This window comes from Neoarius graeffei, chromosome 7 (assembly GCF_027579695.1).
Source record: "Neoarius graeffei isolate fNeoGra1 chromosome 7, fNeoGra1.pri, whole genome shotgun sequence".
Classification (NCBI taxonomy): domain Eukaryota; kingdom Metazoa; phylum Chordata; class Actinopteri; order Siluriformes; family Ariidae; genus Neoarius; species Neoarius graeffei.
This window is the reverse complement of record NC_083575.1, coordinates 84,572,066-84,701,165: the sequence shown is the minus strand read 5'-3', so window position 1 is coordinate 84,701,165 and position 129,100 is coordinate 84,572,066. Positions and strand designations below refer to the sequence as shown.

Below are 129,100 nucleotides of genomic sequence, written 5' to 3'. Positions count from 1 at the left end.
TGGTGGTGGAAAGGTTGAAAGAGGTTGATTCTGTTGACAGGTGTCTTTTATAACCATAATGAGTAGAAATTAGGAGTACTTTCTTCAGTGGCGCCTCCAGAAATATTTCATAGGGGTGGCCAGATGGGGACACTTAAAATCTTGGGGTGGCACACCAAAACTAAAAGCCATAATTTCAGGATATCATTATACTGTTGTAGTAAACCGGCCAGTAGAAAACTATCAGAAAGACTTAAGGAAATGCCTACTGATATACTTTGGTTTATTGTGTTATATTTAATGTTACTAATGATCTAATGTGCACAGACTAATAACAGTACAGTTAACATTTTGAGTTCCACAATAATTATGTTTCATTGTGTAATGAATATATAAGGCATAAGGTGTACATTTATTGTAAACAAAACAACTACTGGAGACAGAAACAATCATATATTTGCTTTATTTAACAGGAATTTCCCAACAGGGATCAATAGTCTCTGATTCTGATTAGGCAATACAGTATGCTTCCGAACAGTCATAATTTCACCTGTTGGTCCAGGAACAGGTTGAACAGCTGCTTTTGTTGAGTCCTGCCTGGCTTCTGGCTCTGTTATTGATGCTGGCTGTGTATCCTGCTCTGTCTTTTCCTCTACTCCGTCCTCCTCCTCCTTCTCCTCCTCACTAAGCCTCTGTTGCTCCCCTGCCGTCTCTTTCTCTCCTGTTCTAATATTCTTCTTAAAATAAGAAGAGATGTCTGTGGACTTTCTCTTCATTGTCTGAAAATGACTGACATAACATACAATCAGCAGCTAACGTTAGCTACGTAACTCAGTTATACATGTCAAAAATCCGTCAAAAAGCTGCTGTAACAGCACTATTTAGCACTTAAAAAGCACACGTTACGACGCATACTTCCCCCTCTTCTTTTACTAAAGAATATTTTGACTTATTTACTTACTGGTAGTCTTCTCCGTCTTCTCTCTTAACTCCTTTTGAGGTCATTATTTACCTGTGTAGGTACAAGCGGCGGTCACGTGCACACGCTGAGCCGTTGCTGTAGGAGCACGCAAAAGCGGCGGGGGGGAGGGGCTGCTGTGAGTGAGGGAAGATGATCTTCCCTCACTCACCGAAGATCAAGAGCGTCTTGCCTGGCTGGCTGTGCATTTGGGATGAACTGCATAACTGAGGCTACTACAATCTATACTGGCCAGTGGGGTGGCCAGTAAATTTGTAGGGGTGGCCACAGCCCCCCCTGGCCACCCCCTGGTGGCACCACTGACTTTCTTAAAGTGACAGACTAATCTGTATGCCTCATGGGCACATACAGTAACCAGTCAGTGGGAGCCAGAATTCTTGCTGGTTTGTAGGGGATCAAATACTTATTTCATTCGATCAAATGCAAATGAATTTATAACCTTTATAGAATGTGTTTTTTCTGGACTTTTTTGTTGATATTCTGTCTCTATCTGCTAAAATAAAAGTACCATAAAATTATAGACTGCTCATTTCTTTGTAACCAGGCAAACATACAAAATCAGCAGGGGATCAAATAATTATTTTCCCCACTGTATCTGCAGTTGCTTGTGTTCCATGCAGTCCTGGGACCTCAGTAATGTAATGCAGTTGCAAAGAGAATTACATCTGAAATGGGCTGAACAGCGAAGAGCCATCTGTTCTGTAAACATGAAAAAAAATTAATTATAAAGAATAAATGTGCTTCTTTAACATGAAGCTGATCAGTAGAACAGATCCTGGGACTTCAACTGAAACCCTGTTAACTTTCTATTCGTTACTGTGATGTGAATTAAGTGTGTACATTGCACCGCTGTAACTGTATTCACGTCCTATCAGCTACGGCTTTTTCTGCATTTTATAAACAAGGGATTCTCAATCGCTTTGCATCTACAGACCACTTGAACTATGAAACTATAAAACCAAGCTTTGCAGAACACCTCAGTCCTGATTTATTTTCACAACTATTCAAATATCATCTAAACATGAACGAAACTATTTTGGCTACTTAACGGATCCATAAAAGTTTCCTTTCACAGGCCTCCTTGTAGTTTGGATTAAATCCATTCAATTCAAATGAGCAGTTACAGTGGTGCTTAAAAGTTTGTGAACCCTTTAGAATTTTCTCTATTTCTGCATAAATATGATCTAAAACATCATCAGATTTTCACACAAGTCCTAAAAGTAGATAAAGAGAACCCAGTTAAACAAATGAGACAAAATATTATACTTGGTCATTTGTTTATTGAGGAAAATGATCCAATATTACATATCTGTGAGTGGCAAAAGTATGCGAACCTCTAGGATTAGCAGTTAATTTGAAGGTGAAATTAGAGTCAGGTGTTTTCAATCAATGGGATGACAATCAGGTGTGAGTGGGCACCCTGATTTATTTATCTATCAAAGTCTGATCTTCACAACACATGTTTGTGGAAGTGTATCATGGCACGAACAAAGGAGATTTCTGAGGACCTCAGAAAAAGCGTTGTTGATGCTCATCAGGCTGGAAAAGGTTACAAAACCATCTCTAAAGAGTTTGGACTCCACCAATCCACAGCCATACAGATTGTGTACAAATGGAGGAAATTCAAGACCATTGTTACCCTCCCCAGGAGTGGTCGACCAACAGAGATCACTCCGAGAGCAAGGCGTGTAATAGTCAGCGCGGTCACAAAGGACCCCAGGGTAACTTCTAAGCAACTGAAGGCCTCTCTCACATTGGCTAATGTTAATGTTCATGAGTCCACCATCAGGAGAACACTGAACAACAATGGTGTGCATGGCAGGGTTGGAAGGAGAAAGCCACTGCTCTCCAAAAAGAACATTGCTGCTCATCTGCAGTTTGCTAAAGATCACGTGGACAAGCCAGAAGGCTATTGGAAAAATGTTCTGTGGAAGGATGAGACCAAAATAGAACTTTTTGATTTAAATGAGAAGCATTATGTTTGGAGAAAGGAAAACACTGCATTCCAGCATAAGAACCTTATCCCATCTGTGAAACATGATGGTGGTAGTCTCATGGTTTGGGCCCGTTTTGCTGCATCTGGGCCAGGATGGCTTGCCATCATTGACGGAACAATGAATTCTGAATTATACCAGCGAATTCTAAAGGAAAATGTCAGGACATCTGTCTGTGAACTGACTCTCAAGAGAAGGTGGGTCATGCAGCAAGACAACGACCCTAAGCACACAAGTCGTTCTACCAAAGAATGGTTAAAGAAGAATAAAGTTAATGTTTTGGAATGGCCAAGTCAAAGTCCTGATCTTAATCCAATCGAAATGTTGTGGAACGACCTGAAGTGAGCAGTTCATGTGAGGAAACCCACCAACATCCCAGAGTTGAAGCTGTTCTGTATGGAGGAACGGGCTAAAATTCCTCCAAGCCGGTGTGCAGGACCGATCAACAGTTACCGGAAACATTTAGTTGCAGTTATTGCTGCACAAGGGGGTCACACCAGATACTGAAAGCAAAGGTTCACATACTTTTTCCACTCACAGATATGTAATATTGGATCATTTTCCTCAATAAATAAATGACCAAGTATAATATTTTTGTCTCATTTGTTTAACTGGGTTCTCTTTATCTACTTTTAAGCCTTGTGTGAAAATCTGATGATGTTTTAGGTCATATTTATGCAGAGATAGAGAAAATTCTAAAGGGTTCACAAACTTTCAAGCACCACTGTAAATACAGTACGACTAACTCCTCTCTCATGGGGTTTTAGCTTTATAGTATTCTTAGATCCTGAGCTATTTATAATACAGACTGGTATGAGGATATGTTTTGAGACTCCAAATCACTTCTGGAAGTCACTTTAAATAAAGGCATCTGCTAAATTCTGAAAAATTAAATGTAATGTGAAATAAAAATGAGTTTAGGCGCCTAATGTTAAATATAGTAACTTTGATAATGGTAGGTTGTAACAAAATAAAATGGTGGACTGGATTTTTACTGTATTATATATACACACACGTACACACATCAGAAGATGGGGGAAGCTATGGCCTCATGGTTAGAGAGGCAGGTTTGGGACCAAAAGGTCACTGGTTTGATTCCCTGGACCAGCAGGAGCAAGGCAACTGCTCCCCAGGCTGCTCGGAGTATGTTGTACATTGCTCTGGACAAGAGTGTCTGCTAAATGCTGTTAAAGTAATGTAGAAGATATAAACAAATACTTTACTGGGAAATACACCACTTGTATTTTTCATATGAGCTCCATCCAGGACACGGAGAACCAAAACTGTAACATAAATCTCGAGATGTCACTTGCGAGGAAATCAATGAGTCCTTTTGGTACATTTGGGGATAAATTTGTAAATGTGTCAATATAATAAAAAGAAAATCACAATCACGTTGGCTTGAAGATCTGAAGTTTATCTTCTCGTGTTGAAAAAAACTCATTTTTCATTTGAAATACATCACAGATCTGAGTGACATAATTAAATAATATTGGCTGGCGTTGAGTGGTATATCAGATATATTCCTTTCAGCCAGCATGATACTGAACGAGTCGAAGACGAATAGCTGAATGGAATATATCTGATATACCATGAAAAAAGCCATTATTATTATTATTATACATACACATTCATGTCTGGTGTTCAATGTGTCTTTCTCTTTCAAAATTCTCTCAAAATCTTCCGTATTAAACGACGCAAACCTGGTGGCCATACTTGTTTACAAATGGTCACAGTCGCTCACTTGCTAGCGCGGAAGTTTTACATCCCCAACGTGTGATGTCATGTCTTGACATCCATGCAATATTGCAAACCATATTGTAAACCATCATGGTGCCAAATGAAAGGCCATATGGGAGTTCCTATATGCTCATAATAGTAAATGTTTGTCTATCGGCAACTGTTTTTGAATTATAATGGAAAATGTGTTATTTTGACTGAAAGGTTGACCTTTCCGGTGACCTTGATGTTCACCTTGACCCGATTACCCCCAAAATTTAATCAGGTAATCTACAGACCATTGCCCACCTACCCTGAAAATTGAAGTGCAACTGTCTAGACGCTAGATTGCTAACACACACACAAGGTCAAAGGTCATGGTGCCAAATGAAAGCCCATAGATGTGACTTCCTATATGTTAATAATGATAAACATCTCTCTATCTCTGTCCGTAACCACTAAGAAAACTATGAGAGATACCCCATCATGTAGCATATCAATGGAAGCAGAATTGAAAGGTGAACGTTTTGGAATTGGTTTGACATAAACATGATGAATATGAAGGAAGATATCATGAAAAAAACTAATTTTTACCTTTTTGGTGACGACCGGATGACTCTCAAAATGTTGGCGGTTCTATTTGAGACCAATGCCCATCTATCCTGAAATTTTCATGAAGATTGGTCCAGCCATTTTCCCATAATGTTGCTAACCAAAAAAACCCCCCAAAGAAACCCCACTGAAAACAATACCTCGCCCCCTGGTGGACTCCGTCCTGGACGAGGTTATTATACATACTACACGTTCCTTTTGGGTGTTCAACGTGTCTGTCTCTTTCAAATCTATCTCAAAGTTTTCCATATTTAACAAAGCAAACCTGGCGGCCATGTTTGTTTACAAATTGTCTCAGTCGCTCGCTAGCGTGAAAGTTTTACATCTCTGATGTGTGACGTCATGTTGTCTTGACAGCCATGCAATATCGTAAACCATATTCAACACTCATTCTCCACTGGGCAGAGTGATGTAATACACGTAGGATAAGCGATATGCTAATAATATTGCACGCTATCGAACCAAATGAATGAGACCCGCTAGAAAGGAATAGAACACACTTTTATTCCATTGAAAAAGTGTCCTGGATGTATAACATTTCCTGATATTTCACTCCAAAGACTTCATATCTTCCATGTAAGATCCTCTATACAATGTCTTGCAAAAGTATTCATCCCCCTTGGTGTTTGTCCTGTTTTGTCACATTACAAGCTGGAATTAAAATGGATTTTTGGGGGGTTAGCACCATTTGATTTACACAACATGCCTACCGCTTTAAAGGTGCACATTGTTGTTTTATTGTGAAACAAACAATAATTAAGATGAAAAAACAGAAATCTGGAGTGTGCAAAGGTATTCACCCCCTTTCGTATGAAACCCCTAAATAAGAGCTGGTCCAACCAATTCACTTCATAAGTCACATAATTAGTTGATTAAGCTCCACCAGTGCGCAATCAAAGTGTCACATGATGTCTGTATAAATCAACCTGTTCTGGAAGGACCCTGACTCTGCAACACTACTAAGCAAGCGACATGAAAATCAAGGAGCCTCCAAACAGGTCAGAGACAAAGTTGTGGAGAAGTATAGATCAGGGTTGGGTTATAAAAAATATCCCAAACTTTGAATATCCCACAGAGCACCATTAAATCCATTATAGTAAAATGGAACGAACATGGCACCACTACAAACCTGACAAGAGAAGGCCGCCCACTAAAACTCACAGACCGGGCAAGGAGGGCATTAATCAGAGATGCAACAAAAACACCAAAGATAACACTGAAGGAGCTGCAAAGATCCACAGCGGAGATGGGAGGACCTGTCCATAGGACCACTTTAAGACTCCACAGAGCGAGGCTTTATGGAAAAGTGGCCAGAAAAAAGTCTTTGCTTAAGAAAACCCATTTGGAGTTTGCCCAACAGCATGTGGCAGACTCCCCAAACACATGAAAGAAGATTCTCCGGTCAAATTAGACTAAAATTGATATATTTGGCCATCATGGGAAATGCCATGTGTGGCGCAAACCCAACACCCTGAGAACACCATCCCTACAATGAAGCATGGTGGTGGCAGCATCATGCTGTGGGGATTTTTTTTTTCATCTGCAGGGACAGGAAAGCTGGTCAGGAATGAAGGAAAGATGGATGGCACTAAATACAGGGCAATTCTGGAGGAAAACCTGTTTGAGTCAGCCAGAGGTTTGAGACTGGGATGAAGGTTCCTGTTCCAGCAGGATAATGACCCTAAACATACTGCTAAAGCTACACTGGAGTGGTTTAAAGGGAAACATTTACATGTCTTGGAATGTCCTAGTCAAAGCCCAGACCTCAATCCAGTTGAGAATCTGTGGCATAATTTGAAGACTGCTGTACACCAACACAATCCATCTAACTTGAAGGAGTTGGAGCAGTTTTGCCTTGAGGAATGGGCAAAAATCCCAGTGGCTAGATGTGCTAAGCTAATAGAGATATATGCCAAGAGACTTGCGAGGGGGTGCACACTTCAGAGTTCTGTTTTTTCATCTTAATTATTGTTTGTGTCACAATAAAACAACAATGTGCACCTTTAAAGTGGTAGGCAAGTTGTGCAAACCAAATGGTACTAACTGTCCAAAAATCCATTTTAATTCCAGCTTGTAATGCGACAAAACAGGACAAACACAAAGGGGGATGAATACTTTTGCAAGACACTGTATATTTTGTGTAAAGTACAAAGTATACTGAAACCTTAACGCTGCATCATCTCATGTATTTAGAGCTGTAAGACAGATCTTCGAATGCCACTAGAGATGGTCTTGTAAATGCCATGAACACTTTGTTTCTATATAAATCTATTTATTGAATTAACAAGCTTCTATCGTATCAGTAATATATCTCTCAGCAGCGTATCTGTACATAGCGACAATCAATCAGAGTATAGCGTAAAGACACTACGAACTGTGTGTAAACACTACAAACCAACCATGGTATCTCATCGATATCTTTTTTTAATCCACATATTAAAAAACAGGAGAGTTTCAAGCCAACGAATAGCAGTACTGGTTGTCTGCTGCCCTCTAGTGGGAAAACACTGAAATTGGATTAAGAACAACCACGCAGGAAATGATGACATTTATTTATAGTTGCCTCTTAAATACTGATGGATACGAACTCTTTATGGCTGGCAAACCAAATCCTCCCAACAGAAGACTTAAAGCAGCGTTACAGAAGACCTCAGAATCAGCAGAGTGTCACTCCTCCTCCACCTCCTCCTTCATTCTCTTCCTGAAGTTTATAAAGTGTGGAGCTAATCATCGAGGAAGAAATAGTTCCCACTTCTCTTCTGTTCGACATCCTGTGAATTAATGATGAATAAAATAAATCAGACAGTATATAAACAGAGAATTTAAAAAAAAAAAACTTTTGCAGAGTTCTGGCTTAAAATCTCATCTCATTATCTGTAGCCGCTTTATCCTGTTCTACAGGGTCGCAGGCAAGCTGGAGCCTATCCCAGCTGACTACGGGCGAAAGGCGGGGTACACCCTGGACAAGTCGCCAAGTCATCACAGGGCTGACACATAGACACAGACAACCATTCACACTCACATTCACACCTACGGTCAATTTAGAGTCACCAGTTAACCTAACCTGCATGTCTTTGGACTGTGGGGGAAACCGGAGCACCCGGAGGAAACTCACGCGGACACGGGGAGAACATGCAAACTCCGCACAGAAAGGCCCTCGCCAGCCACGGGGCTCGAACCCGGACCTTCTTGCTGTGAGGCGACAGCGCTAACCACTACACCACCGTGCTGCCCTGGCTTAAAATAGTTTCTTTTTAATATACAGTGGTCAATATTTTAAATGTAATATTTCACTAACTAAATGGAAGCTATTAAATGAGCGAGAAATACAATAATTTTCTCTACACTAAGTAACACTTTCTTTCGATTTTATCCAAACTTATTAACTAAAGACCCCAAAAAACGCCTGATTACATAATATCATACAGCGTAAGGTGACCTAAGCTGATGGAGCAAGTCAAGAGTTTACCTTAATAGAATTGAGTTTGTTGATTCTTGGTCTGAAGTTGTTGGGGTCTCTCCTGAACGTAATCTCCAGCAGTGAGAGGAACTTGTTCATGCCAGCAAGCAGCATCTGTGGCCTGAGAGGCAGACAAGCAAACCATCACGAGGATAAAAACAACAACAACAACAACAACAACTTGCACTGAAATACGATTCATGTCCATTTCAGGTTTACGTCAGATGTCCAAAAATCTGATGCAGGCTCACTCACGTGTTGGCAGTCGTCCTCTGTGACGGAACGCCGTCGAACACAATCACACGGTCAGCCAGGTACGTGGCCATGATGAAGTCGTGCTCAACTACAAAAGCCGTCTTCTTTGCATGCAGGATGAATCTGTGAGGACAGAGCAAATGTAAGGATACACGACAGAGAGAGAGAGAGAGAGAGAGAGAGGGAGGGAGACAAAGGAAAAAAAAGTGTGTATATATATATATATATATATATATATATATACACACATATATATATACACATACATATATATATACACACACACACACACACACACACACACACACAGTTGTGTTCAAAATAATAGCAGTGTGTTTAAAAATGTGAGTAAAGCTCAAAATCCTTATAATAGTTTTTATTTCCATGCATTGGGAACACTGCACATTATATTCTACATCAAAACATGAAGAAAAATGTATCAATATTTTAATTACTTTACAGAAAATGAAGAAAAATGAACATTGGGCTGTTCAAAAAAATAGCAGTGTCTGCATTTTTCATTACAAACTCCAAATATTTACTGTATAAACTGAAAAAATCTTAAGGATTTAGTATTCTTGTGAATCACTAAACTAATATTTAGTTGTATAACCACGGTTTCTGAGAACTTCTGGCACCTGTGAACAGGTATTCCAGCCCAGGATGATTTGACAACGTTCCACAATTCCTCTGCATTTCTTGGTTTTGCCTCAGAAACAGCATTTTTGATGTCACCCCACAAGTTTTCTATCGGATTAAGGTCCGGGGATTGGGCTGGCCACTCCATAACTTTCATTTTGTTGGTCTTGAACCCTGATGCTGCTCGCTTACTGGTGTGTTTGGGGTCGTTGTCTTGTTGAAACACCCATTTCAAGGGCATTTCCTCTTCAGCATAAGGCAGCATGACCTCCTCAAGTATTTTGATATATGTAAACTGATCCATGATCCCTGGTATGCGATAAATGGGCCCAACACCATAGTAAGAGAAACATTCCCATATCATGATGCTTGCACGGTTGCACCACCATGCTTCACTGTCTTCAGAGTGTACTGTGGCTTGAATTCAGTGTTTGGGGGTCGTCTGAAAAACTGTCTGCGGCTCTTGGACCCAAAAAGAACAATCTTACTTTCATCAGTCCACAAAATGTTTGTCCATTTCTCTTTAGGCCAGTCGATGTGTTCTTTGGCAAATTGTATCCTCTTCAGCACGTCTTTTTTTTTTTAACAGTGGAACTTTGCGGGGGCTTCTTGCCGATAGATTAGCTTCACACAGGCATCTTCTAATTGTCACAGTACTCACAGGTAACTTCAGACCGTCTTTGATCACCCTGGAGCTGATCATTGGCTGAGTCTTTGCCATTCTGGCTATTCTTCGATCCATTCGAATGGTAGTCTTCCGTTTTCTTCCACGTCTCTCTGGCTTTGCTGTCCATTTTAAAGCACTGGAGATCATTTTAGCTGAGCAGCCCATCATTTTCTGCACTTCTTTACAGTATACGTTTTCCCCTCTCCAATCAACGTTTTAATCAAAGCACGCTGTTCTTCTGAACAATGTCTGGAACGACCCATGTTTCTCAGGTTTTCAGAGAGAAATGGATGTACAACATGTGCTGGCTTCATCCTTAAATTAGGGCCACCTGATTGACATCCGTTTTTTCACAGAATGAATGACCTCACTAATTGAACTCCACACTGCTATTATTTTGAACACGTCCCTTTCACTTAATTATTCGATTACACAGACTCAGGAGCATGCATATCATGAATGTGGGTCTGTTGGTTTTCTATGACTCTACTACACCTACTGGTAAATTATTTGCCATGTAGTAATATAATTTCCACCAAAAACAGTGATTGATCTGGTTAGTCGTGTTGGACTGCTATTATTTTGAACACAAGTATATATATATATATATATATATATATATATATATATATATATGGGCGGCACGGTGGTGTAGTGGTTAGCGCTGTCGCCTCACAGCAAGAAGGTCCGGGTTCGAGCCCCGTGGCCGGCGAGGGCCTTTCTGTGCAGAGTTTGCATGTTCTCCCCGTGTCCGCGTGGGTTTCCTCCGGGTGCTCCGGTTTCCCCCACAGTCCAAAGACATGCAGGTTAGGTTAACTGGTGACTCTAAATTGACCGTAGGTGTGAATGTGAGTGTGAATGGTTGTGTGTGTCTATGTGTCAGCCCTGTGATGACCTGGCGACTTGTCCAGGGTGTACCCCGCCTTTCGCCCGTAGTCAGCTGGGATAGGCTCCAGCTTGCCTGCGACCCTGTAGAACAGGATAAAGCGGCTAGAGATAATGAGATGAGAACCACTCTATACTGCACGTCATGATCGCATTGTGGACCTCATCGGCAGTGCTGTTGAGCCACTCTTCCCAAGTATGCACAAACATTCACGCTTGACGGCGGAGTGGTTCGGCAGCACTGAGGATGTGTTTGGCAATATCCCCAACACCCCTGACATTGTACTTCAGGACATGGATAGAAAGCAGGCAGTAGTAGTTGAAGTAGGATGTGTTTTTGATACATATATGGACATGACCTTTTATGACAAAATGGCCAAATATCAGTCCCTACTTGCAGCTATTACCAGCCTTGGCTATTCCTGTACACTCATCGTCCTCATATTTGGTAGTCTGGGGCACGTACATAAATTAACAGTGAGTGGGTTAAGACTGGCAGGGCTTTCCAGAGTAAAATCTAAACAATTGGAGAAGTTCTGCTCGATATCAGCTGTAATACGCAGCCTTGCAGTGTGGCGTAGGCGATGCTTTTTATACCCTTGATGTAAACCTTGATAATATTTGAATCCTGTATATGTTAATTTTTAATAGTGGGTTCAAATAAAAAGTATTCATATATATAAAAATCACACACACACACACACACACACACACACACACACACACACACACACACACACACACACACACACACAGAGTGAGAGACACAGAGAGCGACAAAGAAAGAGAGAGACAGACAGACAAACAAACAAACACAAACAGAGACAGACAAAGACAGAGAGAGAGACAGACAGAGACGTAGAGAGAGAGACAGACACACACAGACAGATAGAGAGAGAGACAGACAGAGAGAGAGAGAGACAGACAGAGACAGAAACACAGAGTGAGACATAGAGAGACAGACAGAAACACAGAGACAGACAGACAGAGATACAAAGAGGTAGAGAGGGAGACAAAGAAAAAAGAGAGAGAGATACAGACAGGAAGAGTGAGAGACAAAGAAAGAGAGAAAGAGACAGAAATACAAATAGAGTGAGAGAGACAAAGAAAGACAGTCAGGGAGATAGAAACAGAGACAAAGCAAGAGAGAGAGACAGAATGGAGATAGACAAAAAGAAAGATGCAAACAAACATACAGAGACATACAGAGTCAGAAAGAGAGAGATAGCAACGAGAGAGAGAAGTAGTTTTTACTTAGTATTTTCACTAAAAAAACCCAAACTCATTTATAAGGAGTTAACATGGATTAAAGCAAAAAAAAAATCATCTGACTGAAAAAAAAAAAAAAGCTCCATGTCGTCGGCCCCTACCACGTCAGCGACGCGTCAAATTTTAAATGCCATGTTGTCCATTATCCCCTCGGCCCCTACTTATAGTACATTTACATAATTTTAACAATGACTAAAGCTAAGGCAAAACTTTACCACTGTCATTACTGGCTATAAATGATGAAACATCAAGTTTTCAGCGCAAAGTGCAAATTTATTTCAACAATACTTTAGTAATGCACAGCAGTGGTTAAGAGAAAAGTGCAAGTGCAGTCGAACTTGAACCTGTGCCTTCATTTAAAAGAAGCGCGTCCATCCTGGCAAAACCGAAAGTAATTTGACGCACTCTAGTGATGGAAATCGAAGGGCCCATGTCAGGTGAAATATGGCCTTATACGCAGTACTCGAGTTGAGGGGGGATGGCCTACTATTATTTTAACAAATATTACTACCATTTCAACATTAGAGGCTTTGCGCAGTGATAGCCTACATGTAGCCGGATAAAAAAGACGCATATTTATTTATTCGGTTGCACCTCTCATTCACACCTATACGGAGGTTTCAGACACTGAAAAGAGCTACTTTCACAAACTCTGGGCAGAGTGGAGATTTCTGAAAACTCCATCTTCAGACACGCGTGTAAACCGGGAAAACGAAGCGACAGTGGGCGAGAGGGCACGCGCGAATATAATGAGTCATAGGTGTGAATCTTTCACCAAATGCCAATTGTCCCGGTTCTTCGTGAAATCGCACGCGCACGCACAAATTCATCAGGTTAACTTTCAAATAACTGTTCTTGTGCACTTGCGACACCGGAGCCACTTTCCTGAATTTTGAGCTTCGGAGTATTCACTTCTTTATCTATTTAATCAATGAATTTATTTGTCACATACATTAAATTACTAATGTAAACCATTAGTAGCCTATTTAAGCAATCGCTGTTTTCTCCACTGTTTTCCGACCTTTTGTGCTTAGTGAATGAGACACTTCATTACACTCCACTGACCGACATCCAATTCCGGACTTTTTTGAAAATGTAAAATATAGGCTTACGAGATGTTTTTTTGGCACTTAATTCGCGTTGCTCCTTCACTATTAATTTTTGAGACTGACGAGGCACTAAATACTGTGGAATTATTTTCTCCTCACTATGAAGTTTGGCATCTTAAACAAGTGTCGGGAAATCTTGCAGCCCGACTCTGCAGCCTCCAATGTTTAAGCGAACTGCTGAAACCATAATGTTTAAAGATTAAATCGTAGGCTAATCAAACCAAAGAAAAACACAGCCTTTCCAGAACGCTGTCTGACGAAGCCTGTTTAACCAATAAAAGGCTTAATAGCATAGATCTTGCTGCGGCTTCAACAGGGCTATTTAGATTTTTCACCTGATCACCTTTCAATAGGCAAATATCATCATCATTATTATTATTACTACAAAAGGCCTAGTATTCATAGTAGGCAAGTAGCTGCCTAGTAGTAGGACAGCCAAATTGTTTCATCAGTGGCCTACGCCGAGCCTCCCCAGGACTAGACAGTAGCGGAGGCTGTATTTATTTATTTATGCCTATCTAGCGCAACAACTTATTCCTTTACATATACTCAAACATAGCACAAGAAAGGGTTCAACAACACGCAATCACAGCAGCTTGGTGAAGTTCTAAATCACATCGGTGTCAGACCTATGGGCCTACCCCAGGGATGTGATTTGGGGCTGGTGAAATTATCTGAAAATTTTAGCCGGGGGTCTGGGGGCCATAGGCCCCCAGCTGGTCCAGGGCAGTGCCCTGGTGGGGGGACAAGGGGGGGCGAAGCCCCCCAAAGCTCCTGGGTTCTGGGGTTTTCTGACTTAAAAATTGTACTAAAATGGCAAGCAAACACACAAGAAAAAACTTGTCATGATTAACAAATTCAAGCCAATTTAATGGTCAACATGCAACTCTGAGCCTCTATAGTAAATTCAATGATTCTTAACTGACAAAAAGCCAAAACATGAAAATGTCATTCTAAATTAAATCATCTGCATTAGAATAAATAGAAAATTGTATAAGGAAAAACAAAATTTATACTTTCAATTACTGTCGAAGTTGAACATACCTAAATGTGCCTTTTCAAACAAACATGATGCAACATAAGAATTCATCCACAAGTCTTCAGGAACTCTCAAAGAAAAAAGATGCTAGCATCCATGTCCAGTTCCAGCATATCAGTCACTTTTTTTCTGCAGTTTCTACTCTAGCAATGTCAAATTCATATACATAACTCTATAGTGTTCACTCACCAAAGGATAATCATAACTCCACAGTGTTCATTCACTTAAGGATATTCAGAACCCCAGTGTTCACTCACTTAGGTTTCGTTTCTATCCTGGGCTCCAGCCCGACTTTGCACGCTCGTAGCTCAGGCAGGGGAGGTCCCAGCATCCCCAAACTTGACAGCCAGAGTCCTCTGCCCTCTCCCCAAAGAACGAAATCGCTGAACAAATGTCTCACAGTCTTATGTCCAACGTCTGTAGCAACCTCTTTCTCCAACCATTCCCAGCGGAACTTGTTTTTCACTATTCTGTCGATTTCTTTAACTCGATTTGCATCTTTACGCTCGATCACGGAGGCTGCCATCTTTCAACTCTTTGTTTGAAGCGAGCTTACGTACAGCTATCTAACAAGCGCGTTCATTGGTTGTTACAGAGCGATGGGCCAATCACGTACTTCGTTTCATCTCAATGACGGAATTACTGAAAGTCGGAACGAATAGGATATGAATGCGGATTTTTGAGCGAAAAATCGGAAAATTTTTTTTTTTCAAATTTTGAGGTGAAAAAAGCGGAATTCGGCGAATTCGCGGAAAAATCACATCCCTGCTACCCTTTTTTTTCCTCGGATCTGCATCAATCTCATTATTTACCTCTAGCGCTCCCAGTTGACGGAAATCCGTCGTAGCGACGGAAAACTTTAATCCATGAGTTAATAATTTATCGTCACATATTTGACACACTCACACACTAACTCTGAGTTTCCAGAATGCAGTTGGTTTTTTTTTCCCTCAGTACAATTAAACATTAAAAAAATCCCCATAACAAACCATCCAGGATGTATTCTCATCAATCCCACCTCACCGTTTGATAACTCTGGCAGCCATCAGCCGCTGTTCTGAGTCCAGGTATGCCGAGGGCTCGTCTATCAGGTAGACGTCTGCAGGTTTACCCAGACACAGAGCGAGCGCGACCCTCTGCAGCTCTCCTCCCGACAGGTTCTGAACCTGTAACGAGCGGCATTGCAGTTGGAATTCACATTTCACCCAGCGGAGTGTGTTAATAAAACCTCAACACTTACGTACATCCTGATCAATGATGCTGTCGATCTGCATGGGCTTCATGACGTCTGTGACGAACTGCGGGTGCGTGTACGCATCCCTGATCTTCTCGTGCAGCAGAGCACGCACGCTACCCTGCAGTGACACACAGGAAGTGTTAGAGAGCGATAGGGTCCGAGATACTCAGTGATGGAGAATAGCACAGCATCGTACTTTGAATTTGGGGCTGATCTTTTGAGGTTTGTAGCTGACGTTGAGGATCGGGACCTCGCCTGGAACAGAACAGGTTGAGTTTGAGATTTTTTAGATACGTAGCCAGTAACCACAGAGTAATACACATCCCTCACCTCCGTTATCTGGTTTTAATCGGCCAGCGAGCAGCCTGATGAATGTCGTTTTGCCGGTTCCTGGAAGAATTAATTTCATATTAATACTATTTGACAGAGAAACACAACATGGACACTCCAATGGAGTAAAACTGACGCAATCACACACAGGAAGTGTCAGACAGTGATACAGTGTCTTGCAAAAGTATTCATCCCCCTTGGTGTTTGTCCTGTTTTGTTGCATTATAAGCTGGAATTAAAATGGAGTTTTGGAGGGTTAGGACCATTTGATTTACACAACATGCCTACCACTTTAAAGGTGCAAATTATTGTTTTATTGTGACACAAACAATAATTAAGATGAAAAAACACCTAGAAATCTGGGGTGTGCATTCACCCCCTTTCGTATGAAACCCCTAAATAAGAGCTGGTCCAACCAATTCACTTCATAAGTCACATAATTACAACCCCGATTCCAAAAAAGTTGGGACAAAGTACAAATTGTAAATAAAAACAGAATGCAATAATTTACAAATCTCAAAAACTGATATTGTATTCACAGTAGAACATAGACAACATACCAAGTGTCGAAAGCGAGACATTTTGAAATGTCATGCCAAATATTGGCTCATTTGAAATTTCATTACAGCAACACATCTCAAAAAAGTTGGGACAGGGGCAATAAGAGGCTGGAAAAGTTAAAGGTACAAAAAAGGAATAGCTGGAGGACCAAATTGCAACTCATTAGGTCAACTGGCAATAGGTCATTAACATGACTGGGTATAAAAAGAGCATCTTGGAGTGGCAGCGGCTCTCAGAAGTAAAGATGGGAAGAGGATCACCAATCCCCGTAATTCTGCGCTGACAAATAGTGGAGCAATATCAGAAAGGAGTTCGACAGTGTAAAATTGCAAAGAGTTTGAACATATCATCATCTACAGTGCATAATATCATCAAAAGATTCAGAGAATCTGGAAGAATCTCTGTGCGTAAGGGTCAAGGCCGGAAAACCATACTGGGTGCCCGTGATCTTCAGGCCCTTAGACGGCACTGCATCACATACAGGCATGCTTCTGTATTGGAAGTCACAAAATGGGCTCAGGAATATTTCCAGAGAACATTATCTGTGAACACAATTCACCGTGCCATCCACCGTTGCCAGCTAAAACTCTATAGTTCAAAGAAGAAGCCGTATCTAAACACGATCCAGAAGCGCAGACGTCTTCTCTGGGCCAAGGCTCATTTAAAATGGACTGTGGCAAAGTGGAAAACTGTTCTGTGGTCAGACGAATAAAAATTTGAAGTTCTTTATGGAAATCAGGGACGCCGTGTTATTCGGACTAAAGAGGAGAAGGACGACCCAAGTTGTTATCAGCGCTCAGTTCAGAAGCCTGCATCTCTGATGGTATGGGTTTGCATTAGTGCGTGTGGCATGGGCAGCTTACACATCTGGAAAGACACCATCAATGCTGAAAGGTATATGACAATGCCAAACCACATACTGCATCAATTACAGCATCATGGCTGCGTAGAAGAAGGGTCCGGGTACTGAACTGGCCAGGCTGCAGTCCAGATCTTTCACCCATAGGAAACATTTGGCGCATCATAAAACGGAAGATACGACAAAAAAGACCTAAGACAGTTGAGCAACTAGAATCCTACATTAGACAAGAATGGGTTAACATTCCTATCCCTAAACTTGAGCAACTTGTCTCCTCAGTCCCCAGACGTTTACAGACTGTTGTAAAGAGAAAAGGGGATGTCTCACAGGGGTAAACATGGCCTTGTCCCAACTTTTTTTTTAGATGTGTTGTTGTCATGAAATTTAAAATCACCTAATTTTTCTCTTTAAATGATACATTTTCTCAGTTTAAACATTTGATATGTCATCTATGTTCTATTCTGAATATGGAATTTTGAAACTTCCACATCATTGCATTCCGTTTTTATTTACAATTTGTACTTTGTCCCAACTTTTTTGGAATCGGGGTTGTAGTTGATTAAGCTCCACCTGTGTGCAAAGTGTCACATGATGTTTGTATAAATCACCCTGTTCTGGAAGGACCCTGACTCTGCAACACTACTAAGCAAGCAACATGAAAACCAAGGAGCCTCCAAACAGGTCAGAGACAAAGTTGTGGAGAAGTATGGATCAGGGTTGGGTTATAAAAAATATCCCAAACTTTGAATATCCCACGGAGCACCATTAAATCCATTATAGCAAAATGGAAAGAATATGGCACCATTACAAACCTGACAAGAGAAGGCCACCCACCAAAACTCACAGACCAGGCAAGGAGGATATTAATCAGAGATGCAACAAAGACACCAAAGATAACACTGAAGGAGCTGCAAAGATCCACAGCGGAGATGGGAGGATCTGTCCATAGGACCACTTTAAGCTGTACACTCCACAGAGCAGGACTTTATGAACGAGTGGCCAGAAAAAAAAAGTCATTACTTCAGAAGTCATGTTTGGAGTTTGCCCAACAGCATGTGGCAGACTCCCCAAACACATGGAAGAAGATTCTCTGGTCAAATGAAACTAAAATTGATCTTTTTGGCCATCATGGGAAATGCCGTGTGTGGCACAAACCCAACACCCTGAGAACACCATTCCTACAGTGAAGCATGGTGGTGGCAGCATCATGCTGTGGGGATATTTTTCATCTGCAGGAACAGGAAAGCTGGTCAGGACTAAAGGAAAGATGGATGGCACTAAATACAGGGCAATTCTGGAGGAAAACCTGTTTGAGTCGGCCAGAGGTTTGAGACTGGGACGAAGGTTCCTGTTCCAGCAGGATAATGACCCTAAACATACTGCTAAAGCTACACTGGAGTGGTTTAAAGGGAAACATTTAAATGTCTTGGAATGGCCTAGTCAAAGCCCAGACCTCAATCCTATTGAGAATCTGTGGCATAGCTTGAAGATTGCTGTACACCAACACAACCCATCTAACTTGAAGGAGTTGGAGCAGTTTTGCCTTGAGGAATGGGCAAAAATCCCAGTGGCTAGATGTGCTAAGCTAATAGAGACATAACCCAAGAGACTTGCAGCTGTAATTGCAGCAAAAGGTGACTGACTTTGGGGGATGAATACTGATGCATGCTCCAGATTTCTGTTTTTTCATCTTAATTATTGTCTCATCTCATCTCATTATCTCTAAGCCGCTTTATCCTGTTCTACAGGGTCACAGGCAAGCTGGAGCCTATCCCAGCTGACTACGGGTGAAAGGCGGGGTACACCCTGGACAAGTCGCCAGGTCATCACAGGGCTGACACATAGACACAGACAACCATTCACACTCACATTCACACCTACGGTCAATTTAGAGTCACCAGTTAACCTAACCTGCATGTCTTTGGACTGTGGGGGAAACCGGAGCCCCCGGAGGAAACCCACGCGGACACGGGGAGAACATGCAAACTCCACACAGAAAGGCCCTCACCGGCCCCGGGGCTCGAACCCAGGACCTTCTTGCTGTGAGGCAACAGCGCTAACCACTACACCACCATGCCACCCCCTTAATTATTGTTTGTGTCACAATTAAAAAAAAAAATTATATACAATATTTCACCTTTAAAGTGGTAGGCATGTTGTGTAAATCAAATGATGCTAACCCCCCAAAAATCCATTTTAATTATAGCTTGTAATGAGACAAAACACCAAGAGGGATGAATACTTTTGCAAGACACTGTAACGTCTCTGGATGGATACTATTATTAAAGCAAAGCAAGTTGGACCCAAGTACTAGGAAAGTTATGACTGGTACAATTTTTTTTAAAGGCCTGGCTGTCACTTCTCAATCACATCTCACCATTTTCTCCAAGCATGACCATGATCTCAGAGTCGGTGAACTCGCCCTTGATGATGCGCAGCTCAAAGTCACCCAATGCCTTCGTCATACTGGGGTACTGATAGCGACACATCTTCTTCACCTCCTCTTCGGCGGCCGTCTCAGCTACTTTGAAAACCAGTGACGCGTCACGGAACCGGAGGTTCTCAGTCGGCACGTATCCGTCCAGGAAAATATTGATGCCTGGGATATTGAGTCAGTTAATTCATAACTTTATATTTAAACACAGTTTCAGTCAAAAGTAGCTTGGACACACCTACTTATTCATTAACAGGATTTTCTCCATTTTGATTATTTTTTTATATTACTGAAGATGTCAAAACTATGAAATAACACATGGAACATAAATATTTTAGATTCTTTAAAGTATCCAGCGTTTACTTTGATGACGCTTTACACGCTATTGGACTTATCTTCAGGAACCAGCTTTGTGAGGTCACCCGGAATGCTTTTCAATGAACAGTTGTGCCTCGTCAAAAGTTAATTAGTGGACGAGTGTCTTCTCTTCTTCACACATTAAATCACAATGCAAATCAAATTTTAGTGTAGAATGTATATTATTGTTTTATTCTATCCACAGTCACTGGATATGAGCAATCAGGTGCTCTGATTGGCTACTCCACTACTAGGCTATCAGCTTATATACCGTGAGTAGAGAAAAACAAAATGGCGCCGTGTGTTGCTGAAACAACCAAGGATGAAATAAAAACTACTCAAAAACAAAACCCCCAAAAAATACAAAAAAAAAAGCAACAAAATATGGAATAAAATTATTTGATGGTAAGGACTTTTTTTTTTCAAGAATTATTATTCTCGCAATGTTCACAAATTGCTACAGTCATTTCGCCGGTTTGTTTACATTCTAAGTGGAATAAAAATGCTCTGTTTCTCAAAATCCAGTGAATGTGGATAGAATAAAACAGTTATTCCACTCAATCTCGTCGTACATGGCCTCATCAGCCATCTATCTATAATTTTATATATATGTGTGTGTGTGTGTCAGTGGCGGCTGGTAGTCTTTCAAACAGGGGAGGCTGGTCGGTTACGATATTTCCAGATTTTAAAAGAAAAAACACATCGATTTTGCCCATACTCTTGCCTCTGATCTGGCTGATTGTTGGCAGGGTCACAAACTGTGAAATAACAGGTTCTTTTGGCCCATTAGCCTACTGTCCAATATACATGATGGTGGTGTTGGGGGGGGGTATATTTTAACATTTTATATTTTAAAATTGTGGCATGTTGTTTAAAAATTGATCATTATTGAAAGCAGCTCTTTGTCAGGAACCTCAGCAGTAACAGCAGAGTGTTCTGGAATAGGCACAAGCACTGACCTTGGGGAGCCAAACATAGAGCTGGGTGCCACACATTTCATTCAATGACACTTTCCCTATATTTTACTTATTTTGACTGAGAAATGTTTTATTGACAATTTTGATAACCCTTCACTTTTAATCCAGGTCTGTAGTGTGAAATGTTCTCGGCTGTGTTTTTGTTTAAAAATGTTTTCCAAATTGTAGCTGTGTTTAATTCATATCCAGAAAAATATATATTCCAATATAATATACTCAAAATAAACATTTTAAATAGATTCTATATTTTTGGTCCATCCATGACATATTACTAAAGTAGCCTATTTACTGTTGTTGATGTGGGTCACTTGCTGTTAGCCAATTCACTTTCTCGTACCAGGAGAGCTGAAAGGAACGAGTATTATTCCCTACCTTTTTCACCAAGTCAATTTGAGGCGTTGGTCTACCCTGCTCTTTAATTTTAATTTTTTCCTCGAAAGGAAGACTGGCAAATGGCTTTGCCAAAATTAAATCAGCAATGCTTGGCATCCGTGCGCAGCTTTCTTGCTAGCTGACTAGCCCCCTCAAGTTCAAGTTCAGTCACTCAAATAAACGAAATTTCTGGAACTAAGATAGCAAACTTGACAACACTATATTTACACTTTATTTACAATGAAAATATATACAAACTAAAAAAGCTGGTAGAAACCGTATATAATGAATGAAATCGAAATGTAAGCTGATCTCTTACAATACACCACAGCACTTGCGAATCCGCATGGGACTGAACTGAAATTCACCACTGCCTGTCTATATTTGAAACGAGCTGTCAATCAAAGAAAATATCCGTCCACTTTCACCAATCACCAGTCTCCTCGCAGAAACTGCCATGTCCCTCCCACTGTGAGGCTGGGAGTCCGTGGGCGGGCGTTTTCGCAGTATTTGTCCAATAACCGTCTTGCATTTTGATATTGAAAAGCGCATAGCTCCCAAATGCCATTGAAGTCCACTGAGGCTGGGCTGCATCGCGCTGTCACGAGGGGGAAAAACTCACGCACACATTCGGCGAACTGGGGAAAGTTATAAAGGGAATGATTTCGCACTGTAGTTGGGTTGAGCACATATATTTCTATGATTCTGGATCTGAAATAGCAATGTTATAACTTATAACACTGCTATTTCAGATCCAGAATTTTTAGAGGAGGCTGAGCCTCCCTCGTTGTCTTAGAGCAATCGCCCGTGATATGTATGTGTGTGTGTGTGTGTATATATTTCTTCAGCACAGACAGCGTTTACCTTGATGACGCTTTACACAATATTGGCATTATCTTCATGAACCAGCTTCATGAGGTCGTCACCTGGAATGCTATTCAATTAACAGCTGTGCCTCGTCAACCGTTAATTAGTGGATGAGTTTCTTGTCTTCTTAACACGTTTGAGATCAAACAGTAAATACTGTCATAAATAATAAAAATACAGTAAATAGCCCTATTCCACACCACAATTGTAGTAATCCATATATATCAAGAACCGCTCAACTAAGTAAAGAGAAACAACATCCACCATTAATTTAAGACATGAAGTGACTATTAATTCATAAACAAACAAACAAACAAACAAAAAACAAAAATTGAATTAGGAGGTGTCCAAACTTTTGACTGAAGAAGCCAAGAAGCCTTTATTTGTCACACGTACGCTCAAGCACAGACTTGAGCACCCCGTGAACACGTGAGACAAACGAAGGCTTCTTTAAGCCTTTATTAAATTCTCAAGTGTATGTGATGGTGAATGGGAAGTGATCAGTACCTTCTCGTACACTGAAGGGCATGGTAACGACGCCGTAGGCACTGGGTACTCCGTACAGACAGCAGATGAAGTCTGACAGGTAATCCAGAACACTCAGATCATGCTCTACAACAATTACGTATCTAAAAGAGGTCAGAGAGATGCGCTGATGGTTAGAAGATAATATAATGTTGATGATAATAATAATAGAAATAATAGAGCTCCATCCACTGTGCAGTGACAACAGCAAACAATAATAAGTGTGTTTACATTATGAGTCCAGGGATGAGTCAAGGATAGACTGTACGATTACACCTGCAGCTTTTCAGTACAAATCCACAATACCCACACGGGAGGATCAGCTCATGAAATCTTCCAAACTTTTACATTCATTGGAGACGATGGCCTTCAATGTCGACGAAGGTGTTAAAAATCAGGAGAGCCTGATATATCTTAGTGGTAACAAAATCAAGAATGTGCGCAGTTTTAAATACCTTGGTTAAGCTATTGTGAACTCTGAAGATGCAGTGCCTTGCAAAAGTATTCATCCCCCTTGGTGTTTGTCCTGTTTTGCTGCATTACAAGCTGGAATTAAAATGGATTTTTGGAAGGTTAGCACCATTTGATTTACACAACATGCCTACCAGTTTAAAGGTGCACGCTGTTTTTTTTTTTTTTTATTGTGACACAAACAATAAGATGAAAAAACGGAAATCTGGAGTGTGCATAAGTATTCACCCCCTTTCATATGAAACCCCTAAATAAGAGCTGGTCCAACCAATTCACTTTATAAGTCACATAATTAGCTGATTAAGATCCACCTGTGTGCAATCAAAGTATCACATGATCTGTCACATGATGTTTGTATAAATCACCCTGTTCTGGAAGGACCCTGACTCTGCAACACTACTAAGCAAGCAACATGAAAACCAAGGAGCCTCCAAACAGGTCAGAGACAAAGTTGTGGAGAAGTATAGATCAGGGTTGGGTTATTAAAAATATCCCAAACTTTGAATATCCCACAGAGCACCATTAAATCCATTATAGCAAAATGGAAAGAACATGGCACCATTACAAACCTGACAAGAGAAGGCCACCCATCAAAACTCACAGACCGGGCAAGGAGGGCATTAATCAGAGATGCAACAAAGACACCAAAGATAACACTGAAGGAGCTGCAAAGATCCACAGCGCAGATGGGAGTATCTGTCCATAGGACCACTTTAAGCCATACACTCCACAGAGCAGGGCTTTATGGAAGAGTGGCCAGAAAAAGTCATTGCTTAAAAAAAAAAAAATCAATCATGTTTGGAGTTTGCCCAACAGCATGTGGCAGACTCCCCAAACACATGGAAGAAGATTCTCCAGTCAAATGAGACAAAAATAGATCTTTGTGGCCATCATGGGAAATGCCATGTGTGGCGTAAACCCAACACCCTGAGAACATCATCCCTACAATGAAGCATGGTGGTGGCAGCATCATGCTGTGAGGATGTTTTCATCTGCAGGGACAGGAAAGCTGGTCAGGACTGAAGGAAAGATGGATGGCACTAAATACAGGGCAATTCTGGAGGAAAACCTGTTTGAGTTGGCCAGAGGTTCGAGACTGGGACAAAGGCTCATGGTCCAGCAGGACAATGACCCTAAACATACTGCTAAAGCTACACTGGAGTGGTTTAATGGGAAACATTTAAATGTCTTGAAACGGCCTAATCAAAGCCCAGACCTCAATCCAATTGAGAATCTGTGGCATAATTTGAAGACTGCTGTACACCAATGCAACCCATCTAACTTGAAGGAGTTGGAGCAGTTTTGCCTTGAGGAATGAGCAAAAATCCCAGTGGCTAGATGTGCTAAGCTAATAGAGACATAACCCAAGAGACTTGCAACTGTAATTGCAGCAAAAGGTGGCTCTACAAAGGATTGACTTTTGGGGGGGGGGGGGGGGGGGATACTTATGCACACTCCAGATTTCTGTTTTTTCATCTTAATTATTGTTTGTGTCACAATAAAAAAATGCACCTTTAAAGTGGTAGGCATGTTGTGTAAATCAAATGGTGCTAACCCTCCAAAAATCCATTTTAATTCCAGCTTGTAATGCAACAAAACAGGACAAACACCAAGGGGGATGAATACTTTTGCAAGGCACTGTAAACCTCACTTTGAACCTCGCCAAGATTGGTGCCGCGTTTCAGAAATGGAACTAAAAACGTGTCCTCACCGATCACCACATCGATTTATCAACTAGAGTGAAGTTTCTTACAGCATGCGTTTGATCCTGCCTTTTATACAGTGTCCAAGTGTGGCAGTTGTCTGCAATTGATCTTGATAAGATTGAAGCAATATGGCATGGGTTCTTAAGCAAAATGGTAAAGGGTGGTTACAAGCGCAAGAATGCCCCTGACAAGGACAAATGTGATGATCAAAGTGCTTATGTCGAGGGGGAACTGGATTGGAGTTTCAAGATATCAAACGCTGGTCTATGCGAGATAACTAAGGCTGATGATACATGGGGCAACTTTTTGGGCAGTGTTGCTGGGCAATTGTGCTTCGACACTTTCCTATCAAGATAGGGCAACATAATTTCTATGTGAACGATTTTGATCGTTTTGGGCAACTTTTTAAGATCATCCAATCAGAGTGCTAGCAGCAAATCACATGAACACCTGAGAGCTTCTGAAATTTTCAACAAAGATGGTGGCGTCTCCAACCGTGGAGCGAAGAAAAAGAGAGGCATCTTTTTTACGGCGGTAAGTTGTTCTGTGTAAACCCAAAGTGGTGAATTTACCTCATCAAACTCTGAGAAAACCAACTGACATCTATTTTTATGTGCTCAGGTTGGAATTCAGACATTGATTTTTTTTTTTCAGCTACCGGTAAGTGTAAACTGCCGCTAGCTAACCACCACTCCATAGAGAATGAATGGTATTTAGCTAACTAGCGGTGGTTTTTGCTAACATAGTTAGCTTAAAGTTATTGCTAGCTATGTCGGGATAATGTTAGCTGTCTTTTGTGTGAAGTTAAAAGTGATGGGCAGCTCATGATTTTTATTTTTGTGGGTTGTAATAGAGATTGTCGAACTTATCATCTGATCTAATTCACATCCGGAGCACGACTCCTTGTGGAACCCGAGGGTGAAACAGTACAAACTTCAAGATGTAAAAAAAGAAAGGAAGCCTTTCAGGAGCTCTGCCACACCCTTTTCCTCCTCAGCAGCATCTCCTGGTCCGTGCCCTTTTGGGTTTTTTTCAGGGTTTCCCCAGGTTTGACCACCATAAATTTAAGACTTTAAGACCTTTTTAAGACCACTTAAATGAGAATTAAGACCTACATCACACCCATTATGCGGTCGTAGAACACCAGATCAAATTCCCAATAATGACAAATGTTTCAAGTAAAAATACTTTTATTATAAAAGTTATATACTTAAAAGTCATTATGTGCATTGCTTGTCGAATCTTCACATTCAAGACAAAAAAACAAGTCTAAACCTGGAAGAAAGGAGCACAACGTAGGGTCCAAGTCATGGCCTTAAAGGTACGGTACACAAAAATGCAGTAGGCATACCAACACATTAATGCCAAAGGTGTGCACTCACCAGTCAAAAAGCCAAACTGAGGGCCTCACTTCACATCTAAACTTCACATTCATTATCAAATCCATAAGGAGATGCTTTGTAATTATAATTATGAAATTCGTAAAGCAAGACAGTCTTTCTTCTCCAACATCATCAGCAGGAATATGAACAATGCCCGTGTGCTATTTTCAACAGTAGAGAAGCTAACTAATCCCCCACCACAATTAGCACCTGAACTTCTCTCAGTTAATAAATGCAATGAGTTTGCATCCTTTTTCAAAGGTAAAATTGATAAAATACGGCAGAATATTCCTCATAATACATCTCACTTGCAAAAAATTGAAAAACTGCAATCACCAATGACACAGATAGATAACTTCAACACAATGTCAGAATTTTGTTTAATTGATTATGAGACTCTTGAAAATACTGTACAAAATCTCAGTTCCTCAACATCTGAATTGGACATTCTGCCCACCAACTTTTTTAAGTCTGTTCTTCATCTTATAATTACAGATGTGCTTCAAATTATAAATACATCCCTGGAGACTGGCGTTGTTCCTGTATCCCTAAAAAAAGCCGTTGTAAAGCCCCTTCTTAAAAAAAATAATATGGATCCTTCAGTATTAAATAACTACAGGCCAATATCAAAGTTACCATTCATTGGGAAAATCCTTGAAAAAATTGTCTTCAATCAATTAACTGCCTTCTTGATAGCAAACAGCCATTTTGATAATTTTCAGTCAGGATTTCGTGCCAATCATAGCACTGAAACAGCGCTGATTAAAGTTATAAATGACATACGTCTTAATACTGATGCAGGCAAAACATCGGTCCTGGTGTTACTGGACCTCAGTGCAGCTTTTGATACTATTGATCACAACATACTGCTATATCGACTTGAACACTGGGTTGGATTGACTGGTAAAGTTATAAATTGGTTAAATTCATACTTAAAAGATAGAAGCTTCTCTGTTACCCTGGGAAATTGTTCCTCAACGTCAATGTCCTTGACCTGTGGTGTCCCCCAGGGGTCGATTCTTGGACCATTACTTTTCAACCTTTATATGCTCCCACTTGGGCAAATTATCAATAAAAATTCAATTTTGTATCACTGCTATGCAGATGACACCCAAATTTATTTCGCTCTATCACCTAATGATTATGCCCCCCTTGAATGTCTCTACCAGTGTATCGATCAAATCAATAGCTGGATGTCACAAAATTTTCTTCAGCTGAACACAGATAAAACAGAAGTAATTCTATTTGGAAAAAAAGATGAAAGACTCAAGATTACCACTATTCTTGACACAAAAGGGATGAAAACTAAAGAAATGGTTAAAAATCTTGGTGTTTTCATTGACAGCGAGCTAAACTTTGATAGTCACATGAAAGCAATCACTAAAACGGTATTTTATCACCTAAAAAACATTTCCAAACTAAGAGGACTTATGTCAAAAAATGATCTGGAAAAACTAATACGTGCCTTCATCTCTAGTAGGGTTGATTACTGCAATGGCCTTTTCACAGGCCTCCCAAAAAAGACCATCAAACGACTTCAGCTGGTTCAAAATGCAGCGGCGAGGGTTCTCACACGAACAAAAAGAACAGAGCACATTACTCCAATTCTAAGGTCCCTTCACTGGCTTCCAGTAAGCTACAGAATTGACTTTAAAGTATTGCTGCTGGTGTACAAATCTCTAAATGGTACAGGGCCCAATTACCTCTCTGATATGTTGCAGCGGCCAAACCCAATCAGATCTACCAGATCAAAACAGAAAAATTTACTATTAAAACCAGTTGTTAAAACAAAGTATGGTGAAGCAGCTTTTAGCTACTATGCAGTACAGCTATGGAACCAACTGCCAGAGGACATTAAAAATGCTCCTGCTGTTGGCAGCTTCAAATCTAGGTTAAAGACCAAGCTGTTTTCAGATGCTTTCTGTTAAATAATTAATATTGTCTTTTTTTTTTTTAATAATTTTTACTTTCTCTGCATGTTTTAAATTTACTTTAATTTTAACTCTATTCTATTTTATTCTTTATTCTGCTCCATTTTATTTTATTCTTTATTCTATTCTGCTGTTTTTTCTCTCCTCCTCCTATTTCTACTTTATTTTATTATTTTATTTCTACTATTGTTTAATTCTTATTATTTTCTTTTAATTCTTTTAATTAATTGTTTTAGAATAAAAATAAAATTATTTTATGTAATTTTATTTCTCCATTGTATACTGTTTTTGTTTTTACTTCTGTAAAGCACATTGAACTGCCATTGTGTATGAAATGTGCTATATAAATAAACTTGCCTTGCCTTGCCTTGCCTCACTCGAGGCCTAAAGAACTGTCTCTGAACTAATTATGACCATGCACCCAGAGATGATACTTAAAATAAAAAAGTGATGTGGGTGTATTTTTTTTAATAAAATATCAAAACATTCACAACACTCTAAACAGACAAACTCTTTGTCTTAGGTGGTGTTTACATTAGACCGTATCAGCGGATCATCAGATTAACGTTTTTAAAACGATTCGCGTGCACACAGCAACGCCAATACACGATTCGCGTGCACACAGCAACGCCAATACACGGATACGCTCGGCTCCGCAGGCATCCTGCGCTCCAAATCACTCCGCCCTGAACAGCGAGTGCCCTCTGAAGGGTGCGCACTCTGGCCCTGCGCAGCTCACAGAGCGCGCGAGTGAAGCGCACGAGCAGTGATTCGGGACAAATAGCAGGAAGTGAAAGTCCGCGCCGTTTTTCAGCAGTCGCGTCACATGACCAACGCGGCATGACCAACGCCAGCGAATCAGGAAGGTGGATGTCACAGTGACGTTGTCCAATGACGACGTCAGCTAGAGCTCAGCACAGCGTATCCTCGTTCCTCAATGTTTACACAGCACCGGATCAGATACGTAATGGATTGAATACGTGGGCCCTGGCGGATTCAAGTTGTTCCGCCTGTGGAGTTGTTTCCCGGCGTTTTAATGTGAACGGACAGTGCATCCACGACGAAAATGAGACGGATACGGTCTAATGTAAACACCACCTTAGTTTCCCAGCACTTGCTTCAAACATTTTACATTTTGTACCCTTGAAAAACGAGGGAGGGAGAGAGATACAGAGGGGCATAGATAAGAGACGAGGTGGATAGATAGATAGATAGATAGATAGATAGATAGATAGATAGATAGATAGATAGATAGATAGATAAGAAGTAAGCCTAAAGTCTCTTAAAGGTACACAAAAATGCAATTGGCGTACCAATACATTGGTACAAAGGTGTGCACTCACCAGTCAAAAAGCCAAACTGAGGGCCCAACTCAAGACCTAAAGAACTGTCTCTAAACTAATTATGACCATGCACCCAGAGATGATAAACAGACAAACTCTTTGTCTTAGTTTCCCAGCATTCAACTTGCTTCAACCATTTTACATTTTGAAGAATAAAAAGAGGGCGGCACGGTGGTGTAGTGGTTAGCGCTGTCGCCTCACAGCAAGAAGGTCCTGGGTTCGAGCCCCGGGGCCGGCGAGGGCCTTTCTGTGCGGAGTTTGCATGTTCTCCCCGTGTCCGCGTGGGTTTCCTCCGGGTGCTCCGGTTTCCCCCACAGTTCAAAGACATGCAGGTTAGGTTAACTGGTGACTCTAAATTGACCGTAGGTGTGAATGTGAGTGTGAATGGTTGTCTGTGTCTATGTGTCAGCCCAGTGATGACCTGGCGACTTGTCCAGGGTGTACCCCGCCTTTCGCCCGTAGTCAGCTGGGATAGGCTCCAGCTTGCCTGCGACCCTGTAGAAGGATAAAGCAGCTAGAGATAATGAGATGAGATGAGGTTTTAACAGCAAAATGGAATAGTACAGGACGGTATTTTACAAAAAAAGGTTTTAACAGCAAAATGGAAAAATAGTACAGGGCGGTTGGCAGAAGAAATAAGAAAACCAAAACAAAAGCCTAGTCAACAACTGACTCCTCGTTCCAGCTTTCCTCGCTCCCGTGTCCCACGCGCAGCCGCGAGGCACAAAATAACAGTGAAAGCTTCCGGTCCTCTGCCTAACCTACACTGTGACTGTTCTACAAAACGTGCAGGAACAACCACCCAAAACTTCAACTAGCTAACACCACCACCACCAGCTAAAGCTATTTACAACAGAAATCAAAACTAACTAACAAAACATTAAACGGTGCGCGTGTGCCGGCGTCTGCTCAAAGAGGAAGCGCAAGCGAGAGAGAGAGAGAGACATCACGAAGTTAGGGCGTCTTTATAGTTGGAGGACCGCCCAGTAAGCCCAACGCCAATGCACCAACGCTCCACCTATGGGATATGATTGGAGAGACATTAACAAGATCAGCAACACATCATTAACAAACGTAATTACCGCAAGCAACACCAGCACCACGTAACAGTGACCCATAAACTGGGAGCCAAGATATCTGGAGTTCACACGGTTGCCACTCCAGTACCGGAGGTGGATGTCCATTTGTTTACTTTTCGTCGTCTTGTTAAGACTTTCGTCGAACATTATGACGAATCCACCACTTGCCTCGGTAAAGGCCCGGTCCCACTGGCCAATGGACACAAAACGTATGCAAAAAGGACACAGCGGACGAGCAAAATTTCGAGGGTGGCTCTATCCGTTTTCATCCGCTCCAGAAATGGACAAAATTGGCGAAAATTTGCGAAAACAGAACGGAAAAGAACGGACGTGGGTAGTATATAGCGGGGATGTTAAACGCATGTTCACAGGAAGCCTAGCGGATGAAAGCGGATGGAAGTGGATGACAGCTCCGAAGGGGTTACCGGTGATAACTGAGAAGCGGACGCATAGCAGAAAGAGCGGATGCATAGCGGATGAAGGGGATGCATCACGTACGCCTAACGGAAACAAAGGGGATATTGCGCGGATGTATATCGGATGCAGACCGTTCACTGCGCATGCGGGGGGTATGAATTGCATCTGCTCCGCGGATATAAAGGGATGCAGCACGCACGCTGTCAGCATAAAGCGGAAAGACGTGCTGGCGGCTACATCGATACATCTCTACTACATCTCGTTTTTGAAGAAGGCTACTCCCCCTTTTTATACAAAATATCGATTGTCCGCTAGGTGTCCTTCTACATACTCTAGACATACTCCAGACATCCTAAATATACGAGATACATCCCAGATATAAACGCTTTGTCCGTTTTGAATACTTTATATACGAGATGCATACGCTTACATCCTTTCTATTTCCGTGCTACTAACGATGAATAGACGTTTCATGTACCTTATCTTTCCTCCCTCTTTCCGTTTTCAGCTGCAGCGGATGTGAGTTGCGAGGATGCCCAGAGGATGCAGAGAGGATACAGCAGACGTTTAAAACGGATGATAACGGACATAGAACGTTTGTTGCTCGTATATGTCGCGGATTTACATTGTACACGGCGGAAAGTTCATCCGTTCTAAAAGTTTTGTGCAGCTCAAAACTTTTTGCGCGGATGAAATCACAGTGGACGGATGCTCGATGGATAGAGCGTATGAAGCACGTATGCAATGAGTACACAACGGATGCATAGCGTTTTCCAACAGATGGCAAAGATTTTTTTACGTTTTACATCCTCTTTGCATCCGTAAGTGCAGTGGGACCGGGCCTTAACGTCTTTGACCAACTCCTTCGTTATATAAGGAGCAAGACCGAACTTTGTTATGTAAGACGTTTTGTTTTTTCTACAGCAGAATGTTGTAGTGACGTCCGAGTCTGGGAACACACCCTTAAAGAGTTCGCTTATGCCCACATTCGAGCTGTATGAGTGGTGTTCCGTAATTGTTTTTAAAATCCAGAGCACCTCTGCCCGAAGTGTCGGGGTTCCACCGACACCCATCATGCCACTGCTCGGCCCTTGTGTTGTTGCTAGCCTTGCTGATGATGTCTGGCTTGGCTGATGCTGCTGACATTCGACAGTGGTGCTAGTGCCAACTCCAGGTGCATTCGGAGATTGAACCGTGCAGAACTGAGCGATGGGCTGGTGGCGGTGGAGGGCAGATACAAATGTGCTTTGAGCTCTTCATGTGAGACTCTAAAGCGAAATGACCTATAGTGGACAACTTGAAGGTCTTTCGACAAACACAGCATCTTGCTTCAACGTCGCTTCCAGGAACCTCCCTCACCCAATCACGATATCTTTCATCTGAAAGCCACTGCTGATTAAAACGACACTTCCCCGTGCTGCGATTCGCGGAGTCTCCTCTCCACCACGGACTCCGACGATTGCGCCGGCGCGAAAATGTATCAATATTGTTTCTTTCTTTGCGCATACTCCAAGAAATTCACTGATGTTACGCAAAACCCACGTTTTCACATTGTAGAATAGTATGAGTAAATTTAAGACCTTTGTTTAAAAAATTAAGACTTGGGCAAAGCAATTTAAGACTTTTTAAGGCCTTAATTTTGGAATATTAAATTTAAGACTTTTTTTAAGACTTAAGACCCCGCGGCTACCATATTTTTGCTGAGATGAGAATTAAACGATGATGTTTTTGTGATGTATGTGTTAATTATTAGTTACAGCATATGTGACTGAGGCGAGTAGCATTTTTAAAGAGATTTAAAAAGTGTTTATTATTAACAGAATAACGTGGTTATTTTGACTTATAAATATTAAAATAATGGCAAATTATCTTTAGACCAGATTCAGTTTTCTTCCAGAAGTGATACTTACTTGAGCGAAATAAAGGCTGCAGCCAAGACAAAAGTGACAAATGTTTCAGTGTCCATCTTTGCGACGTCTGTCTCCCTGGTAATAGATTTGCTCTTATCTGATTGGTTGTTGCCAGTTGTCTATTGTCCAAAAAGTTGCCCTGTATCTCATCACATTAAGACTCCACCGATAAAGCTACTTCCTGAACAACAGCTAAGATACATCGCACACATCTGTCACATGGATAATGGGGAATTGCAGGAACAACCTCTGTTTGACACAAGGTCACCAAAATGGACTCGGTTCAAGAATTTGCTGGGATTAGATGACCAGCAGATACGGTGTATAATGATGTCAAAATCAGACTTTAAGTGACTGCTGGAGAGAATCCTGACAGAAAAACACTCTAAGGAGTATAGAACTTCACTCGAGGAAAATGATGATGATGCTGTACTGTGTATATATAATTAATTATCCAATTCTGGATTCTTGTTCAACACTGAGTTCAGTTGGCTCTCTTGCCTTTTTTTAAAATCAGTGTCACACTTCTAAAGTTACAGTCAATATCTACTTCCTGACTGTAACTCTGTGTCCTTGTACAAGTTCTGTGCAGCGTTCTGTAAATCAGAGCAGTTTGTGTGAAGCAGAACACAGCGGTTACACATAGCACAGGAGTGATACGAGGCTCTGAGGTGCTCCGCCCACCTGTCTGGTGTGATCAGAGAGCGTATAGTGATGGCAGCTTTCAAACGCTGCTTCACGTCCAGGTAACTGGAGGGCTCGTCAAACATGAAACTAATGGATACAAGAAAAACAGCAACAGCAAGAAGGATTAGTAAATTCTTCATATCTATAGGCAGCCATGGAAACAATACAAATAGGATTATTAGGCGATAGCACAGCGCTTTCAGATCAACTTTTTGTGATATTCAGGATCACAAAGCCCTACTGTCCAATCCGGTTTCAGTAAAAAAACAAACAAAACAACTGTTCATGTCTAATGGAAAACAAAGCCTTAACGCAAGGCACTACAGGTAGAAATAAAAATTTTGACCAATGTCAGATTTTTGCATAAACTGCATATATAATCAAATAAACATCAAAATATAAAAACCGTTTTTGTCCAATCATGCCAAAAACATCATGTGAAACCTAGCCGCTTCGTTGATGGCTTTAAGCTCCGCCCACTTTATATAATCACAGCATGTCACGTATCCGTAAAAAGCTTATATTAGGTGTGCTATTCCCCCCACCACCCCCATAAAAACAGTGGTGCTTGAAAGTTTGTGAACCCTTTAGAATTTTATATATTTCTGCATAAATATGACCTAAAACATCATCAGATTTTCACACAAGTCCTAAAAGTAGATAAAGAGAACCCAGTTAAACAAATGAGACAAAAATATTATACTTGGTCATTTATTTATTGAGGAAAATGATCCAATATTACATATCTGTGAGTGGCAAAAGTATGTGAACCTCTAGGATTAGCAGTTAATTTGAAGGTGAAATTAGAGTCAGGTGTTTTCAATCAATGGGATGACAATCAGGTGTGAGTGGGCACCCTGTTTTATTTAAAGAACAGGGATCTATCAAAGTCTGATCTTCACAACACATGTTTGTGGAAGTGTATCATGGCACGAACAAAGGAGATTTCTGAGGATCTCAGAAAAAAGCGTTGTTGATGCTCATCAGGTTGGAAAAGGCTACAAGACCATCTCTAAAGAGTTTGTGTACAAATGGAGGAAATTCAAGACCATTGTTACCCTCCCCAGGAGTGGTCGACCAACAAAGATCACTCCAAGAGCAAGGCGTGTAATAGTTGGTGAGGTCACAAAGGGCCCCAGGGTAACTTCTAAGCAACTGAAGGCCTCTCATACATTGTCTAATGTTAATGTTCATGAGTCCACCATCAGGAGAACACTGAACAACAATGGTGTGCATGGCAGGGTTGCAAGGAGAAAGCCACTGCTCTCCAAAAAGAACATTGCTGCTCATCTGCAGTTTGCTAAAGATCACGTGGACAAGCCAGAAGGCTATTGAAAAAAATGTTTTGTGGACGGATGAGACCAAAATAGAACTTTTTGCTTTAAATGAGAAGCATTATGTTTGGAGAAAGGAAAACACTGCATTCCAGCATAAGAACCTTATCCCATCTGTGAAACATGGTGGTGGTAGTATCATTGTTTGGGCCTGTTTTGGTGCATCTGGGCCAGGACGGCTTGCCATCATTGATGGAACAATGAATTCTGAATTATACCAGTGAATTCTAAAGGAAAATGTCAGGACATCTGTCCATGAACTGAATCTCAAGAGAAGGTGGGTCATGCAGCAAGACAACGACCCTAAGCACATAAGTCGTTCTACCAAAGAATGGTTAAAGAAGAATAAAGTTAATGTTTTGGAATGGCCAAGTCAAAGTCCTGACCTTAATCCAATCGAAATGTTGTGGAAGGACCTGAAGCGAGCAGTTCATGTGAGGAAACCCACCAACATCCCAGAGTTGAAGCTGTTCTGTATGGAGGAACGGGCTAAAATTCCTCCAAGCCGGTGTGCAGGACTGATCAACAGTTACCGGAAACGTTTAGTTGCAGTTATTGCTGCACAAGGGAGTCACACCAGATACTGAAAGCAAAGGTTCACATACTTTTTCCACTCACAGATATGTAATATTGGATCATTTTCCTCAATAAATAAATGACCAAATATAATATTTTGTCTCATTTGTTTAACTGGGTTCTCTTTATCTACTTTTAGGCCTTGTGTGAAAATCTGATGATGTTTTAGGTCATATTTATGCAGAAATATAGAAAATTCTAAAGGGTTCACAAACTTTCAAGCACCACTGTACATTATCAAGTCAAAACATTACAAAAACATTTTAGAGTTCCAAACATTCATTTTCCAGCACCAAATAAAAAAAAGAAAAATGTTTGTATCTGAGCAGCATATTGCACAAGAGAGCAAGATTAAAAAAGAAAACATCATGAAGGCTCCTGAGTTTTGGTGCAAAATTAAGAAGCGAATGTGACAAAGTGTCCAGAAGAAGATGCTCAGTAAAACCTACAGCTCATTTCCTTACAAAACTGCACTCGTTGTACCTGAGACGGGATCAGGTTACTTCGTCCAATGCCATTTTGTCCAATAGTTGAGACATTTTGTCCAAAGCCTTTTTCATATGCGCTATCAATTACTTTATATGTGCAACAAGATCGAGATATGAACAAACCATAATTCATTTTTAGGGAGTACAGGTTTATGACTGCGTCTCCTGCAATTTACAGTGGGTACGGAAAGTATTCAGACCCCTTTAAATTTTTCACTCTTTGTTTCATTGCAGCCATTTGCTAAAATCAAAAAAGTTCATTTTATTTCTCATTAATGTACACTCAGCACCCCATCTTGACAGAAAAAACCATAAATGTAGAAATTTTTGCAAATTTATTAAAAAAGAAAAACTGAAATATCACATGGTCATACAGTAAGTATTCAGGCCCTTTGCTGTGACACTCATATTTAACTCACATGCTGTCCATTTCTTCTGATCCTCCTTGAGATGGTTCTACTGCTTCACTGGAGTCCAGTTGTGTTTAATTAAACTGATTGGACTTGATTAGGAAAGGCACACACACCTGTCTATATAAGACTTTACAGCTCACAGTGCATGTCAGAGCAAATGAGAATCATGAGGTCGAAGGAACTGCCCAAGGAGCTCAGAGACAGAATTGTGGCAAGGCACAGATCTGACCAAGGTTACAAAAGAATTTCTGCAGCACTCAAGGTTCCTAAGAGCACAGTGGCCTCCATAGTCCTTAAATGGAAGAAGTTTGGGATGACCAGAACTCTTCCTAGACCTGGCCGTCCAGCCAAACTGAGCAATCGTGGGAGAAGAGCCTTGGTGAGAGAGGTAAAGAAGAACCCAAAGATCACTGTGGCTGAGCTCCAGAGATGCAGTAGGGAGATGGGAGAAAGTTCCACAAAGTCAACTATCACTGCAGCCCTCCACCAGTCGGGGCTTTATGGCAGAGTGGCCCGACGGAAGCCTCTCCTCAGTGCAAGACATATGAAAGTCCGCATAGAGTTTGCCAAAAAGCACATGAAGGACTCTCAGACTATGAGAAATGAGATTCTCTGGTCTGATGAGATGAAGATTGAACTTTTTGGTGTTAATTCTAAGCGGTACGTGTGGAGAAAACCAGGCACTGCTCATCACCTGCCCAATACAATCCCAACAGTGAAACATGGTGGTGGCAGCATCATACTACGGGGGTGTTTTTCAGCTGCAGGGGCAGGACGACTGGTTGCAATTGAAGGGAAGATGAATGCGGCCAAGTACAGAGATATCCTGGAAGAAAACCTCTTCCAGAGTGCTCAGGACCTCAGACTGGGCCGAAGGTTCACCTTCCAACAAGACAATGACCCTAAGCACACAGCTAAAATAACAAAGGAGTGGCTTCGGAACAACTCTGTGACCATTCTTGACTGGCCCAGCCAGAGCCCTGACCTAAACCCAATTGAGCATCTCTGGAGAGACCTGAAAATGGCTGTCCACCAACGTTCACCATCCAACCTGACAGGACTGGAGAGGATCTGCAAGGAAGAATGGCAGAGGATCCCCAAATCCAGGTGTGAAAAACTTGTTGCATCATTCCCAAGAAGACTCATGGCTGTACTAGCTCAAAAGGGTGCTTCTACTCAATACTGAGCAAAGGGTCTGAATACTTATGACCATGTGATATTTCAGTTTTTCTTTTTTAATAAATTTGCAAAAATTTCTACATTTCTGTTTTTTTCTGACAAGATGGGGTGCTGAGTGTACATTAATGAGAAATAAAATGAACTTTTTTGATTTTAGCAAATGGCTGCAATGAAACAGAGTGAAAAATTTAAAGGGGTCTGAATACTTTCCGTACCCACTGTATATAACTGATAACCTATATGTACCTCCCGCTGTCTGAGAGCGGTAGGACATGGATGCAAGTGCAGAAGTACTGTTTATTAACAATTGTGAAAACACACAGGCAAACAATCCAAAACGGCAGGCAATCTTGTAAACGTGAAACTAGCAAAAGGTCTCGCGAGGCACGAACAGGCTAAATCAGGCAAAGACAGAAACTAAGAACAGGAAACAGGATTAGAAACTCAGGGACTCAACATGGGAGAATAAGGCTTGGAATTGCGCGCTGACATGGTGCAATACTTCGCGCTGAACGTGTGTTTTCTCATATCTGGATATCATATCTCACACTTGCTAAGGATATCTGGCAACTGTGAGTATAGATTTTCTATGTAATTTGGTCTAATAAAAAACGATCTCTCCCCACAAGTGGGCCCAGCCGAATGTGCCCGAAGTTGACTCTCACTGATTCCCATCGTTTCCGGTTTCATTTTCATTTTGCAAAAATGTGTTTTGCTTTCGTCAAATTCCATTAAGAATTCCTCCTTTTTTCAAACAAACAAATACCTGAAATATAAACTTGATAGTACGTATGAAAAAATGTCTTAACTATTGGATGAAATGACCTGTATCCCCTGAGACTACCATTTTTCTCACACCAAATACTGACTTTGTTTCGTTTATTATGGCTTACTGCTTATTGTATTTTTTAATGTTGAAATTGTTTCATTTCATTATTTTTTTTAACCCATTTTTGGTCGACTGCATTTCTTTACATGTGCCTAAGACCTTTGAACAGGACTGTAGATGTGATTATGAGTATACATATCAATTTCATTTATAAACCGCACTTACTAGAGTACAAGCATATTAAAGTATAACTTCACTCCCAGATCTGAGCTGAATTCTATTTAAAAATAATAATAATAATAAGTTTCATGACGTCGAGAAGTACCAAATGGTCAGCCCTACATCAGCAGCAGCCTTGCAAGATTCTGGATTAATTTTACCAGTAGGCTAGATGACATTTTGAGCCGTTTTCCAATGCAAAAAGTCAATGTTGATTCTGAAAATTGGAATTTTGTCCATATTAACACCAACATTAATGTATTTTATCACAGTACAGTCATATAATTTAGTTTATAGTTCAAAAAACAAATTTATTCTATATTCAGAACCATAAATAACCTATATTCGTCAACTTTTACATGTGAATTCCTATTAGAATATTATAATTAATTAAAAGGATACTATAGAGGAATTTCCCAAAGTTATGTTCGACTTTATCCTGAAAACTGGCACAAGATATCAAGCGAATGGTATTTTCCTGGTTCAACAATCAAGTAAAAGTTTTTCCTGTTTTCTTCACAGTGAAATTTTTTTAATTCTAACAAAATCAAACAAGAGTGCTTTGAGAGCACAAAATCCCTCGCTGGCAACTCTACCATAACGCTGGTAAAATGCGACTGAATTGAACGAAATTGCAATAATACAGACATATATCAAAGAATCCTGTCAAGTTTCGTGAAATTCCTCCAAAAATTATGAGAGGAGTTGATTTCAGAAGGTGAGCGCTCTTCCTGGGATGGATGGCCGGACATCGCCACGACATAATCCGCCTTCAGGCCTTTCAGCCAGCAGGGGATAAAAATTGTGAGGGAATTTGAGTTCAGAAAGTGAGCACACCTTAATGAAATTGCCAGAGTACAAGTTTGTTAATAATCAAGGGCATAACTCTGGTAAAATCTGCCCAAATTAAACTAAATTTCAATGTGTGTATAACTGTCATATAACAAAGCCTTTTGCCAAGTTTGGTGAAATTCCTTCACAAATTGTGAGAAAAGTTGATTTCAGAAGAACCTATACCCTCATGAAATTGCCAAAGTACAAGTTATTTAATCAAGGGTCAAAACTCTAGGAAAATGTTCACAAACGAAATTAAATCGCAATATGCGTATTACCGTCATATAACAAGGCCTTTTACCAAGCTTCGAGAAATTCGTCCAAAAATTGTGAGAGGAGTTGATGTCAGAAGGCAAACGCACCTTCATGAAATTGTGAAAGTACAAGGTTGTTAATCAAGAGCCACAACTCTGGTAAAATGTGACCGAATTGAACAAAATAACAATCTGCGTACTACCGACATATAACAAAGCCTTTTACCAAGTTTGGTGAAATTTGTCCAAAAATTGAGAGGAGTTGATTTCAGAAGGAAAACACGCTCTCATGAAATTGTCAAATTATAATTTTGTTAATCAAGGGCTGTAACTCTGGTAAAATGTGACCCAATTTTAGGAAATTGCAATATGCGTATTACCGACATATAACAAAGAATCCTGCCAAATTTCGTGAAATTCCTCCAAAAATTGTGACAGGAGTTGATTTCAGAAAGTGAGCACCCTTCCCAGGACGGATGGATGGCCGGAAATCGCCATGACATAATCCGCCTTCGGACCTTTCCGCCAGCGGGGGATAAAAATGAGATTTTTAATTGCATTAAGCATGCAAATGAATGCATATACAATTAAACAAAGGCTCATTTGCGTAAATACATTGTAAAATATATGCAGCGTGGCATTTATTATTAGGAGTAATCCAAAAGTGATTATTAATGTCCATAGGAGGGGTCAAAATACAGGTAGGCGGAAATAAACAAGGATAATTTCTGATAAGAAAACAGGAAACATGAGTGAGGTTCTAAACCAGGAAGGACATGGAGCTAGAAAACAACACAGAAACTATGGCTTGGAAATAATGCTTCAAGATGCACGATAAGACTTTGTAATAACATGAAGACGCAACAGATAAAGCTAACGAGGCTGGAACAGAGAACAGGGGAGTATAATCAAGATATACACCGATGACAGGACAGAGGCGGAGACAAGACGAGAATCATGACAAATACATGTGTACAGACAGGACGTAAAAAAATAAAGAAAAAATAGAGAGTGACATTCGTTACTCAAAGAATGGGGGAGGATTTATGACACGAATTATGTAAATTTGAAAATTTCCAATATAAAAGATAACTTGCTAATTAACCAGGAAATAAATTGTTTGAAAAACTGTCTTCATCGGTGAAATCCAGTCATGTGTCAGACTTACACACACACACACACACACACACACACACACACACACACACACACACACACACACGTCCATGCATTATGGGATTGTACTGTAGTGTGTATATACAGGATTTCAGAAGCATACATATCTGCTCTCTGGATGCACACCACTGCACAGGCGAAGCGCTGCAGCTCTCCTCCTGACAGATCCTCAACATTCCTGTCCCTGAGATGAGTCAGATCTGTGTCACAAAACACACACACACACCAAAAAAAAAATGATCACATTATTTAAAGGAGAACTGAAGTCATTTTTAAACTTGCTTTATTTCTTAATTAACGTGTTATTCAATGACGTTTTCGGTTTTAGTAACCTTATATTGTGACTCATATTGGCAACTAATTGCAATTAAATATTATACTTATCAGCCAATTCGGTTTTTAGCCATGTTGAATTTAGGTGGTTTGGTCCACGGCAGGCGTCGCTTATCCGTGCGATCTTCACGAGACTTGTGGGAGACTTTGAAACATGAAGTGTCAGTGCCGCCATTTTGAAAACTGTTTTCCAAACGAAGTATTGCACAAAAACGAGTTTAAATAACGATTACTGCCTACTTTTTTCAAACTTTCCTGATTGCTATGAAAACAAACAAAACTTCCGGCTTGATTACATCAGCATTTGAAAGAGGGCAGCGCGTGTCTTTTGACAACGTTGGCAGATGTCGGTCACTTTGATTTGCGCTGTACGTTTTACTTCCGTCCTACGATGTCTCGCACAGGTCTCGACAAATCTCGTTTACGGCCGTCGCTTTGACATACGGACTGATATATTACATAGCATATTTCAAAACACTCATAACTTGCTATAGCAGCGACAAAATGGCGATCAAAAATGCATTCTGATATTTAATAAAATGACAAATAGAATTTTGATGATAAAAAAATTTGCCTTCAGTTCTCCGTTAGGTTTCATTTAAACCAATTAAATTTCATGTAAACCTGTTATCTGGAATTAATTACAGACAACATCATCCCCCATCAATATCATCCTCTAACTCGGTTTATAACCACACCACAATACCAAACTAGTGAAAAGTCCTGGTCCAGATGGAGTGTTACCTGATATCATTGTGAACGGAGGTGCCCGATTAAGAGCCTTTCTATTTTCAATCATAACTATCTTCTGGACAACGGAAAACATCCCAACTGATTTGACTGACCCCAACATAATGATACTTTTCAAATAAAAGGAGATAGAAGTCAGTGCGGTAATTACAGAGGGCTCTCCCTACTCAGCGCTGTTGGAAAGGTGTTTGCTGATATTATTTTGCAAAGACTCAAAAAACTGGCAGAAACATTTTATCCACAGTCTCAATCTGGATATCGTAGTGGTAGAAGCACTATCAACGGTATTTTCACACTTGGACAATTGATGGAAAAATCAAGAGATCAGCCAAGAAACATGTATGGTACATAGCCTTCAATGACTTCACTAAGGCCTCGGACACTGTGAACCGGGATCTCCTTTATTCCATCTTAGACAGATTTGGTTGTCCAGCGAAATTCATCAGAATTATCAAGAAATTACATACAAGACTCAACGTCGATGGTGAACAGTCAGAAGGTAGAGAAGAAGCTTTGACAGGAGTTCTAGTCACACATGTTCATTATACAGAGGATATTACATGGTGGTGTGAAGATATGAAGTTTATTTTTGAGTGGTGAGAATATTCCTGAATGAGTCAAGCGAAGAAGTAAAATATTTTCAACAGGAGAAGACAAACTTCATATCTTCATGCGACTGTGTAATGCTCTTTATATTATATGGACACATCCACACATACAAAAAAAAAAAGTTCATCAAAACAATTTTAATTTTGAACCAGTTCGCCATTTCGACAATGGGCGTCGAGTCAGTGGAAAAACACTGGGAGTGACATCATCGGGATCCTCACGAGTGAAGATGTTTGAAAATGTGTTACTCAGGTCAGGGATGCGTTTCGTATGACAAATATGAGCGGTATATTTCCCAGTAAAACACTTGTGTGTGTGTGTGTCCTAGTAGGATTTTCCTGACAGTTACTCGGTCGCATCCTCCAGCAAAAGCCAGGGTTCACAGAGGGCTTACAAAGCATCAAAGGGATCTCATTGTTGAAAGGTATCAGTCAGGAGAAGGGTACAAAAACATTTCCATGGCATTAGATATACCATGGAGCACAGTGAAGACAGTCATCAAGAAGTGGAGAAAATATGGGACAACAGTGACATTACTGAGAACTGGACGTCCCTCCAAAATTGATGAAAAGACAAGATGAAAACTGGTCAGGGAGGCTGCCGAGAGGCCGACAGCTACTGTATAGTGACAATTTACATAGGAAGCTGTATGGCAAATGCTCCACATCTCATCTCATCTCATTATCTCCAGCCTGTTTATTTATCCTGTTCTACAGGGTCGCAGGCAAGCTGGAGCCTATCCCAGCTGACTACGGGTGAAAGGCGGGGTACACCCTGGACAAGTCGCCAGGTCATCACAGGGCTGACACATAGACACAGACAACCATTCACACTCACATTCACACCTATGGTCAATTTAGAGTCACCAGTTAACCTAACCTGCATGTCTTTGGACTGTGGGGGAAACCGGAGCACCCGGAGGAAACCCACGCGGACACGGGGAGAACATGCAAACTCCACACAGATAGGCCCTCGCCGGCCACGGGGCCCGAACCCAGAACCTTCTTGCTGTGAGGCGACAGCACTAACCACTACACCACCGTGCCACCCCCGTATGACAAATATGAGTGGTATATTTCCCAGTAAAACACTTGTGTGTGTGTGTGTGTGTGTGTGTGTGTGTGTTCTAGTAGGATTTTCCTGACATTTACTCAGTCGCATCTTCCAACCAAAGCCAGGGTTCACAGAGAGCTTACAAAGCAGCAAAGGGATCTCACTGTTGAAAGGTATCAGTCAGGAGAAGGGTACAAAAACATTTCCACGGCATTAGATATACCATGGAGCACAGTGAAGACCGTCATCAAGAAGTGGAGAAAATATGGGACAACAGTGACATTACCGAGAACTGGACGTCCCTCCAAAATTGATGAAAAGACAAGATGAAAACTGGTCAGGGAGGCTGCCGAGAGGCCTACAGCTATAGTGACAATTTACATAGGAAGCTGTATGGCAAATGCTCCACATATTTCTTAAAAAAAAAAAAAGTGTAAATCACTGATATGGTGATGCCTTCTGTAAAGAGATGTTGATTTAACATTTATAAAAGGACTCCAGTGTCAGCATTTTTGTAACAGTCAGAAGTAAAGCTGCATGGTTAAGTTTCCAGGATGGACGATTTCCCAGTTTCCCAGTAATATGTTCATGAGAGAACAAGAAGACAGAGCCATCTACCGTATATCCCCCGCTGCCCTGTATACCAACTACACACCAAGTTTCAAGATATTATTTGTCACATTTTTCAAGTTCTGCTGCAGGAAACCAACCCTACACCTCTTTACACTGACCTCAGGAGCCCATGGCGTAAGCCCACCGGACCTTTGGTCCACCTGAGCTAAAAATTAAAATTTCTCACATTTCTTAGTATCAAAAGCCACATATACATTACTTAATCAACACATATACCAATTTTCAGGACCGTACCACTCATAGTTTTCAAGTTCTGCTCCGGAAACAAAACATAACCCTAAGACTAACCTGAGAGACTAACTTAAGTCTGAAATTGTTTCCAAGGAAACATGAAAAATTAAACATTTCTCAAATTTCTTAGTATGAAAAGGCACATCTACATCACCTTGTTAACATGTCTACCAAGTTTCAAATCCGTATCATGAACAGTTTTAGATGTATGCTCTGGAAACAAACATTGCTCTTAGAAACTAAATCATAGTCTATTTTTTATGTAAAAATTTGAAAAATACTTGTTGGCAACCAGTTCACATGTTGCTCGATATGTATACAAAGTTTCATGAAGATATCTTCAGTAGTTTTAAAGATATGGCCTGGACACGAAAATGTGACCGGACGGACGGACAGCTGGACGGACGGACGGAACCTATTTCTATATCCCCCGCCAAACTTTCTTTGAGCGGAAGATAAAAATTGGAACCATTGGCAAATTGCTGTTGTGTAAGATGAATAAAACACTTCAGGATGTATCATACTACCACTGTTGATTATTTTCCGTGAACAGCACTGCCCTGAGCGTTTACTCCTTACTTACAGTACATTACATACATCTCATTTAAAAATAAATAAATAAATAAATAAATAAATAAAAGAGGAAAACACCCCCAAAAAACATACCGAGTTGCTCACAGACTACAACCTCCGTCTTGGTGTCATCCTTCCTGCTCAGAATAGAGCCTATGCTTCCCTGCAAAACAGAAACACTGATTTATTAGAAGAAGAAGCCTTTATTTTTGTCACTCAAGCACAGCAAAATTTCTCCTCTGCATTTAACCCATCTGAAGCAGTGAATACATGCACACGTGAGCACACACCCACCCACCCACCCAGAGCAGGGGGCAGCTATACTACAACGCCCAGGGAACAAGTGGGGGTTAGGTGCCTTGCTCAAGGGCACTTCAGCCATTCCTGCTGGTCCAGGGAATCGAACCAGCAACCTTTTAGTCCCAAAACTGCTTCTCTAACCTTTAGGCCACGGCTTCCCCAACATTAAACGACATTCCCAAATGAAATGATCTAAGAGCAGCTGGATGACACACCTTGACAGTTTTTGGGATCTGGTCGACGTATTGAGGCTTCACAATGGCTTTCAGATCGTCTTCCAGGATCTTTGTGAAGTAGTTCTGCAGTTCAGATCCTCGGAAATAAGCCAGGATTTCCTGCCAGTCAGGAGGAGTCTGCCAAGAGAGAAACAACTGCTACGTTGTGTTGAGGCCACACGAAGAAGACGTGGTTACACTTTTCAATTCTCCAGCTTTGGTGACGATTGTGTGATATTTTTTAGAACACAACAGCTGGATCGGGAGCTTTAGGTTCAGTAAAAGTAATCTAGCACATGATCACTCACACTGTCGAAAAAAAGTGTAAAGTTCATATCTACAGTAGTGGTCAGAAGTTTACATACAGTGACATGAATGTCATCTTGGATATGAATGTCATGGCGATATTTGGGCTTTCAGTGATTTCTCCGAACTGTTCTTTTTCTGTGGTAGAATGATTGTACAGCATCTCATCTCATTATCTCTAGCCGCTTTGTCCTGTTCTACAGGGTCGCAGGCAAGCTGGAGCCTATCCCAGCTGACTACGGGCGAAAGGCGGGGTACACCCTGGACAAGTCGCCAGGTCATCACAGGGCTGACACATAGACACAGACAACCATTCACACTCACATTCACACCTACGGTCAATTTAGAGTCACCAGTTAACCTAACCTGCATGTCTTTGGACTGTGGGGGGAAACCAGAGCACCCGGAGGAAACCCACACAGACACGGGGAGAGCATGCAAACTCCGCACAGAAAGGCCCTCGCCGGCCCCGGGGCTCGAACCCGGACCTTCTTGCTGTGAGGCGACAGCGCTAACCACTACACCACCGTGCCACCCTGTACAGCATACATCTTTAATAAAAAAAAAAACACAGTAGAATTTGGCGCACAAGTTTTAATTTTCTTTGGGTTTTCTGAAATCAACACAGGGTCAAAATTATACATACATGGTCAAAAATATACATACAGCACACCTAATATTTGGGTAAAATATCTCTTCGCAAGATTCACCTTGACCAAACATTTTTGTTTACCATGAACAAGTTTCTGGCAGAATTCTGGTTGGATATTTCGCGACTCTTCATGGTAGAATTGGTAGAGTTCAATTATTTTTTTTTTCTTGGCATGGACTCGACTTATAAGCACGGTCCGTATAGTATTTTCAATAGGGTTGAAGTCAGGACTTGTTTTAAGCTTAATGTTAGCCTGCTTTATCCTCCACAACCAGCTCTGATGCATGTTTGGGTTCATTGTCCTGTTGTAACTCCCAAGTCCCAAATCGTGTTCAAGTTTCTGATGGTTTATGCTGAAGAATTCTGAGGTAGTCCTCCTTCTTCATTATTCCATCCACTTTGTGCAATGAACCAGTTCCACTGGCAGCAAAACAGCCCCAGAGCATGATGATCCTACCACCACCACCAGCTGGTACAGTGTCCCTCTGTACATGGTGGTCATTGCGGTCAAACAACTCAATCTTTGTCTCATCTGACCATACAGCTATCCTCCAGAAGGCTTTTTCTTTGCCCATGTGGTCAGCTTCAAACTTTAATTAAGCTTGAAGGTGTCAATTTTGGAGCAGGGGGTTATTTCTTGGAGAGCAGTCTCTTAGTCCATGGTGATCTGAACTGGAGACAGTGATCCATCAGCTTCCAGTTCATGGCAGGGCTGTACCATGGTTAGGGTTGCACAATTCCCAGGAATTTTCAGAGTGGAAATTTTGGGGAACTTTCAAAACCAACTTTACTTAAAAATTGATCAAAAAAAATAAGGTCCTTTTATTCAGATTAGGATATTTCTCTTGGTCTCTGTTCTGTTCAGAAGAACATACAAGCAAAAACAAGCACGTAACTAATTAAATAACTGAGAAAATTAATAACCACCAAATGTTTTACAAAAACAATACGGGTTTTCCCTGGTACATGTATAATGAATTAAACAATAACCTTAGACTTTGTGAGAACTTACCTTCAAAAGCAACTTTAACTCTACTTATGATTTTGAAGACTGCTTCCTGTAACTTTTTTGTTTACTAATTATACTTCAACAACTTGAATTCCTTTTTCATTTTGCAACTGGTTTGTAAACCATATCCTGTCAAGTAATTTGCTTGAAAATTATCAGATTAGAAGTAATGATTAGGGTATACACTGCTATTAAAACAATACATTAAACAGCCTTGCTCCAGATTCAAAGATAAACGCGACACTAATATATTTTACAAGCAACAAAACTTATTTCAAGACTACTAGTAATTAGAAATTTTACATTTTTTAAATTTAAATATTTCTTGTTATTTTATGATGTGATACCTTTGTGATTAAATCTGTAGACAAGTCTTCAAGTTTCATAAAATTTTATAATAAAAATGGTCAAAATTAAGTTTTTGCAAGATTTTTAGGAATCACTACTTGTTATGCAATGAGTTAGATTTCCAGTTAATTCTTACCAAAGGGTACACTCTAGAAAAATAATCGATTCAATTCAAAATTACTAGATATCTTGTCCGAGGGGGGGCGGCACGGTGGTGTAGTGGTTAGGACTGTTGCCTCACAGCAAGAAGGTCCGGGTTCGAGGCGAGCCCCATGGCCGACGAGGGCCTTTCTGTGCGGACTTTGCATGTTCTCCCCGTGTCTGCATGGGTTTCCTCCGGGTGCTCTGGTTTCCCCCACAGTCCAAAGACATGCAGGTTAGGTTAACTGGTGACTCTAAATTGACCGTAGGTGTGAATGCGAGTGTGAATGGTTGTCTGTGTCTATGTGTCAGCCCTGTGATGACCTGGCAACTTGTCCAGGGTGTACCCCGCCTTTCGCCCGTAGTCAGCTGGGATAGGCTCCAGCTTGCCTGCGACCCTGTAGAACAGGATAAAGCGGCTAGAGATAATGAGATGAGATGAGGTCTTGTCTGAGGGACACTTAATAGAAATCTATTCAAATGCAGATTCGAGAGGTCCCCAATACACACACACACACAAATGTATTCAAAAATGTGTAGTAGACCAAGGGATACAAGACCTTCTACACTTTTGTGGTAAGGAACTTGGGAATGCACATTTGACCTCTGACAATTTTGACTGGATTTCTATTAAGTGTCCCTCAGACTAGATAATTGAGACTGAGAATAATAATTTTTCACTGAAAAATCTGAATATAATACTAATATTGAAAAACTAAAAGCCTTTTATTAATTGGCCTTTAGCAATATGTCCTATTCTTAATTAGCACAAAAACAGTACATAATTGAAAGAAAGGCTTAACATGGGTTTTAATTTGTTTTTCTGGGTGATGAAATGTTTTAAAATGTTTAAGACTTAATAAATGCCAAAATTGAAAATTCCCGAAAATTCCCAATATTCCCGAGCCCTTCAAAATTCCCGGAAACTTTCCACCCCTTTGCAACCCTAGCCATGGTAGTTCCCAGGTTGTTCCTGACCATCCAAACTAATTTCCTTTCAGCTGAGGGTGACAGTTTGGGTTTTCTTGATGCAAAGTGGCTTGGCAAAGTGACTACACTTCACAATAACTTGCATACAATTGTTTGAACTGATCTTGGAATTTGCAGTTGTTTAGAAATGGCTCCAAGAGACATTCCGGAGTTGTGTACATCTGCGATCCTCTTTCTCAGATCTGCACTGAGCTCCTTGGACTTTCCCATTTTACTGTGTGTTGGTAGCCTGGCAAGCCAGACTAAATGTGAATATTTAGTCTGGTCTCGGTCGTAGATATTTCCGAAGGGTGTGGGTAGGAACAACCCGTTGTCTTTCAAACTGTCTCTGTGCGTATAGGCCAGTGCTCTGACCAATCAGCGCAACAGTGACTGTGACGTAGTCAGAGTGACAGAAAGCAGTGGGGGAGGCCTTGAAATAAATAATTTTTCAAAATGCGTATTAATTAACAGGTTCTAGATATTAAGAAGTTTGGAGATAATGACCACAAGTTTGGAGTCTGTACCACATACTTAACATACACTCTTATTTTTTTCAAGTGTTTTTCAAGGGTTTGCTTAAACTGTTTTTGAGAGTTTTTATTTTTATTTAGTGGTGTTTGGTGAAATAATTTCCCTTAAATTTAAAATAATGGGAAAATAAGAAACAATCAAAAAGTAATGTTTCAAAGCTGTTTATTAATTCTTCGTACTGCACAAACTAGCCCCATCCTTTTGGCTACCAGCGGAGCCAGCTGGTAGATCAGACTTTTGCCATAGCTGGTCGGCAAAACAGCGAAAACGTCCTTCTTGAAAAGGAATGAGCGGAGAGCCTCTTCCTGCTCATGTTTCAACGAAAACTCCAAGTCTAATTCTTCTAAAACTGATTCCAAAGTGGAGTCAAACTAGCGCTTTTCACTAGCCATAGCCATCTTTCCTGTTGTGCTTTCTCCAGCGTCGTGCAGCCTTGTCGTCACTCCTGCAAAAACCCGCCCAAAGAATCCAAACAAAAACCTTGTGTTGTGATTGGCGGGCACAATTTGATGCCCGGGGTGTTTTGTTGATATGGTGCGAGGCTAGACCCACTCGTAAGCAAAAATATTTTTGGCCGCTAGGCGGGTGGGTCTAGTTTACTAGGCTAGAGTGTTGGTCAATCCAGTGAGTGCTGTAAACAAACCCTTTTTATGAAGGCACAGAGAAGCTACCAGCTGTAGTCAATCATGATCACTAACAGGAAGTTAAGAGACCTCGGCCTTGGCAAGATAAGAGACATTTTGGAAGTTTCAGCACCTCTGAATTAATAATCTAATGCCGCTTTTCCACTACAAACGCGGCTGAGTCGGGCTGAGCCGTGCCGTGCTGAGTCGAGCTGAGCGGGGCTGTTGGAGTTGCATTTCGACTACAACCGCGCTGAACCGTGCTGGCTGGAAGTGGGTGGACACATTGGGTGGAGTTAGCGAAAGTGGGTGGACGGCAGGTGATGTCGTTAAGCAGCGCAAACAGTGACATCAGTGATCTTTTAAGCGGTAGTCTCACGACCCGAATAGTAAACAATAAACATGGAGGACATGGAGTCGTTAGTGTTGCTGGTCTTGGTGCTGTGGCTTGTTGTCACCGACAACGCGGACAGATACTGGCAAGAGCGTATAGATGAGGCGAGGCGCATAAGGCTTCAGAAATTCTCGTAATTCGTAATTCTTCTCCTTCCGGGTTTGCGGTGTTTACAGATCCCAGCGCGCTCGCGGGGCGTGTGTGGGCATGTGAGGACACTCCTCCTCACCAATCAGTGCACAGGGGAGTGTCTGCTCACGCCCCTAGCCTCACTCGGCTCGGTTTGGCTCGCTTCAGCCCCACTCCAAAACCGTGCGAGTTTTAGGGGCTAAGCAGGGCTGAAGCGAGCTGAGTCGTGCTGGTTTTTGGTAGTCGAAACGCGAGCCGTGTCGGGCTGAAGCGAGCTGAAGTGAGCTGAAAAAGGGTAGTGGAAAAGGGCCATAAGTGAGCTCAAGTAAATTTTTGACCCTGTGTTGATTTCAGAAAACCCAAAGAAAATTAAAACTTGTGCACCAAATTCTAGTGTTATTTTTAATTAAAGATGTACGCTGTACAATCTGCCACAGAAAAAGAACAGTTCAAAGAAATTACTGAAAGCCCAAATATTGCCATGATATTCATCTCCAAGATGACATTCATGTCACTGTATGGAAACTTCTGATCACAACTGTAAGTAAACTTTAAAAGATGATATCGCGTTACCTACATCATATTTCCCCAGGTTGGGCTTCTGTTTTCCAGCGAGGATCTTAAGTGCTGTTGATTTTCCAATGCCGTTCGTCCCGACCAGCCCTAAAACCTCTCCCGGTCTCGGGATTGGTAACCTGTAATAATAAGAGAACGAAACACTGGCTAGCATACAACACATGGAGACGATGCATTGCTGATGTGTTTCTTTTAAATATGTTATCCTAACTTGACCTGTGTAGTTTGAAAGAGTTGGCACAGTATCGGTGTGTGGTCTCTTTCTCCAGGTTACTCGGCAGGTTAACGATAGCCAAAGCACCGAATGGACATTTCTACAGAAAAAAGGGTAATTATTGTTTCTTAATCCATTACATACTGACTGGCAGCCTGAACAGTGACGCTGATTAAATTGTTTTTCACCCAATCATGCTCTTAAGCAAGTTCTTATACCTTTACATACCTTAATGCAGATAGCACATCCTATACAGAGTGATTCAGATATCCATACGATCTTGCTTTGTGTGGTGACCTCTATACACAGTTTGCCTGCAAAGCAACATTTAATAATTATTCAGCGAAACTGAGTCGTACGTGAGCTGATAGCTGCTATCCATGTACGACGAGATTGAGTAGAATAACTGTTTTATTCTACCCACATTCACTGGATTTTGAGAAACATCATTTTTATTTTTTCGATAAATAAAAACCTTTACACAAAATGTCTGACAAAATCATACATACGTAGTAGCCATTTGTGAAAAATTACCATCAAATACTAGTGCATCTCAAAAAATTAGAATTTGTGAAAAAGTTCAATATTTTCCATCAGTTATTTAAGAAAGTGAAAATGTTATATATTATAGACTCATTACACATAAACTAAAATGTTTCAAGCATTTTTCTATTTTAATCAGTATGGCATACAGTACAAAAACATAAAAAAAACCCATCTCAAAATATTAGAATATTTCATTTCGAGTTTGAGTAAAACAGTATGAACACAGTGTATCTCTCGGTCTAGTTCAGTACACACAACCACAATCATGGGGAAGACTGCTGACTTGACTGTTGTCCAGAAGATGATCACTGATGCCCTCCACAAGGAGGGTAAGCCACAAAAGGTCATTGCTGAAAAGGGTGGCTGGAAAAGGTGCACAAGCAACAGGGATGGCCGCAGTCTTGAGAGGATTGTCAAGAAAAGTTGATTCAAGAACTTGGGAGAGCTTCACAAGGAGTGGACTGAGGCTGGTGTCAGTGTATCAAGACCCATCACGAACAGACATCTTCAAGAAAGGGGATACAACTGTCGCATCCCTAATATCAAGCTACTCCTGAGCCAGAGACAATGTCAGAAGTGTCTTATCTGGGCTAAGGAGAGAAAGAAATGGACTGTTACTCAGTGGTCCAAAGTCCTCTTTTCAGATGAAAGTACATTTTGCATTTAATTTGGAAATCACGGTTCTAGAGTCTGGAGGAAGAGTGGAGAGGCACAGAATCCAAGGTGTTTGAAGCCCAGTGTGAAGTTTCCACAGTCTGTGATGATTTGGGGTGCCATGTCATCTGCTGGTGTTGGTCCACTGTATTTTATCAAGTCCAAAGTCAACACAGCCATCTACCAGGAGATTTTAGAGCGCTTCATGCTTCCATCTGCTGACGAGCTTTTTGGAGATGCTGATTTCCTTTTCCAGCAGGACTTAGCACCTACCCACAGTGCCAAAACTACTACCAAATGGTTTGCTGACCATGATATTACTGTGTTTGATTGGCCAGCCAACTTGCCTGACCTGAACCCCATAGAGAATCTATGGGGTATTGTCAAGAGGAAGATGAGAAACACCCGACCCAAAAATACAAATACGCTGAAGGCCACTATCAAAGCAACCTGGGGTTCAATAACACCTCAGCAGTGCCACGGACTGATCACCTCCATGCCACACCGCATTGATACAATAATTCATGGTAAAGGAGCCCCAACCAAGTATTGAGTGTATATATGAATATACTTTTCAGAAGTTGGACATTTCTGTATTGTAAATCCTTTTTTTGATTGATCTTAGGGAATATTCTAATAATTTGAGACACTGGATTTCTGATTTTCATGAGCTATAAGCCATAATCATCAAAATTAAAACAAAAAAGGCTTTAAATATTTCACTTTACATATAATGAATATAGAATATATTAAAGTTTACCTTTTTGAATTAAATTATGAAAAAAGGAACTTTTTCATTGTATTCAAATTTTTTGAGATGCACTAGTACTTTTATTCCATATTTTGTTGCTTTTTTTTTTCTTCTATTTTTGAGGTTTTGTTTTCGAGTAGAGTTTTTATTTTGTCCTCGGTTGCTTCAGCAACACGTTCCGCCATTTTGTTTTTCTCTACTCACGATATATGAACTGATATCCTAGTAGTAGAGTAGCCAATCAGAGCGCACGATTGCTCATATCCAGTGAATGTGGATAGAATAAATCACAGTGAGACCAGAGAGCAGTGAATACTGTATAAATGTTAGGAGTGTAACGATGCCTCCTGACAAGACGATGTGCATTGTGGAAACGTGTGATATTAGCGAGCTGTTAATTCCGCATTTAATGCAATTACATTGTTTGAACACCAGAGGGACCAGTGTGCACTTCGGGTGGAGTAGGGCTGGGTGATCTCGCTGAAAAATGTATTATGATAAAATGTTTCATTTCAGATTATATTGCTTATTATTGATCATTTTAATGACTTTTTAATGTCATTGTGATATATGTTTATTTCGGTAATATCTCACAAAATATCAGGTGGCCGGGAAGTTATTTAATTTGAGGGGATTAAAGCAAATAATGTGCATGAAATCACTCGCTTTGTGCAGTCAAGCAGACAGAGGAAGTCCGTGTGTGTGTGTGTGTGTGTGTGTGTGTGTGCGCATGCACAGGTTTACCTTTGACCGTACACTTCCATCATTCTATCGCTAAACGAACAGCTGATCACACCGAGGTGCTCGCTGAGCGCCGATATTTATTAGTTTGGTCCTGCGTTTCCTTTCCTTCGTATAGAACATAACGTCTTTTCTTCTCACTTTCTTTCCGTTACTGTAGTCGGTCTTTCACGTTTCATTCGCACACTCACGTCCTCCATTTTTCTCTCCTGTTTCAAATTTGTATCCCACAATGCCTTCGAACGGGGAAAGCCCACCATGCCATACATGATGTAGTATCTTGTATTGCATCATGGTGAAGCAGGAAAAAATAGTGGAGAATTTAGGGCCACATGGCCTGAAATTTATTAATTGTTCTGTTTAAAAAAAACGAATACAATTGGAAGTCTGTGATTCGAATTCAGTAGCTTTCGGTCCACTAAACAAAAATAATTGGGTGTCGGGGAAAATTCTTTTTATGACCTACACTTGAAAAATCAGAAAGACAGTCTTGCTTTAACAACATTATTTTGAATTTAAACCAACAACTTCCTCATCGTCTGTAGTGTTTCCCACACAGACTGTACTAGTCGGGCTGCCCAGGAATATTAACAGCCTCCAAAGTATATTTGGCGACCTGTTTTAGCAAACAAGTCTGAAGAATGAGAATGTTCTGTGAGCGATAGATAAATAATAACAAATATAATATCGCTAAAACGAATTGAGCTGTGTTGAAACGATTGGACTTGGACAAATAGCTGACCATATGAACTTTCACGCTTTAGACAATCTGAATCCGTGTGTACGTTACATGTTATTGTCAATGTTACCATGACAACATGGAGCGCTTGAGTCCAGTCCGCTCTCCCGCCAGCTAAAATCCAGAGGAAAAGAAAAGGAAAGCCTGCCTAGTGAGTGCAACTGCAAGATAGAGCAAGGTCAGAGAGATGATGTCATTTTTCCGGACAGATAACTAAATCATTCTAGCTAGTGCTTAGCTTTAGAGCCTTAGAATGCATGGGTTCGACTCCACGGTAGCGAGTATGGAGTTATACACCTAATGTTTTGATCTTACAGAGTAAGAAACGATAACACAAACACAGGAACAGAGAAAAGATATGCCGTAGAAAGACGGCTACAATTATCGTCACCTTAACGATCTTTTGGCCGTTGCAAAAGTAGAAAAGACTTTCAATAGGTAAATCGTGCATGAATAATTACTCAAACTTCCACTGGGGGAAAAAAAAAAAAGAGTCGATTCCAGATTACTTAGCGATTCAGATCACGTGACACCGTTCCACAATTATCGACACCTTTGTCCATAGTTATCGACACCGTTCTACAATTATCGACATCCAGATGATTATTTATTTAAAAAAATAAATAATCGGTATGTGGTATTAGGTTAACAAAACATATTTTTTATTTAAAATTTGTTTTACATAGACTTATATTTAGTACAAAATATCTTTTATATAAATATATCGATGTCGGTGCTTTACGTAAATGAGGAAGTAATTCTAATGTTTGTAAACAAATGAACTGATAATGTTTAACCTGCGTCAGAAAATCTTTTTGTTCCACTTTCTACCCACTTTAAGTATTTTCGTAGCTCACATTTTGTTAATCATTCATCGTTGTTTGTATTAATTTCTAGTTTACCAATAAATATCGACAGGGAATTGACATTGTAACCACATGAAACTCCAGGTCAAAGGTCGCATCTCATTCCTCGAACCAAAATATAAAATGTCTCCTGATGTTGTAATATGTGGTAGATATTTACAACAAACTGCAAAAAAATAAATAAATAAATAAATAAATAAATTCTGAATGGAATAGAAAAATCTGCATATTTCAAGCATGTAATTTTTTTATATGCGAGGAATTTAATTCTGCTCTAATTCTTATTGCAATCAGATTCCAAATACTCTATAAACATTCCATTCTGTTATGAATCAGAAAAAAAATATTATAAATCACAGCCCTTTTATTTTTTTAAAGTACTTCATCAACTTCAGCAATGTTACACAAAGATCGATCCGTAACAGTTATAAATGTCACTTATGTCGATAATGGTGGACACCGGTGAAAGTGATCACTATTATCGGCACCTCACGCACGTGACTTCTCAAACGCACGTTTAGACACAAAATGGCGACTGTTGAATGAAAGAATAAGAAACAAAGTAGGTTTCGACGAGGAGATCAGGCCATCCTTAAAAAAAAAATCCGTTTCCTGTCCACCGGGTGAGCAAACAAATTTTCAGTCGGGAGGGAGGGATTTATTTTTTTTTTTATGGATGGATAAGAAATCGCAATGCTGTGTTTGCTTTTTCTTTCAGTACTTTTTTTATTACAAAAGCAGACACATTTAATAAAATATGGCAGTTTAATCAACTGAAACTTGTACAAAAACTTTAAGTTAGCATTTTAAATGCTGACTGCAACATTTGCAAAACTTTTACAAAGGTACTTAAAATGTCCGACACACGGACTTTTTGTAGTTCTAAATCGAGCGTTAGGCCGAGTTCGGATGAAATTACACTATTAAAATTATCACTGAATGATTTGTTTTTCTGAATCTTTACTATTTTGTTGTTCGCTAGAATACCATTTTGCAATTTCACACTTAAGCAAATGTTTGAAAACTCCGGATCTCCTTCCTTCATGGTGGCTGCCGTTTTTTTGTGCCGCACGGCGCATGCGCAGAGCTGATTCGATTCTATATTCTGCGCGGAATGCAGGGCTTTCCACAAGCGCCGGCTGCCGGCCATACAGCCGACTACACAATTAAGTCCAGCCGGTTACTTTAATGACTATTATTTTTGTAGCCCACAGGCTCTAAATATTAATTTTCGATTTTAATAAAATTAAATGTTTATCTAACGGACTGACAATAATGTCAAACTGAACCGCACTCATTTAAGTTGTGATTCGCGCTGTTTGTACCGATAATAACCACAAATTCCCCGCCGACTTCGTTGATCAAGGGAGAGTAACTCATCCGCGGCCCCGACATGCGGTGTGTGCGCGCGCACTCGGCGGAGGCAGTAGTGTGTCGGAGGGAACAGAAGCAGAGATAACGCTTACTTTGTCTCCGGTAAACCAGTCTTCTCTTGTTCAATTACGTGCTGGCATCAAAAGACACCGTTGGTTGTAAATGAAACCAAACTGAGTCGTTGGAGTGTATTTTCATGTCGTTGTTAATTCATAGCATGCTCAGTTGCGTGAATGTGTCATGCACCGAAAATAAGAGATTTACAAGCCAGGAACGCCTCATGATGCAATACGCAAGAAAAGAAAGAAGATTTACTGCCATTTTACTTTGTATTTGAGGAAAGTGAATAAATAAATGGTCTGTGGAAAATACATTTAATCCTGGGAACTGCGTGCACAGGAGTTTATTTTGTGTTTACTCCCCCCCGGCTGGCTACTTATTTGTCATGGCTGGCTAGTATGAGCCTTAGTGGAAAGCCCTGGGAATACGTAAATGTCAAGTTCGATTTTAGATTTACGAACCCGAAAAAAAATGTCGAAAAACCCGCGTTAAAAAAAAAATTTCAACCACACAAACGGCACTCACCCGGCCGGTGGACCGGAAACAGAACATTTTTTAATAATGGCCTCATGAAATATCGGTGAATTTGATGAGTAAAAACATGTTCATGATCTTTCCACCATGCTTACCTGCGATGAGAACGTGCTAAAAAAATTCCATCTCAGGTAATGAGCTGCGTTATCAGACGTCAAGATCAAAGGGCGAGGGGGTGGGTCTTGCGGTTGATTAATTAACCAATAATAACTGTTGAAACTGAAACTCACCTTTGTAAAATTGTTTTTTTATTGGTAAATCTGAAAAGGTGTCGATAATTGTAGCCGCCGCTCTAATTGTCTTTTGTTTCACGGATCTACTGTATTCGTGAATGTCAACCACAAATTACATCCCAGTGACTCAAAACTCTCAGAGTCAATTTCGATGCAGAGTCACGATGTTTTTTGCACGTCGCCATCTTGGTGTGATGCAGTTTCATAAATTATGCTAATTAGTTAAAGCTCCTAGCGTTCGGCTGTTTCCTGTTTCCGTCGGGCCGTACTGTTTACCTCAAGAGGGAGGAAGACGGTCCCAAAACAGAGAAAACCGACCCTCAGGACATCAAAATGATCACATCTTGTTCATCCGCATGATACTGTTCTTGTGAGACAGAAAAATGCCCAATAATTTTTTTTTTTAAATTCAGATGACTTTACAGTTGGCACGAGAAGCTCTGCTCATTTCTATTCGCGTGTCACTCATAGCACGCTCCATTACCAAGGGATATGATGGCTGTGTACAAGCCAGGAAGGCAGCACACTTGGGGGTTTGTTCATGCAAACAGAGAAAGATGATCTCTGTAATTCATTTATTGATAGATGTAATTTTAATTTTTCACTCAAGCCCCACCCCCTGTACACGTAGACATCCTGGCGTGTCATTCTCGTCTTTAATATATGTTACGTAGCCTAGTAATGGAACATTAACTTCATTTAAAGTCAGGAAGAGTAAAACAGATGTTTGGTTATATTTTCAGAGGAGTCAGAATTTCTGCTGTTCTTACCCATTCGGACCACCGGGCAGCTCTTCTTGCACTCCTGCTTGCATTTCTTTGGCTTGCATTTATCATGGTTCACTATGGCAATCCGGATCGGTTTTTCAGACATCCTTTCTGGGTCTTGGTTGGAAAGGGCCAAAGCGAGCCCTCCCCAGAGCTAACACGATGTCCACTGCACAAACAGAGACAACGGGTCACATTTTAAAGGGGACAGATAATGAAAAATATTTTTAAAAACTCACTTTTTTCAGTGTTTGTTCACATACATTTGGATATCTGGAGCCTACCAACCCACAAACTCTGAAGTAAGACAGACACTCAGTCGGTTTCTTTTGTTCTAAAAACATGCACTTCAACGAGCTACTCAGATTTGCCTCTCCTTTCTAGGGGAGGCAAGCTAATGTTTTTATGGAGGTAAAATTAGGCTTTAAATTAAATTAGGTTTTAACGGAGAACCTACAAAAATTTCATCAATTTCTGAGTTGAACTTTCTGAGTTATAGGCACTTGAAATGTTGGCACTAAAAACCAGTACTTTGACCCCAAATTTTGCATATGACCTTAGAATTCGGCCCAGAATGCTAATTCATGGTCAGAGTATTGATATCAAATTGGTCAACATGTTTTTGAGGTCAAGGTCAAACTTGTCAAAAATCTCGCAAGATTTGACCTCATTTTTCGACCTCGAAATGACGTCCTAGGTAAAACGTCAATGGTCTCGTCTTCTTCCGCTTATCCAGGACCGGGTCGCGGAGGCAGCAGTCTAAGCATGGAAGCCCAAACTTCCCTTTCCCCAGACACCTTGGCCAGCTCCTCGGGAAGAACACCGAGGCGTTCCCAGGCCAGCCGAGAGACATAGTCCCTCCAGCGTGTCCTGGGTCTTCCCCGGGGCCTCCTCCCGGGGGCACATGCCTGGAACACCTCCCCAGGGAGGCGTCCAGGAGGCATCCGAAAAAGATGCCCGAGCCACCTCAGCTGGTTCCTCTCGATGTGGAGGAGCAGCGGCTCTACTCCGAGCTCCTCCTGAGTGACTGTGCTTCTCACCCTATCTCTAAGGGAGCGCCCAGCCACCCTGCGAAGGAAACTCATTTCAGCCGCTTGTATCCGCGATCTTGTTCTTTCTGTCATTACCCAAAGCTCATGACCATACGTCAATGGTGTACTCCAAAATGCTTTCCAGTTCCATCTTGATACAAACGCTGGTTCGGAAATTACGGCCGATTAGGTGTTTTTACGAGATTTGACCTTTGGCCTTGACCCACCAAAAACTACTAATGTCTTTGTGTGACCCTAGTGAGTTATCCTGTGCATTTTGGTGAAGATTGGTCAAGAAATGACGACCCTAGAGCACAAACAAACAAAAAAAACAAACCCAAATGATTAAAACATCATTAGCCATTAAATTAAACTCTAAAATGGACAAATGAAGTGCTTTTAAAAACTGGAGCAATACTGTATGCTGCTTTCTTCTTCTTCGCACAACATCAGGACTGTTAAAGAGTTGTCCAGATGTGAGAAATACAGTAAAAGCAGCTGTTCATCCCCCCACAAAAGAGTATGTGGAGCTAAGCTTCACGCTCAAGGAGCTCCGCTATGAATTTCACTGTAAATGCTGTACAAAGTGTCCAAACTTCTAACTTTATTGTTCAGAATAAAAAAAAAAAAAAGTTTATCCTTGAAAAAATTTCCATATAAACATCTGACTGGGTCATTAACATTCCTCAGAGCTTTGTGTGTAAAATAGACCGGGGATTTTAGACGACATGATGAATGTAATTTTGGAAAATCTGCGGTCCAGTATAAAAGAAGGTCCAAGTTCAGAAGCGGTCATACAGTATGTGTAGATCAGTGTTTTGCAAAGTGTGGTCCGCGGACCACTGGTGGTCCGCGAGAGACCTCAAGTGGTCCGCGAGGTGATCTACAAATGTAGTCAGTGTTTTCAAGATAAGCTAGCGTATGCTTTGTAACATTATTAGAAAGTTAAATTTATCCAATCTTGTTTTTAACGGCAATCAAACGGGCCTGTAATTTCATCATTATTATTATTTAAAAAGCGTTCTGCATCTGAATTTGCACCACATAAAACTTGTAGCGTGCACGTGCTCTTATTCCGCCTCTCGTCTCTAGGCAACAGTCACCTCACAAATCTCTGCCTCACAGGCAAACAGGCAGGCAGACCTGAAAACAAGCAAACGAAAATTCTGAACATATAATAGGCTAATCCTAACTAGCTCGTGTTCGTGGCGATTTCCACGATTTCCAGCTTGGAACCAGATATTAAATCATTGATGCTTAGTATGCATCAGCACCATTCCTCACATTAAAGTGCCATTCCACCATTGGATGTATTCTTTGGCATAAAATACAATATATTTTGACAACATATGAGTGATTCCACGCTTATGGGTACTGAAATGGGGACATGAACTTATTTTTAAAAATTCACCTAAAACCATTTCTTTTTTTACCATCAGGTCACAAAACATGTAATCTTTAATGAATGATATGTTAAAAGATAACTTTAATTTTCTGAGATGTAATAAAAACATATTTATATGCCAAAGTCAGAATGTAACAGAAGTGTTGTGGACATATATATTCTCAATTTTAACAATGTAGAATTACTTTTTGAAACATAGGAAGGTGATGTTTTAGCAAATATAATTAATAAACATGTGTAGTAGAATAAACATACACATTCTTTCAATAAGATTAACATGGTATATAGCGAGATTGTAATTAATTTGTAACAGACGCGAGATGGACAATCGTAACAGAAGTAATGTAACAGACATCATTTTGGAACTCATAGGCTTGACTTTGGCATATAAATATGTTTTTATTACATCTCAGAAAATTAAAGTTATCTTTTAACATATCATTCATTAAAGATTACATGTTTTGTGACCTGATGGTAAAAAAAGAAATGGTTTTAGGTGAATTTTTAAAAATAAAGTTCATGTCCCCATTTCAGTACCCATAAGCGTGGAATCACTCATATATAAATGGTATCACTAGATAGAGAAATCTTTTAGCTTCAAAATCATATATCAAACATCATTTTTTGACAACGACAAGTATATTAATTTTGCGACCAAAGTCACCTACCCTTTTAATTTCCGCGCGTGATGTCATCGGCAGGTTCCCCTTCTTGTGTACCACGTGACGTGTGACGTGGCACACATTATCAGCAATGGCGGATAGAACGCGATAAAAATAATACCAATAAATCTAGCTAATACCAATAAATCTAGCTAACTGAAAGATTAACTCAAAATTTTTCGCAATTTTTTTGGCCCCCATATACGAGGAGAAATGACTCTCTCACTTTGGGGGTTTCCTGGTCTAAAAATAGTGGTACACAAGAAGGGGAACCTGCCGATGACATCACGTTTCACTACCGCGCGGAAATTAAAAGGGTAGGTGACTTTGGTCGCAAAATTAATATACTTGTCGTTGTCAAAAAATTATGTTTGATATATCATTTTGAAGCTAAAAGATTTCTCTGTCTAGTCATGTTGTCATAAAATATATTGTATTTTATGCCAAAGAATACATCCAATGGTGGAATGGCACTTTAAGAAAAAAAGAGTCAATTTTGAGCAGAAGACAAGTAAGTGTAATCTGTTAAATCTAAAATTTGTTTTGTTCATTTCAGAGCAATTCCAGCGTTATGGACGTGACACTTGAACTCAAAATGGCAACAAATGACCCAGTGCATGTTTTATTGTCTCCCAGTATTTAAACAGGTGTTGCATATTTTAAGGCTGTACCATACTGGAGGAGTGATAGAACAAGAACAATTCCCATAGTACATCTAGGGCATGCCAGAAAATGCCAATAAAAGATGCGTTATGGATGTGACAGAAAAAGTATCACTTTTCTTGGGTGACTGTACATTTTTATCAAACTCTGTGAAATTGTAAACCTAATGTCGAAATGGAGATATCCGTTTGATAGAGGGTCCAAGGTCTCATCTCATCTCATTATCTCTAGCCGCTTTATCCTTCTACAGGGTCGCAGGCAAGCTGGAGCCTATCCCAGCTGACTACGGGTGAAAGGCGGGGTACACCCTGGACAAGTCGCCAGGTCATCACAGGGCTTCCACTGTTTCTGTTAACTGCCATTTCTTAATAACATTATGATCTGAGGAAACAGCTACCTGAAAACACTTTGCTATGTTCGTGTAGCCTTCTCCTGTTTTGTGAGCATCAATTATTTTATTATTCAGAATGCGAGGGAGTTGCTTAGAGGAGCCCGTGGCTGTTGATTTTAGGGACAAGTCTGAGGAGTCAGAGAATTTATACAGCTTTGAAATCTGCATCATCTGACCTTTCCTAACGAAGAATTTGAACAAGCCACAGCTCAATAAGCTAATTAAAGTGCATATTCTGGACCAATTTTGTGTTTTTTTTATATGAAAGTATGTCCCTTTACACACTCATCCAGAAGGGTAATTTTGCACAAGGCCATCTGTCTACAGCAGAAAAAAATAAAATAACAAAACTCGTCTGGAAAAATCCCAAGGGAGTCTGGAGCCAGATTTGTGACGTTACCTGCGGAAGCGCCAGCAGGCTGTGCGAGCTTTGCATGGTTTCAGTGCACAGCCTGTGTAGACCAAGCGCTCCCATTTCTCTCTCATTGTCCGGTCTTTTGGAAAATGATGAGTACTAATCCCATCAAGATTGGTGTTGCTACACCCTCCTACGATACATCTGTTAATCATTTTAATAATTATGTGATAACGTTGAAGAAATTTGCAGAAAACCACCAGGTCGTTTTCTCATAAACAAACCAGCGCTGATGTAGGATTCAGAAGGAGGCGTCCCGCACGCAACGTCACGAAAATCGATGTTTCCCGGGAAATCCAAATGCCAAGTTTTTTCAGAGGCGGACCAATTCGCCTCAAACAGCTTGATTTGAGCCAACTGAATTTTTCTGGTATTGCGCAAGGTAAAAAAAATTGCAGAGAATGCAGAATGTTACAGATATTTGACCAAAGTTTAATATAAAATAGGAGAATTACATTGGTCTTGCTCCTGAATTTACCTGTGATATGCACTTTAAGGTCTGGAACCTTGGTAAAAGTTACCTGAGGACTCAAATGTATTAGGGCGCCCAAACTTTCACATGGTGTTCCTTTTCTTTTTTCACTCTCCAATTGTCTCATCTCATCTCATCTCATCTCATATCTCTAGCCGCTTTATCCTGTTCTACAGGGTCGCAGGCAAGCTGGAGCCTATCCCAGCTGACTACGGGCGAAAGGCGGGGTACACCCTGGACAAGTCACCAGGTCATCACAGGGCTGACACATAGGCCAAGTTTACATTAGACCGTATCTGTCTCGTTTTCTTCGCGGATGCACTGTCCGTTTACATTAAAACGCCTGGAAACGCCGGGAAACGGGAATCCACCAGGGTCCACGTATTCAATCCAGATCGTGTCTGGTCCGGTGCTGTGTAAACATTGAGAATACGCGGATACGCTGTGCTGAGCTCTCGCTGGCGTCGTCATTGGACAACGTCACTGTGACATCCACCTTCCTGATTCGCTGGCGTTGGTCATGTGACGCGACTGCTGAAAAACGGCGCGGACTTCCGCCTTGTATCACCTTTCATTAAAGAGTATAAAAGTATGAAAATACTGCAAATACTGATGCAAATACTGCCCATTGTGTAGTTATGATTGTCTTTAAGCTTGCCATCCTTCCACTTGCAAGTGGTAAGTGATATGCGCTGGGATCACACACACAGCGGCTCAGTCCTGAATCACTGCTCGTGCGCTTCACTCGCGCGCTCTGTGAGCTGCGCAGGGCCGGAGTGCGCACCCTCCAGAGGGCACTCGCTGTTCAGGGCGGAGTGATTTGGAGCGCAGGATGCCTGCGGAGCCGAGCGTATCCGTGTATTGGCGTTGCTGTGTGCACGCTAATCGTTTTAAAAACGTTAATCTGATGATCCGCTGATACGGTCTAATGTAAACCCCACCATAGAAACAGACAACCATTCACACTCACATTCACACCTACGGTCAATTTAGAGTCACCAGTTAACCTAACCTGCATGTCTTTGGACTGTGGGGGAAACCGGAGCACCCGGAGGAAACCCACGCGGACACGGGGAGAACATGCAAACTCCGCACAGAAAGGCCCTCGCCGGCCACGGGCAGGGCTCGAAATTAACTTTTTTTCTTTGTGTCCCCCAGTGGTCCCGAATTCTGTGTTGTATTGTCCCGAATGGAAGCAATAGTGTCCCCATTTTTTTTCCTCTCGGAAATAACCAGTGGTTAATATTATCATATGAAGTTACTATTATATTTGTAACTATGCGATTTTGAACCCTTTATATCATTTTTACAATCAGTCACAAGACACAAGCGACACATGTCCTATACATCATCTACTTCAAAATTACAGTTATTGCATTTTCAGTTTATTAAACTTTGGCGATCTCACTGTATGAATAGATACCCGTTTATTTAAAGGGGCCAACTAGCTCATTCAGAAAATGTTTCAACTCCCTACATCTGCAGTACACTTTAGTTGAAAATAAGACCCCTTTTATGTTCATTTCATCTACTTATACCTTGAATATCTGTTGGCACTTATAAGGCCAACTCATCATTTTCACCATTACTGTTATCCATAGCCCTGTGATGACCTGGCGACTTGTCCAGGGTGTACCCCGCCTTTCGCCCGTAGTCAGCTGGGATAGGCTCCAGCTTGCCTGCGACCCTGTAGAACAGGATAAAGCGGCTACAGATAATGAGATGAGACCGTTATCCATTTTTATGAACTTTCCGTTATCCATTACCGTTATCCATTTTTATGAACTTTCCCATTTTTATGAACTTTCCGTTATCCATTTTATGAACTTTCGCTGCCGAAACGTGGGTGGAACATCAACATAGTGCCAGGTCCTAGCCTAGTTGTGCTGCTGACTGACTAAACTTTCTGAACTAGAAAGACACCAAGAAAACTCACTTATTCTGTTGAACGGTATCTTCCGTCAATATCATCCACATCATTCCTGTTGTATTTTATAACGTGTCTAACAGTGTTCATTAAGTTCATTCAGTTGCTAGCGTTGCCTGCAGACCAGGCGAGGACACTTTGGATCCTGAAGGTCCCGGAGACGTTATGTCTGGGCTTTCAGTTTCTTCCCCGCGCTCGGTCCGCTTCAACCACTTGAGCATTTTTGTTCTGGCAAGAGTCGGCGCAGCGTGTGCGGTAGCAATTCCATTCCAAGTCCATATAATGCGGACACTGGCCGAAGATTCTAGAACAGAATGCGCTGCTCTGTAGCCTACGGATGCAGGTGCATCGAAAGTGTAGCTACTATGTATTTTTCGCTGTTAACGTTTTAAAATTAAAATTGACAAATTAGGTGAATGTCTACGTATGTGTTACGGCTTTGTAAATAATATTAATGTAGAACTTTTTTTCTAGATCTATTTTTTTTCCATTGTCCCGGGATTGTCCCAGATATGATAATTTTGTGTCCCGATGACATTTTTTATGGTCCCCGGGACATCGGGACACCGTTAGTTTCGAGCGCTGGCCACGGGGCTCGAAACCGGACCTTCTTGCTGTGAGGCGACAGCGCTAATCACTACACCACCGTGCCGCCCACTCTCCAATTATACAAAACAAAAATAATACACAAATCTTGCATAAAACGCTGAAAAGAAATGGCTCATCTTTACCTTTAGGCCTTTTGGTGATCGGTTCATCTTCTACTCATTTAACTGTTCACAGTAACAGACATTTTCAGGAAGGGTGCCCAAACTTTTGCATGCCAATGTATAGATTTGAGAACAACGGGACGGTGTGAGGGGTGTGCCGAACCCTCATCACTTGTCTGTTTCTGCAATAAACCTTCTTTCTCTTGCAAAAGGACGTGACTGGTGTTGGTGTTTGTTATTTTTCCACGACACTTTATTATACTTTCTGACATGGATTAAAAAACAAACAAACAAACAAACAAACAAACAAACAAACAAACAAACAAATAAAAACCCCCACCACATGCTGTACTATGGAATGACTGTGCACAATGTAGGATGGAGTTTCAGGCACAGTATAGGCTCATTAGCATATTAACACTACACACTGATGACGTCAAAATCTCGCGAGAATGCCAACAGTTATCAATAATGATTTCTTTTGGCGTTCCATAATATCAACTGACAGCTGTCAGATAACAAAATCACCTTGCATGAACAATCACCTTTACAATCTCTACTAATCCCTCCGAATGTTTTATAACCGACAATCTTTAATAAATTATCACAACCTGTCACTCAGCAGCTATGGGTTTATTAGAAGCTAACTGACGTTAGCCAACTAGCCTTAGCACGTCATTTTAAATGGCGAATGTACAGTCAGTAGTTAGCAACATCACACGAATGTTTATGTCTTTATGATTATTATTTTTTTCTCCACAGACTCACCACTGGCGCTCCACCACCTCTTACTGAAAACACACGCACAGCTAAGTTGCAACGTTGGTAAATTAAAACCAGTCACTTTTTCCCACCCGTATTTTGTCCACAAATCCCGCCCCCTCTTTTCTCGGATTGGCTGTTTGGACCTTCAAGCAGTCCACAGACTGGATGCAGAAAACATATACCGTTTCGACTTTTATATTGTTCTCTATCTTCTCGGTATGAAAAAATACTTTTCAAAAAGCTTTATATACCTTTTTAATGACGAATGTGGTTCTGATCTTTTCCCCCAAGCACTCTATCGTTATCGTACACGACCTCTCAACTGTCCAATCATCAGAATGCTTGTAGTTGTACTAGCCAATTATAAATAAGGAGGCGGGATAATCCGAATATGGATGGGATAAAAATAAAGCGGGTTATAACGGTGACGCTATAAAGAGCCGTATGGGTCAAAATCTCCTAAAAATAGAAATAAAAATATCTTTTGCATGGATACTGTGACATCCAAGGAGTTACAAATCATCTCTTCATCAGGAATATTTTCCTTGTATATAGATATTCAGTGTTTTGATAAAAGAATCTCAAAATACTAAACCTGAAAGAAAATCACAAATTAAATCTCTGTATGATCTCTCAAGTTCTCCAAGATAGCTTTGAGATCTCATCTCATCTCATCTCATCTCATTATCTGTAGCCGCTTTATCCTGTTCTACAGGGTTGCAGGCAAGCTGGAGCCTATCCCAGCTGACTGCGGGCGAAAGGCGGGGTACACCCTGGACAAGTCGCCAGGTCATTACAGGGCTGACACATAGACACAGACAACCATTCACACTCACATTCACACCTACGCTCAATTTAGAGTCACCAGTTAACCTAACCTGCATGTCTTTGGACTGTGGGGGAAACCGGAGCACCCGGAGGAAACCCACACGGGCAACATGCAAATTCCGCACAGAAAGGCCCTCGCCGGCCACGGGGCTCGAACCCGGACCTTCTTGCTGTGAGGCGACAGCGCTAACCACTACACCGCTGTGCTGCCCAGCTTTGAGATCAAATGGAAATTTGCTAAAATTGATACTGGTGCAGCTCTAAATTGACCGTCAGTGTGAATGTGAGTGTGAATGGTTGTTTGTCTCTGTGTCAGCCCTGTGATAACCTGGCAACTTGTCCAGGGTGTACCCATACTTGCCAACCCTCCCGATTTCGGCAGGAGGCTCCCGATTTTAGCCTCTGTCTCCCACCTCCTGATCGTATTTGTTATAAACTGGATAATCTCCCGGTTTTGGGAAATCCCTACCGCCAAGTTAAAAATACTCCCGATTATGTCCAATCAGAATCGTATGAGAAACACTGCTGACATCACCTGATTTTTAACCAATCAACGAACAGAACGACAGTCACTTCCATAATGTAGGATTCACCCAGGATGTCTGACATTTTTTACAAGCAGTCATTCATCATGGTCACTAAACCCAATACCAAACAGTAAAAATATGAATGCAAATACCAGGTTGCATGGGAGAATGAATTTCCATGGATAAGCAAATGTTCGACCAGCCAGTTACACATTTCAAGGTAAAGATACCTTAAATCAGAATATAATGGACATTTTAGTGTGAAATTAAACTAGTCTTCCATACCATTTCAGAAACAAACTATACAACTTCTAAAGTGTTTAGTGAAATTTTGCATGACAGAGAATTTGTTTGGTGTGTATTTGAATAGTGTGGTAGTGTCTTAGTGCTATGTTTGAAAGTTTTAAGTGAAAGTTTATGTACAAGTGAATTATCTGGAAAGTGACTGATTTTGATAGAGTTTTGAGGTTTTAAGTGAAAAATTATTAGTGAGTGTATTTTGGTTGTACTAAAATTTTGCATTCGAGTGAATTTCTTTGTGGAGTATATTTTTATATATCATTCCATGGTAGATCATTCCATACTGTTACATCGACTGGAGCATTGGGTTGGATTTACTGGTATAGTTAAAATCTTACCTACAACAAAGATTTTTTTATGTGGCCATTGGAGGCCACAGTTCATCACCCGTGTCCTTGAACTGTGGGGTTCCCCAGGGCTCAATCCTGGGACCATTACTATTCAACCTTTATATGCTCCCACTTGGACAAATTATTAAGAATAACTCAATAAACTTCCATAGCTATGCAGATGACACTCAGCTTTACTTAGCTATATCACCTAATGACTATGCCCCTCTTGAGTCTCTTCATAGATGCATTGACCAAATTAACAAATGGATGTCTCACAATTTTCTTCAGCTGAACGCAGATAAAACTGAAGCAATTATATTTGGCAAAAAGGAGGAAAGGCTTAGGATTGCCACTGTTCTTGAAACTAAGGGGCTTAAAGCAAAGAATACTGTCAAAAACCTTGGTGTCCTTATTGACAGCGAACTTAACTTCAACAGTCATATGAAAGTGGTAAAAAAAGTCTGCATTCTATCACCTAAAAAACATTTCTAAACTCAGGGGTCTCATATCAAAACATGATCTAGAAAAACTTATTCATGCTTTCATCTCCAGTAGGGTTGATTACTGCAATAGCCTTTTCACAGGTCTTCCAAAAAAGACCATCAAAGAGCTTCAACTAATCCAAAATGCAGCAGCAAGGGTTCTTACAAGAACAAAAAAGGGTAGTCCATATCACTCCAATCCTAAGGTCTCTTCACTGGCTCCCAGTGAGCTATAGAATTGACTTTAAAGCATTACTTCTTCTATTTAAAACATTAAATGGGATGGGACCCGGCTACCTACTGGATATGTTTCAATTATATGCACCAACAAGGTCTCTAAGATCACAAGAGAAAAACTTGGTAGTAATACCAGCTGTCAAAACGAAGTGTGGTGAAGCAGCCTTTAGTTGCTATGCTATGGAATCCATATGCTATGCTATGGAACCAACTTCCAGATGATATTAAAAATGCTCCTACTGTTGTTCGTTTTAAATCCAGGCTCAAGACAAAGCTGTTTTCAGATGCTTTCACTTGATTAATTTTTACCTAAAGTGTAATTAATTTCTTTTAATATAATTTATTTTAATTTTGATTTTAATGATTTTACTTTCTTTATTTTAATTTCCTTTTAATCTTGGATTTTAATGATTTTACTTTTACTTTAATTCTTTGTTACTGTTCTTGTGCTTTTATTTTTTGTGAAGCACATTGAGTTGCCTGTGTGTATGAAATGCGCTATACAAATAAACTTGCCTTGCCTTGCCTTGATAGTATGGTAGTATTTATAGTGCCATTTTTAAATTTTGTTTGGAAACTTTCAAAGTTTGCAAATGAGCAAATTCCTTTGATGCATTCTGTTAGGATTTTGATAGTATTTCTAGTGCTTTTTAAAAATTCTGTTGGAAAGTGTTTAGTGAGAGAGATGCATTTTAGTAGTACTAAGACAGTGCAGTATTTATTTAATTGAGTTGTTACTATTTTGGTTAAATCTTGTTAAAATGTAATTTATATATGATATTATAGTTCTCTGTATTTTTACATGAGCTTACAGAAGGAAAACACATTTGGTGCAATCCAATAATACTTTCATTCACTGTGACTAGTTTAAGAAATGATAAACATTCTTCTAAAGCATCACTTGTGTTATTTTCTGTGGGTCTCTGTATGTATACAATATTCAGGCATAAGATTTTTCAGCTAAAAATCTGATTTAAGACTTCCCTTTCATTGTTGTTATATTAAAATTCAAGACAAGAGTATTATTTCAGATTTTTCACTCTGAGCTCTCTCATGCCTGATACATGAATCCCATAACCTATAGTAACTGATAGAACAATATCAACAATTCAAAAACTCTTTAATTGTATAAATTTCAAATGGTTTGCAATTAATTGGGATCCACTGTTTTTATCGTTTCAACCGCGCCTCATACCCTCGTCCAATTGAAAATGTCGTTCACGCACTTTTCTCCCCCATGAGAATTTTGAAAAGTTGGCAAGTATGTGTACCCCGCCTCTCGCCCATAGTCAGCTGGGATAGGCTCCAGCTTGCCTGCGACCCTGTAGGACAGGATAAGTAGCGACAGATAATGGATGGATGGATACTGGTGCATACACAGTGCCTGAACCAATGCTTTTTTTTTTTTAAGAACAAAAATGAAGGTCGAAGACATTAAAGGATGGATTTGAAAAAAAAAATTCTAAGGCAAAGTTGGACTTCAAATTGGACAGTATATTAACACCTTAATTACAGTGTCTTGCAAAAGTATTCATCCCCCTTGGTGTTTGCCTTGTGTTGCTGCATTACAAGATGGAATTAAAATGGATTTTTGGAGGTTCCTGGAAGAATTAATTTCATATTAATACTATTTGACAGAAAGACAGACATAACATGGACACTCTAATAGAGTAAAACTGACACAATCACACACAGGAAGTGTCAGACAGAGATACAGTGTCTTGCAAAAGTATTTATCTCCCTTGGTGTTTGTCCTGTTTTGCGTATTACAAGCTGGAATTAAAATGGATTTTTGGAGGGTTAGAACCATTTGATTTACACAGCATGCCTACCACTTTAACCCTCATCCTACCATGCTATTTTACACCTTAATCTTACCATGTGGGGTCCGTTTAGACCCCAATACTTTTCTTTAAAATTAAAGCTTATAAAGACAAAATCACCAGATAAGTTTTGTTCAGAACATCTTGTATTAATAACAGCAATACACTAAAGGGCCCAAGGCATAAAGAACACACTTAACCTTCATCCTACCAGCCAATTTTACATACACAAACTACCAGGCGGGGTCCGTATGGACCCCAGGAGGGAATACCTTGAAATCAATGCAGTAAGAACCAATTCAATGCAGCAAACAGACATAACTTTATTGAAGAACAAAATCCACTATGGCTGAATATCAATGATGTATTATAAATGCAATAACATTGCAATAATATTGCAATAACTAGCATACATGTAGCAAATTATAGCGCCACAAAAAAATTGGCATTATATACATGATTTTTGCAGCTCATGCAGCTGTAAAACATTCTGGATTACAACTTGGGTCTTTTCTTACAGAATTTAAAACAAAAAAGTAATTGTAAAATAATTTAGGGCTTTTGTTTTGCAGCCTGTGCTTATTGCAGCAGTGGGGTCCACACGGACCCCAAGAAGGAATGCCTTGGTAGTTTCATTATGGAACATAAAAGAAATAAAAGAAGTTAACTTTCAGTGTGCTATTCAATTATAAAATGAAAGACAGATAAACTTTACTCTGGGGTCCGATTGGACCCCAGTAACAAATTAATTATACCTTCACAATGCAAAAAGCTGATCTTCCGGTGCTTTAGTGTTTTAATTAAGACATAAATTCCGACAAATTCATAAAACGGTGAGGCAGTATGTCACATATTTTTAAAATGGCAAACAAACATATAGGTGCGGGGTCCAGATGGACCCCACTTGGTAGGATGAAGGTTAAAGGTGCAAATTGTTGTTTGATTGTGACACAAACAATAATTAAGATGGAACCCCCCCAGAAATCTGGAGTGTGCATAAGTATTCACATCCCCTTTCGTATGAAACCCCTAAATAAGAGCTGCTCCAACCAATTCACTTCATAAGTCACATAATTAGTTGATTAAGATCCACCTGTGTGCAATCAAAATATCACAAGATCTGTTACATGATGTCTGTATAAATCAACCTGTTCTGGAAGGACCCTGACTCTGCAACACTACTAAGCAAGCAACATGAAAACCAAGGAGCACTTGGCTAGATGACATCATGGCGCCCCTCGAGGCAGACGTGTTTGCTTGCGCCGCTCTTGAATGCCGGCTTTTTCTTCTTTTTTGTGTATTTTCTGTTTTTTTTTTCTGCCGTGCACAAAGGTCATGCACTGCTACACTGCAAAAAATAAAAATCTTAGGAAGTTTATTTGTCTATTTTCAAGTCAAAACATCTAGCCACCCTTATTATGAGACATAATTTCCCAACAAGCAAAACCTCATTTAGCTAGAAAGGCTAGTTTTTAGACAGTCCATCTTGAAAATCTTGTATCGACAAAATGTCTTGAAAAAGTCTTATTTGGAGCACCTTTGAAAATAAAACAAATTTTTTTTTAAAACAAGTAAGTACATTTTGGACATTTGTCAAATGCGGTTCATCTTGTTTCAAGAAAAAAAAAACAAAGTATGCTTGTTTTGGGAATAAATGAACTTTACTGAAATCTTTGAATCTTTCATTGCACTCTAGACCAGACAAGTGCCTTCAAAAAGGCTATGAGTGAGTGGAGGACAAGTTCAGTGGTTTGTTTTTTTCCCACCCACTCGTGTGGTTTTTTTAATGTGTATAATGGGTTTACAAGATCAGGCACCAAACAAAAAAACAAACAAACAAAACAAACAAATAGTCAGTGCCCTCACAATGCATTGTTGCTTTGGCATTGTGTAAGCACTGTAAGTCAAAATGCGTAGACGTTTGGGTCACCTTTCATATCCTTAGTTTACTGTGACTGTTTTCTCAGTCATTCAGAGTGAGGTCCTTCTAGATGCTGTACATACTCTAGACCAGACAAGTGCCTTCAAAAAGGCTATGAGTGAGTGGAGGGCGTTTTAGGCTACATCCACACGACAACGGCAACGAGATTTTTTTTTAGCGGGTAAAAAAAATATCACATCCACATGGGCAACGGATCAGTAAAATATCAGGTACATATGGCAACGCAATGCTTGCTGAAAACGATGCGATACACATGCCACACCTCTAAGTGCGCTGTAAGCAGTGATGGGAATAACGGCGTTAGAAATAAACGGCGTTACTAATGGCGTTACTTTTTTTAGTAACGAGTAATCTAACTAATTACTTTTTACATCATTATAACGCCGTTCCCGTTACTTACAATAAAATGCTCTACGTTACTTTATTAAAGCTGTTTTCATCTGGCACGCTGCTCGTTCAGCCTTTCTTTACTCTGCTTTAGTGTGGGGCGGGTAGACGCGAGACAACGGCATAGTTAGCCAATCAGAGTAGATTTGGACAACATACGTAGGTAGGCTCCGCCTACTGCACTACTGCGCACACTTTCAATCAGAAGACACAGTGATGGCGAGCGGTCAGCCCAAGACTGCGCTTTCAAACAGGAAATACAGCCATTACTTTTCATTACTTGAAATAAAAGGCAAAAATGTCTACGTGCAATGCACATTATGTCGAGGAACAAAGCATTTGTCCTCGTCAGTGGCCAGTAATTAGTAACAATTTTAATAACTACAAAAATATATTAAATTTGATAGATGTCTTATCTCACATTGTCCTACAAAAATATTAATATAGTGTAGATAACATTACTAACTGGTTCTGTTAAGTGTCCATTTCAGTCATTAAACACATTTAACATTCACTTTTATTATGATTACACTAATTGAATTTGTTTTTTTTTTTTGGGGGGGGGACACAAAATGTAACGGAATAATTACTTTCCCTGGTAATTAGTTACTTTTATGACAAAGTAACTCTGTTACTAACTCCGTTACTTTTTGGGAAAAGTAACTAGTAACTAGTAACTATAACTACTTTTTGAAAGTAACGTGCCCAACACTGGCTGTAAGACGGTCCCATCGGAGACACCAGAACAATAGAAGAAGTAGGACGCATGCGCATAAACCCCTTCTTCTACCCGGCGTGATGACTTGTTCTAGTCATGTGGTTGTGACGTCATCATAAACAAATCCGTTCTACTCATCCAGACGACTTCGCAACGGCACCGTTGCCAAATTTTTCCACTCTGGAAACCGTTCTCAAAAAATATCGTTTTGGGGCACCCAAAACGCCGGTGCCGTGTGGACGCCAGGCCGAAACGATAAAAAAATTTTATCGGATTCACCTGAATCCGTTGCCGTGTGGACAGGGCCTTAGTGAGGTCTTTTTGGAATGCTGTGAGTTAAGTTCAATGTTTTTTTTTGTGCTTGATCTTGTAAACCCCTCGTACACATGAATAGTCAGTGCCCCCAAAATGCACTGTTGCTTTGGCGTTGTGTAAGCACTGTAAGTCAAAATGCGTAGACTTTTTTTTTGTGCCTGATCTTGTAAACCCCTCGTACACTGCACTGTTGCTTTGGCGTTGTGTAAGCACTGTAAGTCAAAATGCGTAGACTTTTTTATTATTATTTATTTATTTTTTGGTGCCTGAGCTCCTGGGGAAGTGGAATCTTAAGAGATGTTTTAATGTTTGAATGTTGAAAAAAAAAAAAAAACTTGTTGCAATCGTGTCGTCAACTTGATTCAAGATAGTCTCTGGTCTCATATCTAGAGTATTTTACTAATTACAGGTCACAAAAGGAGAATCTTTTAAGCTAGCAATGCTTAGTTGTAGAATTTAACAATCCTAATATTAGTATATTTATCTTAAATTCAGTTTTTACTGCTAAGACTTTGTCATGAATTTAAGTGAAATACCCTTAAAATGAAATAAATAAAAATGACCTGAATGGCTAAATGTAAGAAGTATGATCTTGTTATAAGAACTATTTTTTTTGGTCAATGTATCTTTATTGAGTTTTTAAGATGTACAAGGTAATCACCATGAAGGATTGAATAAAAAACAGATGAGAAAAAACAAATAGACAAAACAAAAACGCAAAGAAAGAAAAAAAAGCCCACTGTATTTTACATAAAAAGAAAATTACTCAGAGTCCAGATTTATTGTCCACTGTTCCACGTGAATACACTGTATTTAAAGAAGAAAAAAAAAAAGAATTAGGGGACTGCCATATTGCAGGAGACATGTCCATTGATACAAAATAATCCCAAAGTAATTTTACAGGATATAGACAGAGTGCATAATTAAGTATACAAAATGTGTTACGCATTATCTAGGTGCATTGTCAGCTGCTCAACATAGGAAATGAAGGCCATATAACATGAAACTTGTCCGTTGACCCATTCATTGTGTATCTAATCTTTTCTACCTTAAGGAAAAACATGACATCACAAATCCATCTACCAAATGATGGAGACTTATCATTTTTCCAATTCAAAAGAATGAGGCGCCGTGCAAGAAGTGAGGAGTAGGCAATACAATTTAACAGAGGCTTTTGGAGAGACAGATCTTCTGAGGGTACACCAAAAAGTCCAATAAAAGGGCATGGGTCAATATTTACACCTGAAATATTTGAATATGCTTCAAATATAGAGGCCCAGAATGAAGTAAGACTGGAGCAGGACCAAAATGTGTGGAAGAGGGTAGCTGGTACTTGCTTGCATCTGTTACAAATAGGATTAACCTCTGGATAGATTTTGGATAACTTAACCTTAGACATGTGGAGTCTGTGCACAATCTTAAACTGAATTAAACTATGCCTGGCACAAATAGAAGTGGAGTGAATTCTTCCAAGTATGTCAGACCATTGTTCATCTGTAATATTAACACCCAAATCATTCTCCCAGTTTTCCTTTACTATAATCAATGAACAGCCTTGATATGGTTCCTCTAAGTGCAGGCTGTACTTCTAATATTGCATCCAAAGATGATGACTGTGGTATTGAGGGGAATTGGGTAAAGTGACTCCGTACAAAATGTCTTACTTGCAGATATCTGAAAAAATTATTTGGTGACAAATGAAATGTTTCTCTAACTTGATCAAAAGACATAAATATGTCATTTTTATATAACGTTTTTATATTCAACACCCCATTTTGAAACCACTGATAGAATGTATGGTCCAAAAGTGAAGCTGGAAATAGATGGTTGGACGTAACTGGAGCATAAACTGACAGGGAACACTGTAAAAAAGAATAGTTGAGAATACTTGAAATTTCAAGGCAACAGTCTGCATTAATAATTTTATGTTTTGCCAACGATGTGCCCATGATAATCCAAACTATGATAACACTGTTATCTTTATTAAGAATTCTTAATTAAGTCAATTTTCAATTCCTCATTCTGCCAACATAGATTTCTCTTTTTGCTCAACAGTGGCATTCACAGTAGTACAAAAAGGCAATCACAATTTTTTTTTTGGGGGGGCTTTTTTCACCTTTATTTAGATAGGACAGTGTAGAGACAGGAAATGAGCAGGAAAGAGAGAGATCAGGAAATGACCGCAGGTCGGAATCAAACCCAGGCCCCTGGATTTATGGTATGGCGCCTTATCCACCTGAGCCACGACAACATGAGCTTCAACCAGAGAGAGAACCACATTGCCCAGCCCTTGCATTTGGGAGAGGAAACCATGTGTCTTGGTCATTCAGAGCATGCGCTGAATAAACACCTGTGACAATTATGTATTTTCAATTCAGATTATTCACTATTGTATATTTACACATCATTGAGGTGCACCCTATCAGTTTGATGTGGATTTTTCTTGATGTGGATAATTCTAAAAAATAGAATTACGCTTTGTTCAAGTAATTCCATATTCACAATTGAATGGACAAGAAAATATGAATAATTATTAACGAACAGAAAAATCCACATCAAACTGATAGGGTGCACCTCAATGATGTGTAAATATGCAATAGTGAATAATCTGAATTGAAAATACATAATTGCCACAGGTGTTTATTCAGCACATGCTCTTAATGACCAAGACACGGGGTTTCCTCTCCCAAATGCAAGGGCTGGGCAATGTGGTTCTCTCTCCAATTGAAGATCATGTTGTTGTGGCTCAGGTGGATAAGGCGCCATACCATAAATCCGGGGACCTGGGTTCGATTCCGACCTGAGGTCATTTCCTGATCCCTCCCCGTCTCTCTCTCCTGCTCATTTCCTGTCTCTACACTGTCCTATCCAAATAAAGGTAAAAAAAAACCCCAAAATTGTGATAACCTCAATTGCCTTTTTGTACTACTGTGAATGCCACTGTTCAGCAAAAAGAGAAATCTATGTTGGCAGAATGAGGAATTGAAAATTGACTTAATTAAGAATTCTTAATAAAGATAACAGTGTTATCATAGTTTGGATCATCATGGGCATACATCGTTGGCAAAACATAAAATTCTTAATGCAGACTGTTGCCTTGAAATTTCAAGTATTCTCGACTATTATTTTTTTACAGTGAAACAAGACCATAATGTTTACGAAACTGAGACCAAATCTTCAAAGAATGAAGCAGAACTGGGTTCTGACAATCCTGGGGTGAATGTAAAGGAATTGATGAACATAACAGAGCAGAGAGTGAGACTGGACTACAAGAATTAGATTCAATGTGTAACCAGCCTGGAGTGTCCATTGGAGATGGGTCTAAAAACCAATATAAAAGACATCTGATATTGGCTGCCCAGTAGTATATTTGGAAGTTTGGTAGTGCCATCCCACCTGTCATTTTAGGCCTTTGTAGAAACAACTTTCTGATCCTTGGCCTTTTGTTATTCCAAATAAAAGAAGAAATAATACTATCAATTTTTGCAAAAAAGGTTTTTGTGAGAAAACATGGAATACATTGAAAGAGGAATAAAAACTTTGGGAGGATGTTCATCTTAATTATGCTGATACGCCCAGCTAAGGATAGAGGCAATGTAGACCAGCGGTTGAGGTCCTGTAGGGTACGCTCCAAAAGTGGGTTAAAATTGGCCTTAATAAGCTGAGAGAAAGACTTTGTAACATACACACCCAGATATTTTAAACGTTCGTTGGAAACTTTAAATCGTAATGAATGAAATGAGATTTTTCTAGCAGCTGCGTTAATAGGGAGGAGCTCACTTTTGTCAATATTCAACTTATAACCAGAGAAGCTACCAAAAACACTTAAAGTGTTAAGAATATGTGGGATGGATGTTGTAGGGTCAGATACAAAAAGAAGGACATCATCAGCATACAGGGATATTTTGTGCTCCCTGTGTGCCCTTAAAATTCCCTTAATATCTGTCTGCTGCCTAATGGTAGCTGCAAGAGGTTCCATGACCAGTGCAAAAAGTAATGGGGACAGAGGGCAACCCTGTCTGGTCCCACGCTGTAGGGGAAAGTATGGTGAGTAAGTGTCATTAGTCCTAACTGAAGCCATAGGCGAGGTGTACAGCAACTTCACCCAAGAAATAAAAGTGTTCCCAAAACCAAAGTGCTGAAGGACATAAAATAAATATTCCCAACTCACACGATCAAAAGCCGCCGCGGCATCCAGAGATAAAAGTACCTCTGGCACCTGGTTTGAGGATGGTGTATAAAGGATGTTAAATACACGTCTAATATTGAAAAATAATTGTCTATTTTTGATAAAACCAGTTTGATCGCAAGACACAAGTGAAGGCAGAACTGACTCAAGACGGAGAGCCAGCATCTTAGCGAGAATCTTAACATCAACGTTTAGGAGGCTAATAGGACGATACGAGGAACAATTAAGAGGATCTTTGCCCTTTTTCAGAAGCAAAGATATTGACGCTTGGCGTAGAGTTGGAGGCAGGCACTGGCTATGAAAGCTGTCATCAAAGACATCCTTCAGCAAAGGACTAAGCTTTGGTGAGAACTTTTTATAAAATTCTGTAGGAAAGCCATCTGGACCAGGGCATTTTCCACTCTGCATGCATGTGATGGCGTCATTAATTTCGTCTAGAGAAAAAGGGCGATCTAGTGACTTTCTGATGTTCTCATCCACAGTAGGAAGATATAAACCTTCAAAAAATGTCCTCATCACAATCGGGTCAGAAGGCTCCTGAGATGAGTATAATTTGCTATAAAATTCACTGAACTGTCTATTGATATCTGAAGGGTCTGAGACCAACCCTGTTTCAGATTCAATTTGATCAATTACATGAGTTGTAGATATCTGTCTTAGGCTGTAGGCAAGGGCTCTACCAGGTTTCTCTCCATGTTCATATGACCTATGCCTATTTTTCAAAAGGGCTCGTTCTGCCTGACCAGTTGAAAGCATGTCAAATTCAGCCTGATGCATTGTTCGCTTTTTTAACAGCTCTGGGGTTGGAGCAGTAGCATATATTTTGTCCACAGAAGAAATGAGCTCTGAGAGTTCAGCCTGTCTGGCCAGTCGCGCTGTTCGTACTGAAGCATTATATGAAATAATATGTCCCCTCAGGTAAGCTTTCAGCGCCTCCCAAAGCAAGGAGGGAGAAGTTGTTTCATTTACATTGGTTTCCAAGAATATGTCAATGTGAGTATTAATGTAAGTAACAAATGAATCATCTGACAAAAGTAGTGGGTTGAGTCTCCATCTAAATCTGCTAATTCTTTGGTTAGGGAAGATCAAAGAGAGTGTTACAGGGGCATGATCAGATATCATAATACTGTTTTAATCGCATTTATGAATCAGTGGGAGTAAGGACTTGTGTATGAAAAAATAATCTATGCGGGAATATGTATGATGGACAGGAGAAAAAAAAGAATATTCCCTCCTTGTAGGGTAAAGGAATCTCCAGGGGTCAGACACGCCATAAGATTGCAGAAAATTCTCTAAACATTCAGCTGTTTTAGACTTACTAATTGGGCGGGTTGATGATCTATCTAATATAGGATTTATTACACAATTGCAGTCACCAGCTAAAATAAGTTGATGAGTATCCAGGTAAGGTATACGGGACAGAAAGTTGCTCATAAACCCAGAATCGTCCCAGTTTGGAGCGTAAACACAAGCCAATATGACAGGCCGATTATAAAGTTTACCTACAACAATAACAAAACGTCCATTTGGATCTGAGATGGTTTCAGTAGCTACAAACAAAACTGATTTGCTTATCAAAATTCCAGTCCCCCTGGCTTTGCTCGTAAAACAAGAGTGAAATACCTGTCCAACCCAGCCTCTCCTCAAACTAATATGGTCAGAACTGCGCATATGCGTCTCAGTTAAAAACGCTATATCGGTTTTCAGACTTTTAAGATGGGCTAGGACCTTAGTGCGTTTGATAGGGTGGTTGAGTCCCTTCACATTCCAATTAGTAAAGTTAACAGACTGACCTCTTCCCCTAAATGCTGTATGTGGATTAGCTATATTGAACAATATAGGTTATATGACAGCAACATATCAATCTGACAAGTGACATTTTCATATTGGCTCTGGCAAATAGACAAGGTGGAACCACAGGTGGGCACAAAAAAAGAGAAATCAACTACACAATGTTAGGACTAGGACTGTTTTGGCCTCTAGAGGCCGCTGTTATTTCCTTTTCATGTCGTGTTTATTTTGGCCTCTAGAGGCCGCCACTGTTCCTGTGTTTTGTGTTTGTGTTAATTGCCTAATTATCTTCACCTGTGTCCTTAATTAGTTTGTCTATTTATACCCCTGAGTTCAGTCCTCTTGTCACGGAGTCTTTGTGCTGTTATGTTTATCTCCAGTTTCCTTTGTACTGTGTTTTTTGATCTTCTTAGCTTTTGAATTTTTGCACTTTGCTTTTCTTTTGGATTATACTCTTTGGTTTTTTTTTGTCTTTTGTTTTGCCCTGTATATAGTGTATATAGTTTAAATAAACCTTTTGATTCTTTTTCTACTTCCGCCTCACGCCTCTGCATTTGAGTCATCCCCCTGGTGGCCTAGTGGGGGTTTGCTGGATTATCACACCAACGAACCAGGTTCGAATCCCAGCAAAACCCTAACAGAAAGACTCCGTCATGACCGACTCAGCAGAGGCTGCTTCAACTGTCTACCCGGCCAACCTTCAGGGAATTATGGCAGCTTTGACACGCTTCGGAGCGACCATGGACGCTCATGGACGTACGCTCACCAGCCAACGTGAGGCCCTCGCTCGCCACGAGGAACTGCTTCAGCAAATTGGGAAAACCCTGGCACAGCTGACATCTCTGCCTGCATCTCCTGCTCCTGATCCAGTTCCTGCTCCTGATCCAGTTCCTGCTCCTGATCCAGCTCCCACTCCTGCTCCAGCTCCCACTCCTGCTCCAGTGCCTCCTGCAATGCTGCCTTCTTCACCTCGCGAACCCAGCCTTCCTGCACCACAGAGGTATGACGGCAAGCACAGTGAGTGCCGAGAGTTCCTTACCCAGTGTCAACTCACCTTTGAGCTTCAGCCTACCACCTACACTACGGATTGCCGCAAGATTGCCTTTGTGATCACCTTATTAGCTGGTAAGGCGCGAGCCTGGGCTACTGCTATCTGGCAAAGACAGGGACCTGAGTGCTTTGATTTCCAGCTGTTTTCTGAAGAGATGCTTCGGGTCTTCGATCAGGCAGACATCAGTACCGACGCAGCCCGAAAGCTCATGTCCATCCGGCAAGGAGGAAGCGTCGCAGATTACGCCATCTCGTTCCGAACACTCGCAGCAGTAAGTGGATGGAACGAGACTGCCCTGGTGTCAGCCTTCCACCATGGTCTGTCTGACCCCATCAAGGACGGTCTGGCCTCTATTGGATGCCCAAGTGACCTCGAAACCCTCATCTCACATGCTATTCGTCTGGACAACAGGATGAGAGAACGCCACCAAGCCTTGAGCCCCCCCAGCCTCCCTACCTCTACCTGGAGACCGTCTACCTCCTTCAGTGACTGTCCAGAACCCATGCAAGTGGGTCGTACTCGCCTCTCCGCATCTGAGAGGGAGCGCAGAAGGAGGGACAAGTGCTGCATCTACTGTGGCAAGCCTGGTCACTTCCGAGCATCATGTCCCGAACTCTTGGGAAAAGGACCGCCCCGTCCAGCCGAGGGAGGGTTGTGACGGGGCCTACCCTCTCTCCCGGACTCCCTGGCCAAGGAATCTACATCCCGGTCTCCATCTCCTGGGGTGAGTCTGTCCACTCTTGTCAAGCTTTGATAGACTCAGGGGCGGCTGGGAACTTTATGGATATTCACTTCGCCCAAAGCATCAATATTCCGACTGCACCTCTTGAAGTCCCACTGTCTGTGTCTGCCCTCGATGGCCAAGCGTTAGGTGATGGAAGAGTCACCCAAGTTACTTCTCCAGTTTTCCTCCAGTCTCAAGGTCACAAGGAAGAAATATCCCTGCACCTGATTCCTTCACCTGAGTTCCCAGTTATTCTAGGCCTTCCTTGACTTACTCGCCACAACCCTCGCATAGACTGGGTAACAAGCCAGGTTGTGGAATGGGGCCCTGCATGCCATGCCTCTTGTCTGCTCTCTAGCTCTCCTGTGTCTCCTGCCGAGCCCCCTGATCTCACCGAGTTATCTCAAGTTCCCACAGAGTACTGGGATCTCAAGGAGGTATTCAGCAAGAGCAGGGCCGCCGTTCTTCCTCCGCACCGGGCCTACGACTGTGCCATCGACTTGCTCCCTGGGACTACCCCTCCTCGTGGCAGACTGTTTTCACTCTCTCAGCCAGAACGCAAGGCCATGGAGGAATACCTCAAAGATGCCCTGGTCTCTGGGTTTATTCGACCCTCCACTTCACCTGCTGGAGCCGGCTTCTTCTTTGTCGGCAAGAAGGATGGGGGGCTCCGACCATGTATTGATTACAGGGGCCTGAATAAGATCACTGTGCGCAACCGATATCCCCTTCCGCTGATGTCCACAGCTTTCGACCTGCTCCAAGGCGCCACCGTCTTCACCAAGTTGGACCTACGGAACGCATACCACCTCATCCGTATCCGACAGGGAGACGAGTGGAAGACTGCCTTTAACACCCCGTCTGGGCACTACGAATACCAGGTGATGCCCTTCGGACTCACCAACGCACCAGCTGTTTTTCAGGCCCTAATCAACGACGTCTTAAGGGACATGATTAACCTATACGTTTTTGTCTACCTCGACGACATCCTTATCTTTTCCAAGACCGTGCAGGAGCACCGCCACCATGTCCGCCAGGTTCTCCAGAGGCTGCTACAGAACAATCTGTTCGCCAAGGCCCAGAAATGCGAATTTCATGTTCCCGAGGTCTCCTTTCTGGGATTTATTGTACGGACAGGCCAACTCCAAATGGACCCTGCCAAGACCCTGGCCGTCCGGGATTGGCCTACTCCCAAGTCCGTTAAGGAGGTTCAGCGGTTCTTAGGATTCGCTAACTTCTACCGCAAGTTCATCAGGAACTTCAGTTCTGTGGCAGCACCCATGTCAGACCTCACCAAAGGGACAGGTGGATCTTATGGCTGGTCTCCTCAGGCAGAAAAGGCGTTCAAAGACCTCAAGGACCGCTTCTGCATGGCACCCATTCTGGTTCTCCCGGACACCTCCCAACCATTCATCGTGGAGGTGGACGCCTCGGACAGTGGTGTCGGCGCGGTGCTCTCTCAACGTTCGGAAGGAAAGCTGCACCCCTGCGCTTACTTCTCCCACCGCCTGAGTCCTGCTGAGTCCCGGTACGATGTGGGGGATCGAGAACTGCTAGCGGTCAAACTGGCCCTTGAGGAGTGGAGGCACTGGCTGGAGGGAGCACAACATCCATTCCTGGTTTGGACTGACCACAAGAACCTGGAGTACCTCCAGCAAGCCAAGAGACTGAACCCTCGACAGGCTAGGTGGGCCCTGTTTTTCAGTCGGTTTGACTTCACCCTCTCATACCGCCCCGGCTCCAAGAACACCAAACCTGACGCGCTGTCCAGACTGTTCTCTGCCACTAACAGGGAGAATGAAGTCGGGCCTATTATCCCTGTGTCCCGGATTGTGGCCCCTGTCCGCTGGGGTATTGAGGAGGCTGTCCGACGAGCCCAATGCCAGGACCCCGGTCCTGGGATGGGGCCACCAGGCCTCTTGTACGTCCCACATCAAGCCCGGGCCAAGGTTCTCCAGTGGGGTCACTCTTCCCCTCTCACCGCCCACCCGGGAGCTCGGAGGACCCTGGACTTCCTGAAAAGACGCTTCTGGTGGCCTAACATGGAGAAGGAAGTAAGGTCATTTGTCCTGTCCTGTGAGGTTTGCACCAGAACCAAGAACCCACGACAGCGTCCCCAGGGTCTCCTGCATCCTCTGACCATTCCCCGGCGTCCCTGGTCCCACGTGGCAGTCGACTTTATCACGGGTCTCCCTGAGTCACAAGGTAACACGGTCATTTTGGTCTTAGTTGACAGATTCTCCAAGGCCTGCCGCTTCATACCACTGTGCAAACTCCCCTCTGCTCTTGAAACTGCGAAACTTTTGTTTAATCATGTCTTCCGAGTCTTTGGTCTTCCACAGGACATCGTCTCAGACCGAGGGCCCCAGTTCTCCTCCCGAGTGTGGCACGGGTTCTGCAAGGTCATCGGAGCCACTGCCAGCCTCTCCTCTGGGTTTCACCCACAGTCCAATGGTCAGACGGAGAGGCTCAACCAGGACCTGGAAACCACCCTGCGAGGCCTGGCTATGGATAACCCGACATCGTGGAGCACCTGGCTGCCATGGGCGGAGTACGCCCACAACACCCTGCAGTCATCGGCCACCAAGCTGTCGCCATTCCAGTGCCAATTCGGGTTCCAGCCACCTCTGTTCCCGGACCAGGAGGAGGACGCGGGGGTGCCCTCGGTCAACCAATATGTGAGACGGTGTCGCAAGACCTGGAGCAAGGTCAGGAAGACCCTCATACAGACCTCCAGAACCAACCAGACTCAGGCCAACCGCTATAGAAGACCTGCACACGCTTTCCGCCCTGGGCAGCGTGTTTGGCTGTCCACTAAGGACCTTCCACTGCGGGTGGAGAACCGCAAGCTTGCTCCTCGCTACATTGGCCCCTTCAAGGTGGTGCGCAGGGTCAACCCTGTCTCCTACCGGCTCCAGTTGCCCCGGACTCTGAGGATCAACCCCGCTTTCCATGTTTCCCTGTTACGGCCCGTACTGACGTCTACGTATGCCCCTGCCCCTAGGAACCCCCCACCCCCCCGCATCTTCCAGGGGCAGACTGTGTTCACTGTGAATCGCCTGCTTGACTCCCGCCGGGTCCGCGGCGGGTTGCAATATCTGGTGGACTGGGAGGGCTATGGTCCTGAGGAGCGCTGCTGGGTTCCTGCTCGGGATGTCCTTGATAAAGAACTATGTCGGGACTTCCATTCGGCCCATCCGGATCGCCCTGGGAACGTCAGGAGACGCTCCTAGAGGGGGGGGTCCTGTTAGGACTAGGACTGTTTTGGCCTCTAGAGGCCGCTGTTATTTCCTTTTCATGTCGTGTTTATTTTGGCCTCTAGAGGCCGCCACTGTTCCTGTGTTTTGTGTTTGTGTTAATTGCCTAATTATCTTCACCTGTGTCCTTAATTAGTTTGTCTATTTATACCCCTGAGTTCAGTCCTCTTGTCACGGAGTCTTTGTGCTGTTATGTTTATCTCCAGTTTCCTTTGTACTGTGTTTTTTGATCTTCTTAGCTTTTGAATTTTTGCACTTTGCTTTTCTTTTGGATTATACTCTTTGGTTTTTTTTTGTCTTTTGTTTTGCCCTGTATATAGTGTATATAGTTTAAATAAACCTTTTGATTCTTTTTCTACTTCCGCCTCACGCCTCTGCATTTGAGTCATCCCCCTGGTGGCCTAGTGGGGGTTTGCTGGATTATCACACCAACGAACCAGGTTCGAATCCCAGCAAAACCCTAACACACAATACATAAAAAGACTATAGAGAAACACACATTTACCCTCCACCCTCTAGCACTTTCCCAAACAAAGTGCTCAACCCCTTGGGCAGCAAACCCAAAACATCTCACATCTCTAGCTTGGGTCACTAACATAGTCAAACCTGACCCAAAGCACAGCGGGCAAACCAGGAACTTAAATGCATAACTGGCAAATGCTTATGAATTATTATGCTAACAATCTGAAATAGTAGGCTGACATAGAAGGGCCAAAATATAGCCTGCTTTATCATCATCAACAGCAGATCATCAAATTACTGGCGTCACCAAACTGCGGCATATTGAATATTGAGGAAAAAAGTGGCTGATGAGTGGCTCTACCAAAAAAAAAAAAAAAGATCTGACTGAATCTAATACAAGCGCGGAGAAATTAAAGCGAAAAAAGTGTTCAAAGTAGGACATGTAGGAAAGGAAAATCAGTCGGATTAACCCCAGGGGCTATTAGTGCTTGAAGTATAACCTACAAGGAAACAAATGACGGTCTCTGAGGTTCCTGGCATAAACCACAAAACAAAAATTAACAATATAATTGTCATTGTAGTATGAATATGTGGTCAACATTCATAAACTGAGAAGGACAAACAGCAGTCAAATATGCGGACTTGTAGTAGCCTCAGATACCTCAGTGTGCGGGAGAATGTTCCCCTTAATGTATGAGACGGCTTGCACAGGATCGGTGAAGGAATTTTCCTCCTCTCCCAACGTGATCCGGAATGTAGCTGGGTAACGAAAACCAAACCTGACATCTCTGATATTCTTAAGAAGCTGCCTTGCCTCCGTAAAAGCAGCGTGCCTCTTGGTTACCTCTGGAGGGAAATCTGGAAAGATGTGCACGCGTTTCCCCTGGTAGGATAGCTGCCTCTTCTGACTGGAGATGCGAAGGATGCGATCCTTCACGTCTCCATGATGCACACGGATTATGAAGGGCCTTGGCTTCGCTTCGGGAGGGGGTCTCTCTGCTAGTGATCGGTGGCAACGGTCCAAGCGTGGAATTTCCTCCAGACCCAGTATCTCCTTCAGCGCTGTTGCGCAGAACTGCTGCACGTTGCTTCCTTCTTTTCCCTCCTCTATTCCCACCAACCGAATGTTTTGACATCGGTTACGGCCTTCCAAGTCCAGACATTTTTCAGATAGCCGATGCACCTTGGCCTGCAGCTTTTCCGCTGTAGCTTCCAGACGCATGACTGTAGAGCTCCACTCTGTAGTAGATTGCTCAAGGTCGTCAATGCGCATTGAGTTCTGAGTGTTAGCAGACTGTAAAGAGCTGCCAGTCGTTTGCAATTCTTGACGAACTGAGGCTATCTCTTGACGAAGGGCAGTGGTTTGAGTGTCAATTTTCGATCCCAACGATTCAATTGCTGCCATAATTTTCTCAACGAAATCTGGGGGAGATTGTGCGTTAACCTCGGAGTTAGCTTTTTTGCTAGTTGTAGCACCTTTCTGTCGGTTAGCCATTTTGCAAACAAAGGTGAGGAAAAGAGAAAAACAGTCCTTACTGCAATTTCAGCCCTTCAAAAGTCTCACAAAGCATTCAGACGCGCGATTTCACAATCACTGGCCACTTTGCGCATTCATTAATACAGTTAAATAAAAGATGCCCGCTGAGCTCGAGAACCACGCAGCCTCACATGTCGAGCGCAAACCAGAACTCCCTATAAGAACTATTTTGATTATTTTGAGTTAATAAGATCTCGCATAATAAGTTCCCCAATCTTATTTTGGAATTATTTCATCTAAAAACAGGTTAGATTTTTCATCTTACTTTAAGAAATCTTACCAAGTCAAATTTGACTAGTTCCATTGGCAGATTTTTTTCACCTGATTCAAGCAAATATGCTTTGTTTTAATCTTTTATTTCTTATTTTTGAAAGGCCATTTTTTGCAGTGTAACATATAACAGACAGGCACTGCTGGACATTGCGAACACACACAGCCATTTGGAATTTACTGGCTTTATACCACCGGAGCTATAACTCATTGTTTGCTCCTGCAACCACCACCAGCCCCACGAAGGTCCTGAAGCACCAGGTCCGAGTGAGCATGCTGACCCCAGGCGAGTGCTCCGGAGACTGCGATGCAAGCAAGGCAGGGGGGGGACTCCATGCTAGGCTAAAAGCTCATGCTAGCCGACCACCGCTACCCAGCCTCCTGCTAGCCAACGTGCAGTCTCTGGAAAACAAACTGGACAAATTAAGAGCCAGAATCACAGCTCAGCGGGAAATAAGAGAGTGCTGCGCTCTAATTTTAACCAAGACATGGCTCTCAGACAAAACCACAAAATGGGCCATTCAGCTACAGACTCACTGATTACGTTTACATGCACATCCAAATCGAGCTGCTGTCGGTAATCGAGCTGAAGGTCCCAGCAGGGTGCCAGAGAAATCCAATCCTACATGCACACAATGAAATCGGGCTATTGTGTGAGGTGCATTGTGCACCCGAGCTACAGGTGGCGCAACACGCCCCATCGTGTTGGTACACTTCCGGTTGTCGTCATGAAGAAGAGCTATTCAAGAGTGTAAACAAAGTTATCAGTTCCGTGTTCTCCATTGTGCGTTTTTCTCCCGTCCATGAATTTTAATATATTCAACTCCTTAAGCTGAATGAGCATGAACTCTGTCTCCTCATTGCTCCAGAAGTGCACATTTCTGCTTGCCTGTGGCAGTGGGGGCGTGGTCAAGCGCCGGTCTGTGACAGGAGGGCGGAGCCAGGGAAGGTGAGTGGCAGAATCACTTCACCTGATGGTAATTAACCTGTGTTTGTGTGTCTTCCCAGTAACCGCGCCCTATTTAAGGAGGCAGAGGGAGAGCAGAGGGGAGAGCTCATCCCGGGACTAGAACACAGCGTGCGCGCGCGCGCGTGTGTGTTTCTCTCAAGAATAAAAGTAGGCTGTTAAACTGAAAAGTCTGACAATAAAAAGCCTATTAGTACCAGAAGCTTTGTCCTGCCGTCCTCTGTGCTCCACCCACACTTCAGAGAGCTCTACATTGCCATTTTCTCTTCTTCGTTTGTTCCTCCTGACCTCTTCTGCTGCTCGCTACTACTGTTGTCATGCTGACCGAGGCTGTTGTGTTTCCCGCTTGTGGTCTCGTCACTCGTCACTTCCGGAAGTAGCTCGACAACTAGCTCGATAGGGTATACATGCACAAAGTAGCTCGGCAGAAATCGCATAAACTAGGTCATGTAGCTCGATTCCGAGAAATCAAGTTCGGTTCAATTTCAGCCGAATTAAGGTGTATACATGGCATTTTGAACTTCGATTTCAGTCGAGCAACGGCAGAAATTCGATTCTCTCTATGTGCATGTAAACGTAGTGACTCTGTACACCGAGGAGATCAGACTGCAGCCTCCGGTGAGGCTAAAGGGGGAGGGGTGTGTGTGTTTATTAACAACTCTTGGTGTGGAGAGATACAGACTGTTTACAAGCACTGTTCGCCAGATGTGGAGCTGTTATTGCTGAAATACCACCCCTATTATCTACCAAGGGAATTCACCGCTGTGTTTTTGCCCGCTGTTTACATCCCCCCATGAGCTAACTCCACGGCAGCACTCAACAACTCAGGCTACGTTTACATTAGACCGTATCTGTCTCGTTTTCTTCACGGATGCACTGTCCGTTTACATTAAACCGCCTGGAAACGCCGGGAAATGGGAATCCGCCAGCGTCCACGTATTCAATCCAGATCGTGTCAGCTCCGGTGCTGTGTAAACATTCAGAATACGCAGATACGCTGTGCTGAGCTCTAGCTGGCGTCGTCATTGGACAACATCACTGTGACATCCACCTTCCTGATTTGCTGGCGTTGGTCATGTGACGCGACTGCTGAAAAACGGTGCGGACTTCCGCCTTGTATCACCTTTCATTAAAGAGTATAAAAGTATGAAAATACTGCAAATACTGATGCAAATACTGCCCATTGTGTAGTTATGATTGTCTTTAGGCTTGCCATCCTTCCACTTGCAAGTGGTAAGTGATGTGCGCTGGGATCACACACACAGCGGCTCAGTCCTGAAAACACTGCTAGTGTGCTTCACTCGAGCGCTCTGTGAGCTGCGCAGGGCCGGAGTGCGCACCCTCCAGAGGGCACTCGCTGTTCAGGGCGGAGTGATTTGGAGCGCAGGATGCCTGCGGAGCCGAGCATATCCGTGTATTGGTATTGTTGTGTGCACGCAAATCGTATATTGGTGTTGCTGTGTGCACACTAATCGTTTTAAAAACATTAATCTGATGATCCGCTGATACAGTCTAATGTAAACATGGGCTCAGTGTGTTAGAGATGGCTCATCCTGATGCTGTTTTTATCATCACCGGTGACTTTAACACTCTGAGGTCCTGGGCCTGTCTGACACTCTATGGCAGTCTGATAAACCTTGACATTTTTAAGTATTTCATCTAACTAAAAACATCCATGCAAAAGTGACACACATGGTTATATTCTGGACACCCTCAGCAATAATAATATGAGAGTAAAGTGAATGGAATGAAATTTGTTTTCATTTAAATTAAGTGCAAACACAACCTTACAAAAAACTATTTTCAGAGTCTTCAAACCTTGTAAAAAAAAAACCACACTATAAATATATTTGCACAAGACTTTTGAAGTCTGAACCTTGTAAACATAGATGTTGGCTACATAAAAGTAAGAACGACATTCAGAAATGTTATGTAGTTTCAATACTAATTGTAGAAACTTCAGACTACCTTTGTTTTCTCCAAAGTCAATTGGCCTTTCAAATGAATATTGATGAGGTAGGTGTAATTCACCTGTAATCCCCCCTCCCCCCGTCACTGTCAATAGTCCATTTGTCAAAGACAAACACTACGTTTACATGCACATAGAGAGAATCGAATTTCTGCCGTTGCTCGACTGAAATCGAAGTTCAAAATGCCATGTATACACCTTAATTCGGCTGAAATTGAACCGAACTTGATTTCTCAGAATCGAGCTACACGACCTAGTTTATGCGATTTCTGCCGAGCTACTTTGTGCATGTATACCCTATCGAGCTAGTTGTCGAGCTACTTCCGGAAGTGACGAGTGACGAGACCACAAGCGGGAAACACAACAGCCTCGGTCGGCATGACAACAGTAGTAGCGAGCAGCAGAAGAGGTCAGGAGGAACAAACGAAGAAGAGAAAATGGCGATGTAGAGCTCTCTGAAGTGTGGGTGGAGCACAGAGTACGGCAGGACAAAGCTTCTGGTACTAATAGGCTTTTTATTGTCAGACTTTTCAGTTTAACAGCCTACTTTTATTCTTGAGAGAAAAACACACACGCGCGCGCTGTGTTCTAGTCCTGGGATGAGCTCTCCCCTCTGCCTCCTTAAATAGGGCGCGGTTACTGGGAAGACACACAAACACAGGTTAATTACCGTCAGGTGAAGTGATTCTGCCACTCACCTTCCCTGGCTCCGCCCTCCTGTCACAGACCGGCGCTTGACCACGCCCCCACTGCCACAGGCAAGCAGAAACGTGCACTTCTGGAGCAATGAGGAGACAGAGTTCATGCTCATTCAGCTTAAGGAGTTGAATATATTAAAATTCATGGACGGGAGAAAAACGCGCAATGGAGAACACGGAACTGATAACTTTGTTTACACTCTTGAATAGCTCTTCTTCATGACGACAACCGGAAGTGTACCAACACGATGGGGCGTGTTGCGCCACCTGTGGCTCGGGTGCACAATGCACCTCACACAATAGCCCGATTTCAGTTGTGTGCATGTACGATTGGATTTCTCTGGCACCCTGTTGGGACCTTCAGCTCAATTACCGACAGCAGCTCGATTTGGATGTGCATGTAAACGTAGTCAAAGACCCTGGCCCTGGCCCCTGTACCTCCCTGCCCCCACACCTCTCTGCTTGGAAAGTTACTGCAAAGAAAAGAAGCCCTAAAAGCCAAAGCTACATTTCACAATCTTATGCATAGACTTATGCATGGACTATAATAAATCTAAAGTTAGCAATGAAGATAAACTATGACTATGCAGGGCATTTGATTTAGGTAACTAATTACTGTTAATCAGTAATCAGTAAATCAGTGAAACATAGTTTGGCAACAGAAAAATGTTTTTAAAACTTGATGAAAATAACACAGCACATTTCGATCAACTAGTTCTTTCTATTCAAAGAGCACCTCCTATCCTAACAACCCACTAACCATCTAACATGCACTCTCCTTACTCTATGATTTCCCATGTTTTACTGTAGCTTGATTGTTTTTCTCAATTGCAAGTCGCTTTGGATAAAGCGTCTGCTAAATGTAATGTAATGTAGTTCTCCCTATACTGTACACTAACCGAAAAAGCATGACAACAACCGCTAGTGAGACATCTTCCTTGCATTGGCCATTCCTCAAAGTTTCTCAGGTGGGGTTTACATTAGACCGTATCAGCGGATCATCAGATTAACGTTTTTAAAACGATTAGTGTGCACACAGCAACGCCAATACACGATTCGCGTGCACATAGCAACGCCAATACACGGATACGCTCGGCTCCGCAGGCATCCTGCGTTCCAAATCACTCTGCCCTGAACAGCGAGTGCCCTCTGGAGGCACCCGGAGTGCACCGCACTCCGGCCCTGCGCAGCTCACAGAGCGCGCGAGTATAGCGCACGAGCAGTGATTTGGGACTGAGCCGCTGTGTGTGTGATCTCAGTGCATGTCGGGCATGCGCGTCACTTACCACTTGCAAGTGGAAGGATGGCAAGCCTTAAGACAATCATAACTACACAATGGGCAGTATTTGCATCAGTATTTGCAGTATTTTCATACTTTTATACTCTTTAATGAAAGGTGATACAAGGCGGAAGTCCGCGCCATTTTTCAGCAGTCGCGTCACATGACCAACGCCAGCGAATCAGGAAGGTGGATGTCACAGTGACGTTGTCCAATGACGACGCCAGCTAGAGCTCAGCACAGCGTATCTGCGTATCCGCGTATTCTCAATGTTTACACAGCACCGGACCAGACACGATCTGGATTGAATACATGGACCCTGGCGGATTCCCGTTTCCCGGCGTTTCCAGGCGTTTTAATGTAAACGGACAGTGCATCCGCAAAGAAAACGAGACAGATACGGTCTAATGTAAACTTGGCCTCAGTTGGTATGGAAACAAGCGAACATGTGCACCTGTTTATACCGGTGAAATGGGGCGTATTCTCACCTCCCCTTGCTACACAATGAGCGAATGACGACACTGATGTTCCATGCTCTTAACATGTGAATAGCTGAAGGGTGTGTCGTTAAGAGGCTGTTGCTGGCTGAAGTGCTGAAATTCATAAGAGTTGTTTTTATTCTCTTTACAAAGTGCTTATATATATTTGAAAACTAGAAGATTCAAGGTTTCTAGTGGTGTTACTTGAGTGTTTCTAGCACAAAAACTCGCGGTGCTTTAGATGTGTGTTTACTAACAGTCCTAAAAGTCCCCTGTGGGGGGTCGGCGGCCTGAGAGTGTTAATCAGTGCAATTTATGGACTGTATTTCCGAAATATTATCAACATGTGGACATCCCCACCCGTGATAAGAACACACTGGACCATGTTTACAGCAACATACGCGGTGCATACAGGGCTGCACCCCGCCCCCACTTTGGATACTCAGAACATCTCTCTTTGTTCCTATACCTGGCCTACAGACAAAAACTAAAACAAACAAACCCTGTCACAAAACAAGTCAAACTCTGGAGCCCAGAGACTGAGGGCACCCTTCAGGACTGTTTTGCTCGGACAGACTGGGATGTGTTTAAAGCTGCAGCCACTTTGGAGGACTCTTCTGTCAGTCTACAGGCCTATGCTGAGTATGTGGCTGGGTACATCAGCACATGTGTCTGCAACATCATGCCCACCCAGTGGCGATCCTAGAGTGATTTACTCCCCGGGCGAAACCCCCTGCCGGCGCCGCCCCCCCCCCCCCCCCCCCCCCCCCGCCCATCTTGTTTTTTTTTTTTTGGGTTTTTTTTTTTGGGGACCTTTTTTTTTTGGGACGTTTTTTTTTTTGCGCCGGCGCTTGTGCTGCCCCCCCCCCCACATTGGGCTCTGTATTAGCCAACAGAATGTTAACAGCTTTACATGGTTGTTTAAACATTTCTCGTCATGTGTTGTACGTCGCGGACACGGCCCGTTATAAATTTGCTGTTACCAGAATGGCAATGATCAAGTCGTTAAGACTCTGTGTAATGTCATAGTAGTGTAGTACTATAGTAGTAAAGTCTTTTTGATGACTAGTACAACGTTCCGCTGGCGGGATTGTGCATATTATGGGGCTACGACAAGTTAGGCACACACACACACACTGATGACGTCACCTGCGCAACTTTGGTATTGGGCTTCCCCATCCAAAATGTTAATCCCCCCCTCCTGTCTTGTTTTTTTTTTCGGGTTTTTTTTTGGGGGGACCTTTTTTTTTTGGGACCGTTTTTTTTTTTTCGTGCCCGCGCTCGTGCCGCCCCCCCCCCGTGATGCCGTCCCGGGCGGCTGCCCGGTCGGACCACCCCCAGGACCACCCCTGTGCCCACCATACAGATCAAGAAGTTCCCCAACCAAAAGCCCTGGGTAAACAGTCAGGTATGACACATGCTGCGTGCTTGCTGTCTTGCATTTAGATCAGGCAATGAGACTGAGTACAAAGCGGCAAGGTACAGACTGAGGAAAGCCATTACAGCGGCCAAGAGTCAGTACAGAGAGAAGCTGGATGGCTTCTATTCTACTGTTGACCCCGGGCGAATGTGGCAAGGCCTGCAACACATCACAGACTACAGGACCACCACCAGCACCATCAGTTCCACAGACAGCCTGCCGGATGACCTCAACACTTTCTACACCCGCTTTGAGACCTCCAGCTACAGCACAGAGAGGAGGCACACACACACCTCGATCACGCAACCCCCCTCCCCCCACCAACAGTCTCATCAGGCCAGGTACACAAAGCTCTGAGGAGGATCAACCCCAGGAAGGCAGCAGGACCAGACAACATCCCTGGGCGGGCCCTCAGAGTATGTGCTAATGAGCTGGCTGATGTTTTCACCACCATCTTCAACCTTTCCCTCAGCCAGCGCACCATTCCCTCCTGCTTCAAGACCACAACTATCATCCCTCTTCCCAAGAAGAGCCCACCCACCTACCAGAATGATTACAGGCCAATAGCACTCACTCCAATCATCTCAAAGTACTTTGAGAGAGTGGTACTGGCCCACATTCAGAACAGCATACCGGAAACCCTGGACTCCCTGCAGTATGCCTACAGGCCCAACAGGTCCATCTCAGATGCCATCACTGCTGCCCTCCATTATGCCCTCTCCCACCTGGAAAACAATGACTCTTACATCAGGATGCTCTTTGTTGACTACAGCTCTGCCTTCAACATGGTCATTCCCTACAAACTCATCCATAAACTCTCCACACTTGGTTTGCACCCCACCCTCTGTGACTGGCTCTTTGACTTCCTGACTGGCAGGCCCCAGACTGTCAGGATTGGTAATAGGACTTCATCCAGCATCATCACAAACATTGGCACCCCACAGAGATGCGTCCTCAGCCCCATCCTCTACACTCTGTTCACCCATGACTGTGTCGCCTCCCACAAGGACAACATTGTCCTGAAGTTCACAGACGACACTGCAGTGATAGGACGCATCACTGCTGGTGACGAAACGGCCTACAGGAGGGAGGTGGCCAGTCTGGTGTCATGGTGTGAGGACAACAACCTCACCCTCAACACGGACAAGATGAAGGAGATGATAGTGGACATGAGGAAGGAGAGGAGACCTCATTGGTCACTGTTCATCTGGGAGCTTGAAGTGGAGAGAGTGAGCAGCTTCAAATACCTGGGTGTTCACATCAGTGAGGACCTCACATGGACACCCAACACCACACAGCTGGTTAGGAAGGCTCAACAATGGCTGTACTTTCTGAGAAGGCTGAGGAAGTTTGGTATGTCAGCCAAGATCCTCAGCAACTTCTACAGCTGCGTGATTGAAAGCATCCTGACCAACTGCATCACTGTGTGGTATGGCAGCACTACAGCAATGGACCGCAAATGCCTGCAAAGGGTGGTGAAGACTGCTGAGAGGATCACCAAAACTCCACTGCCCTCTCTGCAGAACATCTACCACTGCAGAGTCCACAGGAGAGCTGCCTCCATTTTCAAGGACCCCACCCACCCCCAGCACGGACTGTTCACACTTCTACCCTCAGGCCAGAGGTACAGAAGTGAAATGTAAAACCGTCAGACTAAAGAACTCTTATTTCCCACCGCCATCAGACTCCTGAACAGCTGACAGGACTCTATAACCATGGACTACCTCCCTGTAAACTGTCTTTGACTGTTTACATCTGTTTACATTTGTTTGCACATTACTGCCCTTTTTGCTGCCGTTCCTTGACTGTTTACATCTGGTTGAATTGTTTGCACATATTTGCACATAACTTACATTTTGCTGCTGTTTTCTTGACTGGTGTGGCAGCGGGGGTGTGGTCAAGCGTCGGCCTGTGAATGGAGGGCGGAGTCATGGAAGGTAAGTGGTAGTATAACTGCACCTGATGTGAGTTAACCTGTGCTTGTGTGTCTCCTCCAGTGACCACGCCCTATAAAAGGAGAGAGAGAGAGCAGAGAAAGGGAGCTCTCTCCCGACCTGAATGCATGTGTGTGTGTGTGTGTGTGTGTGTGTGTGTGTGTGTGTGTGTATGAGAGAGTAAGCTGAAAAGCTATATGTATATACAAAATAAAAAGTTTGTGAGAACTCAATTCTGACCTGCTGTGCTTCTGTGCTCCACCTACCCGCTCTGATTTTACAGTGGTGCCGAAACCCAGGATCCGGAGTGCAGAAGGAGACAGCCCCATGCAGTCCTCCCCCTTCAAGGACCTGGTCCATGCCCTCGCCATGGCCCAACAGAGCCAGCAACAGGCGCTGATCGCCCTCCGGAAGGAGCAGGAACAACGGTTCGAAGCCCTGGTGCTGGCGCAGCAGGAAGATTGCCAGGCCTTCCAGCACCTGCTCGCGTCAGCGGGGTCCACGACCACCACCACCACTGACCCTCCCCACCTCACCCTAATGAAGATGGGTCCACATGATGACCCCAAAGCCTTCCTCACTCTCTTTGAGCAGGCAGCAGAGGCGTGGGATTGGCCGGTGGAACAGCACGTGGTGCGCCTCCTCCCCCTACTAATGGGCGAGGCGCAGCTGGCCATGCTGCAGCTCCCCACCGACAGCCAGCTGGTCTACACGGACCTCCGCAGGGCCGTCCTCCAACGTGTCGGTCGCACTCTGGAACAGCAACGGCAGCGCTTCCATGAGCTGAGCCTGGAGGAGGTCAGCCGGCCATTCACGTTTGGCCAGAGACTCCGGGACGCCTGCCGGCGGTGGCTGAGGGCCGACAACCGTGACGCCGAGGGAATCGTCGACCTGATGGCACTGGAACAATTAGTTGCCCGACTTCCAGAAGGAACAACAGAGTGGGTCTAGTGCCATCGCCCGGCGTCGCTGGATCAGGTGATCGAACTGGCAGAGGACCATATGGCGGCCGTCCCGACGGCAGGACAGCGTGTCTCCTCTTCTCCCATCTCTTCTTCCTCTCCCTCTGGTCCTCGTCCTCACCCTATTCCCCCACCGCGGAGGTGGGGGCCGGCTCCACCCTAGCCGGCCTGCCGCACCCGCGGTGCCCTCCCATTTCCTATTTCCTTGTCTGTGTCTTCTCCCCCTCAGGTGAGTGATGTCCAGAACACCAGTGCAGAGGGAGAGCCTGGGCCGGTATGCTGGTGCTGCGGGGAACCGGCGCACCTCCAGCACCAGTGCTCGGCGATGGAGGTGGGCGCGATGGTCCGGATCCCTGATGTGCCAGGGACCACCCTTGATCGGGCCAGAGCGTATCGCATACCGGTGAGTATCCAAGGGGATACGTATCAGGCTTTGGTGGATTCCAGCTGTAATCAGACCTCAATCCACCAAAGCCTGGTGCAAGACGAGGCAGTGGGGAGAGCACAATTGGTGAAGGTGTTGTGTGTGCACAGGGATGTTCACAACTACCGTTTAGTGTCAGTCCACATTCTATTTCGAGGGGAAAAATTTAGAGTAAAGGCGGCGGTTAATCCTCGCCTTACGAGGATTAACCGCCTAGTGGTAGCGTGTCCGCCTCTCGATCGGGAGATCGTGAGTTCTATTCACGGTTGGGTCATGCCAAAGACCGTCATAAAAATGGTACCTACTACCATCTGGCAAGGCCTGCTGCAATACAGATGTGAGTGGGGAGTTAAACTCTCGTGGTTACCAGAGGACTAGCCCCCCACTGTAACCCTAGCTATGTAATAGGCGAGAGGCCGAGGGCCGTGGAAATGGAGATCGGTGCCGCCCGATGCGCCACCTACTTACCTACTACTTACTTACCCACTCGATAATTCTGGGGACTGATTGGCCAGGATTTGGGGAATTAATGGCACATCTAGTGAAAAGTGGGGCCTGCCATGGTTTAGCGAGGGGAGGTCCCGGAGTGGCCTTGGCGGGAGCGGCTGTCACAGAGCTGTCTACGTCATCACCACATCAGAATGAGGAGCAGCCTGCTTCTCCTCCCTCTCTTGGGGATTCCCTTGCAGATTTCCCGTTAGAGCAGTCGCAAGATGAGACTCTGTGGCATGCGTTTGACCAAGTGAGAGTAATTGATGGTCAAACTCTCCAGCCAAATGCCACACCGTCCTTCCCCTATTTTTCCATTATTAAAGATAGATTATGCCGAGTGACGCAGGACACTCAGACTAAGGAACCAATAACCCAGCTTTTAATCCCAAAGAGCCGCTGGGAATTCATATTCCAGGTGGCTCACTTTAATCCCAAGGCTGGACACTTGGGACAGGATAAGACACTAGCCCGAATAATGGTCCGGCTCTACTGGCCAGGGATTCACGGCGATGTCCATAGGTGGTGTACGGCATGTCGCGAATGCCAGTTAGTAAATCCCGCGGCCATTCCAAAAGCGCCTTTGCGCCCTCTGCCATTAATCGAGAACCCTGTTCGAAAGAATTGGGGTGGATCTCGTAGGGACATTAGATCGGTCAGCATGAGGATATCGCTTTATTTTAGTTCTGGTGGACTATGCAATGCGATATCTAGAAGCATTGCCTCTTCGCAATATCTCAGCACACAGTATTGCAGAAGCGCTCTTCCGCGTCATCTCCCGAGTCGGAATCCCCAAAGAGATTCTGACTGATCAAGGCACTATGTTCATGTCACACACACTGCGCGAACTGTATGGGTTACTGGGAATTAAGCCTATCCGCACGAGCGTTTCTCATCCGCAAATGGATGGCTTAGTCAAACAGTTTAATCACACCCTCAAAAATATAATGAGAAAATTTGTAAGCGAAGACGCATGTAACTGGGATAAATGGCTCGAGCCCCTGTTATTCACAGTGTGAGAGGTCCCACAAGCCTCCACGGGGTTCTCCCCATTCGAATTATTATACGGGCATAAGCCGCGTGGCATTTTGGATGTGCTACATGAAAATTGGGAGGAGGGACCTTCAACTAGTAAAAACGAAATTCAATACGTTATTGACCTGCGCGCCAAACTCCACACACTCACGCACCTAACCCAGGAGAATTTGCGGCAGGCCCAAGAATGTCAAGTCCGTTTGTATGACAGGGGCACGCGCCTTAGGGAGTTCACACCAGGAGATAAAGTATTCGTGTTGTTGCCCACGTCAAGCTCCAAATTGATCGCCAGGTGGCAAGGACCCTTTGAGGTCACACGGTGAGTCGGGGACGTCAACTATGAGGTGAGGCAAACAGACAGGGGTGGGGCATTACAGATTTACCACCTCAATCTGCTAAAACGCTGGAACGAGGAGGTCCCTGTGGTGCTGGTGTCGGTGGTTCTGGAGAAGGCAGAGCTGGGGCCGGAGGTTCAAAAAGGAAAATTGACATCGCCCACCTCTCTGGTCCCCTGTGGAGACCACCTCTCCCCGACCCAGCTCACGGAGGTCGCCCAGTTGCAGACAGAATTTTCTGACGTGTTCTCGCCCCTGCCCGGCTGCACCCACCTCATAGAACACCACATTGAGATGCCCCCAGGGGTAGTAGTGCACAGCCGCCCTTACCGACTGCCTGAACACAAAAAAAAGGTGGTTTGGGAAGAACTCGAGGCCATGCTCGAAATGGGCATTGTCGAGGAGTCCCACAGTGACTGGAGCAGCCCGGTGGTCTTGGTTCCCAAGGCCGATGGGTCAGTCCGGTTCTGTGTGGACTATAGAAAAGTCAATGCGGTGTCTAAATTTGACGCATACCCAATGCCTTGTACTGACGAGTTGCTCGATCGACTAGGCATGGCTCGTTTTTATTTGACACTGGATTTGACAAAGGGATATTGGCAGATCCCCTTGACTCCTCTATCCCAAGAGAAAATGGCCTTTTCCACACTGTTTGGCTTACACCAGTTCATCACACTTCCTTTTGGGCTGTTTGGGGCACCCGCTACGTTCCAGCGGCTTATGGATAGGGTCCGCCGCCCCCACCCCACCTATGCGGCCGCCTACCTAGATGACATCATTATTTACAATAATGACTGGCCGCGGCACCTGGAACACCTGAGGGCTGTCCTTAGGTCGCTGAGGCGAGCGGGTCTCACAGCCAACCCGAAGAAGTGTGCGATTGGGTGGGTGGAAGTACGGTATCTGGGTTTCCACTTGGGCAATGGGCAGATGTGTCCCCAAATTAATAAGACGGCAGTGATTGCGGCTTGCCTGAGGCCCAATACCAAAAAGGGGGTGAGACAGTTCCTGGGGCTGACTGGCTACTATCGTAGGTTTATACCTAATTATTCAGACATCACCAGCCCGCTGACTGATCTCACTAAAAAGGGAGCACCAGATCCAGTCCAGTGGACGGAGCAATGCCAGCAGGCTTTCTCTGAGGTAAAGGCTGCACTGTGTGGGGGGCCACTGTTACACTCCCCTGACTTTTCTCTCCCCTTTATTTTGCAGACGGACACGTCAGACAGAGGGCTGGGGGCTATTCTGTCCCAGGAGGTGGAGGGGGAGGAACATCCCGTGCTGTACATCAGCCAGAAGCTGTCGGTGCGCGAGGGCAGGTACAGTACGATAGAAAAGGAATGCCTTGCCATCAAGTGGGCGGTCCTCGCCCTCCGCTACTACCTGCCCTTTCACCCTCTGTTCGGACCACGTGCCCCTGCAGTGGCTCCACCGCATGAAGGATGCCAATGTGTGGATCACCCATTGGTATCTGGCACTCCAGCCGTTTAAATTCGAGGTGGTCCACAGGCCAGGGGCACAGATGGTCATGGCGGATTTCCTCTCCTGCCATGGGGGGGGGGGAGTTGGCTGCAGGCCAGAAGGCTCCCCGGCCTGAGTCGGGCAGTGGGGGTATGTGGCTGCGGGGGCGTGTTCAAGCGTCGGTCTGTGAATGGAGGGCAGAGTCAGGGAAGGTAAGTGGTAATATCACTGCACCTGATGTGAGTTAACCTGTGTTTGTGTGTCTCCTCCAGTGACCGCGCCCTATAAAAGGAGAGAGAGAGCAGAGAAAGGGAGCTCTCTCCCGACCTGAATGCATGTGTGTGTGTATGAGAGAGTAAGCTGAAAAGCTATATGTTTATACAAAATAAAAAGTTTGTGAGAACTCAGTTCTGGCCTTCCGTGCTTCTGTGCTCCACCCACCTGCTCTGATTTTACAACCGGTTACATTGTTTGCACATTCGCACATTACTGCCCTTCTGCTGCTACGTCAGATCATTGCCTTATTTTTTGTATTACACTACCTGTTTTGCACTACATTTACCTTTATTTTTTTCGATACTGGGTGTTTTGTTTTGTTGCTTTTTGCTTTCTTTGTGTTTATTTTTGCACTATATTGCCTTTTTCTTCTTCCGCCTATTTATTTATTTGTAATTGGCATTCATGGTGGACAGCAAACTAAGAATTTCATTGTGCAAGTGGACATGTCCTAACTGTGCACATGACAATAATCACTTTGAAACTGAACTTGATCTTGAACTCCAAACAGGTCAGAGACAAAGTTGTGGAGAAGTATAGATCAGGGTTGGGTTATAAAAAATATCCCAAACTTTGAATATTCCACAGAGCACCATTAAATCCATTATAGCAAAGTGGAAAGAATCTGGCACCACTACAAACCTGACAAGAGAAGGCCGCCCACCAAAACCCACAGACTGGGCAAGGAGGGCATTAATCAGAGATGCAACAAAGACACCAAAGATAACACTGAAGGAGCTGCAAAGATCCACAGCGGAGATGGGAGTATCTGTCTATAGGACCACATTAAACCGTACACTCTACAGAGTGGGGCTTTATGCAAGAGTGGGCAGAAAAAAGTCATTGCTAAAGAAAACACATTTGGAGTTTGCCCAACAGCATGTGGCAGAGTCCCTAAACACATGAAAGAAGATTCTCCAGTCAAATGAGACAAAAATAGATCTTTGTGGCCATCATGGGAAATGCCATGAGTGGTGCAAATCCAACACCCTGAGAACACCATCCCTACAATGAAGCATGGTGGTGGCAGCATCATGCTGTGGGGATATTTTTCATCTGCAGAGACAGGAAAGCTGGTCAGGACTGAAGGAAAGATGGATGGCACTAAATACAGGGCAATTCTGGAGGAAAACCTGTTTGAGTCGGCCAGAGGTTTGAGACTGGGATGAAGGTTCCTGTTCCAGTAGGACAATGACCCTAAACATACTGCTAAAGCTACACTGGAGTGGTTTAAAGGGAAACATTTAAATGTCTTGGAATGGCCTAGTCAAGACCCAGACCTCAATCCAATTGAGAATCTGTGGCATAGCTTGAAGATTGCTGGACACCAACGCAACCCATCTAACTTGAAGGAGTTGCAGCAGTTTTGTCTTGAGGAATGGGCAAAAATCTCAGTGGCTAGATGCACTAAGCTAATAGAGACATACCCCAAGAGACTTGCAGCTGTAATTGCAGCAAAAGGTGGCTCTACAAAGTATTGACTTTGGTGTGTGTGTGTGTGTGGGGGGGGGGGGGGGAATACCTATGCATGCTCCAGATTTCTGTTTTTTTCATCTTAATTATTGTTTGTGTCACAATAAAGCATCAATTTTCACCTTTAAAGTGCATATTCTGGATCAATTTCATTTTTTTAAATATGAAAGTATGTCCCTTTACTCACTCACCCACAAGGGTAATTTTGCACAAGGCCATTTGTCTACAGCAGAAAAAAAAACTCATCTCATCTCCTCTAGCTGCTTTATCCTGTTCTACAGGGTCGCAGGCAAGCTGGAGCCTATCCCAGCTGACTACGGGCGAAAGGCGGGGTACACCCTGGACAAGTCGCCAGGTCATCACAGGGCTGACATATAGACACAGACAACCATTCACACTCACATTCACACCTATGGTCAATTTAGAGTCACCAGTTAACCTAACCTGCATGTCTTTGGACTGTGGGGGAAACCGGAGCACCCGGAGGAAACCCACGCGGACACGGGGAGAACATGCAAATTCCACACAGAAAGGCCCTCGCCGGCCACGGGGCTCGAACCCGGACCTTCTTGCTGTGAGGCGACAGCGCTAACCACTACACCACCGTGCCACCCCGCAGAAAAAAATAAAATAACAAAACGCGTCTGGAAAAATCCCAAGGGAGTCTGGAGCTAGATTCGTGATGTTACCTGTGGAAGGCTGTGAGAGCTTGCACAGTTTCAGTGCACAGCCTGTGTAGACCAAGCGCTCCCATTTCTCTCTCATTGTCCGGTCTTTTGGAAAACGATGAGTACTAATCCCATCATGATTGGTGTTGCTACACCCTCCTACGATACATCTGTTAACCATTTTAATAATTATGTGATAACGTTGAAGAAATTTGCAGAAAACCACCAGGTCGTTTTCTCATAAACAAACCAGCGCTGACTTAGGATTCAGAGGGAAGTGTCCCGCACGTGACGTCATGAAAATCAATGTTTGCTGGGAAATCCAAATGCCAAGTTTTTTCAGAGGCGGACGAATTTGCCTCAAATGACTTGATTTCAACTGAATTTTTCTGGTATTGTGCAAGGTAAAAAAATTGCACAAAATGCAAAATGTGACAGATATTTGTCCAAAGTTTAATATAAAATAGGAGAATTACATTGATCTTGCTCCTGAATTTATCCATGATATGCACTTTAAAGTTGTAGGCATGTTGTGTAAATCAAATGGAGCTAACCCTCGAAAAATCCATTTTAATTCCAGCATGTAATGCAACAAAACAGGACAAACAGCAAGGGGGATGAATACTTTTGCAAGACAGTGTATGTAAATATAAATGTAAATAAATACAACACACTTAATAAACTTACACAACAAATTCATATAACAAATAAAACCTAACTCAACTACAGTAATTTAACACTAAATCAAAGTTACAGAATTCATACCAGCAAAAGAAATTTGTGTTAGAATTTTTCATATTCTACAAACTCCAACATTTCTTCTGCAGAACTAGTCATATTTGCTGTCTAACAAACTGTAATGTTAACTAGTGATGGCATATGAAGTGCAGTGATGCCTATTTTACCTGTGGGCATAAGTTTCTATTGTGTTCTTCTCTGACATTAACTGCTGGCAGGGCACTAGGGAGTACCTCATTCCAGGGCTTCATCAAAAGAAATGGGGGTGGTGCAGTGGTGAACACTGTCACCTCACAGCGAGACGGTTCCAGGTTTGGACCACATGGCCAACTGGGGCCTTTCTGTCTGGAGTTTGCATGTTCTTCCTGGGTTCTTTGGTTTCCCCCACCATCCAATGTGGTTAGGTTAACTGGCTACTCTAAATTGCCTGTGTGCAAATGGTTGGGTGGAAACTGCTCTCCATCCTTGACATCCACCCTGGGTAGCTCTCCTGAGATAGCTAGCTAAACAAATCTGCAGTAAACAGTCAATTATGATTAAAAAAATGTGATTCCATGCTGTGTTTCCATGTGTTTTGTTTCTATGACTAATATTTTCACAACATATCACTACTATAACCACTGTATTGTTGGTTGCCTGAAAGGAATGAAAGTGAGGACACCAGCGCCTTTCTGAAAAGTTCAGAGATTTTCAACTAGAGGTGCTCAGAGCAGCCTAACCAAAAAGGCAGAGCACTCTGAAAAGAGACACTGGATACAGTGCTTTGAAGAATGAGGCATTTGGATATGGTCTGGTAGCCACTGATGGTATAGGAACTGGTGCTATATTGGCACTGGGATTCGGTACCCGAGCTTAGATAAAAGTATATTACATTACAGACATTAAGCAGACGCTCTTACCCAAAGTGACATCGGGTGGCCTGGTGGTGTAGTGGTTAGCACTGTCGCCTCACAGCAAGAAGGCTCTGGGTTCGAGCCCAGCGGCTGGCGGGGGTCTTTCTGTGTGGAGTTTGCATGTTCTCCCTGTGTCTGCGTGGGTTTCCTCTGGGTGCTCTGGTTTCCCCCACAGCTCAAAGACATGCAGTTAGGTTAACATGGGGCAGCCTTGGGCTGAAGTGCCCTTGAGCAAGGTACCTAACCCCTAATTGCTCCCTGGGCGCTATAATATGGCTGCCCACTGCTCTGGGTGTGTGTGTGTTCACTGCTTCAGATGGGTTAAATACAGAGGGTGAATCTCACTGTGCTTGAAGTGTGCATGTGACAAATAAAGGTTTCTTTTTCTATACAACATACCCAAAGCAGCCTGGGGAGCAGTTGGGTCAGCCATTCTTACTGCTCCATGGAATCAAACTGGCAACCTTTTGTCCCAAAGCTGCTTCTCTAACCATTAGGCCATGGATGTATCCTCATGTACATCTCCTCTTGACAAAGTTTCTCTTAAAAAAATCACATGCTGCTCTCAGAACTGGCAAATTAACAATGTGTCAAGTTCATTCAAATAGTCTACCAAGTTTACACATACTAATGTAATTATAAAGAGATGTACAGGTTATTTTTGCTATACTATCATCCATCCATCCATTATCTGTAGCCGCTTATCCTGTTCTACAGGGTCGCAGGCAAGCTGCAGCCTATCCCAGCTGACTATGGGTGAGAAGCAGGATACACCCTGGACAAGTTGCCAGGTTATCGCAGGGTTGACACAGAGACAAACAACCATTCACACTCACATTCACACCTACGGTCAATTGAGAGCCACCAATTAACCTAACCTGCATGTCTTTGGACTGTGGGGGAAACCGGAGCACCCGGAGGAAACCCACGCAGACACGGAGAGAACATGCAAACTCCACACAGAAAGGCCCTCACTGGCTACTGGGCTCGAACCCAGGACCTTCTTGCTGTGAGACGACAGTGCTAACCACTACACCACTGTGCCGCCCCGCTATACTATCATGTCTTAGGTTATTTGAAGAGAAGTACAGTATGGTATTTTTAATATGCTAGTTTAAGTAGTTTTAGTAAGTAGGCTATACTTGAAGAGAAATACCAAAGGTGACAAGTATCTCCGCCCCTCGTCTGTTCCCTCTGTCTGTCCCTCTGAGTTACATGTTGATCCTGAGACACCTGTGATGCTGACCTCTTCTGCTCCTCAGACCTGGCTGATCCATCCTGATGCCCTACTTCTGGCTGGAGTCTCACCACATCGCTCCTGTAGAGGACAGCCCCATATGGACAGTGGAAAGTCACACTTGCAAGATGGCTTTGGACACTTACAGTTTTGCTATGATGTCTGAGGACTACAACTGACATGCTAACTTTAGGACTGCAGTTGTCATGACCTGTCATGTTTTGCACTCAAGCTTCCATCAATGAACAGTTTATAACTTCAACAAAACAGACTTCATGTTAAAACTATAATGAATTTCCTGGTTACACAGTTATACTTTGTGACTATACTATAGGACACAGTTATAGAAGCGAGTTATTTATAATCATGCTATCTGTTATCACCCAAATGAGGATGGGTTCCCATTTGAGTCTAGTTCCTTTTGAGGTTTCTTCCTCATGTCGTCTGAGGGAGTTTTTCCTTGCCACCATCGCCACAGGCTTGATCATCAGAGATAAATTAGGGATAAAATTAGCTCATATTTAAAATCTTTAATTTTCTGTAAAGCTGCTTTGCGACAATGTCTATTGTAAAAAGCGCGATATAAATAAACTTGACTTGAATTGACTATTTTATTTCACTTATTACTTTAGTTATAGATGTAGTAATAACCCCTTTCAGGTAATAGACTGGCTGTTTAGAAGCTGCTTAAGGTGTGCTATCAAAGAAAAACCAAATCTTGAGACACACTAAATATGTTTATATTGAAATAATTGTCTTGCACTTAGCTATTATGGTGGTCATTTGGTGGTTGGTGCTGTATTTTTCTTGTTGCTGTGAAAAGTTAGTGGCTTCCTGCAATGTTGATGTCACAGGAGGGCTTGCTGTATTGCTGGGTTTCAGTCACATGACTTTTCTTAGCAGTTTTACTGGAAGTGAAATAGCTGGTGGTCTAAATGGCTGTCGTAGTGCAAAAAACTAGCGATAACTTAACAGAGTATACTCGTAATCTAGAACCCACTGCTGGCGTTAGATATATTCAGAAGATTGCTATGTGCAATGGAATCGACTCCAACAGTCTGGGAAAGAAGGATTTGTCATACGATCTCGAAAACTACCCTTCAGTCGAGTTCCCCGACATCTCGAGCTATCTGGTGTTGCAGACGTCCTTCTACACCACAAAACAGATGAAAGTGTGGAAGAGTATGGAGGCTTTCAACTGTTTTGTATGTGGCTGGGTAAAGGTTCTCGGGATCAAGTCGCTGCCGAATGAATCCTGTATTGTTTTTGCCCATGTAAGTATGTTTTTTTAAGCTTTTCGTTCACGTCTTTACAACAAAGCACTGCAAGTTGAAGTGTAAACAAACAACAGTTGGCTTGATTCTCACTTGTGTTGGCTCTTATCTCTCAGGTAAATCATTCACAAAGATCATCAGAAACCCCTTTAAAGACCTGGATCTTAGTTAAATAAGACAGAGAAGTGATCATGGCTCATTGTAACTGTACAGCTGGGGAAGAATTTTGTCACGACCTTCATGCATATGGACTTTGTGAGGAGGAAACAAAGAAACAGCTGGGGACTTTAGCGCTTCAGGACTAAAAAAAAGTACCGTAAAATAACGACACATAGCAAGAAAAGTACTTGGAAAACACTAAGGACATAGCTGAGAGGGAAATACAAACCTTTCACCAAATGAAACTCGAGCATGCTTCGACTCGTCTCCCTTCGATTTCAGTGAGAGGTTCAAAAGCCACCTTTCTCGATGTTTTTTTGTGAAATCCTGTGTTCGTTCACCCTTTTTTATTAGTTCACGGGGAACCCTGAAAAACTTTGATCAGTTTCATGGTTTGATCGATTCGAACAACCTAAAACAATGCAAGCATAAGGCATTTTTCATGAGAGCAATGCACCTTCTCCGTACAAATGCTTTGTCAACTGAGCTTTGGTAGACCACCAGCTAAAGTTTTGAATAACTAATGAGGCGGATGTGATGTCATGTGAAACCCAGCAATACATCCCATACATCCCGTCCCATCCTATTTTCTCACACAGTGTTTTCCAGTGACATTCAACACCATACCAGTGAGAAATCCTGCATAGAAATAGTAGAGACCACAAATTCTGTACTCAAGCTTCCAGAATGCAATGCAGCTATATGGCTCAGTTGCAACAAAATGGGTCCTAACTTTAATAATTCACATTATTTTTTCGCGGTGCGGTTTCCATCAAATCCTGCGCTCTGATTGGCTGGCGAACGGATCCGTATCCCATGATACGGACCCCAGTTACGGACCCCAGTTACAGACCTCTGGAAACTTGCTCGTTCACAACAACAACAAACATAGTAGAATTTTTTGTCAACATTTCTCTTTTTTTTTTATAAGATTTATTTATAAGATCATCAAAAATCTTATAAATTTTTGCCAGCATTTCTCAGGAGAATAGCATTAATTTTACAGCATGGATAGCGATAATGACAGTGTTCACAGCGAAAGTGAGTTTTACTACCCTGAGGAAGAATAAACAAAAGAAAACATTTCAGGAGAAAGCTAAAAACCTCTAACTTGGTAACACTGAGCAAAAACATGGCTGAATCCTGAATGACTCAATTTTGTATAAATCGGGGACTACATAGGCGGCAAAATGTAGTTTTTTTTCCTGCCATAGAAGTGCACTTGTATACCGAGGAGGAAGCAATTTGCATTACAGCCGTGAATGAGGATTCAAAATGGCGGCTTGGCTTGGTTTTCCTTTTCGGGTACTCTTGTTTTCTGTTAGAATTTGGTAAATAAAAAAAATGTAGATATTATTTACCAGCTTAAGGTCGGTCCGTATGGTGAAATACCGTGACCTCGGCCTTGAATACTGACCTTGGCCCAGAGGGCCTCGGTCAGTATTTTCAAGACCTCGGTCACAATACGGACCTCCCAGCTGGTAAATAACACATATATATATATATATATATATATATATATATATATATATATATATACACACACACACACACATATATATATATATATATATATATATATATATATATATATATATATATATATATACACACACACACACACACACACATATATATATATATATATATACACACACACACACACACACACACACACACAACGTGTATATATATATATATATATATATATATATATATATATATATATATATATATATATATATACACACACACACACACACACACACACACACAACGTGTATATATATATATATATATATATATAAATAAAATCTCCTTCTCACCCCCGGCGGGGGGTGGGGTGGGGTGGGGTGGGGGGGGTGGTATCCATGTCATCCTCAAGCTCGGGTCCTCTACCAGAGGCCTGGGAGTTTGAGGGTTCTGCGCAGTATCTTCGATGTTCCTAGTACTGCGCTCTTCTGGACTGAGGCTTCAGATGTTGTTCCTGGGATTTGCTGGAGCCACTCTCCCAGTTTGGGGGTTACTGCCCCAAGTGCCCCCACTACCACGGGGACCATGCAACCCTTGACCTTCCACATCCGTTCCAGTTGCTCTTTCAACCCTTGATACTTCTCAAGTTTCTCATGTTCCTTCTTCCTGATGTTGGCGTCAGCTGGGATCGCCACATCTATCACCACCACCCTCTTCTGCTCTTTGTCCACCACCACTATGTCCGGTTGGTTAGCCAGGATCTGTTTGTCAGTCTGGAAGCTGAAGTCCCACAGAACCTTGGCCCTGTTGTTCTCAGCCACCTTCTGTGGTATGGCCCATTGGGACTTGGGTACTTCTATTCCATACTGGTTGCAGATGTTCCTGTATACTATCCCAGCCACTTGGTTGTGCCTCTCCATGTACGCTGATCCAGCTAGCATCTTACACCCTGCTACTATGTGCTGGACTGTTTCAGGGGCTTCTTTGCACAGTCTGCATCTTGGGTCTGATCTACTCTGGTAGATCCTGGCCTCTGTGGCTCTTGTGCTTATGGCCTGTTCTTGTGCTGCCATGATTAGTGCCTCTGTGCTGTCTGTCAGTCCTGCATTATCCAGCCACTGGTAGGATTTCTTGATATCAGCCACTTCCTCTATCTGATGGTGGTACATGCCATGTAGGGGTTTGTCCCTCCAGGTTGTCTTTTCCTCCTCCTCCTCTCCGCTCTCATCAGGGTTCTGCTGCCTGAGACATTCACTTAGCAGTTCATCCTTTGCGGCCATCTTTCTGATGTATTCTTGGATTTTTGATGTTTCATCCTGCACCGTGGTCTTGACGCTCACTAGCCCTCAGCCTCCCTCTTTCCGCTTAGTGTAGTCTCTGAGTGCTGGACTTGGGGTGGAACCCTCCATGCATGGTGAGGAGCTTTCTAGTCTTGATATCTGTGGCTTCTATCTCCTCCTTTGGCCAGTTTATGATACCAGCGGGGTATCTGATGACTGGTAGTGCATACATGTTGATGGCTCGGACCTTGTTCTTACCATTCAGCTGACTTTTCAGGACCTGCCTTACTCTCTGGAGGTATTTGGCTGTGGTTGACTTCCTTGTGGCCTCTTCATGGTTTCCATTAGCCTGTGGGATGCCAAGGTACTTGTAGCTGTCTTGGATATCACCTATGTTGCCCTCTGGTAGGTCAATCCCCTCAGTCTGGATCATCTTGCCTCTCTTTGAGACCATCCGGCCACACTTGTCCAATCCGAATGACATCCCTATGTCATCGCTGTAGATCCGGGTGGTGTGGATCAGCGAGTCTATTTCTCGCTTGTTCCTGGCATACAGCTTGATGTCATCCATGTAGAGTAGGTGGCTGATTGTTGCCCCACTACGGAATCGGTACCCGTAGCCGCTCTTCGTGATGATCCGACTGAGGGGGTTCAGGCCTATGCAGAACAGCAGTGGTGATAGTGCATCTCCTTGGTATATGCCGCACTTGATGTTGACTTGGGCAATGGGTTTTGAGTTGGCCTCTAGGGTTGTCTTCCACATTTCCATTGAGTTCTGGATGAAGGTCCTTAGGTTCCTGTTGATCTTATACAGTTCCAGACATTCCAGTATCCATGTGTGTGGCATTAAGTCGTAGGCTTTCTTGTAGTCAATCCAGGCAGTGCACAGGTTGGTCTGTCTCTTCTTACAGTCTCGGGCGACTGTTCTATCGACCAGTAGCTGGTGCTTGGCTCCTCTGGTGTTACTGCCAATCCCTTTCTGTGCCTCGCTCATGTATTGAGCCACATGCTTACTCATTTTTGCCGCAATGATGCCTGACAGGGCCTTCCATGTTGTGCAGAGACAGGTAATTGGCCGGTAGTTGGATGGGATGGGTCCCTTCTGGGGGTCCTTCATGATTAGGACTGTCCTGCCTTGGGTTAGCCATTCTGGGTGGGTCTCATCCCTCAGCAGCTGGTTCATCTGTGCTGCTAGGCATTCATGGAGTGCAGTTAGCTTCTTCAGCCAGTACGTATGGATCATATCGGGGCCTGGTGCTGTCCAGCTCTTCATCTTTGACACTCTTTCTTGGATGTCTGCCATTGAGATGGTTACTGGTTCTTGTTCTGGGAGGTTGCTGTGGTCAGCTCTTAGGTCCACTAACCATTGGGCATCGGTGTTGTGTGATGCCTTTCTTTCCCATATGTCTTTCCAGTATTTTTCCACCTCAGCTCTTGGTGGGTCTGACCGGTTGTTGTTCCCCTGCCACTGAGAGTACACCTTGGCTGGTTCAGTGGAGAACAGCTTGTTTATTCTCCTGGCCTCTCCCTCCTTGGTGTATCTCTTCAACCGGGTGGCCAGAGCTGTTAGTCGCTGTTTGGCAGTTTCAAGTGCCTCTGGTATGGAGAGTGAGTTGTACTTCCTGGGTGCCCCTTTATTCACCATGTTCCCTTTCTGTAGTTCAGCTAGCTGGCTAACTTCTCTCCGTGGTGCCTTTATCTTGGCCTCTAATCATCTCTTCCATGGTGGATACTGTTTGTTATGTCCTGAGCCCACCTTGTGTTCAAGCATCTCCATGATTAATTGTTGCTGTACTGTGTATCAGCTTGTTGGTCTCAGTGATGGTTCTTGTGGAGATTGTCTTCAGAGCAGCATTCACATCTACTAGTAGATCTTCTGAAGGTACTTGGCAACTCAGTTTCGGTATTCGTCGGGGGCTCCAGGTTTCCAGTTGGGTCACGATCTTCAATATATATATATATATATATATATATATATATATATATATATATATATATATATATATATATATATATATATATATATTTCATAAACACAGTGTTTAGACGTATTCTCTTGAGAAAATACTGCAAAACATCAAACATAGTAAATCACAGTATATACACATATATATATACATACAATACACTTACCAGCTACTTTAATAGGAACTTGTTCTTGATTCTAAGATTCCTGTTCTTCGCAGGACTGGAACCCAGTGTGTTCTTCTGCTGTTGCATGCTGAGATGCTTTTCTGCTCACTACAGTTGTAAAGAGTTGCTATGAGTTACTATATCCTTCCTGGCAAAAAAACGCTCAAACCAATCTGCCATTTTCCTCTGAGCTCTCTTATCAACAAGGCATTTGTTTTTTTCTACCCACAGAACTGTCGCTCACTGACTCAACTCGGTGTTTTTTGTTTTTCGCACCATTCTGTCTGTGTAAACTCTAGACAGAGAGACTGTTGTGTGTGAAAACGCCAGGAGATCAGCAGTTTCTGAAAAACTCAAACCAGTCCATCTGGATCAAACCAACACCCATGCCACAGTGAAAGACATGAGATTGACATGACTCCAGAATCTGGAAATGTGAATATCATAAAATCATAAATGTAAATCACATACTGTATTTAGACAAAGCAGGCTTTATTCACTATATTGAAGTAGAAATGATATGTCTGGTGTTAGTTGAAAAAAAAATCTTCATGATTTTAATTCAGTCTCCATGACTTATTACCATGATACAAGCAAACAACAAGTAATTATCTGCACTAGGTTCTTCGGTGCTATGTTTAGCTGCATTAATACAGTTTTCTTTCCAATTAATTCATGCAATAACTTAATCTCAGGAACTGTACATATAATATGTACAATATGTAAAGCATATTTTGGTTTAAAGTTAAATAATGCAAATATGAGTCTTAAAAATGCAATATCTATAATAAAACATGATTTAACCCTCATCCTACCATGCTATTTTACACCTTAATCTTACCATGCGGGGTCCGTTTGGACCCCAATACTTTTCTTTAAAATTAAAGCTTATAAAGACAAAATCACCAGATAAGTTTTGTTCAAAACATCTTGTATTAATAACAGCAATACACTAAAGGGCCCAAGGCATAAAGAACACACTTAACCTTCATCCTACCAGCCAATTTTACATACACAAACTACCAGGCGGGGTCCGTATGGACCCCAGGAGGGAATACCTTGAAATCAATGCAGTAAGAACCAATTCAATGCAGCAAACAGACATAACTTTATTGAAGAACAAAATCCACTATGGCTGAATATCAATGATGTATTATAAATGCAATAACATTGCAATAATATTGCAATAACTAGCATACATGTAGCAAATTATGGCGCCACAAAAAAAATTGCCATTATATACATGATTTTTGCAGCTTATGCAGCTGTAAAACATTCTGGATTACAACTTAGGTCTTTTCTTACAGAATTTAAAACAAAAAAGTAATTGTAAAATAATTTAGGGCTTTTGTTTTGCAGCCTGTGCTTATTGCAGCAGTGGGGTCCACACGGACCCCAAGAAGGAATGCCTTGGTAGTTTCATTATGGAACATAAAAGAAATAAAAGAAGTTAACTTTCAGTGTGCTATTCAATTATAAAATGAAAGACAGATAAACTTTACTCTGGGGTCCGATTGGACCCCAGTAACAAATTAATTATACCTTCACAATGCAAAAAGCTGATCTTCCGGTGCTTTAGTGTTTTAATTAAGACATAAATTCCGACAAATTCATAAAACGGTGAGGCAGTATGTCACATATTTTTAAAATGGCCAACAAACATATAGGTGCGGGGTCCAGATGGACCCCACTTGGTAGGATGAAGGTTAAAAAAAGTATTCATTGCTTTCATTTTGTTTGCCTTTGTTTTATATTCCACTAGATGTCAGCATATCCAAACAGGAGACAAACCCAAACCATTTTTCAGCTCATTTTTACAGAAGCATTTTGCTGCCACACCAGAAAAGAAGAAAAAAAAAAATCAGTAACAATTTATTCCATCCACATTTACTGGATATGAGCAATCGCGTGGTCTGATTGGCTCTACAACTAGGCTATAAGCTCATATACCGTGAGTAGAGAAAAACAAAATGGCGGAGCGTGTTGCTGAAACAACTGAGGACGAAATAAAAACTACTCAAAAACAACCCCCCCCAAAAATACAAAAAAAGCAACAAAAATATGGAATAAAAGTATTTAATGGTAAGAATGTATCTTTTTTATTTTTCAATAATAATTATTATTGCAGTTTTCACAAATTGCTCCTGTCATTTTGCCAGTTTGTTTACCTTCTAAGCAGAAATGATTTTGTTGGACATTTTGTATGAAGTTTTTATTTCTCAAATTTGCAATAAATAAATAAATAAATAAATAAATAAAAATGCTCCATTTCTCAAAATCCAGTGAATGTGGATAGAATAAAACAGTTATTCCACTCAATCTCATTGTACATGGCTTCTAGCCAGCTCGGTGCTATGTGCCTCGTCGGCTATCAGCTCAAGTACGACTTGATTTCATGGAATAACTGTTAAATATTTTCACGTTAGAACGTGATAATCTGGTATCACATTATAATGTGATTTGGTTTTCATGTTATAACGTGATCGTTTGTACTGTTAAAAGTAGACAGCCTTTTGATTTCATAAAATCAGTGAAATTTAGTTCCCATGGAAATTTGGTCATTGTGACACATATTTATTTTTGTAATATCTGAAAAAAAAATCAGGTCATTCTGTGACTGGGAAGTTATTTAATTTGAGGGTATTCCTGAGCAAATAATGTGCATGAAATCGCTTTGCAGGTTTACCTTTGACCGTGCACCTACAGTTCCATCATTCTGTCGCTAAACGAACAGCTGATCACACCGAGGTGCTCGCTGACTGCCGATATTTATTAGTTTGGTCCTGCATTTCCTTTCCTTCGTATATAACATAACGTCTTTTCTTCTTGCTTTCTGTTACTGTAGTTGGTCTTTCACGTTTCATTCGCACACTCACGTCCTCCATTTTTCTCTCCTGTTTCAAATTTGTATCCCACAATGCCTTGTGCGAACGGGGAAAGCCCACCACGTCATGCATGATGTAATATCTTGAACTGGGTTATGGTGAAGCAGGAAAAAATAGTGGAGAATTTAGGGCCATGTGGAGATAAATTCATTAATTGTCTCTCATCTTCTTCCACTTATCTGGGGCCGAGTTGTGGAGGCAGCAGTCTGAGCATGGAAGCCCAAACTTCCCTTTCCCCAGACACCTCGGCCAGCTCCTCGGGAAGAACACCGAGGCGTTCCCAGGCCAGCCGAGAGACATAGTCCCTCCAGCGTGTCCTGGGTCTTCCCCGGGACCTCCCCCCCGGGGGGACATGCCTGGAACACCTCCCCAGGGAGGCGTCCAGGAGGCATCCGAAAGAGATGCCCGAGCCACCTCAGCTGATTCCTCTCGATGTGGAGGAGCAGCGGCTCTACTCTGAGCTCCTCCCGAGTGACTGTGCTTCTCACCCTATCTCTAAGGGAGCGCCCAGCCACCCTGCGAAGGAAACTCATTTCGGCCACTTGTACAGTGGTGCTTGAAAGTTTGTGAACCCTTTAGAATTTTCTATATTTCTGCATAAATATGACCTAAAACATCATCAGATTTTCACACAAGTCCTAAAAGTAGATAAAGAGAACCCAGTTAAACAAATGAGACAAAAATTTTATACTTGGTCATTTATTTATTGAGGAAAATTATCCAGTATTACATATCTGTGAGTGGCAAAAGTATGTGAACCTCTAGGATTAGCAGTTAATTTGAAGGTGAAATTAGAGTCAGGTGTTTTCAATCAATGGGATGACAATCAGGTGTGAGTGGGCACCCTGTTTTATTTAAAGAACAGGGATCTATCAAAGTCTGATCTTCACAACACATGTTTGTGGAAGTGTATCATGGCACAAACAAAGGAGATTTCTGAGGACCTCAGAAAAAGTGTTGTTGATGCTCATCAGGCTGGAAAAGGTTACAAACCATCTCTAAAGAGTTTGGACTCTACCAATCCACAGTCAGACTGATTGTGTACAAATGGAGGAAATTCAAGACCATTGTTACCTTCCCCAGGAGTGGTCGACCAACAAAGATCACTCCAAGAGCAAGGTATGTAATAGTCGGCGAGGTCACAAAGGACACCAGGGCAACTTCTAAGCAACTGAAGGCCTCTCTCACATTGGCTAATGTTAATGTTCATGAGTCACCATCAGGAGAACACTGAACAACAATGGTGTGCATGGCAGGGTTGCAAGAAGAAAGCCACTGCTCTCCAAAAAGAACATTGCTGCTCTGCAGTTTGCTAAAGATCACGTGAACAAGCCAGAAGGCTATTGGAAAAATGTTTTGTGGACGGATGAGACCAAAATAGAACTTTTTGGTTTAAATGAGAAGCGTTATGTTTGGAGAAAGGAAAACACTGCATTCCAGCATAAGAACCTTATCCCATCTGTGAAACATGGTGGTGGTAGTATCATGGTTTGGGCCTGTTTTGCTGCATCTGGGCCAGGACAGCTTGCCATCATTGATGGAACAATGAATTCTGAATTACACCGGCGAATTCTAAAGAAAAATGTCAGGACATCTGTCCATGAACTGAATCTCAAGAGAAGGTGGGTCATGCAGCAAGACGATGACCCTAAGCACACAAGTCATTCTACCAAAGAATGGTTAAAGAAGAATAAAGTTAATGTTTCAGAATGGCCAAGTCAAAGTCCTGACCTTAATCCAATCGAAATGCTGTGGAAGGACCTGAAGTGAGCAGTTCATGTGAGGAAACCCACCAACATCCCAGAGTTGAAGCTGTTCTGTACGGAGGAACGGGCTAAAATTCCTCCAAGCCAGTGTGCAGGACTGATCAACAGTTACCACAAATGTTTAGTTGCAGTTATTACTGCACAAGGGGGTCACACCAGATACTGAAAGCAAAGGTTCACATACTTTTGCCACTCACAGATATGTAATATTGGATCATTTTCCTCAATAAATAAATGACCAAGTATAATATTTTTGTCTCATTTGTTTAGCTGGGTTCTCTTTATCTACTTTTAGGACTCGTGTGAAAATCTGCTGATGTTTTAGGTCATATTTATGCAGAAATATAGAAAATTCTAAAGGGTTCACAAACTTTCAAGCACCACTGTATCTGCGATCTTGTTCTTTCGATCATTACCCAAAAGCTCATGACCATAGGTGAGAGTCGGAACGTAGATCGACCAGTAAATCAAGAGCTTCGCCTTTTGGCTCAGCTCCTTCTTCACCACAACGGACCGGTAAAGCGACTGCATCACTGCGGAGGCTGCACCAATCCACCTGTCGATCTCACGCTCTATCCTTCCCTCACTTGTGAACAAGATCCCGAGATACTTAAACTCCTCCACTTGAGGCAGGACTTCTCCACCAACCTGGAGAGGGCAAGCCACCCTTTTACGGTAGAGAACCATGGCCTCGGACTTGGAGGTGCTGATTCTCATCCCAGCCGCTTCACACTCGACTGCAAACCGCCCCAGTGCATGATGAAGGTCCTGGTTTGAAGAAGCCAACAGGACAACATCATCTGCAAAAAGCAGCAAAAAGCAGAGATGAAATCCTGTGGTTCCCAAACAGGATTCCTTCTGGCCCCTGGCTGCGCCTAGAAATTCTGTCCATAAAGATTATGAACAGAACCGGTGACAAAGAGCAGCCCTGCTGGAGTCCAACATGCATTGGGAACAGCTCTGACTTACTGCCGGCAATGCGAACCAGACTCCTGCTCCATTCGTACAGGGACCGGACAGCCCTTAGCAAAGAGCCCCGAACCTCATACTCCCGAAGCACCCCCCACAGAATACCACGAGGGACACGGTCGAATGCCTTCTCCAAATCCACAAAGCACATGTGGACTGGTTGGGCAAACTCCCATGAACCCACGAGCACCCTATGAAGGGTATAGAGCTGGTCCAGTGTTCCGCAACCAGGACGAAAACCGCATTGTTCCTCCTGGATCCGATGTTTGACTATTGGCCGAATTCTCCTCTCCAGTACCCTGGAGTAAACCTTCCCTGGGAGGCTGAGAAGTGTGATTCCCCCATAATTGGAGCACACTCTCCGGTCCCCTTTCTTAAAAAGAGGGATCACCACCCCAGTCTGCCACTCCAGAGACACTGTCCCCGACCACCACGCGATGTTGCAGAGGCATGTCAGCCAAGACAGCCCCACAACATCCAGAGACTTGAGATACTCAGGGCAGATCTCATCCACCCCCGGTGCCTTGCCACCGAGGAGCTTGCTAACCACCTCAGTGACTTCGGCTTGGATAATGGACAAGTCCACCTCTGAGTCATCAGCCTCCACTTCCTCAATGGAAGATGAGACTGGGATTGAGGAGATCCTCGAAGTATTCCTTCCACCGCCCGACAATGTCCCCAGTCGAGGTCAACAGCTCCCCACCCGCACTGTAAACAGTGTTGGCAGAGTATTGCTTCCCCCTCCTGAGGCGCCGGATGGTTTGCCAGAATTTCTTCGAGGCCAACTGATAGTCCTTCTCCATGGCCTCACCGAACTCCTCCCAGTTCCGAGTTTTTTCCTCCGCAACTGCCCAAGCTGCGGCACGCCTGGCCTGCCGATACCCATCAGCTGCCTCAGGAGCCCCGGAGGCCAACATGGCCCAATAGGACTCCTTCTTCAGCTTCACGGCATCCCTTACTTCAGGTGTCCACCACCGGGCTCGGGGATTGCCGCCACAACAGGCACCGGAGACCTTGCGGCCACAGGTCTGAACAGCTGCATCGACAATGGAGGCAGAAAACATGGTCCACTCAGACTCAATGTCCCCCACCTCCCTCGGAAGCTGGGAGAAGCTCTCCTGGAGGTGGGAGTTAAAGACCTCCCTGACAGAGTGCTCAGCCAGACGTTCCCAGCAGACCCTTACCATACGTTTGGGCCTGCCAGGTCTGTCCGGCTTCCTCCTCTGCCAGCGGATCCAATTCACCACCAGGTGGTGATCAGTTGACAGCTCAGCCCCTCTCTTCACCCGAGTGTCCAAGACATAGGGCCGGAGATCCGATGAAATGACAACAAAGTCGATCATCAACCTCCGACCTAAGGTATCCTGGTGCCACGTGCGCTTATGGACACCCCTATGCTCGAACATAGTGTTCGTTATGGACAAACCATGACTAGCACAGAAGTCCAATAACAAAACACCACTCGGGTTCAGATCGGGGAGGCCGTTCCTCCCAATCACGCTCCTCCAGGTGTCACTGTCGTCGCCCACGTGAGCGTTGAAGTCCCCCAGTAGAACAATGGAGTCCCCAGTCTGAGCACCTCTCAGTACCTCTCCCAGGGACTCCAAGAAGGCCAGATACTCTAGAATGCTATTCGGCCTGTAGGCACAAACAACAGCAAGAGCCCTCTCCCTGATCCTAAGGCGCAGAGAGGCAACCCTCTCGTTCACTGGGGTAAACTTCAACACATGGCGGCTGAGCTGGGGAGCTATAAGGAAGCCCACACCAGCCCGCCGCCATTCACCATGGGCAACTCCAGAGAAGTGGAGAGTCCAGCCCCTCTCGAGGAACTGGGTTCCGGAGCCCAAGCTGTGCGTGGAGGTGAGCCTGACTATCTCTAGCCAGTACCTCTCAAACTCCTGCACTAGCTCAGGCTCTTTCCCCGCCAGCGAAGTGACATTCCATGTCCCAACAGCTAGCCGCTGTGTTCGGGGATCAGGTTGTCGAGGCCCCTGCCTTCGACTGCCGCCCAATCCACATTGCACCAGCCCCCTATGGCTACCTCTGTGGGTGGTGAACCCACAGGAGGTCGGGTCCACATCACCGCTTTGGGCTGAGCCCGGCTGGGCCCCGTGGGCAAAGGCCCGGCCACCAAGTGCTCGCATACAAGCCCCAACCCTGAGCCTGGCTCCAGGGTGGGGCCCCGGCTGCGCCATACCGGGCGATGTCATGGTCCTTGATAGATTGTTATCCATAAGGGGTTTTTCATTCATTGTCCTGTTTAAAAAATAATCATAAAATTGGAAGTCTGTGATTTGAATTCAGTAGCTTTCGGTCCACTAAAGAAAAATAATTAGGTGTTAGGGAAAATTCTTTTTATGAACTACACTTGAAAAATCTGAAAGGCAGTCTAGCTTTAAAACATGAAACTTTACATGATTTAATCAAGTTCTATGTCATGCTTGGGTTGAGCCATGGCAAGATTCTGCTGTAACTGAACATGACACTGTAATCAGGATACACGCTCTAAGAAGGATTTTAAAATACATGGGGCTGTACAGAAGGAAAAATGAGTCCGACCCGCTGGAGGTAGCTTGTTACCATAATAATGTAACTGTAATAATGTGAAAAAATATTCTTATAATGTGAAAAAATATTGTTATAACAATAAACTTTTCACATTATTGTTATGTGATACTGTTATTTTTTTTCTTTTTTTCTGGTGTGGCAGCAATACACTTCTGTACATTTTACTCTGATTAACTGTCTGATTAAATAAACTTTTTTAGACAGTTTTCTATTGCACAAAAAGTGGAAATGCACAAGAACTTTCTTTATTCAAAATGATTTATAAAGTATGCCCCATAAAAATGGACTTTTATGGAAGTGGAGAGCACTTTGAAGCATAAAAGCAATCCGTGTATGATTCATACAGACATTTATAGCATATTTAAAACAGTTGTAAACTGAGTCGCACTGCATTCGAATATTAAAAGAATGTGATTAGGTTGCTGCAATGTAGAGGGCAGAGGAACAATTTCAGGTTGGTGTAAGTCTTTCTTTCTTTCTTTCTTTCTTTCTTTCTTTCTTTCTTTCTCTTCTCTGTCCTTTCTTTCTTTCTTTCTTTCTTTCTTTCTTTCTTTCTTTCTTTCTTTCTTTCTTTCTTTCTCTTCTCTGTCCCCTCTTTCTTTCTTTCTTTCTTTCTTTCTTTCTTTCTTTCTTTCTTTCTTTCTTTCTTTCTTTCTTTCTTTCTTTCCCTGTCCCCTCTTTTCCTTCCCTGTCCCCTCTTTTCCTCTTTCTTTCTTTCTTTCTTTCTTTCTTTCTTTCTTTCTTTCTTTCTTTCTTTCTTTCTTTCTTTCCCTTCCCTGTCCCCTCTTTTCCTCTTTTCCTCTTTCTTTCTTTCTTTCTTTCTTTCTTTCTTTCTTTCTTTCTTTCTTTCTCTTCTCTGTCCCTTCTTTCTTTCTTTCTTTCTTTCTTTCTTTCTTTCTTTCTTTCTTTCTTTCTTTCTTTCTTTCTTTCTCTTCTCTGTCCCTTCTTTCTTTCTTTCTTTCTTTCTTTCTTTCTTTCTTTCTTTCTTTCTTTCTTTCTTTCTTTCTTTCCCTGTCCCCTCTTTTCCTTCCCTGTCCCCTCTTTTCCCCTTTCTTTCTTTCTTTCTTTCTTTCTTTCTTTCTTTCTTTCTTTCTTTCTTTCTTTCTTTCTTTCTTTCTTTCCCTTCCCTGTCCCCTCTTTTCCTCTTTCTTTCTTTCTTTCTTTCTTTCTTTCTTTCTTTCTTTCTTTCTTTCTTAGCAGTCCAAAGTTTGTACACCCCTAATCATTCATAGGTTTTTCTCTGTTTTGACTATTTTCTACAAAACTGAAGACATCAAAACTATGAAATAACACATGGAACATATATGGAATTATGTGGTAAAGAAAAATATGTTAAAAACAAATTATGTTTGATATTTTAGATTCTTCAAATTATCCAGTGTTTACCCTGATGACGCTTTCCACACTATGGGTGTGGAATGTTATCTTAACCAGCTTCATGAGGTAATCACCTGGAATGTTTTTCAATTAACAGGTGTGCCTCATCAAAAGTTAATTAGTGGACGAGTTTCTTGCCTTCTTAATTAATGCGTTTGAGATCAAACAGTAAATAATAAATAATAAACATACAGTAAATGGCCCTATTCAACACCACAACTGTAGTAATCCATATTATGTCAATAACCTCTCATCTATTTATCGATCTATCTATACATTTTTCCATTTCATCATTTCCCAAAAACTTGTTACATGTTATGGAAGTATTTGTTACTTTTTAAAATTAATTAATTTATTTTTATTTCACAGTTCTGGATGAAATGAAACTTTTATTTTAAAAATCAATTCTGGTTAATGGTATGGTAATAAATTTTTTCCTTTTTTTAGCAAACAATACATCGTTTACTAATTAAAGATTGCTTATAAATACACTACCATTCAAAAGTTTGGGGTCACTTTGAAATGTCCTTATTTTTGAAAGAAAAGCACTGTTCTTTTCAATGAAGATCACTTTAAACTAATCAGAAATCCACTCTATACATTGCTAGTGTGGTAAATGACTATTCTAGCTGCAAATGTCTGGTTTTTGGTGCAATATCTCCATAGGTGTATAGAGGCCCATTTCCAGCAACTCTCACTCCAGTGTTCTAATGGTACAATGTGTTTGCTCATTGCCTCAGAAGGCTAATGGATGATTAGAAAACCCTTGTACAATCATGTTAGCACAGCTGAAAACAGTTGAGCTCTTTAGAGAAGCTATAAAACTGACCTTCCTTTGAGCAGATTGAGTTTCTGGAGCATCACATTTGTGGAGTCGATTAAATGCTCAAAATGGCCAGAAAAATGTCTCGACTATATTTTCTATTCATTTTACAACTTATGGTGGTAAATAAAAGTATGACTTTTCATGGAAAACACAAAATTGTCTGGGTGACCCCAAACTTTTGGACAGTAGTGTATTTGAAAATATGTTCATAAGCTTTGGTAAATGCATTAACTACTTAATTAAATAATCGACTAATTAACTAATTCATACACCTATTACCCAGTTGTTTTATTTTATTACTTCGCCCGGGATGGAGTCCACCAGGGGGTGAGGTATTGTTTGCGGTGGTTTTTTTTTGTTTGTTTCTTTGTTTCTTTGTAAACAATATTACGGGAAATCAGCTGGTCCAATCTTCATGAAACTTTCAGGATAGATGGGCATTGGTCTCAAATAGAACCTCCAACATTTTGAGGGTCATCCGGTCAAGGTCGAGGTCACCAAAAAGGTCAGAATCATAGTTATTACAGATTTACTACATAATTATATGTAAGGAAATCTTAGCTCCTCTGAAGAGCTCTTTAGTTGCACTTAAAACAAACAAACAAACAAACAAACAAACAAACAAACAAACAAAAGTGCTACCAGGCAAGGTTTGTTTTGCCTGGCAACACTTGTTTTATTTTATTTTGGTGCTTTAAATTTCTTGACATTTCCTGCATTAGGTATGGACCCTTTTCACGTGACGTCACGACAAACGCGGCCGCCATTTTGGACATGTACTACCAGTAGTTTACCACAGCCAGCATTGAGGAATGGCAGCAAAGAAAGTGTTTATTTTCAGCAAGACTTCCATCATGCCACTATATTGTTGTGCACCTGGATGTAGTAACCATCAACAAACAAGGCAAGGGTTATCATTTTATCGGATCCCGACGGAGAAGATGGATAGCGGCCATAAACAGGAAAGATTGGCAGCCCTCGGCATACCAGCGCTTGTGCAGTGACCACTTTGTTGGAGGTAAGACGAATAAAATTAGCCAGAAAAGGCATTACATTGCTGTTAACATTCTGTGGTGGCGAGTGTGTAACCAAATAGGCTAAAATAACCCATTGTAACCTCTTTGTTCTTCTGTAGTAGCTATTAGCTAACGACATTAGCTAGCGTTGTGTTCCTTTGCTGTTGGTAGACTGTAGGACAGATCAGAGGCAGTGTTCTACAAACAGCGCTTAATTTGAGGGGGAGCAAGCCGGAGCGCGCTCCGGAACCTCGGGCGTTGGCTCCGGCAGCTATTTACACTGGATCCAGTGATCCGACACCTCTCTTGACTATGTAACAAAAAAAAAAACGATTGTCTTTAGGCTTGCCATCCTTCCACTTGCGAGTGGTAAGTGATATGCGCTGGGATCACACACACAGCGGCTCAGTCCCGAATCGTGGCTCGTGCACTTCACTCGCGCGCTGTGTGAGCTGCGCAGGGCCGGAGTGCGCACCCTCCAGAGGGCACTCGCTGTTCAGGGCAGAGTGATTTGGAGCGCAGGATGCCTGCGGAGCCGAGCGTATCCGTGTATTGGTGTTGCTGTGTGCAGACGAATCGTGTATTGGTGTTGCTGTGTGCACACTAATCGCTTTTAAAAACGTTAATCTGATGATCCGCTGATACGGTCTAATGTAAACATGGGCTAAGTGTTCAAAACAAGAGGAACATGTATTTGTCTCTTAAATCCAGGCCGTTCCCTGTAATCTCTAACAACGGTTGGAGAAAGTAATGGCAAATAGTGAGTGCACAAACCATAGAAGGTAAACTGTACACAGCGCCAGGGCAGTGTGATGGTATGTCTACTTTTAGATTGTGTTAGCTTATCAATGAACACACTCGTCACTCGACGAGTTTCACGTCTTTACGACGGATACTTAAATGTGTGTTAGGTATTATTGTTGCAGTCTAAGCAGTCATTGTAGCAGCTAGATGAGCGAGAACCGAAAGGGTCTGTGCCATAAACCGTTATTTCTGTACGGCGTTGCTAATGTGTCGTTACTGTTGTTATTTCTCCCTCTGCTCGCCCTGTAAATGCCCTACGTCGCTGGATAGCGAAGGTGTTTTCTGCATCTCGCTCCTTTTTCTTGTATGTTCTCCGTTTGTCACCTTCCTCGCATTCAAACCAATTCGAGCCGAAGTCCGCTACATGTCCAAAATGGTGGTCGCGTTTACGAAGGTCACGTGACTGAAAAGGGTCTATACCGTATATTCATTTATGTAAGAAGTGAGGTCATGGACCTTTTGCGAACAGACCTCAATTAGTATAAAAAGAAAATCTGAAGCACAATTTTTTTTCTGATTAATATTTAAATATTAAAAGTTGAATTTTAATCACATTTATTTCTTGGAAACAGGAGCTCTTACTTGAATGCTTATTCCTGAATGCTCCTGATAAGCACAACCCTAACCAGCTACACTTTGATTTGAGCTATTTTATATTGTTCTATCCACATTCACTGGATATGAGCAATCGCATGCTCTGATTGGCTACTCTACTACAAAGATATCAACTCATATCCCATGAGTAGAGAAAAACAAAATGGTGGAGTGTGTTGCTGAACCAACTGAGGATGAAATAAAAATTCTACTCAAAAATACCCCCCCCAAATACAAAAAAAGCACAATAAAATATGGAATAAAAGTATTTGATGGTAAGAACGTATATATTTTTTCAAGAATTATTATCGCATTTTTCACAAATTGCTACTGTCATTTCACCAGTTTGTTTACATTCTAAGCGGAAATTATTTTGTTGGGCGTTTTGTATAAAGTTTTTATTTATCAAATTTGCAAAAAAAAAAAATGCTCCGTTTCTCAAAATCCAGTGAATGTGGATAGAATAAAACAGTTATTCCACTCAATCTCGTTGTACATGGCTTATAGCCGACTCGGTGCTACGCGCCTTGTTGGCTATCAGTTCATGTACGGCTCAGTTTCGTGGAATAACTGTTAAATATATATAAATTATATATTTGATGTATTATTCATTTAAAATCATTAAGCTTTCTGAAGTTTGTATTAAACACATTCATTTCAGTGACCTGTCATTTAGACTTATTAATATATGTTGTAGTTAATAGACTTAGTGATAGTGACTGATTCTTGTGTCCACTGCTGTTCACTTCTTGATTCTAATTGGTCAGATGGGGTTTATTCATTTTCAATCACAGCAGCTTTGACAGTTTAATGTGCTTTTGCTAATACGGTATTCTTTTTAATCATAACAACTTACCCAGGGACTTGTATGATGGACTCCATAATGTAAGTAAAATAACTAATGGATAAAAAATAGTTGTTATTTAAAAAAAATCGTATATAATGGCAATGATTTCTGTAAGTAGAAGTTTAATTAAAATTTATCAAAGGAGTCTCCAGTCCAGAGTCTCCAACTCATTGTAACAAGTTTTGTGCTTCATGGTTTCTCTGTAACATAACGTGGTTTTGTCTAATAAACTCCAAAAGAGAGAGAAAAAAGAGAGTCTTGTGAGAGAAAGACTGTTTATAGCTACTATAATATAATCCAAAACAAGAACTAACTTGAACTGTGGATGATGCACAACACTGAATGTCACTAAAAATGGAAAAAATGGATAAAATCTACGATGTGTTGTTTTGGGACATGCAAAAACAATCAATTTCATGGTTAGAACATTAACACCATTTTTTGTGAGTCTACAACACACCACCATGTCACTGATTATTTTCCTGTAACAGCACACCCCCAGGTGTTTTATTCTTCACCTAAAAGTCCTCATTTTGAGAACCATGCATTGAAATCTTTGTCTGTTATGACAATAAGTTGGAATTGTTCTTGGTTGTAGTTTAAGCGTATCTGTAAAATCTCAAAATCTCAAGGCGTGTGCAGACCTGAGCTTTGTGAGAGAGTTAACACAATTTTAAATGGAAAGAGGCTGAGATCTTGAACAGTCAGAAAGAGAAGTGAGAATGCCAAGTGCCCAGACATCCACCGCAGCAGTTCTGTCTAGCTCCACAACGCTTCCACTGTTTCACTTCCAATATGACACTAATTAAATCTGTGCTTATCACTGCTATTGCCAGATCCACCACCACCACCACCACCATCCACTCTACGCTCCCCCACCTCCATAACAACAGCTGCCCGGGATCGCACGTTTCAATTGGGTTATTGACCAGCTCTTTTCTAAACTAAATTTACTGCTTTCACCCTTTTCCCTATCCTCCTTTTCATTTAATCGGGGCATAATTGATTCCTTCTCTATAGCCTTTTTTTCTCTTTTTTGTAGCCTACCAATGGCACCCCCTTCCCTCATTCAACATTGGAAACAGGACGTGTGCGAGGCAGCAATGTGACACTCTTTCACTCATGGCCAGAAAGAGTGATCTCTCTCTCTCTCTCTCTCTCTCTCTCTCTCTCTCTCTCTCTCTCACACACACACACACAGAGGCCACCAACGCAGATATATCAAATACCCAGGATTGTGATTCAAATTCCTCTTTTCGAGATGACCCATGAATGACCGCGCCTGTTATGTTACCATTAGGTGATCTCAAGCAGAATTAGTCATATCAAAGCAGAAATCTCCTGGACTAATCAGTATACAGAGAAAACACTTTCAGCAGCAGCTCCTCTCCTGGCCACTTCCTTCCCCTTCCAGCATGGCACTGGAAAGGGAATTCCCATCCATGAGGAATACCATTGTAGATTAGGATGAAATCTTTCCTGGTCTGTAGGGATATATCCAGGGATGATGATGTTCATCCTTTGGGGTCGAAGATGACCATGGTTTCAATTTGGTGGGTGGTGGTTGTG

The 129,100-nt window shown here is 42.4% G+C and overlaps 1 protein-coding gene across 2 annotated transcripts; it reads right to left on the bottom strand.

Annotated features, from left to right (window-relative positions):
• Positions 1-7,408: 7,408 nt before the first annotated feature.
• Positions 7,409-67,743, bottom strand: LOC132889737 (ATP-binding cassette sub-family E member 1). Of its 2 annotated transcripts, XM_060926533.1 has the most exons (18): positions 67,655-67,743; positions 59,214-59,379; positions 52,174-52,259; positions 51,948-52,045; positions 51,733-51,850; positions 46,051-46,188; positions 45,629-45,698; positions 41,457-41,553; positions 34,049-34,138; positions 23,108-23,229; positions 19,971-20,192; positions 16,174-16,233; positions 16,040-16,098; positions 15,851-15,961; positions 15,630-15,772; positions 8,999-9,121; positions 8,753-8,864; positions 7,409-8,054 (listed from the first exon to the last, which is right to left on the bottom strand). In XM_060926533.1, the coding sequence occupies exons 2-18, from the start codon at positions 59,314-59,316 to the stop codon at positions 8,007-8,009; spliced, it is 1,800 nt and encodes a 599-aa protein (XP_060782516.1). In that variant the 5' UTR covers positions 59,317-59,379; positions 67,655-67,743; the 3' UTR covers positions 7,409-8,006. The 2 variants fall into 2 exon arrangements, with proteins under 2 accessions (XP_060782516.1, XP_060782517.1); XM_060926534.1 differs by lacking the exon at positions 34,049-34,138.
• Between the last annotated feature and the right edge of the window lie 61,357 nt (positions 67,744-129,100).

Coding starts and splice junctions, on each gene's coding strand:
- LOC132889737 (XM_060926533.1), bottom strand. CDS start 59,316: ATGTCTGAAAAACCGATCCGGATTGCCATAGTGAACCATGATAAATGC. Junction 51,851..51,947: donor AACTCTTTCAAACTACACAG/GTCAAGTTAGGA, acceptor TTATTATTACAG/GTTACCAATCCCGAGACCGG. Junction 15,962..16,039: donor AGATCAGCCCCAAATTCAAA/GTACGATGCTGT, acceptor GTGTCACTGCAG/GGTAGCGTGCGTGCTCTGCT.